This window comes from Blennius ocellaris (genome assembly GCF_963422515.1).
Source record: "Blennius ocellaris genome assembly, chromosome: 23".
NCBI lineage: Eukaryota > Metazoa > Chordata > Actinopteri > Blenniiformes > Blenniidae > Blennius > Blennius ocellaris.
Window position 1 is genome coordinate 11001300 of NC_137672.1, and position 117595 is coordinate 11118894.

At 41.8% G+C, this 117595-nt stretch overlaps 8 protein-coding genes across 10 annotated transcripts; 6 read left to right on the top strand and 2 right to left on the bottom strand.

The window, feature by feature from the left end:
- The first annotated feature begins 8338 nt into the window (after window positions 1–8338).
- LOC308147209 (uncharacterized protein) lies at window positions 8339–15052 on the top strand. 2 transcript variants are annotated; one of them, XM_080519309.1, is made up of 10 exons: window positions 8339–8864; window positions 9219–9250; window positions 9334–9453; window positions 9545–9581; window positions 9982–10143; window positions 10878–10922; window positions 11027–11105; window positions 11468–11582; window positions 11805–11904; window positions 12542–15052. In XM_080519309.1, exons 1-10 carry the CDS (start codon window positions 8566–8568, stop codon window positions 13323–13325), a joined length of 1773 nt encoding a protein of 590 aa, XP_080375435.1. In that variant the 5' UTR covers window positions 8339–8565; the 3' UTR covers window positions 13326–15052. The 2 variants fall into 2 exon arrangements, with proteins under 2 accessions (XP_080375435.1, XP_080375436.1); XM_080519310.1 differs by having other exon boundaries at window positions 9548–9581.
- A 1371-nt stretch (window positions 15053–16423) lies between these two features.
- On the top strand, window positions 16424–20958 carry LOC308147321 (uncharacterized protein). Its single transcript, XM_080519429.1, has 3 exons — window positions 16424–16680; window positions 17166–17477; window positions 19847–20958. Exons 1-3 carry the CDS (start codon window positions 16549–16551, stop codon window positions 19985–19987), a joined length of 585 nt encoding a protein of 194 aa, XP_080375555.1. The 5' UTR covers window positions 16424–16548; the 3' UTR covers window positions 19988–20958.
- A 2645-nt stretch (window positions 20959–23603) lies between these two features.
- LOC308147346 (uncharacterized protein) lies at window positions 23604–32092 on the top strand. The gene is made up of 8 exons (XM_080519457.1): window positions 23604–23704; window positions 25724–25833; window positions 26015–26099; window positions 26183–26378; window positions 27656–28737; window positions 29068–29867; window positions 30572–30778; window positions 30856–32092. The coding sequence occupies exons 1-8, from the start codon at window positions 23613–23615 to the stop codon at window positions 31098–31100; spliced, it is 2817 nt and encodes a 938-aa protein (XP_080375583.1). The 5' UTR covers window positions 23604–23612; the 3' UTR covers window positions 31101–32092.
- Window positions 32093–32250: 158 nt separating this feature from the next.
- LOC308147363 (butyrophilin-like protein 3) lies at window positions 32251–36262 on the bottom strand. The gene is made up of 8 exons (XM_080519478.1): window positions 36131–36262; window positions 35882–35938; window positions 34884–35255; window positions 34454–34747; window positions 34295–34372; window positions 34116–34148; window positions 33657–33728; window positions 32251–33564 (listed from the first exon to the last, which is right to left on the bottom strand). The coding sequence occupies exons 1-8, from the start codon at window positions 36132–36134 to the stop codon at window positions 32978–32980; spliced, it is 1497 nt and encodes a 498-aa protein (XP_080375604.1). The 5' UTR covers window positions 36135–36262; the 3' UTR covers window positions 32251–32977.
- An 852-nt stretch (window positions 36263–37114) lies between these two features.
- On the top strand, window positions 37115–41711 carry mfsd8 (major facilitator superfamily domain containing 8). The gene is made up of 12 exons (XM_080519232.1): window positions 37115–37413; window positions 37649–37737; window positions 38021–38064; window positions 38548–38788; window positions 38921–39034; window positions 39129–39273; window positions 39705–39763; window positions 39983–40088; window positions 40207–40341; window positions 40433–40536; window positions 40700–40914; window positions 41012–41711. The coding sequence occupies exons 1-12, from the start codon at window positions 37358–37360 to the stop codon at window positions 41216–41218; spliced, it is 1515 nt and encodes a 504-aa protein (XP_080375358.1). The 5' UTR covers window positions 37115–37357; the 3' UTR covers window positions 41219–41711.
- A 1584-nt stretch (window positions 41712–43295) lies between these two features.
- LOC308146878 (uncharacterized protein) lies at window positions 43296–50086 on the top strand. Of its 2 annotated transcripts, none has more exons than XM_080518844.1 (17): window positions 43296–43427; window positions 43535–43557; window positions 44353–44416; window positions 44512–44744; window positions 44834–44917; window positions 44998–45069; window positions 45165–45344; window positions 45580–45744; window positions 46026–46089; window positions 46170–46260; window positions 46339–46480; window positions 47086–47190; window positions 47290–47389; window positions 47545–47725; window positions 48101–48175; window positions 48256–48358; window positions 48648–50086. In XM_080518844.1, the coding sequence occupies exons 1-17, from the start codon at window positions 43403–43405 to the stop codon at window positions 48753–48755; spliced, it is 1815 nt and encodes a 604-aa protein (XP_080374970.1). In that variant the 5' UTR covers window positions 43296–43402; the 3' UTR covers window positions 48756–50086. The 2 variants fall into 2 exon arrangements, with proteins under 2 accessions (XP_080374970.1, XP_080374971.1); XM_080518845.1 differs by having other exon boundaries at window positions 44356–44416.
- A 6207-nt stretch (window positions 50087–56293) lies between these two features.
- LOC308147119 (zeta-sarcoglycan-like) lies at window positions 56294–101850 on the bottom strand (the record flags this gene model as incomplete). The annotated part of the gene is made up of 8 exons (XM_080519202.1): window positions 56294–56485; window positions 58358–58481; window positions 70221–70293; window positions 71924–72046; window positions 74855–74942; window positions 82829–82930; window positions 89407–89601; window positions 101812–101850. The coding sequence occupies 8 exons, from the start codon at window positions 101848–101850 to the stop codon at window positions 56294–56296; spliced, it is 936 nt and encodes a 311-aa protein (XP_080375328.1).
- Window positions 101851–104458: 2608 nt separating this feature from the next.
- dctn6 (dynactin subunit 6) lies at window positions 104459–106951 on the top strand (the record flags this gene model as incomplete). Its single annotated transcript, XM_080518735.1, has 7 exons — window positions 104459–104493; window positions 104739–104803; window positions 104941–105046; window positions 105118–105206; window positions 105420–105467; window positions 106507–106649; window positions 106757–106951. 7 exons carry the CDS (start codon window positions 104459–104461, stop codon window positions 106853–106855), a joined length of 585 nt encoding a protein of 194 aa, XP_080374861.1. The 3' UTR covers window positions 106856–106951.
- Window positions 106952–117595: the final 10644 nt, after the last annotated feature.

Consider the following 117595-nt stretch of genomic DNA (forward strand, 5'->3'; position numbering starts at 1 on the left):
TTCAGTCAAATGCTTACAAACTTAATTTTGATCTGTTTGTTACTAATTGTGACATGACCACATCGTATTTACAATAATCACACATGAATATCGGGGATGTTTATGCCAAGTAAAGAACGTAAAGCAAGTTGCAGTCATAAAATCGACTTCTTCCATCCGCATTCAACTAGTTTTGCCTGACGCAAAGTCCCGGATGTATGGCCCACAACATTGAATTTGAATGGAGAGAAATAAGTGAATCTGAACGTGAGAATGAATTAAGGAGCTGAATTTTTCAATTGAATGAAATAGTTTCAATTTTATATGTGAGACACTTTCAAACCAAAAGATTCCATTTCAAATTGAACCATTCAGATTTAAAGGATTCAAATTGACTTTCTACTGCCATGATTTGTCGCACACACGAGTTTGAGTCTGCCGTCATTGTGGTTTCTTCGAGAGAAAGTGATGAGGAGCTTTGAAGGTTAGGTGACATCAGGAGTCACAGTCTAAGTCAAGTGTATATTCACAACAGTTCAGACTGTAGACAGGTGTCCAGTCTGGAGATACAGACAAACAAAGCTGTCGTCGTGTTTGGAACCTTCACAGTCTGACGCAGTGCAAAAGGTGAATCTGTTGTTTTTGTTCTAGCTACTGATAGATTAGTTTTTTTTTCCTGGTTGCTTGTCGGTCCTTCTGGGTGTGTCATGGATATGTCAGGTCTTTGTAGTGAGTCATTGTTAAGTCAAGACGTGAATAAAATGTCAGGAGGATTTTCTCGGAAAAACAAAACTTCGGGGAGGCAGAATACGCAGGAATCAGACTGGGTGCGATGACAAAGGTTTAAGACAATTTTATCACATGGAACTGCAGAAACATGAATTTATGGAATGCAAAAATCTCTCGCAAGAGAAAGTCAGCCTCAAAACAACTGGATGGAAAATCTAAACTATAAAAGGGCAGTGAGGAAGTTCATCCCGACACATTTCTGTTATAATAAAGTGAAACTGAGTCAACACAGTGCCGTGCTGTCCGCTCATGAATTAATATCATATAATCTCACAAAGTCACGCATTAACAAGTCAGGAATGTTCTGGCTGCAGCAGCAGCAGTGGTGCTTTTAGAGAGATGGAGTCACATGAGTCCATATTCCCAGCAGTGACGTGCAGTCAGGGTAGGCAGAGCCTAGCCAAGGCTGAATTGAAATGAATGAAATATTCATTGTGATTATTTGTTTTAATTATAATAAAATTAATTAATTATTTTTCCATTTTCAGTAGCTTATTGTTACCTATGGATTTGAAGGTGTCAGCATATTGTGCTTTTCATAGCCCAAATGACTCCTGGTATGGCAGAGAGGCTGCACAAATCCTGCGCTCTTACTGTGAAGGCCACCCCCCTCCTGAAGGCACACTGCTGCTCTGTCTTTGCCGATCATATCCAGTGTGAGGATATGTTTGCTCATGCACAGTCAGCTCCCCAATAAGAAAATCATTTACGTTAAAAGGCAGATCGCTATGCTGCCTTTGGACGCAACCGTGCCATGCTAAATGCTATACACAGTTCACAGTGCATTAGTGAAGTGATTTAGTGCTGCAACATGCCCTGGCTAGTTGGCGGGTTAACAGGCAGGATTTTCACAACTTTTTTTTGAGGAAAAACAGCAGCTTTTAAAAGATGGGAGACCAACGCCTCAGCTACCAGGCCTTCAGTAAAGGAAAGGTCCTAAAATTGTTTGTACCCCCGTGTGGATTTGGGGTGCAGCTATAGTGGTTTCAGCACCATGGACAGCGCTGCCATCCCAGTTGTTTTCATTTTCTCCATGTTTTTGTGTTTCCAGTTTAAACAACGGACGCGCCAACATGTCATGAGCTATATCTTGTTGGGAGAGTATGGCGACTGCTCTTGAATAATTGTTCAAGTTTCTTTAATGGTGTTTAACGATCTTGAATTTGTCAGAGTAACACTTGCCAGCCATAACATATTGTAGCGTCATGGAGCCGATTGCTGCAATGCATTATGGGAGTTGTTTGGCAGGGTTTCAAATGTCTTTATTTGGGGTTATAATCGGCTTGTTTGTGTTGATGATGAGTGTGTTTTGTTTTTGTTGCTTAGTTCGTGTAGTGAGTTCGTATTTTGAAGTTGCCAACCAAGAGTGAAGAGGGTTTTGTGTGTCAGGTGACCCTGCCATGGTGCGACTATTTGTTGCGTCAAAATAGGTTTAAACAGTTTAATTTGTTAATGCGATGGCATCTGTCCACCCAACTGCACGCCCCTGGTTCTCAGTGGCTCTGATGTAAAAGATATATCTATTCTTGACTGAGTTCCTGAAATGAATGTGTGTTCTTGTCTCTTCATCTCCCAGGAATTTTAAGTTTCAGTTTGTGGTGTTGGTCCTACACTTTTCAATTGTTGATGTTGATGTCAAACTGATCACAGTGTATTAATGTAAATTAATTGTCACTAAATGTGGGGAAAACAAACTATCTAGTAGAAGGTGGTGAATTTAACGTGCGAGGGAAACTCAGTGTTTGGGTGTCGTGTTGGATGAAAAGTTAAAGTGGATATCACAATAAAATCTATTAAAGTAAATATGTGAAAAACTATTGCCATATTATACAAAGTAAAGGAATTGTTGGATGACAAAGTACTGTGTAAGTTTTATAACCCTCTGATTGTTCTGTATTTGATTTACTGTGTTGAAGTTTGAGGAAATGCCAGTTACTTTTCTTGTTAGAGAAAGGAGTCATAAGAATAATCAGCCGGAAAAAATGAAGATTATAGTATTCTGCAGATAATGTATAAGACGCAAAAAGGAATTTTATCATAAATGTTCAAAATACATTGGCAAAAAGAGAAAGTAACTATAACTACAAGGAAGGGACATTTTCAAAATTAAAAATAATAAAGTTTCGCACTAAAGCAAAGTAATGTTGCATTTCACGAAAAAGGGTCCAGTTATGTAATAATCTAGACAAGGATGCAAAAGACACAAAACACACCGTAAGGTTTTATTGAAATACAATGAAACGTTGTTGAAGACTCAAAGTGTTTATGTATTTATCCTATTTTTTAGTGAGTGTTTTGTTTGATTTGGTTGTTTTTTGACATATATAAATCACTCTGACACAATTGAGAGTAGCTCTATAAGCCCCTCAAAAGTTATGGTTAATTTGTTCAATATTTGCTGTAAATTCTTAATGGAACATTTGAAAAGTTATGTTCTTTAATGTATTCTAAACTTTTGTTCGGGATTGTATTGTATTAAATTGTTAGTTTGGGGGATTTTCACAATGAATGAAATAGTAGTTTCTTGGGGGAGAACAGATTGAAGTCAATACAAGCCCTTTTTTTTGGTTATTATTTGCCGTGTTTGTTCATCTTAAAACAGTTTGTATGGAAAAGAGTCATCCCCATTTGAGGCGTTGTCGAGCCGTCATCTCTGTCACAGTTACAGCTGAACCCTCAACCTGAGCGTCGGGTTGAAGGGGACACGTTCGACACTGAATCAGCAGGAATCAAATTTGATCTTTTTGTTGCAGAGGTGGCTACTGATGCAAATAAGTCTCAAATGTCTTCAGGGCCGATAAGCTCAGCGACGAGACGCTGCCTGGTATGTCTTAAGTTGTACCGGTGGTTTCATTTGAATGGTTTGTTTTCTGCCCTTCGAGAACGTGCTCATCAACAGGGGATGTGTTTGTGATAGCTGTGGAATGCTCCTTTGTGTGATCTGGGACATCTGAAACCCTAGGTGTGGCCTGTGTGGCAGTCACAAATATGTTTGTGAGGGTTTTCTTTTTTTTTTTTCAGATTTAAGCAGGTTTCCTGTCCAGATACTGTGTTTGCCAATGATCACAGAGCCTCATTGGGCTGCGGAGACAGTTGGTGTTAGGCTGGTTTGGGTGCGTTCTCAGAGAACAGTCCACCATGAGAAAAAGCATCTTGATCACTCACGGTGGATGTTTTGAATTCTCTCTATTGAATCAATAGGTTTGATGTTCCTCCTTCAATTTCCTTGTCTCACGTCTGTCTAAGCCAGATGCGACTCCGCCGTCATTTAATTTGCTCCTATGGGCGAGGCCACTGCGTGCGTTTGGTCTGTATTAATCGTCACTGTGACGTGGCTGAGTGGTTCAGTGACCTTTTGTGTGGCAGTGGGAACCATTTTTGAGTTATTGCTGGCAATCTCAATATGCGTTGTGACTTTCAAGAGCTGTGTGGTTGAAAGGAAGCCAAGAAAATACATAGCAACAATAAAAAACACTTTCTGTTTTTACACTCTTTTGGGATTTGCTTCTCCTACTCATGTGTCCAAACCTTTTCTTGGAGATGTAAATGAGATGAAATATACAAGTAATTGAGCATCACTGGTAATGAAAGTAGAGTTTGTGCACATTCAATAACTATTTATTTTTCCTATATTATGTTCCACATATTGTACTTATGGAAACAGATAAACAAACAGGCCGTGAAAAGAATCACAGTTGATAGATGAAAGTCGTGACTTTCCATTTTCCTTGAGGTCATCTGGTACCAATGGGGGGACAAAAAGAAAAAAAACACTTCAGAGAGTTCTATCTCTTTTATTCATAGTTAAGCCTTTGACTTTAACCCTTTAGGGGGCATTTGGCCAGTTCCAGTTTTTAAAATGGTGAGAAAGCTTAAAAAACATGATAGTGGATGACACTATGTGTTGGTTCAGATGAAAGTAAAAGATTATGAATGTTTTTTAGTTGTTTTTTTTATCCAGTGCAAATTTCATCCTATTTAGAGATTTGTTTCTTATTATATTGTCATTCAGGTAAATAATGTTTAATAAATCCTTCAAGTCCTTGGAAGGAATGCAAACCGTTTTTTAAACAGATTACATTTCTTGTTGCAGTAATACAATTGAGTACAAAGACTGTTGTTCTTAAAATGAATTATTTGTTATGCCAGTGATTTAATGCCTTAATGATTTTTTTTCATTAAGAAAAAAACAACAACTTGCAGAGCAAAATCTGTGATCATTAATCATAGACGGGCTGGAAAACGCTGATAAGCGTGCTCTACTGAAACAACTTGGTTCAGATGTTCAACCAATTCAGCAGTGTATCATATACGTTATGTAGAAGAAACAAGGTGGGTCAATAGAATGTGGTCTGGTAACTTTGTCTCAAGCCCTCACTTGTCTGTCTGTCCTTCTCTTTTCTCCCTCTGACGCACACACACACACACACACACACACACACACACACACACACACACACACACACACACACACACACACACACACACACACACACACACACACACACACACACACACGTTCTCTTACATAAAATATTCCAGCTCTTATCTACTTGCAGATGTGACGTTCCTGATCCAGTCTGAACATTCAGAAAAAGAGCTGGACTACAATGAACCCAATGCTTACGTCACAAAATCTAAAAATGGCAGCACGTCCACAATGCTCATATTAGATCTCACGCATAAACTCACTTAAAATGACTCTTTCAGTCAAGATGAAACTTGATTTGAACGGCATTTATATTTAAGCCTTATTCTTCTGGATGGAGGTACACTTGTCAGACAATATCGACAGTCAATACAGTGACAATGACCGTCGATTGTAAATGATTAATTAGAAATAAGCATATGACATGTTTCTTTGGGTACGAATGTGCCAAGTACTGCAAGATATGGCTCACTTTACCCCCGTCACGTTCTCATGATCGAACGACACATCCTGTTTGGTGACAATTCCTTCCATATCAGCGCCACCATCTCATGATGACTCAAAGTATCCATGACACGACAGCATGAAAAAGTAAAAATAGATTTTCCAGTCGCTTGCGATCAGAATAGCAAAATAAGAAAGAGCACCAGCTTGGAAAAATGACTGACAGCATGTCTTTGGAGTTTAATTAGCTTTGAAATGTGCGTAATATCAAAACACACTAACCGGTTTCTTTTGTTTGTATATCATTAAATATCTACTTTATTTAAAGCGTCATAGTGACATGATCTGAATGATGGAACCATAAATAATCTTACATTAATACTGATTGTTTAAAGGTTTAGTTTAGTGTTTTGTTTTGTGCACGGTGGTGCGAGATGTTATAGATGTGAATATGACAGTTTCAGAAATGACAGTTATATTTTGTATATACAAATATTTTCACATTTCTCCTGTTGTTCTTTATAGAATCTGCATTTTCTCACTTTAACTTAAGCAAATGAGTTGACTGAGTGTTTATAACATTTACCAGATACTTTACAGAAGTATTTGTATTCAAATAATCGATGACAGGACCTTTGCCATTTCTGCATTGAAAATACATGCTTGCTGTGTAATGCTATCAGTGCAGGCGGTACTATATCATTATCCAATGGCGACTCTATGACTTTCCAGTAAACGCATGTCGATGCTGACAAGTACTGTAAATGCATGTCTACACTGACAAGTAAAGGACTGGAGGTCTGAAAGATAAGCAGAGCAAAAAATTCCAGTTATTCAAAAAAGTTTCAATGGAAAAAGAAAGTGACTTCATCACATGTGTCCCTCGACTCAGTTACAACTGAACAGGGGCTTCAGGGTGTTTTGAAGAGAAGCAGAAAAACACAATTGGTTTTAGCGAAGAGCAGCGAGAAAATAGTTTTCTGAAGAACATCCAATCGTCTCTCTACAAATGTCCTCAGCATATCTATCCTTCTATAAATAGACTTCAGGAAGTGAACAAACACTAAAAAAAGTGCACAAACAAAGGTGGACAGTAGAGTCTGATTTTTTTTTGCTGTCATTTGATTTTTTTAAATCTATTTATTTTCTTAAAGATCAAACAAAACAGTTAAACTTGCAACTAACGCAACCTGTCCAAATAGACATAGCCTTGAATCTGTTATTGTTGTTTTCCACATTATTTTCTTTTGATAATAAATTATTGTTTTTCAAAGTCAAATTGTATTTTGTTCTGGCTTATTTTTTTCCCTTAAAAAATAACTCGAGGAATCAGCATTAATATATGTTTGTTTCTTCTTCTTTTTCTTTTTTTTTTAGAGCTGATACTTGCACGTTTCTTATTGGCATGGCCTTTCCAGGTACTTAATAGTACATTAGGGACATTAACTCATCCAGAACGCTGCAGCCAGAGTTGTCACCAACACAAAGAGGGTGGAGCACATTGCACCCCTGCCCCAATCCCTGCACTGGCTGCCTGTGTCTCAAAGGTCTTTCTTCAAAAACATACTTCTGGTCTATAAAGCTTTGAATGGCCTCGGGTCGAAATACATCTCAGATTTTCTTGTTGAATATAAAACCTCCAGACCGCTGAGGTCCTCAGGATGTTTACTCTTAATAAATCTCTTACCTTATTTATTCTACTTTTCTTCATTATTTGTTTTAATGCATTTCTTTAATTTGTTTTAAAGCTTTAATGTATTTTTTCTATTAATATATCTTTGTAAAGTCTTACTGTATTTCTTTCATTTCTTTGTAAAGCACAGTGAATTGCCCTGTGTTTGAATGGTGCTCTACAAATATATTTGCCTTGCCTTAAATATACAGCCAAGCCATGTCAAGTTTTACTTTAAAAGATTTCTGTAAAGTTTTTGTATGAGATGTTTATTTAAACAGATGAAACAATTGTGACTACAACCACAATGGGCTATAAAAATATTATGAGAGGTACTTGAAGTTTTTGTGCATTCCAGCACATATTTTAAAGCATGTTGCTGTCATATTAAAATGACATAAAGTGCACTCTTCACCTATTCAACACACCCTGACATGCTTTACATGCCATTTCCTGGTAGAAGGTGTCATTTCATCAGCTATGCCGGAAATGTCCTACATTACAGCACTGCCATTGTTGTGACACAGCCACACCTGTGGTTTGTAAACTACATACTTTTTTGTGGTCTGAAGCTCAGATTAATATAAGGTGTTGTTCAGTGTTTCGGTCAATTCCATTCTTCTCGTCACCGTTTAGCCCTATATATAAATATGTATATATATATAGATATAATCTGGATTACGTCTGATTTATATTTTTATATTTATACTTTTATTAAAATTGAGCATCTATCTATCTATCTATCTATCTATCTATCTATCTATCTATCTATCTATCTATCTATCTATCTATCTATCTATCTATCTATCTATCTATCTATCTATCTATGTTGTTATAACTACATTTCCCACAATCCCCTGCTATTCTGAGTATGGAAGCTCGTGAGTCCAACCTGGATTATTTCTCCATACGCGCTCCGGTCGGCCGCTCTTAAAGGAGACGCGTCCAATTCGGGGCCGCCGTCAGTCAAACATAAGGTATGCTACAGCTTTAAGAAGTCAATAACGCGTTGTGTTTGTGTAATGACATTTCTCCTGGAATATAACTTTTCCAACCAAATAATGCCGTCCATGAATGACCGGACGATGCTGGGAGGTTGACTCTCGGCTGGTTGAACTTAGTCCGGTTTGGGCCTGCGACGTTAAACTGTTAATTAACTACATGGCCTCGGCTGATAACTAAAGTCTCTACAGGAGATAATAATAATATTATTATTATTAATAGTAATAATAGATGTTAGATAGATAGCAGCATGGACTCTGGGGGGAACGAGCTTCCAGGTGTGCGTGTGGACAACACGGCCGCCGTGAACTCATCCCCGGACTGGACTGAAGCGTCCAGCGGGAGGAGGAGAAGCGGTAGGCGGCCAAGCACTGCGGTGACCTCCCGGGACGCGCTCGGCACACATCGTGTGTTACGAGCCAGGGCAGTCGTTGCACCTGACGGGGGAAACGGCTCACCGGACAGCACGCGCAACAAAAACCCTCCACACATGCAGCACTGCGTTGGGAGAGGTGCGGGATCGAGCAGCAGAAAAGCGCCGGTCACGCAGTGAGTGCATGCCCAGAAACACGTCAAGCATTTCAATGACTTGTGCAACAGCAACATAACTTCATTCCTTACAGGAAGGACTTGAGATAACACGAGTCGAGAATCTCTGCAGGGGGGAAGTGCTTGCCGGATTAGTAAATCGCGAGGGTTTCTTAAAGCTGTATGGTCACTAGGCGTTAAAACAATTTAATTCAATTCAATTCAACTTTATTCATACAGCACCACATACAACACAGCCATGTCAGGTGCTTTTTGACACACAGAGGGCCAGCAAATCCAAACAACACACTTTGGTTAAATTTAATGCATTTTGCTCTCGTGCCTGCTTCTCATCCTTGTCTGGTTCATCAACAGAGCTGAGCAAAAGAAACCCAGAGACAGTAAGAGTAAGAAACATTTGATCATTGTGAGATTATTAGCTCTATATCACAAATCTGCCACTAATACTTGTGTATGCTGACATTCTCAGTATCCAAACAGGATGTCAGGCCAAAGACATCCAAAAGTAGAAAGGATAAAGTGAGATTACACTCTAAATCACCAATAACAACATTGAAGAGTGAGACGGAGACAGCAGCTTCATCTTGTGGTAATTGTCCCAAATATTATTCTCAAAGAGTCAGAAATGCCTTTGCTGTACTGATAATAAATTACCATGCATGTTGCCTGTGTTTGTTAAGGAGAAGATGTCCATGATGCAGAAGGAATTAATGCAAAGTAAGTCATAAAAAAAGACTCATATTTCCTCGTCTTAACATTTCTACCAAACAAAAAAATTAGGAGAGCATGACAGTCCCGGAATTTAGTGAAATAGAATTAAGGTGAATACTAACAAACCATAACACCATATATAATTAATTAGCTTTTTGCTATTTTCTTCTTCTTCTTCTTCTTCTTCTTCTTCTTCTTCTTCTTCTTCTTCTTCTTCTTCTTCTTCTTCTTCTTCTTCTTCTTCTTCTTATTTTACTTTCTTCATCTACTGCACAAACTGATGCATTTTTGACGGCCTAAACATGCTCAAACCATCATGAATATTTACACATGTTGGTTAACTATTATAAATGTGATGGTCATTGTGCATGTGAAGTAAATTTGGTCATTGTCGTAACGTCCCCAGTGGGAAGCCGAGGTGCCGCACGTCGTTGCCACAAATGGAGGTCAAGAAAGAAGAGTCTGACCAAGAAGAGGAAGATGAAAAGGGCACTGAGAAAGAGGGCAGTGCCCAGGCTGTTGTGCAAATCGAGGATGGAGCGGGTGATAATGCCGAAACAAGCAGGAAGTAAGCCGACTGTATGATAGCAGGATGCTTCCTGCTGGTGCAACTTTTTATTTCTCTTGAACAACATTATTACACAGCAACAGTGTGATTGACATCTCCATGCTGTTATAATTACAGGTCTCTATTGACAACTATTTAATCATTCATAAACAATCATGTATTGTGTTTATTTTTACTGGGGTTTTTTTATCACACCTATACAACAGTGCAAGTCATTAGTGAGTCATAGCAAACTGGTTTGAATTGACGTCAGGTTTATATTAATTTATATTCTTTGGTTTAGTTTATTTCGTTCGTTGTAGAAACAACAATTCCATTCAATACAGACCAAAAGTTTTCAAATCCCTGAATGAACAGGAGCAGAAAGATTAAACTTGTATACTCTGCCCCTTTATCACAAATCATTTTCTATTGAAAATTAAAAGCAAACAGCAAATAACAAACTGCAACAATGACTATAAAGTCAGAGAGGCCTCCAAAGCCAACTCTCACTTATATCAGCATTTTATTTTAAAAAAACAAAACAAAACAAAACACTTTCTCCTTTGTCATTTATTTGTGTTTCAATATTCGCCTTGTTTTAATCAATCATCTAAATCTAGCATGTTTTAGAATCTTTTCAGTCCTTGTCTAGATGGTTCCAACACTAAATCCTTTTTGCTGAAATGCAACGTTCCCTTCCTGTCGTCCTAAACAAGATTTCTGTTCTGTTTTGAAAATGTCAATTCTTTTAGGCGAAGTCGACGACATGAAAAAGCTCCTCGGCAGCCAAAGCGAAGGTAACCAGCAGTTGTCGTGTTTTTTTATTTTTTATTATTATTATTATAATAATTATTATTATTATTATTTTGGATTAGAAGATGGGAGCTATTTTTGTCCTCAGAAAGAAGCCACCAGTTCAGTACGTCCGCTGCGAGATGGAAGGCTGCGGGACCATCTTGGCACACCCACGTTACCTGCAGGTGCGTCACTGGCGGGCCTCACAATGAAAAACCGTTGTTGCGTGACATTCTTGCCGTCTGCGGTTTTCAGTACTGGAGTCACAACAGGTTGACGTTCTGGAACCACAAATTGACGGGCACCTTGTCAAATGTTTTCACAATTGAACATTTGGTCAGGGGTTGGAAACATTTTTGCAGTTTGATAGAAACTCCCTGTACTCATCACAACTGGATGACTTTTCACACTGCTGTTTATTGCAAGTGAATTACAGGAAGACTGGGATGTTTACTGTAAGATAAATGTGTATAAGTACTGATAAAGACCTAATCTTTGTTGGTAAAATATGTTTAATCTAAACTCCTCTTTTATTTCCTTGTCTAAGCATCATATAAAATACCAGCACCTGCTGAAAAAGAAGTATGTGTGTGATCATCCGTCATGTGGACGCTTGTTCCGTCTGCAGAAGCAGCTGCTGCGCCATGCCAAACACCATACAGGTGATTTTTTATTTTTATTTTTATTTTTTTTTTTTAAATAACATGACTGTATCAACCCATTGATTCATCATGTATCATGTGGCACATTTTGCAATGACGGTCGACAGACTCTTAAAAAAGCTGCTGGAGTTGCCTTGACGAACAGCATACCGACTAGTAACCTGAAACTGCTGTGTTGGACTTCCTTGTTCTATCAATACATTCTCGAAAATCTGTCTGCAGATCAAAGGGATTACATCTGTGAGTACTGTGCCCGTGCGTTCAAGAGCTCCTATAACCTGGCCGTGCACAGGATGATTCACACCGGAGAGAAACCAATACAGTGAGTGACAGATTCATGTGTGTTTAAGAAATTAAATTTATTTTTGACACACCTCTGTTCCTCATTCACGTTTACACTTCCTTGTAATAAATTGATGTGTTTTCCTGCATGTCTTTGTTTAATATGAATATATTAAGTTAGTTTCTTCTCAAAAAGAAAACATGACAAGCACATAACGTTTGATAATGGCAAAACACATGAGCACATCAGATACAAAAGTGTAAACAACACTCAACTTTTATCATCACAATATGCATGTTGTCCCATTTTTATTCTTCTGTGATTGAAAATGTAAATACGTCCCCAATCAATGTCCTATTTTAAGAAGAAACAATAAAGCAAACGGTCTAAGGTGGTCTTCACAACTTCATCTCAGAAACCTTTCATCAATCTGTCTGTAATCTCAGACAGTATTGATGCACTGTGGATTATTTTTCGCTTAGTTTACAACTACATATTTCCTTCATAAAATCTTAACATGTAGGTCTTTTACCTGTCACCAGGTTGATTATCGCAGCTCTATTTAAGTATATGACAAGAATAAGTCAGCTTTCTTTGCACTGTGACAAAATAGCAAGAGTCATCGCAGACGCTCGAGCTGACTTGTAACTTGTGCTTTATCTCCACCTTGTGGCAGATGTGAGATCTGCGGTTTCACCTGCCGTCAGAAGGCGTCTTTGAACTGGCACATGAAGAAACACGACGTGGAAGCCTCCTACCAGTTCTCTTGCTCCATTTGTGGCAAGAAGTTTGAGAAAAAGGACTCGGTTGTTGCCCACAAGGCGAAGATCCACCCCAAGGTGCTCATCGCCGAAGCCATGGCGGCGAACGGCGGCTCGGTGATCAGGACTTCCGCCCCTGTCGTCGTCCAACCTGAGCCACCGGCCATCAGCCAGGAGCAGCAGAAAGTGACGGATGGCATACTCACGCCGCTGCAGCAGGTGACGTTCCCACCCGTCACACAGGCTCAAGTTGATCTGACTCCGGATCAGTTCCTCCAACTGGGCCCGCAGGCGCCACACCCTCAGCAGGCCCCCGCCCTGCTGCACCTCGCCGCCGCCCCGCCAGCCCACCTCTACCCCGGCCCTCCTCAGCTCATCCAGCTCTCCCCGCTGCCGAGCAGCACGGTCACATCCACCGGCTCCCAGAGCACCCTCCTCACCCTCAGCCCCGTGAGCTCACTGGCGCCAACACGCGTCGCGCACTGGGAGGGCACGGCCCACGGCGACACGCAGACACCAGGGGAGGGCGTGCTATGGGACAGAGTGGTGGTGGGCGAAGACGTTCGGCATGCAGAGGAAATTATCTGGGAGGGTAGCGAGGAGAGGAGGAAGGAAAATGATGGCATTGTTTGGGAGCCGGAGGGAGAGAGACACATTCTCTTGCAGTGCGCTGAAGTCTCCGCAGATAATTTGATGTAGAGCCGCAGACTAAAAAACGACATCAATACAAACTTTTATTTCAGGGAAAAGCAAAGTCCTGAAGGAGTCTATACGTGGAAATTGTAGATTTTTGAAATGATGAAAGTTGTTTTCCTTGTATCACAGTAGTCTCAGTTCAGGGAGTATAGTATATTTTTTTAATGTGGCTTATATTCCCTTATTACACCACTTAATCATATTTTTAAATATTTATTTATCATGTAAACATGTGTTTGCATGTATTTTAGAGACCTAAAAGACTGAAAGTAAATCAAATTGACTATGCATCTGCAGGTGGTGAGAGAAAAACAATGGCGGATGCGCTCACTGATTTGAAAGTTTTGTTCAATACTGCCTCCATCCTCAGACCAGACTATAATGTACCTGTCACTATAATGGTTTGTCACTGTAATGCAGTCAGATGTATCATATTCAAATATGTACGTCAACAGTAGAGTTTGTCTCTATGCACCTCCACCTAAGCGCTTATAATCTTTATTTAATACAACTTGTTTTCAGAGTAACTCATTAAAGAGTTTAGATTCCACCATTGATTACCGGTTTGTTTTTTCACCCTATCCCTCAAGGTCATACATGACTTTTTATGTGCAATCCTATTTCCAAAATGGGATGAGCTCATTTTTTTAAAAATGTAGATAAAAACAATATGTTAGGATTTGTGAATCTCTTCATATCATATTCACTTAAAGAAAACGGAGACGCCAAATGGGATGTTGGGATACTTTGACCATTTTGTAAAAAGTATTTGTTTTTGATTTTCATTCATTCATCCAGCTTTGACTTCAGTGACCACAATTCATCCCATAAAACTTCAGTGGCACAACAAGCAGCAGGAAAAGTAACTGATGGTCCAGTAACAAATCATTACACTGTTTATATTTACAACATCACAACTCTTAAAATCAGGGCTGTATTGCAAACACTGCTTGATAAACATCAGCAAATCATGAAATGGAAAGAAAACAATCTTGATGAAGTGAAATGAGTCAGTTATCATAAAGTACACTTATATAAATCAGTATAGGTATAACTGGAACCACTTTCTAATGCAGTTTTCTAACTCAAGACAAACACTGGCAATGATATCACCTGGTGGTACAAAGTGGTATTACATGACTTAAGGTTATGATCAGTTGGCCAAGTTGTCTTCAAGATGTGTTGTCAACATTTCCACTCCCAATAAGAAATATCAAATCATTGCCCTACAATTTTCATATTCAGCCATTCTTCGTTGACCAATTTATACTGGTAAAGATTGTACTAACCACCTGGAGGTGAAAGCATGTGACAGGTGAGCAGCCCATCACAGGGCTAACACTAAGACTGACCGCCACACAAAGTCAAGTTGACACCTCCAAGCAATGTTTGAGTCCCCAGTTAGCTTCAAATGCACGTCTGTAGACTGTGACTTTGTGGGGAAAAAAATAGAAAAGAAATCCACACAAACACAAGAAGAACATGTTAAATCCTCTTAAAAAGTGAGAAGTGGGACTCAAGATATTCCTGAACCATCACCCCCATAAAGCATGCTGGAAAGGGTGAAGATCAGAAAACACACCAGTCCTTTATAGAGGGACAATGAGGCAAACAAGCACCGACAGATACACAAATACAAATAGAGTCACACTTTTGGGGCGATTTAGGGTCAAGTTAATTTAAATGGCCTTGTGGGAGGAAGCCGTAGCACAAATTTATGCAGGTTTATGTTGTTCTGGGTTTTTTTGTATTGATGCTGCTTTGGAATAAAAGTTCGTTTGAACAAAGTTTTTCTGTCAGGAATATTTATTGAAGCGCTTCAACAGACACACAAAAGCAGAGTCGCTGATGTGTCTGCACTGAGTGCCTCGTGCAGAGTTTGGTCTGAGCGTTTTGAGAAAGACAGAAAGGAGGGGGTGAGCACACGGGGGTGAGAACCATTGCTGGTTCCCATCCTTCTGCTGCAGCTGGGCCGAAGCGAAACGATACATATGGCCGCTGAGCCCGTAGATAAGGACAGCACAGATACAAAAAAAAAAAACATTTGGGCAGGATCCTGAGAAAACGTAGAATCCTTCAGTGGCATATAATAATTTCCCATAACAGTGTGGGTTGCTGAAACTGATTCAACTTGACTATAGATACATTACACAACTTGTACAGTGAACACATCACTAGTGCACTGAGACATAACCACACACATTCACACCTATGATAATTAGCCTCAAATGGCAAATTTTGGATTGTGGGAAAAAAACATAGACATAAAGGGAGAAGGAACAAACACCACAGGTATACTCTCACTGTGAGGTGAAAGTGCTTATTTCTATGCATTGTGCTGCTTTCTGATGGACGAAACAGCAAAAATGTTCTGGGGAAGCAGAAGCTGGAGAAAACCCACACATGGAAAGGAGGCATATGAAGAGACGTAATGAAGTCCGACCCAGACTTTTGTGAGAAGCTACATTATGTCCATTAATAATAATAATAATAATAATAATAATAATAATAATAATAATAATAGGAAGAAGAAGAAGAGTGGTCCATAGTTTTCTTGTTTTGTGGGCGTGTTTGTCAACAGTTTGCACGAGCTCCCTGTGCACGCCTGTTTTTCACCTGGTTTCTACAAACATTTCAAAAACAACTATATCTGTTCATTAACTCCATCCTGCAACCCTGGAGGTATATGATAGATGGATCATAAAATTGTGATACCAGTGAAAGATTTTTTTTTCCAACTGTGGATGCTTTTTTTTTATTTTATTTTTTTTACATTTTTCTGAAGTTTTGGTCAGGACATGTTCTGACCTGTTCTGGTCAGAATATGTTTACATGGTACACTCCTCGTGGTTTTCCCACAGCAGCCCTCCAGTAAACACAGTTCTGTCTCTATTTGAGGAAGGATGGGTGGGTCGCGCGCTGACGTTGGGGAGGGCCTCGCGTGCGTCCCCCTAAAACGCCCCCGTTTGCCTGCGGAACCAATTAAATCCCCCTCAGGCTGGGCGCAAGCCAGCATGAGCACGGACACAAACACGCTCCGGTAACGGCCCACCGCGAGGACCTCTCCGCTCCGCCCTCACGCCGCCGAAACAACCGGGAACATCCCGTCGAGGACGAAGTGGAAGCGGCTCCGCGTTCCTGCCAGAGTTTACGGGGCAGGGAGTCGGACGGAGGAGGAGGTGGTGGTGGCGGGGACGGTGTCCATAAACAGGGCTGCTGAGTGCTAATGGCAGAGCAGGACGAGCAGCGGATAACCGAGCTGGACGCGCCGGTGCCGCCGGCCCGGTCGCGGACGGGCAATGCGGTGGCTCTCGCCCGGCTCCTGCACCACGAATGCAACCGTCTGCTCCAGCTATACGTGAGTCCTGAACTCCAGCCCTTCACCCCGAGCCGCCGGGCGGTGGGACGGGCTCTCCTGTGTCAGGCTTCCCCCCACCGAGCTAGCTAGTACCTGTCGCCTTTGAGATACATCGTTTTACTTGTGTTTAATATGCAATATTATGTACTTGTGTGGTTTTTAGTGTTGATGCTTTGGTGCATTGTGTAATCGCATTAAAAGACACCCCTCCACCCACCCTGCATTTCTCAGGGGAGCCTAATGGATAGAGTGTATTGGATTTTTTTTTTCCCCCCCTTGTTGTCCTGCTTTTGTGCCTCATCATCCCTTCAGAGAAACCTTTTACATGATCAATATCATCAATATGGTTGTCACTTATGCGTTTGAGCTAAAGTGAGATTAACAGGACAAGTGCAAGATCAGGGGCTCCCACGGACACCAAGTAGACAAAGCCATCCATCACCCCCCCACCCTCCTTCATTCTCTCACTTTCCTTGGCTTTCCAGAAAGAGAGGGAGACCTTCTTGGCGGACCACACCCCAGATGACGGGCGCATCGTGTCCCTGTCCCCGGACCAGGAGGAGCCCAGCACAGAGGAGCAGGTGCAGCTGCTGCACTTGGCACTGCGGCAGTGTCTGGGACTTCTCCACTGCCTCATCCTGAAGGAAGAGGAGGAGTGGGGCCAGTTGGAGGGCGACTACGCGGATATGAGGAAGACTGTCCGGGCCCGCCTGGAGTACTTGCTCCGCAGCACCAAAGCCTTGGTGGAGACCGACAACGTGACCCTGGAAGTTACTCCGGATCACCAGTGTAACGAGGTCCAGTATTTCATAGGATTAGTAGGCTTTTTTTTTTTTTTTTTAACCATCATGTGAAAACACACTGCTGTAGATCTAGTACGGAAAGCCATTAACACACAAACACAAACGAACAAACACAAAATAATCTACAGTTGTTGCCATTATTTTCAAATGTAAAAAGGAAAGGTTCCTAAAGTTTTAAGTTCACCCTAAAGTCATGACAGCTTCATTACTCATCGTAGAATATTCATTCCTATTATTATTATTCAATTTATTATTATTATTTTTAATCTAAGCTTACTTAACACTATGTTGAATAGTGTCTCTTAAAAAAGACTAGATTCTATTCGAGATATTCTGCTACTGTTGTATGAAAGCAGGTAATCCTCCCAAAATTGCATTTTAACACCTACATGTTTGCATTGCACATTTTTATCATAACAGAATTGTAGTTCTATTTCCACCCTGACAGCCCTTGATTAGGTCCGAATACCATGAGCATTAAGCAGGAATCCTAAAGCTTTAATGTGAGTGAAACTAAGCTCTTTATTGTCTAGGTAATGCTATGGAGTAGATATAGCAAATAAATCAAAGCTTAGTTTGATCCAAAACAATCCTGTGAGATTAAAGCGGCACTGAGTTCCGGCCAGAGTAATGAAATGTTGGAAATTAAGAGTATAGCAAAGGGAAGTAGTGGTTGGCACTCTCGGCTTCTAGTAATGATGTTTCTGTTCGAGTTCAGGTCAGACTTTGTGTAGCATTGTGTTTGGAGTTTGCACATGCGTCTTGTGCATGTGTGAGGTTTCTCCAGCTGCTCGGACTGTCTGTATTATACTTACTATACTGCAGAGGAAACATGGAACGCATCCGGTGTTTCCTTGTTTGCATGATGGAAAACGCAACCCCCCCCCTGGTGGGGGGGCGCATCAGGTTACCTTGAATATGAGATGCTACGACATGAATCCCAGCTGTGGAGGGAAGGGCATCTCAGGTAAAAACTATCCAGGTCTACCATGGAAGTAATTACATAATAAAAACACTCATTCGAGACCTGAAATGTTTGTATAGAGAGGTGAAACCAAAGCTTGAGCTTCATCATGTGGATTGAAATAAGACTCGAGCTTAAAGTTATCTTCTCTTCACTGAGCAGTTAGTCAGACTGGTTTCTGTTTGCCTTTCAACTTCACCTCGGGCCAATGGAGTAATCTGACATCCTCCTCAAGTTAGCAGTAACAAACAACAACTGTCAAATAATAAAAGATGAAACATTAATCTAAAACACGTTTTAAGACGAAGAGGAGTCTCTTTGATGTCGAGTCGGAAACCAGAAGGGTTGTAATCCTCATGGGAGAAGACGCTTCTCCAGTGTGTAGCGGAAAGCCACAAACACACATTAGTCATTGATGACATGCAGAGTTTTCCTCCACAGTGACAAATGATCCACTTTGTTGAAAACCAAACATGTCAACCAGTATGGAGGGTACAACCAGGTTGTGAGGTACAGTTTGAATTCAATATGGATTCCTCAACACTCGCTGCCCCTAATGCCGTTATTTATTTATACACTTGCACACAAATTGAGACCCTTGAAACTCACGTTTGTGGACTGTGGAAGGAAACCAGAGGGCTGTGAGAGAACTCACTCGCGTACAAACACACTGCCTCTGGATCCCCAGATTGGAATCGTCTCGATGTGAGGTCAACCGCTCCACCACCATGTGCCCCGGGGGAGCTGTCATGGTGACTTAATAAGCAATTCCAATTGTTCACTATATTAATAAAAGATGATGACAGATTGCTAGTGCCTGGTCGCTGTTGTTAAGACTGGAAAAAAATCTAGACCAATCAAAATGACTATTTTCTTAGGATAGCAGGATTTGCAAATATTGAGTGGACATTTTTAACCTGTTAATATCCGTTCGTGTTTGGTAAGGGCTGCTCAAGCTCGTCTGGATATACTGGTTGGGTCGTGTTTTTGATCTCACTCTCCCTCTCTCGGAGCGTTCCCACCCCGGTCGTGTCCGGCAGCCATGCCGCTCTCCAATAAAGGCAGCAACAGGAGGAGAATTCCAACCTCTTCCTGTTGCCAGAGCCAAAAATGCTCTGACATCAAAAGCCTTTCAGTCATATAATATTGTACGCCAGACAAGGGTTGGAAAAAAAAAAAAAAAAGGATTTCTTGGGCTCATGTGTTCGAGATAATGTGATTATAGCGTGAGCGTGTTCATAGAGTGATTTGTAATATTATGGCCCCCGACTTTGGAGCTGATCACCTGGGAGAAAGCGCCACGTGTTTTAAAGTTCTTAAAATCAATCTGAAGACATTTTCGCTCGTCACATTTTGTGTTTCCGCGGTCATTTTGTTAAGCGTCTCCCTCCTTGTGTAGGAAACCGACGGCGCCGGGGGAACGTTCGGCCTCAAACTGTGGACCTTCCGAGTGCTGCTGGAGCTGATCCACTGGGCCGACCACGCGGCGCAGACTCTCCACGTCTTGCACAAAGAGAGAGAAGGGACCGAGGAGATCTGAATCCCTTCCGTTCATTCCAGCAGCCTCCACAAACGAACTTAACTCAACACTAACAGCCAGCTTTCCCTTTTTGAAAAATTCCAGATTTGAAAATAAAAAGTGAAGTGGGACATGCACTCTGTGAACGCGCCAGGTTGAAAACGTGTGGCTTAACTAAAATCACTGCTAAGCTGCTGTTAACAAAGAAAAGTAGACGTTGGTATTTCCACTGCAAGTGCTCTCGTTTGCAACAATTGCAAATTCCATGATTCCAAAAAGAAAAAAGATCAGACTTTTTGGCCTGTACAGTTTGATTTGAGTTGTGAAGTGACAGAGATAGACTGTTTAAAGATATATTTGTTTTATTACGTACTGTGTAATTTATTTTATTTAAGTGGATTTATTTTTGATGATTACCTGCTGTTAACACTCCAACCAATATCTACTAACTGCTAGAATATAGCCAAAAAACACAAGACTGATAAACTGTGACTGATGTGCAGCTGAATGTGTATCCATATATATACTATTTTAATAGGTCTCTTGGCTTTTAATGTACATTATATCTAACATATCTAGGTATTTCTAAATCGGATTGCGTTGCATTATGCGTAGATTGAATGCCTGTCTTGTTTCTGGTTTAGCACGGACTGTGATGAGCCAGTGTCGTGTTTTGCTGCTCCGGTCATGTAATTCTCTCCTGATGTTATACTTGAATGTGTTGCGACACTGTTCACAAGTCGGAACTATTAGCTCGGTGGTTAGCACCCTTGTCGTTGGCACGGCTCCCCTCTTCGGAGGCCAGATGGTTGTTAAGACAGCCAGAGAATTAAAGTGATATCTGATCAGTAGGTATGTGCCGCCTGTCGCCAGCAGTATCAAGCGTTCTGCTCCACAAGAACTTCACTGTAGTGTTAAATGCCTGAGACACCGTATACTCACCGAGTGGTAGAGCTGTGACACATAAAGCAAAGCGAACACTAAATGCCATGCTTTATTTTATCTGTGATGAATAACTTGATGAATTAAAATTCTATCAATCCTTTTGTTTCATTTCCTTTTGTTTGATCAAGCTGCACAATAGCACCATATTAGAAACTGAGACTACTGTAGACTTTATCCTGCACCTGTTTGGCCCCTCGTGTCCTTCGTGACCAGTCACTACCAAGTACAGACACCATTTGAGGTGACATTCAAACTTTGTGTTTTTTCTTTGCAGCCAATAGGTTTTGGCTTCAAATATATTTGATAAATATAACAAATTAACTGTTTGATTTCAATTGCCTTGCTCAGAAAAGCAAACAGCAGAAACATTTAAAGTACCATTAACTCCTGAGGATTCCTGATACTCCAAATCCACAGTCCAGATCAACTAGAAACAGAAATGCCAAAGTTTCTCCACAAGAAAAACATCAGGCATGTCTATCCATTTAACAAAAAAAAACATTGGCCCTATTCCCATTATTTGTAGAGTGCAAGCTATTTTTTTTAAAGGTTGGCACATTATACCTTTTGCGGGTTATGAGAAGAGGAATCGTTACATAATTTGAATTACATTAAAATAACCATCAAAGCATTGCCATGTAACTGATATATCACTGTGGTAGCTCAGTCACAATCTGGCCCCCTGCGAGTGAGGATGACATTTTTGTGGTCCATCACCACAATCAAAGTTGCTCATCCCTGTTCTGCAGTTACTTCTTTATCTGCAGGGCACTTAAGCTGCCGATGAGTGAATGCAGGACACAGCAGATCAACAGTCCCTAAGTGCAAACACACAGAGACAGTCACACACTCACATTCGCAGCTGTTGGCAATTTAAAGACACCAATTATCCTCAAACACATGTTTTCTGGACTGTTGGAGGAAACCCAGAACACCCACAAGAATAATAATAGAAAAAACAAAAAAACATGAACAGCATAATCATGCAAACTCCACATTCCAGTCTCTGCATGCCTCTTGATGATCATAAGTCACAATACACGGAGAACACCCATGTATGCACAGGCAGAACATGCAAAGTAAAAAAAAAAGTAAAGCTCCCAGGACCACATTCAAATCGGGGACGACCCAAGCAGTGTTTAACATACATTGATAATAAAAATATGCTCTTTCAAATTGAGGGGCTCAGAATATACTCCTGATCACTGTTTCACATCTGGCACACGAAAAAAGATTAAAAAAATGTTTTGTAAACCAAGTCAAACAGACATATCAGAGTCTAATCACATGACTTTGAAAACAATTGCAATCAGAAAGAAATCTCTGTATATGCTCCATATGGGTGGGGAACATGGTGGCGTTGTGGTTAGCACTCTCTCCCCACATACCGGGCTCGGTCGCCATATAGAGTGTTCATATCTCCTCTGTGTGCATGTATGGTTGGTTGTTCTGTGGGCATTCAGGTTTCCTCCAGAGACATGCGTTTGAAGTTAACTGGCGACTCAGCATTGCATGTAGGTGTGAGTGTGTGGTTGTCTGTCTTATAGGGTGTTTGTTCTGTGTGTGCGACGAGTGACTCGTCTGGGTGTACAGACGATGGATGGGTGGGTGGATGAATGCTCCTCATGGCATTCAACTTCAATACGACACAGAAAACATCCTTTTCGCCTGGGGGTGATATTGTTGTACGTATTTCATCCAGTCCACACATAATTATTGACTTTCCAGTAGTTGCGGCAGAGTTTCCCTTCCATACTTTTTTAACCTGACGTAGCGCATCTCAGACATAAGGGTCACAGGGGACACATCACCATGTCATCATTGAAACACTGGGGAAACATATCTGGAAGCAGCTTTTTACATTCACTTAAACAGGATCAGTGAATTATATTTTTATGCAAAATGCATATAAATTGCATTTTATCTCCCATTTTAAAAGATTGACTGTCTGAAATGTGAATTTCTTTGATACTATATGCTTTGTTGTGGCGTTTATCTTTGAAGAAAGAAATCCAGGTGTGTTTGCATTCCATGTGAGTCTGATTTATTTTCATGCTGCTATAACTATAATAAAATGTAGGATTTTTAATCCTTTTAGTTTCATGAGCACACCACAGTAAAGTCGGTACCATGCTTTTTTTAGAGAGCTATCTCTCAGATGCAATATGATTTTATTTACAGTGACTTCGACATCATTGATTTTGCAGCACGGTTGTGCAGTGGTTAACAGTCTTGCCTCACAGCGAGAAGATCGTGGGTCCAAACATCTGCCAGGGCCTTTTCTGTATGTCGATTTTGCATGTTCTCCCCATGTGTGCGTGGATTTCCCTCCACAGTCCAAAAACATGTATGCGGGGTTGATTGTTGACCTCAAGTTGCCCCTCGGTGTGAATGTGAGTGTGATGGAGAGGTGACCTCTCCGAGGTGCATCCTGCTCAGCTGGATTGGCACCTGGACGGGATAGAAGATGGCTGGATTTTGCAGCATTTCCACATGCACACAAAACACCACCCGTCTGGAGGAAGGGGCGACACTGCTTCACGAATCCTCCAGCCGTTGCGGTGCAAGCGGACCGGCCGCGCTTGTGGAGGTTGGGTGCACCCCATTTTACCAGAAGAGCCCCCCCACTCCACCCGAAGGATGCTGCGCACATGCGCGTTGTGCACCTACCGGAGCGCCAGAGGTAGGGAAGGCAGCCCTAATGGCGGAGAATGTACGCTCGCCTTTTGACTACCGGGAGCCGCCGACCCTCGACAGCGACGGGGATGGGAGCAAGCCGCCGCCGCCGCGGGGGTGAGTGTCGCGTTTACCGGAGGGGGGTTTGTGGGCGAAACGGAGCCGCCGCCAGACGGTGTGCGCGCGGTGGTCGGAGCCACACTGTTAAAAAGCCTTGTATGCGCGTGCGTGAGTGCAGCGTTAAATGTTTGCAGAAAAGCTGGGTTGTTTTCTTTTCTATTTAAATTTTTTGTTCGATTCCGGGGCTGCGGCCGTTGGCGCCGGCGAGGCGGAGCCCGCCGCTGTACATGCCCGTCCTGCGGTGAACCTGCAGCCGGTTATTTTTGATGTTTTGACGGGGCACGAGAATCAGCGTTAGCCGCTGGAAGCTAACAGGCTAGCGTTGCTTTAGCCTGGATGTTAGCATGCACCCAGCAAGAATCACATCAACGCTTCACAAATCTCCCCTAAACACATGGATATTATACACACAGCTAATGTTCCTCACACGTTGGTGACATTCAAAGCAAATAAACAATCGATTTTTATCTCAAGGCTGCACATATGATAGAGAAACGCATACATTAGCTGCAGACACTTGCTGGTGTGTTGAGGGTCATTTTAGGTTTTGACCATTCATAAAACTGCCAAGTATGATCTCTCAGAGCAAGCATTCGTGGAAATCGGGCACATTCGTCGTCAAAGTCTCCACAACCTCAACACGACTTGTTCATTTGTTGTTGAGTAAACAAACCGTGACACCACAATCAAAACACAATCACAACATACTGCAGCCTCAGTGAACTAAACGTTTAATGGTGTGGAGATCTTTGTATTCGTTTCTGCAGTCTCACCTGATTCTATACATTGATTGGAAATTACCATAAGAAATGCATTAGAACACACATACCTCCTGTGTTTAGAGTTGATTAAATGAATGAGGACCTAAATCACATATTGGTTTGCATTGAAAACAAAAAAGATTTAAAATCTGAAATATCCTTGGGTCTTCGTGGATTGTAAAATTGGATCATCTGTGTTCATCTCATTCTTTTCACCTGTTTCCCCTACTTGTACACCAATCATTGTGTGGAGATGGAAGAGTGATCAGGCCAACTGTAGAGTCAGTGAAATGTGTTTTGTTAAAAAAACCAAACTGAAAGTGATGTGTCAATACATTCACAAGTTTGTGTGGTCTTCACACTTGTGATGTGACTTAAGGTGGGCCAAAATCCCCAAATCATAGTTCAGTCTGGTTTGATTTGCACTCAAACCTGTGCTTTCAACCTCAGACCGAAATATGTAAACAAACCACATGTTTCGCAGCTGTTGTGACGTATATTCAATTACGTAACTTCCACAACAATGCCGCCTGCTCGGCTAAATGCAGAACAAAGTACGGTGGATCATCTTGGTTGTATTTTTGCTTGCTATGAACTCATTCTTTATTTAAAAAAACAAACATATAAAGGCATCCAAACTTCTGTAGGGATTTCTCCATTATGCACACCAGTGCCTGATACGGAAAGCTGGATTCACATAGAAGAATTTGCACTGACACCAATGTACCATACTACAGCATCAAGGTTAATTTGAATCAGATCAAACGTGTGAACGCTTTGTAAGTCTCTACTTAACTTGAGAAAACATTTGCTCAGATTTTGTCACTGCTGCTTTTCTGTAGATAATAATAATAATATTGCATGTTATAGGATTTTAAAATGACCCTTCAAACAACTGTAACATTGAGTATGAAGATGAGATCGGCAGGCAGAAAGATGAGGTCTTAAAGGGTTAAACTCGTATCCAAGGATAACACTCAAAAGCCATCAAATCAAAGACTTCAAAAAGTTTCCTAAGTCGACAAACAGTATCGCCCTCCTCGCTCCTGCTGCTGTGTCTGCTTAAGTAGTTCATAGCCTCATTGTTGTGCGTGAGTCACCCAAACAAACTGAAGTGCAGCTTTCGCACAGGTACACATTTTTGGTTTATTTTGGCCGCCGTCCATCAGAGTATTTATGGAAAGACAATCCTCGGCGCTGTCTCGTCTCAGTGTGTCACTATGCTAAACGAAGCTCTGAATTTTTTTATTCACAGACGCGTATGTGGGAGAAAAAGGAAGGGGACGCCTGTGAAGGTGTGTGACCGAGCATACGTAACAGAAGATGAGGAGGAGGAGAGCATGTCGGAGCACAGCTACAGCCCTGGTATGTATGAAAAGCATGCTTAAATGTGTCTTTCCGTCTGGTGTTGGCGTGTTTGTCCACTTTAGCGCTTATGGAAAACAGCTTTATCATGTTGCTATTTTCATCTTTCAAACATAGGGATTTTTTTGATAATGCATCAGTGAAAAAATGCTGGATTTTAACTTTTCTTTCTCCGTCCCAGGTGATGGGCAGTATGCAGAGGGTGCAGAAGACCGCCTCCCTCCCCCCGGCAGCCCCTACTACCTGCCCGATCCCACTCAGCTCTGGTAAAGACCGTCCTCACAGTTTCGCAACACTGCCGATTTCTTCAGCCAAACCCGTGGTGGTAATAACAGTTTCTGGTCCTCAGTGTGCCGGAGCTGGGAGAGGACGGGGCGAGCGGCGTCGGCGGACCCGTGCTCTTCCATCCACCTCCCAACTGCCGGATCCGAGAAGTCCACTGCGGGACTCAGGTTCGTTTGGTTGTCATCGCGATACGAGACATCGTCAAGGGGGAAGAGATCACTGTGGACTACAGCCTGACGGACTGGGGGGAGAATGCCATGGTGAGCGCTTCATCCAAGCACAAAAATACTTCATATTTTCTCTCTGGATTAAAACAACAACAAAAAAAAAGTTGATATGAAGTACAAAAATTGACAAAGCTATATACTCTGAAACATTTATATTCTGTGTACACCATCCACTTATATGTGAAAAAAGTATGGGTGTAACAAGAAATGCTGTAACTCCATATTTTTCTTGAGATTCTTTGTCAAGCCAAAATCTGACCATGGGTTTATTTACTGTCTCTAAAGGTAAAACCTCATCAACCTAAACATTTTTAAACTTGTTTTTCTGAGCTCATAATGTCGTGCACCTATAACCTGTTCATTTCACTTTTGTAAGCCCTGTGCTCCAAATAAGCTCCTATCCAAAGGCTTGATTGATCATATAAAGGAAGGAAAATGTCCTTTATGTGCGTCATGTTTTCTCTGCTCTGTGGAGCCACTACCGTCATTTTCTTGTTTTTTTCTGAAATTAGGACTACATGCGAGCACTTGGCATCAACTGTCATTATTTCTCAGTCTTTCAAGCACATCTACAGTCATTGCGTACGCTCTGAAACCTTTTGTTTACAGCACTTGGTGCCTATTGACCTCAGTCTACATTTCTGCAGCGCCGACATTCAACTCCACTCTTTTAGTAGTGGTATCTCCATGCTGCCTCCGTTTTTATTCACATTGAAGAACACGTTAAGAAAAAGTCTTGATGCTCAGGTGGGGGAAGTAATTGAGGCCCTGCCGCCTGCTGCGCTTGAAGCACACTGCATAAAACCTTCTACAGGCTCCGATTGCATGAGGCGACACTCATCTGAATCATATTCTCACTCGGGAAGGTGCTGGATGCTAATTTGATGAAGGTTGTAAGAAACGAGTCATAAAAATGGATGTCACTTGGAAGTATGTCGGCTTATTGTACATCAAACCTGCTTTCAACCATCAATGCCATTCATTTTGGCAATAATTTACGCAGGGCTGTGATTACACCTGGCATTTGTCCAAGCTTGCGTGTCACATTGCAAAGCAGCATTTTCACACGCATATGACCTCGAAGCATCTCTTTTTAGTTTCCAGCAACAGTTTGCAAACACAGAGAAGCTCCATGAGACAGTATCATAAAGAGAGTGGAAGTGAAAAATATTTTTTAAATCGATATACTCTGAATTTTTTAATGGGAACAGGCCGAGCAGGGAAACCAGGTGTTTTAAGAAGGATTAAAATCTGAAAAATTATGATAAGGTAGAAGGTTTGATCTGACATTGTGTTTTATCTGTGCCCAGGAGGAAGACGCTGGCCCCCACCCGCTGTCCCTTTCCGTTTCCGATTATCTGACCCCCTCCTGGTCGTTGTCGCCTTCGTCCTCGCCCCTCACCCACTCTGAACCCAGCGACTCTGACCGGGAGGAAGACGAGGAGGAGGAGGACGACGACGACGACGACGACGATGAAGAAGACATCGAGGAGATGAGGGGCCGAATGCTTCGTCGCCGCAAGAAGCGCAAGATTCCCGCAGCGGTCAACTCGAAAAAGAAGAGCGCGCCCACCGCCTCCAGAGGGCCCGGACGCCCCTGCTCCTCCTTTTCCCGCCCCGCCTCCGTCCCGCCCCCGGGCAGGTCCCAGCCGCAGCCCTCGGTGGGCTCCCTGGCGCCCCCGACCACAAACATAAACAATAACATCAACATCAACATCGGCAGCTCCAGCGGCACCACGGTGAGCCGGCGGCAGCACTGCCCGTACTGCGGCCGCCACTATCGCTCCCTCGCACGCCATCTGGAGAAGCACCACGCCAACCAGCCGGAGGTCAGGACGGCCATGGAGATGGCCCACCACCACACGCAGAACGCCGCCAATGGCAGCGCCGCACAGCCCCACCCGTCTTCGTCCTCCGCTCCTCACAGTCATTCCTTCGCCGTCCCTCAGCCCTCCCCCTCCCCCTCCCCCTCCACCCCCGCGCCTCCCTCGCTCTTCGCCAGAGAGCGGGAGCCCCCCGCCACCCGCTCCAGCACGGGCAGCGTCTCCTTCTCCCTCTCGCTCTCGCCGCCTCCACCCTCCTCGGCTCAGCCTGCCGCCGCCAAGAAGGGGTCCAGCTTGCCGTTGGCGCCCTCAAAGCTCCCGACGTCCCCGACGGTGACGCGCGTGAAGAGTCCGTCGCCACCGCCCCCGCCCGCACCCAAGCGGGGTCGGAGGATGAAGAAGGAAAAGCACGAAGAACTGCCAAAGGTGGAGGTGGAGAGTTCAAGAAACCAAGAGGAGTTAGCTCCTCCCCCCACACCAGAGCCGGACATCGATCCAGAGGAAGATCTGGAGCTGAGCGCAGAAGGAGAGGACGAAGCCCCCGAAGAGAAGAACGGAGAGATTGTAAGGTGCGTCTCCCAGTTGTTCAGCCGGTGGGATTCTTGTTCATTTCACAGAAAATAAGCCCTGCGATTGAAAAGGTTTATGACACAGACATTCAACAGATAATCTTTGTGACGACACAACTTTAATTACTTTTCGAGGATGAAATGTAATTTAGTTTACTGCTCCAACTCACCTTGGGAAATTAAGAATATTTGAAACTGAAAAATCTACAAGTTATTAAAAAAAAAAAAAAAAAGTCCTGACTCATTGCTGCTGCACTAGTAAGTCTTAATGATGTTTTATAATCATTCTGATATCTAAGATGTATTTTTCCCTCTTCGTTTCACCTCCAGCCCACCGAGACATCACATTTCCCCGCTGCTCTCGTCTCTTTCCTGTCTGGTCCTCTATCTCCGCCGCCAGCAGCACACGTCTTACCAGTCTCTGACCCGCTCCCCCCACTCGGCGGAGGCCTGGCGGCTGCTCTGCCACTCCAGCCTCTCGCTGCTCATCCTCTACAACCGCCACCGGGAATGCGAGGTGGCCAAGCTCACCATCCAGGACTATCGCAGCCGCGTCACCTCCCAGCCCAGCTCCAGCACCAACCCCCCCTCCGGCCTCGAAGCCCTGCTGTCGCCTTTCGAGCGCCAGGTCCTGTGTCAACTCCCGCGGGCTGGCGTCTTAGGCAAGCGCGGCCGCGTCCAGCCTCTCATCCTGCCGCCGCACTGCGAGTCCTGCCTGGACCTGCTTCTCCGGACCAGCCCCAACGTGGGCGTGGACCCCGAGAGCCCGTACGTCTTCGCCCGGCCCTACCATTCCCCCGCCACCCCTCTCCGGGGCACCGACCTCCTGAGGAACCTGGCCCGGTCCAGCGGGGCGAAGAACGCCGGGGCGCTGACGGCAACACGCGTGCGGCGGCAGGTCGCCATCTTAACGCAGCTGCTCCTGTTAGACGAGTGCGAGAGCCAGGGGGCCGCCATCAAGCGGCTGGAGGACTTCCTGGAGAACGAGTACCACGTGACCCAGAACTGTTCCACTATCATGCGAGATCCAGCCCTGATGGGTCGGGTGGGCCGCGTCATCCTCTACGGGGAGAAGGAGGGCGTGCTCTTCCGGGGAATGAGCCTACAGCACATCTGCCTTGAGCTGGATGGTAAGAAAACACTGCATCCGTATGTGCAGCGCATCAAATCACACGTATTTCACTTCTTCACACAGTGACTTGGTGGGATTTAGAAGAAAGGCCATTGCGTTTGTTTAGAGGAAAATAACTTCTGTTCCAGTGGAGAGCCACTTATACAAGCGCCTGCAATATCAATCGGTCCTGAGCAAAGCCCTTTGCTGGAGTGAAGGTGCATCCAGGATGGAGGAAGGAGGCCGTCTGTGAGGCCACGATTAGTCCAAATCATGACATTTGTGTTGATGTTTGAAAAGCCTTGGTTCTCCTGGCCACTTTGCATTTTTGTTTCCGCTTCACTCAACATAAGTACTCTACCGGCTCCTCCCAACTCGTTGCTCGATAGATGATTCACTATTTTGCACATAAAGTGCAGACCAAATGTGTAACGTGTGTGTGAAAACATTCACCAGACTGCAGAGTAAGAATATTGAGAAAGCAGGAGGCTACAACGTGTGCCACTGTGATGCCACTTAACAGATTATTACACTAATTATTATTGTTTCAGGGAGCTTTATAGTTTATGGAGACTTGAATCTTAAATAAAGTCTAGTTTTTAACATGTATCATTTCACTCGTTCAACAGATACACAGCATTTTACATCCATATTTATTTCTACAGACATGTATTGACAGTTAATATGGCCGAACTTGCTCCTGTTCTTTCTCCTTCTTTGAAGTGATGTCTGGAAACTCGGCCGATTCCTTCTCAGAAGATTCTGAGGCAGAGCGAGAGAAAGAGGAGGTGAAGGAGAAGCCGGAGCCTGTCGTGAAAAAGAAAGGGCCGGGGCGACCCCCGCGCAAGAAGAAGGCCCCCCCTCCCTCCCCAGCCGTCACGCCATCCATGGCAAATGTCCACAAGAGGAGAACCATTCCACCCAAATCAGGTAACGGGGCTCAGTTCGACTTTGAGCGACGTGTCCGACCACGTTCACGTTGTAACTCCTCCTAATCCGTCTGGCAGGTAAGCGTGGCGTGCTGAAGCGTCCCTGGTCAGAGGCCGAGCGCGTGGCGGTGGAGACTCACCTCAAGAGGAACCTCATGGAGCTGCGAGTCCCCGCCAAGGCGGACTGCGAGCGCTGCCTGGAACTCTGCCCCCTGCTGGTGAGCAACCAGCGGGACTGGAGGGCCATCAAGTTCTACGTCCACAACCGCATCCAGCTGCTCAAGAAGCAGGGCAGGCGGGAGAGCGCCGCCGCCGTCAGCTAGAACAAAACGAAAGAACAGAGACAAACGAGAAGACGGACAGCGTCATGTACAAACCACCAGCAATCACAGTGCAGAGGTGAAACTCTGCCGTGGTGGGGTGCAGCTTCTCTCTTTCCTTTTCTCTTTTTAATGCGTGCTGTACCTGAGGCGAGTCGCTTTCCCCGAGCCATCGCCCCGGTCGTAAGGGAGTAGTGTAATAAAAAGTGACTTAAGCTACAAAGACGGGTGAGTTGCTCCGTTTGAGAATCATGTGTCGTCAGTGTTGGGGACCCCGTGTCTGTTCCTGAGATGTATTTTTAAGTGGTTGAACAAACTGTACTATTACGTGTGAATATGAGTTCAGACCGTCAATGCATTTCTGAAAGAAATTGTTTTGGTTTTTTTTTTTATTGTATTTTTACTTTACTAGATAGCTGACAGTGTTGCGTTATAGGAAGAAAGGTGGTAACAAAGCAACTACAAAGGTCTGTGATGTGGTGTGCCTGCGTATGTGTGTGCGCTGCAGACCACTCGATCTACAGGACTCTCTTTATTCCTCGGTCCAGCATTTGCTTCCACTGAAGGCTGATGACCAAACATGAATGTGTAAAGCTTTGGAGGAGGAAATGGTTTTGATCTTTAAAAAAAAAAAAGAATCCCCACAGGTAGACTGTGTTGTGTGAAAAGAAATGAACTTGTATAGTTTGTGTTTGATACTGACTGATATTGTATGCCCTGATCCCTGGAGCCCAACCGAGGACTGTATTTAAAAAAAAAAAAAAAAAAATTCTTCAAAATTTCAGATCATGATCCACCTGTGAAGTGTTTTTTTTTCTTGCATACCTCTATACCATGATCATAGTCAGACTAGTATGTATCGAGGCACGCCTACTTGAATTTATTCTGTATCATATTTTTTTATGTCTTTCAGAATCAACATATGGTCTTATTCACAATGTAAATACTTCCTAATCTATACCAGTATGCAGTAGTGATTACAAAGTTAGTCATGTGTTCGGGTGTACATACTGTAAATACTATCTGTACTTATTAAAGTGTACGACATTTTGACGTGTTTTCTTAAACTGGATTGTAAGCTGAATTTTACACTGAAACGAAGGAAATGGAACAAACGCAGACCTCTTATTCATTGTTTATTCAAAGTCACGACAGTCACAATATTGGTGTTTTGTTTTTGTTAGTTGTTTTTTTTACATGCAAAATGTATACAAACATGTTTTTTTTAAAACTACGTAGTATTCAACAACATTACATTAAAGGCCCCATATGCACATTTCTAATAGTTTTCTAACGATGGCGTGTCTACAAGGAGTTTGGGGGAAAAGTGTCATCTCCCTCACTGCTTGCTGCACTTTCTCTGAAAAGCTGCTTCTATTGTCCTCAACAGTGGTGCTGAGTCGCCATGAGCAGACACATAACAGCCGGTTCTCATTAGAGACACGAGAGGGACTTTTAGACCGGATGAATTCCAGGACCAAGGCTGGATTTGGGGAAACACAATTTGTTAAAAAACTGTAAAATATGGGACCTTGAAAAGAAATCACTTTCTAAATAGCTGCCACTTTCAGATACATTGTATAGTTATGCAATCATTCATTCATATACAAAGACTGTTTATAATTATCTTAATGTACGTGTTATTCACTGATTCTAATGATCTTACATAGTAGTAAACAGTCATGCAGACAATTAACTATGCCAACTCATGATTAAGTACACAACAAACTAGAAATGACACATAACTTGCAGGAGTTTTTTCAAATGGTTGTGGGAAAAGGTCAGGTAAAAAAAAAAAGGAGTATTTGTTGTCTGGTATCAGAACAGGCTCACAATTGTACTGGTAGTAACTGGTACAGTTACTAAAACCACATGAAGACTTATTCTGTTGGACCTACATGATTCCTGGTATCAGTGTCACCCTGTGTTTGTTCTGCCCTGTGCAATATCTCCATAGGTGACTGATCAAATTTTCCAGGATTAAAAAATGGAAAAACTTCCCCTTTGAAAGTAGCAGTTAAAGACACAATCAGACTTTTATCCTCCACATTATAGAAGGAAAGTTCTCCACTGTCATAATTCAAATGTACACCAACCTTGTCCGGCATTACATGTGTAGGCAGAGAAAGCCTTGGCTCTGTGCTGATTTGAAACTGATTTTCTACATCTTTGGAAGAAGACAAGAACCAGAAACCATTGGATGCTTTTGGGGACAAATCTGGGTGTTGAGAAATTTCAGATGCACTTGTAACTCCAACCCACCAGGACTGTTTAACCGGAATATTTGGTGAAATCCGCAAAGAAATCTCCCAGTAGTGTTTACCAGAGGAGAAGCCAGGTGTTCCTTTGATAGCTGTCAGACAGGTAACCTTCTGCCCATCAGGAAAACTGACATCCTGTCCATCTCTCATCCGTAGACCGTTGATTTTGACATATTGATTATTTCTGTCCTCCGGTGTGACGTTGACTGTGGAAAAATTCAAATGTGATCAGGAAAGAAATTGCCAAAAGTCCTAATTGTGCAACATACATGAGTATTTCACATAAATGTAGTATTACCATAGATGTTGTGAAATACTGATTGATCATACTGCTGTGACACTGTAGAGGCTTGTGGCATCAGTGGTTGCTCTGTAAAGAAATCACAACATGTAATTTATTGTTCTGATTTTCTTGGAGGAAGTCATGGTGACTTTACAATGCAGACCTGGAAAAATAATGATGTTATCATTAGGAGGTGGTGTAGTAGTTTACACACTTCCCACAGTGAGAACATTCTCAGTTTGATTCTGAGCTTAGGAGCTTTTTTGTACCTTGTGTTGAGTGTGCATGTTGTCTCATAACCCCTGGATTCACTCTCCCTCCACTACTTCATCACTACTATAGCCACTAGAAGGCGACATAAGCGAGTTATTGAAATATTTACTCATTCAAATTGGCCATTTTAACCCCGTGCTTCATTATCCCTACTTAATGTAGACAGTGATAAACGTTGTGTTAATTGTGGCTTTTTCTCACCTTCAATAGGGTCATTTCTGGGTTTGGATTTGTCTGAAACATAAGAGACACATTTATGCAGCAGCAATCAAATGTGTTCACATGGGAGGTTTTTTTCAGTGATAATTGCAAATATTACACATATCTTCTATGCTGTGATTAGCATCTGTTTGGTACAGTGAGAATCTATAGTCATATACCTCTCATTTTGATGTACATTACTCCAAACCCAATGGTTGTGGCACAGAACAGCAGCCCAAAGGCCACCCATCCACCATCTAAATCAGAAGAAAGTTATTTATTTTGTGTTATAATGCAAAATGCAACAGACATTTTCTCAATATCTAATGTTTGTTCACATGATTTCTCCTGTTTTTCGGGATTTCCCAGGTGGAATCTGGCCTCTTTCCCTTCTTCACTCTGGAGGCCAACTGAGCAGGAAACCTGTGAGTTGCTGGGGACAAAAACCCAACCGTGGACTGAATGAAGACCAGAGGAGTCGTTGCGGTGAGCCACATTTGCAGCAGCCAGCTTTCCGTTCTGGTCTGACCAGTGCATCACGGGCTGTGGAGACCAGCCTTCAGACTGACAGCTCACGTTAACCATGTTGTCTTCTTTCCACACTACTGACAAAAGAGGGTTGCTTCCAGTTGCTAGGAAAAAGTTTGGATGCAGAAAAACACAAATCCAGTGTTAAATGCAGGAGTAAAAATGACATTTCTTAAAATACTTGTTTTTTTCTTCTTCACTTTTTGGGGGGATTTTTGATTCTATCTCTGAAATACTTACCCGTTACAACAAGACCAACAGTTGCACTGTCATAACCTTGGTCACTGCTGACAAAACAGGAGTAAGTTCCTGCGTCATGAAGGGTGACATTGATCAGCTTCAAGCTCACATCGCCCGTCTTCAGACCTCCGGATGTCGCGTCCTTCAAACCAAACGACACTCGACCGGCATATGAGGCATCTTGAGCTGCATCCACAAACTTGTTTTCCTGGTAGTGCAGGATGGGGGTGTTATAGTGCTCACTGCCTCGGTACCAACGCACTTCCAGAGCCTCTGCACTTTGTGGTGGACTGAGCCAGCAGGGTATTGTCGCGGTGTGGCCGCGGGGCACTGAGTGAGGAGGACTGGCTAAAACCACCAGGCTTTCTGGAACTGTCACAGAAGTGCAAGCAGTATCAGTTATTTGAAAGTTTCCGTTGTTCGAGTTGTCAAGTTACCATGTATAATGCTTCATGAATGCAGCAATGAAGCAGAAGATTCATAGTGAACAAAGCTTTTTGTTACAGATGTGTCAGAACAAGAGAAGAAAGAAAGTTACTACCATGGAATACTGCCCATATGCCTTGAATTAAAAAAATGTTTTTTATTACACACAAATAAGTATCTTTTTTAATTAGGATTTAACTTGAACGAATTAATACAGAGTAAGGCTCAATGGTGACAAGAACGTGCTACATAGGTTTAAATTATTTTACAGAAATAAATCTGAAAAATGTGGCTTGCGTTTGTATTTAGGCACCTTTATTCTGATAACCTGCGATACAATTTAGTGAAAACAATTGACTTCAGTATAATAATCGTCAAATAATTAGTAAAGACTCCACTTGTGTGTAGTTTATTCTCATTCGAAATACAAATGCAAATGCACTCCACAGCTGTTAGATTCGTACTTGTAAAAGCTGCAGGATTATGGAAACTTCTTTGAAGCATTGTAGGTGAACGAAGGGAAGAAGTGGTTTGAATAGATGATGTATTACTAGAAGCAGCATGGCACTTACCAGAAGGAGCATTGCACGGTGACACACACAGCATCACAGCCCATAAATACACCAATCCTAGAAAAAAGAAGAGAAAATATTACCGATTGCAGGCAGACTGAAATGATTATGGTGTATTAAAGCACATTGGTAAATTACAGATATGTCTCATAGTTATGTTTATGAATGCCCTTGGGGGAGTGGTACCTCATTGTCTTTTCCGACAAGCATTCAATTCAGTGATTTTTATATTCTGAAATAGTTACTCACCCATTGTGATTAAGAGCGAGGATCATTTATTTAACTTCGGGTATACTTTCTCATAACTTTAATTTGGACTCAATAGAAAGTGACATTCATAATTCAGATTAGTAACCGTCGCATCAGGTATGACCTCGCTACAATAATGTGCTCGTTTACTTTTGCTTTCATTCTTCAGACACTGAATAACGATTGTGACGCGTCAGGCACTCTCAGCTAGATGATCTACGAAAACTCGTCCGCGCCGCGGACCAGATATCATAAGATGCCCTTTCAAAATATAGTTCTCTGGACTTTGACGTGTTCCTCTCCTTTTATGGTGAAAACAAAGATTCTGATACATCAACAGAGAAACGATTAGCAGTTTAAATGGATTTGCTTTATTTCTTTGTAACCACTGTGAATTGCCGTGTGTCTGAATGGTGCCATAATGAATTTGCATAATATATACATATATACATATATAATATAAGCATAATATGTACATTGCGTCACTATTGATTCCTTTTTTCTTGAAGTTTCTGTATATAGGGTCTATCTGGGATGAAATCCTCTGAAACGCATCCCTAACTAAGTGCGTGTGCATTATACAGTTTATGAGAGAAATGTGAACACATTTTAGATTCATTGTGTAATTTTCTTGTTAATCAAGATTTTAAAAGATGTGATTATAACGCGATAACGTTGACTGTCACGTGACGTGAAGTGCCGTTGAAAAGGAACATGATTGTTTTTCAGCATAAGTGTCTTGAGGGGCTTGACCGACTAAAATAGATATGATGTATTCAGAATACACTTGATATTTATATCTATTGCTTTTAGTAACATTTTTTCTGACAAATTAAAATGGCGGAGATGAAAATTAACTTATACATTTGTTTACTGCTTTTTAATAATTTTTTTTATTGAGGGTGGAAAAACCGGATGTTGTTTTCTCAATTGTGACGTTGAACGCCGCTTCCGGTGCCAGAGTCCACTGCTCGAACTCACTCTGCTGCTTCGTTCAGTGTGTGCTTTTAGCTGCTGTTTCTTCACACGGTGTCTGACAGCAGTTTTACTCGCCGAGCTTTAGGTGTGAACCGTCATTTTGAAGCTCTAATGCCCGAGGCTGAAGTGAACTTCCGATTGGCAGCAGCGTTGGAGTTCAGCGACCCTCGGCTTCATGGCGACTTGACAACACAGTTTTAACGACTCACAATAAAGCCGAGGACTGCAGCGCCACGACTTCCACTCAAAATGTCCCGGGACGACTCCGACGACACCACTCCTTTACTCCGAGATGACGATGTCTGGTAAGTGTTGATTTCAATGGTACATAATATTTTAGCAATGAACTTTGCGTGCGTGGTGTAATCAAACACAGCGTGTGTGTGTGTGTGTGGCAGCCTGTCATGTTGACCAGCGTGTGTCAGTAACCTCAGATCACATGGACCGTGTGTGTGTGTGTGTGTGTGTGTGTGTGTGTGTGTGTGTGTGTGTGTGTGTGTGTGTGTGTGTGTGTGTGTGTGTGTGTGTGTGTGAGAACAGTGGAGGGTGTCTGGAGTTGCAGGAGGACTACAACAGTCGCTGGAGGTCAATCCGAGTCATGTACTTCACCATGTTCCTCAGCAGTGTTGGTGAGGATCCCCCCCCCCCCCACTTTTTTTTTAATAAGTCTTATGTTTGAACTTCATTGCATAAATTGTGATGTCAACGTGGTCATTGGGAGATTTTGTGCTTTTTCTAACTGGAGTCACTCAGCACATAGTCGTGTAAATCTGTAAACCTTCAATATGATATATTCTTTTTCGCCTTAAAATATGCATCTATTGTTCAATAATATTTTAGTGATGGCAATCGTAAAGCATGCCACACAGTTTTCTCAGCATGTAAATGTTTGTTTCGGTGTTCCTCTTTCAGGCTTCACTATTGTCATCACGTCTGTGTGGCCCTATTTGGAAAAGGTATGCATGAATGACTGTTTTCTGGGCGAGAGGTAGCCTGATAATTTTTTTTAAGTATGTTTCAAAGTGCATGCTTCGGGTATACTTTCTCATAACTTTAATTTGGACTCAATAGAAAGTGACATTCATAATTCAGATTAGTAACCGTCGCATCAGGTATGACCTCACTACAATAATGTGCTCGTTTACTTTTGCTTTCATTCTTCAGACACTGAATAACGATTGTGACGCGTCAGGCACTCTCAGCTAGATGATCTACGAAAACTATAAAAATATAAATTGACTACAAAGCATGTCTTGGCAGAGAAAGTAGGAAGTGAAAAAGCGCACAGAGCATGGTGGAAGGTGTCTTTGTTTTTTTTTAGATTTCGCAGAAGTGCAACGTTTTCGTTGTACTTGAGTGTGATTTCAGGAGCCTGTGTACCAACAATGCACGAGGTCGTTCCATTACATGCTGCCTCTCCACCGTCTCGTCTTCCACAGGTTGATGACAGCGCTGATGCCAGCTTCCTTGGATGGGTAGTTGCTGCCTACAGTCTGGGACAGATGGTGGCCTCACCTATTTTTGGCTGGTGGTCTAACTTCCGGCCAAGCAAGGAACCACTGGTGTGCTCCATCTTCTTAAACTTGTCAGCCAATATCTACTATGCCTACGCATACCTGCCCATGACCCATAACAAGTTCCACGTGCTCATCTCCAGAGCCTTTGTGGGCTTTGGTGCAGGTGATTTTTGATAGACCGAATATCTTTTGTGCAAGATGTATTATTAAAACATCAAAAGAACTTACATTTGCAGGTTCAACTTGACGATCGATTTATCATGGTTGGCTTAAGATCTGCTTCTCTTCTTGACAGGTAATGTTGCTGTGGTCAGATCGTATGTTGCTGGAGCAACATCACTCAAGGAGAGGACCAATGCTATGGCTAACATGAGTGCCGCTCAGGCTCTGGGATTCATACTTGGTCCAGGTAAGCATGTGTATACTATTTAACCGGTGGGAAATTATTGATGCGAAGACTAACATTCTTGAAGTTGAATTTTAAACTGCGTTGTTTGTGTCAGCTCTCCAGGCTGGCCTGTCGTTCATCGGCGAGCGCGGCGTCACAGTGAACTTCATCCGGCTTCAGCTCAACATGTACACCTCCCCAGCTTTACTGGCTGGACTGTTTGGCCTCATCAACATCCTGCTCGTTCTCTTTCTGTTGAAGTGAGTCAGAGTTTATTTGGAAATAAAGTCTCTATCAAGATGTGATACTAAGATGACACTAAATGTATATCGCAGCCACACTGAATGCGATATGAGAACAAAAAAGCGTGACAATTAAACTATCGATCATGACTGTTTACACAGTAGAGACTTGTTTTTCATTGGCTAATAATTTTTCTTCTTTATAAGGCTGAGGATAAATATTTTCTGTAAATCTGCCATTAGCTCAATGAATACAAAGCTTCACGACTCGAAGTTCCTTTGGTTTAGCAGGAATCTTTCAAATTCAATATTTTTTGGCAGCTCTGCAGAGAAAGTCTGTTTTGGCAAATCGAGAAAGGAATTTTAGAAGGAAAACAAAATAAAAAATTGTCACCACAGGAGTAAACATTTGTTGACTTTTTATAAATCTGCTGTTCTTTTTTTTCCAGAGAGTACCATGTTGATGATCATGGAAGGCAAATTCAAGCTATCAACTACACATCAGATGGTGTGTAGTCTCACAGTTTATCAGTAAATACCTTTTCATTGTGAATGATACGAGATAAATGAGTCATGGGCAAGAATTTAAAATAAATATGGGGACTCAAAAAATGGTTTCATAACTAATTTGACTCATAGAGCCAGAATCATGAAACCATGAAGTTATCAGAGCGGCTCAAAGACGATTTCAGCCCAAGTCGTCATCATTTTCTTCTCTTTCCCATAGATACCGGTGATATTGAGGAACCTGAAGAATCCATCGACAATGTGGCTGTCCTGACTTCCAACGTCCTCTTCTTTGTCGTCATGTTCATATTTGCCGTCTTCGAGACGTAGGTGTCTCTTTAACGACTCCCCAAGCAGTCGTATTATCAATTAACCGGCACTTTTATCAACCCAGGATGTCTGTGCTCTGCAGTAGAAATCTCTGATCGATGTGTTTCTGTTCAGAATTACTACGCCCTTGTCCATGGACATGTTTGCCTGGACGAGGAAGCAGGCTGTGCTCTACAACGGCGTTATTCTTTGCGGGATTGGATTTCAATCGATCTTGGTCTTTATAGTTGTAAAAATCACCGCGAGAAGGTACCCTCCCTCGTGCATGTCGGATAAACTCAATTTAAACGTTGGTTTCATTGAATTTGTTTAATTAAGACATTTTTTTATTTCCTTCCAGGTTTGGGGATCGGCCCGTGTTTCTTGCAGGCTTGGCATTTATATTCTGCGGCTACTTTATTCTGCTTCCATGGGGAAATCACTACCCTAAAATCCAGTGGCAAGGTATTGATTCCTGGAATAATTGAATTGTACCTTTTGTTTAATTGATTAATTAAGAGAGAGTGGTAGAATTAATTCTTCATGCAGGACAAGTGTTCTTCAGGATCAGGAGTACATGTGGATTATTGTCATCTCTTTTTTCTTTACACTTCTTTTCTTATGACAGATGTCAAAAACAACTCCCTGATCAGTAAGATATTGGCCTCCAACAGCTCTACGGAGCCGACGGGCTGCGCATATGAGCAGACCTGGTGTCAGTACATACCCGCTATATACCTCGCTCAGTACATCGCCTGTGGCATCATCATTGGTGTGGGATACCCAGCATGCAATGTCATGTCCTACACATTGTATTCAAAGATTCTTGGACCTAAACCTCAGGTAAAAACAAAAACACTTGGCTGTGACCACGCATTCCTGGTTATGTTTAAATGATTTTGAAAATAAAAAATGCGATCCGCTCTCTGTTTTTGTCCAGGGTGTGTACATGGGATGGCTAACGGCTTCAGGGAGCGGGGCACGAACGCTAGGTCCCATTTTTGTCTCCAACGTCTACACGAGCCTGGGACCCCGCTGGGCGTTTGGCGTCATCTCTGGTTTGGTGCTGGGAGGCTTCATCCTGCTCAGCTCCGTCTACCACAGACTCATTGCCTTCTCTGTGCGCCATGGAAGAATCGTTGAATAACGGCCGACAGTGCGTAAACTAATTTGAGTGGTACTACTGATTTGAGCTCATAATCCAGCTCTACAAACAGCCCTGTGTTGCTGTTGCTTATTTCAAAATATTGTTACTGATGAGCTTGTTGTGAGGCTGCAAGACTTGGTTTTGACCTTTTTGACGGCAGGGAAGAGACGAGGCCAGGTTGTTTGTCATGACTTGACCAAAGAGGGCTGCATTGTGGGTTATGAGGGAGCTACAGCTGCAGCTGTACTTTCACTCGCTTGTCAGAGATTAAATTTTACACATATTTATGGAATGTCTCTTTTCAAATAAACATGATTTGTTTAAATGGAGCATTTCCACATAAACATTCCCTCTTTAAACATTTGCACAAATTGCATTGCCTGTGGCTTTTTAAAGCTGCAGGTTTTTACTTATCTGAAAGTAATATCGGGTGTGTGGGTGGGTGAGTGTGTGTGTGTCTGTGTGTCAATGATTAACACTTGTGTATTAAAGAATTAAGACAATCATTTGGTGTCAATTTGGCTTAATTGGTGGAATGCACAAGAAAACAATGGTTTGAAATTAGGATTTCATATATAGTTTAATAACATTTGTAGTTACAAACTCCATGGGAGTTTTCCTTTTATAGACTTGTGATGCTAAATACGTTAACCCAAACTCATCCGTGGGTGAGTTGTCCTAGAATCCTTCACCATGGCCTCCTGGTGAGGGCCACCTTCACATCTTGTTAAGAACCAGCCACCATCAAATCAGCTCCGGAGATATTGCAAGGCTGCTTGGAGGTGACAGACCGGCCGGCTTCTGAGAGCCACCTGGCACAGACGTCCTCACACGGTGCATCACGGGATATACAGACGTCTATGTGGATTCCATCATCCCACCCGGGACTGTCCTTTGTTGTGCTATCAACAAGCCATAGATAATAAAGGACATCAAAGCCTTTCTCAACAAAAAGAAGAGGGCCTTCAGGGCAGGTGACAAGGGGGACGTGCGCCTGCAGGACTGTGTCAGGAAGTGTGGTCAGCAACAGCAGGGTCTTTCCTCTTCACCCGCTACACCAGCAACTGCACGGACACCCGTTATCTTGACAAGTTCTTGGATGACAGCAGTAGTTGGAATTATGAAGGATTAGACTAAGTACATGGTGACTCTGGTCACCAGGTTGAGGGTGGTGAAACTCACCAGTGAGGTATATCATGTTCATCCTGTTTTGACAGATAGTCTGTGTAAGACCTTGGGAAGAGAATGTTTAGATATGGAATTCTTTCTCCTGGAACTGCATGTCCTGACAGTCTGGTCTGGGGGGGGGGGCTTATGCTAGAAATGTATATAATGTGAAGAGTCCGCTGTTCGTTGGGAGACACATATTGACCATGGACTTCCCCAGACTTAATAACACCGTCTGTGATCCTGTTGCAACCAACCTTATAAATATTATTATGTTATATTTAATGTGTTATAATATTTCTTATGAGCAAGCAAGAAGGTATCAGTCCTTTTTCATCTTCTTCACATTTTCACCACCTGATTAACAACACCAGCAAGGCCTGTGGCATGCTGGGGGTGGAGATGACTGCAGAGAGGAAGAGCCGGTCAAAACTGAGGTCCACCCTGAACAATGATTCTCTTCCCCTTCAGCAGCAGGAGCACTCTCAGTGACAGACTCATTCCATTGATGTGCATTACAGAGCACCACAGGAGATCATTGATTCCTCTGGCAATAAAACTCCTCTTTGTAAACAGTGTTTGTTGTGTTTTCCTAATAATTTCATTCTTTTATGCTGACAATAATCACTGCTTTGCTCAACCCTGTACAAACTGATATTTAATATTACTTATTTAACATTGAGAATTTAATCACTTTTCTGGATAAAAAGCAGACCTCGCCGCGCATGCGCCAATCCGAAGACAACTCTTCATAACTTCATTCGACCCCCATCCAGTGTCGCTGCTAAAATCCTGCAATATTATTGGCTGGAACAAGTTGATGGAGTGAATGTGAACCAATCAGATTCAGTGTTGGGCGGGGCGTAACAGATAGAAAAACAGTCGCGACCGCGCCAGCAGCAGGGTCGATCACAGCGGAAGTTAGCCAGCATTAGCAAGTTCTTCTCTCAACTAATGCCATATATAATCTCCTGTTTATTAATGTATTAAATTGCGACCGAGAAAGTATTACTAAACATGCATATGTTTACGGACGAAGCCGGTAAGACACTGTTTTCTTTGCGCCCGGTGGCAAATTGATGGTGAATGTGGCTGATATGATACTTTAGCTTTTCACAGATTATTGACACTGCTTCTCTTCTTTTGCAGACTTTACGGAAGTCCACGCCTTCGTAAGTAGTACGCTTCAAAACATCCCCATGTTATGGATTATTTACACGAGTTATTGAGCGTAGAAACGGTTCAAAACGGAGCACATTGCTGTTTCCTGTTTAAATCCTTCGCTTGGAGGCTGTTTTGGTCCTGCCTGCAGCAACCTGTCACCATCAGTCAAAAGTTGCCCACAAGGCCAGAAAAGATATTTCAAAGTATTCTGATCTAGTGAGTTGCTAAAATACTATGTTTATTTTGATCTAGTTTACAGGACATTAGTGTTAATTTCCCTGACATTTGGTCAAGCTGCCCATACACAAGTGTTAAAGTGAATCTTAGACACCGTCGACACGATCTTGGGAGACTTTTTATGCTTTAAGATGTACTTAAAACAAATAATGTTACAAAAAAAAAACAAACATACTGAGATTGTTCTGAGAGTAATTGTACTGAAAGGAAACACATGAATTAGAGTCAGACAACCACATGGCCACTGCAGTTAATTTTCTCCAGACTTGGAAAGCGTTGGTCAAAACTCCGATCACTGCAGTGCGAGCCAGTTCTGGATAAAGGAAAGTGAAACTTATGAGTGCAGTCTGTGTCTACGTGTCTCATATCTTACTGCAGCTCACGGTCATGGTTGGTGCTCACACAGCTTTTAACGGCCTTGGAAATCCAGCTCCATCTTTTTGTTTTGGATACACATATATGTAATCTGTGAGGGAGAAAGTTTCAATGCTGAAGATGGTTAGTGAATCTAAGGAGATGCTTTAACATGCTTCACACCACTTCTCTCTCTGTCTTTTTTTTTTTAGCAGAGGGTTGTGGATATGTTTGGGAGTAATCCCAGCTTCCAAAGTATATTAAAACATAGTCTTGGTAAGTAATGCTTACATCTTTATTGTGTTACTATGCCTATGTTACTATAAGTTTTGGATGTGAATGTGGTGTAATAGGTTTCTCGTTTTGAACAGGTTTAGAGTATGATGCCCAGCTTGGTTTTCCTGGTGATGGTGAGGATGACCATGAACACTGGGTTATTCATCACAGGCATTTTCACGCCCCTCCAAGGCGCTTCGACTGGAGCGCCGAGAGAGGACACCGCTCCACATTGTCCAGCACTCTTTACCAGCCGTCGCGCCACTTCTCGGCTTCGTCACATGACATCTCTGGCCTTTCCTGTCTAGAAGTTCAACCAAAGGAAAATGTATGTCGACTTTTGTATTCGTGTCAGATGGCTTTATTTTGGCGTGAGGTCCCTCTGAAGAGCTTAAAACTCTTGTTTTCTTTGTGCAGGATACTGAAACTAAAGCCAGATTATTACAAGAAAATAAAAAGGGCAAAACAAAGGCTGAGAAGAAGAAGAAGAAAAAGAAAAAGGTATGTTCTGATGTAATCGGATGCTCAATGTGCAGTCTTGTATGACTTTACTTCAACGCGTGATGCTTGTCATTTCTCAGCTTAAACAGAAGGAACGAAAACGTCGGGAGAAGTTGGAAAAGGAAAAACAAAATGCCGCAAAAAATGAATCTGTAAATAATAATTTCGACGTCTAAAAAAACCAAAACCTTAAGTTCCCCAGACTTCATGTTCTCCGGGTTTCACGGGCTTGTGCTTTGCTTTACAGGGAAAAGATGATGCACAGCAGGGCGAAGAGGTGGAGAGTAAACCAGGGTGTGATGAAGATGATGCCAACGTGAGTGGTAAAGTGACGACGCCAGCTGAAGATTCAGACTCCAGTGATGGCAATGAGCAGGAATCTAGTGATGAAGATGATGACTCCAAGTGCGACTCCTGTGCCTCAGAGGTAGCGGTAATCTAATCACACTTTTGATTAGATGACAGCTGATATCACTTATTTGTCTTTCTGGGTCACTGTGACTTGAATGTTCAATTGTTTACCGTGCCGCTGACATGTTTTCTCCTATTATCTCCATTCAGAGCCATTCAAAATAAAAAAATATCTACTTTCACAAGTGGATTAATCTACATTTAGCTTTTGTTTACCTTACTTTTTTTTTTCTTTAATGACTATTCATCAGGAGCTGGATATGACAAGTTCTTTTGTGAGCAAAGCTGCTCTTATAGCCAAACGTAAAATGGAGCAGAAGCCAAAACCTATGAAGCCGGAGAAGAAGGTCGCAGATAAAGAAGAACCCAAACCCCTTCATAACCAACCCAATGAAAGCCAGGAGGCTGAAAAGAAGGTAAGAAAAGTCTGTACAGATGATGGAATCACAAATCGGTGGAGATTATCTTTGGGTCAAACTGAAGTCGGCAATATTCTACACCTTTCAGTAAATGTCACAATGTTATGGTTAAAAACTTCATACTCAAAGAAAAGATAAGTCATGAATTGAAGAGAAATTGTAAGGATAAAGGTTATATAAAGTGCCAGTGAATCAAGAAATGTAAAAAAAAAAATCATAGCTGTTCGAGAAGTTGTGACTGATACTGAAACTCACACTTCCTCTGACTTCTCTTCCAGGACTCTGCTGCTGCGAGCGGCTCGTCGCTCGATGATTATGTAAAGATCAGTAACGACCTTGCAGGTCAGTTTTCAGTCACTAACTCCCATCGAGGTGTGCTGCTCTGGATTTCCACCTGCCTAACTTCTGTTTCCCTCCCCTAGTATTTGGGAATAAATGTGCCAGCACTGGTGACTTTAATATGGCCGTGAAATACTTCACAGATGCAATTAAATACAACCCGACAGAGTTTAAGTAAGAACACACCTTTTCCACTTTGTTGACTGGAACTTTACTTGATGTGTTTACGCCATGTTTCCGTTTCCGTCTCAGGCTGTTTGGAAATCGTTCCTTCTGTTTTGAAAAGTTACACGAATACGAAAAGGCGCTCGCCGACGCCGAGTTGTCCCTGGGCATCAGTCCCGGCTGGGTTAAAGGCCTGTTCAGGAAGGGACGAGCTCTGGCTGGTCTAAAGGTACGTGGACTTGTCTCGTCGAGCCGATTTGCCATCACGTTCGCTCGGTAATAAAAGAAACGCGACTCCAGCTGCAGCGGGAGAGTCCCGTGGAGTTCCTTTCACACTCGCAGCACCACAGTGCGACTTCAGCCTCCACCAACACCACCTGTTCTGACTGATCGTTAGTGCAGCTGCTTGGCTCTCACCAGAGCGCGTGTCTGTGAGAGTGTGTGCGTTCACGCCTGCTGAGACGCAACTGTGACGCCTCTAAAAACAGCAACAGTTGAAAACGCCCTGCAATTAAGGTGTGTAAAAAGCCCGGAGTTACTTTCGCGTCAAAGTGTTGACTTTGCAAAGCAGAGCTGTTGGAATAAGCGGCGCTGAAGTCAAAGTCCTCCGCTTGGAGCACTTCTTCTTCCCCGCCGCCGAGGTTGATGTGACTTTGTCCTTGTTGCGACACGACCGACGCTCACATTATTTACTCTCGACGTGTTTAGACTAGCTGTTCCTGCAAACATTAATAACGGGGGAGAGCAGGCGCGCAGCGAGACAAAATGAATGATTCAGAGCCGAGATTGAGCCGTGCGGCTTGAACACCTTTTTTTCCTTTCTTGTTCTTCTAGAGGTATGACGAGGCGGCCCAGGCCTTCAGGGACGTCCTCAAACAGGACAGCTTGTGTGCCGAAGCGGCACAAGAACTGATGCGGGTGCAAATAACGCAACTAATGGTATGGAGCGCATGTCCGCATATTGCGGAAGAGTCCCGCGCAGATTCCATGTGTCTGTAACCCTTCGCTGAAGCGCTTTGTGAATCTCTTAATTAACAGGAGTTCGGTTTCACACGTGAGCAGAGCTCAAACGCCTTAATTATTCACGGGACTGTCAAAAAATCGTTGGAGGTGCTGTCGAAATTACACAGTGGAACAGGTGAGGTTCACACCGTCTGCCGCCGCATCGTTAGGGATTCCACTGGAATGGCGTAACGCCGAAGTCGAGATCCTCTCACTCTCGTAGCTCGGCTTTGGTGTTCGCGGTTCATTTCATGCGACAACTGCGCTCAACGCTGGTCCTTTTGTGTTCAGGAGGTGTTCAGAATGTCTCTCTGCCATCGATGCAAGTAGCAAACGTCACCGGAGTGTCTCCAGTTCTCTCGGCCAACATTAGTCCTGCACCACCGTCGCCTCCTTCTCCTCCTGCTGCTGCTGCTTCAGCTCAACATGCACCAAAGAACCCTCCCATGAACAAGCCTTTAGGTCCAGTCAGGTATGTGTCCAGTGTTCATAATCAACCACCGAGTTGATTTGGACAGTGTGGAAACGTCGCAGGCTCTTTTAAAGCAAAGGATTAATCTAAACGGTTCAATTGACCTTTCCGTCTCTTTAGATACTTTAAAAATATCAATAATGCATAATTTAGGAGTCGCTGCCGACGACGGGGTGAACGAAGTTCAATTAAAAAGATGAGTTTTTGTAATGGGAAGCTTGATGGAAGCACTCGGCCGATGATCTACCGCATTTGTTTCACCTTTAATTAGACGGTATATTCTAACCGAGCAGGAAATCATTGGATGTTCTGTGCTTCGCGTTGTGAGTGATGCAGAATTTAACCACCACTTTTTTCTTTTTTTTCCTTCCACAGAGAACTGTTTCCAGTCTGGGTGGGAAACTTGAATTACATGATAACAGAGTCTGTGATTATAAACCTGTTTAGCAAGTAAGATAATGTCACATTTTGTCCTCTCTCTCTCTCTCTCTTGCTTTCCCGCCGAGAACTGACTCCTGCTGTTGTTGCAGGGTGGGAGCCATCTGTAGTGTGAAGGTCCTGAGTGCCAGACGATGTGCCTTTGTCAACTTTACCAAGCAGGAGAGTTGCGATGAAGCAATCAGACGCTTTCATGTGAGTGCCATCAAATATCACCGTTTTCACACAGTTTCGTGTAACTTCACATTGCAGAGACTGAACTTCCTCTATTCAAATCCGTCATTTCAATCTTTTTTTTTTTTTTTTTTAACTGACGTGAATAATCCCAACCACATGAGAGCGACTGTCTCTTGTTGTCTCACCTCCCAATGTAATCTGTTCCCCCTCTCCTGCACACCATCAATGTTCTTGTATGTGGACCCCCCCCCCCCCCCCCCCCCCCCCCAGTGTACCACTGTCTAAACGATTGTGTCTCCATGTTCAGGGTTATGATCTGAATGGAGCCACGCTCGCTGTGAGGTACCCCGACAGGATCGCTCCAGGAATGAACATCTCCAAATCTGCTCTCCGAGCGAATCATCCTGCAAGATAAAAAAAAACCAAAACAAACCAAAAAAGATGCTGGGTTTGTCTTTGCAGATCTGATTTTAAAGGAAAAGGCGTTTGTACTCGACTGGAGTGAGACATTACTTGGTTATTCCAGTTTGGCATATATACTGGAAAATAGCTTTTTTGCATCAAACAATTATCAGCCAGCCTTCAGTCACTGAGGGCCCTTCTTCATCAGGAGATACTGAGTCATGACTTAAACCAAGTTTTTGATTGTTTCTCATAGTTCCCTTCAGCTATTATGTTCAGATTTTTGACTGTAAATTGAAAAGAAGGAAACGAAAGAGGATTATCAAGGTGTGCTTTGCTTGTATTTCTGTTGAATCTTTATTTCCCCTCCTAAAGGGATGAATAGAATCCCTCCTTAAAGTGATTAGTTTCACTAAATAAATGGAATTTACACAGCATCTGCACAGTTTTACCTCACGCCTAGTGTTTTATTGAGTGTTTTTAACTTTTAAAAGTTCATCTAATGCAAGAGAAGTAGTTTAACAGATTCTACAGTTGCAGGCGAGAAGGTATTTTATACTTAATGCAGCGTGTGTGAACAGTAACTGTTTGCCCCGGACTCTGATTAAACCATTTATTCTATGATTGTTGGACAATACCGATTGAGTAATCAGCTCCCAGTTCATCGTTGTAATGGAATCATGTTTTACGTTTGATTGCAGGCCAAACGTTGAAAAACAAAGGTCTGTTCATAAATATCCTTCAACTTGAAGACGGCATGTTTGCGACCTGCATCGGTCTCAATCAGCACAGTCTTCAATACTCGGGACGCAAATTTATTCAGATATCGATGCTGAAGGAATGACAATCTTTCTATGGGAACTTATTTGCCACATAAAATGCCTCTCAATCTTTTTTTTTTTTTTTTTGTTCCTTCTTAAGTCTTCACCCAACACTTCTGTAACTGCATGTGTTAAAACTCGTCAATGATTGTGAAGCATGGATGGTTTCTTCTTGCTCGTGTTATTTGGGCCTGTTAAAACACAAATTGTGCCTCATCCGTCAGGCTTGGAGTTGCACTGCAGTGACCTTCCAGGTGAGACGTTCTGCCTGCTACGTTACAGCGTTAGCAGTTGTCGCAGTATTAGATTAGCTTTAAAGGCAACTGCTGTTTGCAGGGCTAATTATTGTTGTATTCATTTCTATAAACATGTAAACTAACAAGGCCTGTTCCATTATTATTAATTGCACTCGTTAACTTTACATTGTGGCTCAGTATAAACGGCTATTGCCTGTCACATGTATTATTGCTACATGTTGGCTTCCTCTCTTCATCTTTACCAATAAATAATTCTTAAGTGTTGATTACAGGATGGTCCTTTGCGTCTGTGTACAGGTGCCTTGTCAAACATGGAGTCTAATCTTCAATAAACAGTAGCATTTTATGAGTTTGTGCCAATTTATTTAAACAGCTGAAGTATGAAGAATTCCAGACAGTTTAGCTGAGATTTGTTTATATATTTATTTTTAATTCAAAGGAAAGCTGTAATATGGTTGTACGTGGGTGCGGCCATTGGTCCGTTCATAACTGAGAGTAGAAGTGTTCAGCTTTGTTTATGCTGATTCAAGGACAAAGTAGTGGTCAGTTCTATTATAAAAACAACTTGTTCACTCACAAGCAGGATTTAGGAACTTTAGTGTCCAGGCAGTGATTCAACTCCTGACTCTTTCAGCCAGCAGGGGGCAGCAAAGGCAAAGTTGAACGAGACAAATGAGTGGTCTTGTCTTGCAGTAAATATTTGTATTACCTTTATTAGAACTAAGCCATTTAACATTACTGATGCCACGCATTAGATGTATTTGAAGTCAAGTTTCATCAACACTGTGTTCATGTTCATTCATGAGAGCCTGTAAGTGAACAGCTGCTGGTTTGTTTACTCTGCAGCTGACATTTCTTTAGGGCCTCACTTTTAACAAAGTTCACTTCCATGCGTGGGCGACTGATGTGCATTGGTAACTTCGGCTGCAGACGTGCTTCTGACTGCCTGATAATATGTGATATTTTACATGAAGGCACCGCAGCGGAACTTCTGACAGATAATCCTGCGTTCAAAACGTTCCTACCGTCAACCCCTTAAAAAAAGAAAGACCTGTTTGATGATGCAATGTCAGCCATGAGGCAATCTGAGGATTGAAAGTGATATCAAAGGACACACAGTTGGCTCTGTTTAATGGCAAACTCACCTCGTCCCATCCACCTGAAAGGACTGGACAGCTTTCTAAATGCTCTGTTTTAACCTGAATGGGCCTCTGAAGGGTTGATCTGACAGATGTCAGGGTTCTTTATACCCCATGTTCGTCATCGCAGGAGCAGCGGCTCAAACTGAAAACTTTTTTCTGGGAGACTGAAGGTAAAACTGAACTTGGAAGACCAATAGTTTTTAATACGACTTTATATTTAAAACCAAACATCTTCCACACCTGGAGCAGATGTGGGGGACGACGATGTGAAGAGGAAGCCACAATCTCGGTGGTTTCAAGCATCTGGTGCCTGTTGGAGTCAAATGAATGTTTCATCAAGATCAGAAATGCAAACCTGGGGTCTTTAGCCGGCAGCAACAACAATCAAGCCTCTGATGTGAAATGATCTCGCAAGATTTTTAAGTCTTCATGACTTCATGCTGGAGACGATCTCAGAGGACATAATGGACAGATCACTAGCTCATCGCAGAAAGAAAAGACAATTCACCTCAAATGCAAGTTATTGTATTGTGGGAGGAAACACGCACGCACACATGTGGAGTAACGGCAGAAAAAACCTTCAGGCACGAGAACATGCAAACTCCACTGGGAAAGGCACATGAAAGATTAGAATATTTTAAACAGTTTGTTTTTGCGCTTTGTCGCAGAACAAAACATTCACTGATTGTTATTCTCGTCACGTCCCGTGTTTTCATCCTTTTAGTGTGGATAATTTCACTTTTTAGTTTAATGAGTTTCCCTTGCAAGTTGCAAAATGACTTTCTGTTGTGACCTCAGTAAAAGGGAGCAGCCAAACAGACTTATTTACTATAATCACCTTGATTTTTTTTTTTTTTACTATCATTTATAAATATAGCTTTATCTAACGATTATCTTTTATCGTGTTTAGACTTTGTTCATCGCTCTTTATCATCTCATTCTGTTAAACTTTAGTGTGTGCGTACGTGCGTGCCTGTGCGTGTGTGTGTGTGTGTGTGTGTGTGTGTGTGTGTGTGTGTGTATGTGTGTGTGTGTGTGTGTGTGTGTGTGTGTGTGTGTGTGTGTGTGTGTGTGTGTGTGTGTGTGTGTGTGTGTGTGTGTGTGTGTGTGTGAAGAAGAATTTAAAAGAAACTTTATATATAAAAATTGATCAAGGGGACTTTTCGTTTAAATTAATTTTAAGTGATTTTGACATGTTTTGTCTGTTTTTTTACAAAGTAGGTAAAACTAAATCATGCTGGCTGCTCCAATAGAGTCAAAATGATCATTCTTGGTGGTTCATAATTGCAAAATAGTGAGTAAAACAGGGGAGAAACAGGTACTTGTCACTAAATGCCCTACCAGTCTCACACACACACACACACACACACTGAACAACACAGTTGCTGCTGCGTTATGTTACCTGCTATGTGCTTTTTGAGCAGAGGGTCTTGTGACACCCCTTATGGATTTTATTTTTGTTCTTTTGTGGCAACTTTGGGTTTAATTAGAGCCAGAAAACGTGTGACGGGCACCGAGCCACGACGATAATACCCGTTCTAGACCCCGCTACTTAAACACTCTCCTCGGGCCGCTCCGGCTCTGGTCGAATCAAACCTTTATGATGTTCCAGACTCCATCGGGTGAAGTGCTGAAGCATCTTTCCTGTGCGAGACCTTCATCAACATTACAGGGAAGGAGGGGATAATTAAATATAGTATAGCAGGTGACTGCAGGTTGTCTGAATCCTGCAGTGATTCTTGGAAAAAAAACCTCCATACTGTTTAATATAGCCAAATGCTTCATCCAGAACCTTCTCTTTCTGCCTCGTCACTCTCAGTTGAAAAGACGAAAACTTGACGTAGACTCTGATGAGACTTTGATGTAAGAGGTATTGATCCACATTACTTTTTCAGCGGCTTGTACAATCACTTTCAGACACTTTACTGGGATAGTTTCTTCGATAAAGCAGCACTTCTTTTGTTATACTGCTTGTTTTGTGCTTACAGTAATGGTTTGCTTTCATGTAAAACAACTTCAAAGATTCAACTTTGGTATCAAGAATAATAAAGTCAGCAGACAATAAAGGTGGAAAAAATAGTACAGTCTCTAACTAATAAACATTTTAAAAAATGATGCGTTGGATGAAATCTTGAATTCAAAACATGTACAGACATATGGATTTTATTCAAGGATATCACCATCAAATTGGTGCCAATAATAGCAAAAACATATATTTTATGTTACTAAAACTAAATTATTCAATATTCTACCTAGACTTTTTTTTTAAAATTATAGATGCAGTCTATTTGTGAGAATAATCTACATTTTTTAATTTCATTAAATATGTCAGGGTTATAAAAATTCTTGTTTGTGTTCATTTGCAATCACAGTCCTCTGATGGCTCAGTGAGTTCAGTCTGGATCACAAGTTCAAGTTCGAACGATCCAATCACAGTATTGTAATACCAGCTTGATGGTGTAGGGTTTCTCATTAGCTGTATATTTAATTTTTGGTAAATTTTTTTCTTTCAACAAGTATATCTTCTGACCTTCTGTGAACATAATTAGATGTGTCGTTTTAAAGGCTTTTCCTCCAGCCTCATTTACTTTTGCAGAGCTTTTCCTGGTTGCGTCTGTATACAATACTGTGTCCTCTGGTGCACAAGCAAATACGCTTTAGACGGGGAAAAAAAATGTGCAGGAATGTAGCTATGTCTTGCAGTTCACCTTTGTGTGTACAGAAAGAATCCAGCTGAATAGGTCAGCTGTCTTTACAGTCTGCTCTCTCTGCACTTCTTCACCAAGGTTGGATCTGAGATACTCCCTTTCCGGCTCTATCATGCTTCTGTTTACGTGCTTTCTGATGGAGCTGTACGCACACAAAGGTTATTCATCACATTAACCTGCTGGTTCCTCAAAGTTTTTCTACCGGGCCCTTGTTTTAGAAATACCAATAATTCTAGTATGCATTATTGTTCGTATAGAAACTGCACTTCTTTTGAATAAATGTTTGATACAAACTACAAATCTATTATCAAATTGATTGAATAAAGTCTTAAGAACTTTATACAATCAGTGGAATTGACCATTTTTTGCATTGTAACCATTTTCAATACCCAGTGCTTTCAAGGTTTGTTCTAAAAATTGCCTTTCTGTGCAAAAATAGCTTTAAAAACACTCTCAGCCCTCCCGCCATGGGAACCGCTGCATTCGCGGGTCATGAATAGCAGTGAACCAAAACAACAGTTTGTTAAAGATTAATGGCCAGGTCACACACAAACCACATGATCACAAATCACATGGGATCAGCGGTACTTAGAAATAAGCCACATGGGAAAACGCTCACCTTGGAGGTGAGGTGGAGTGAGCTGGAAGGCCACTGGTTCAAATCTCCTCACAGCCGCGAAAGTTTGACGAAGAACACGGAAGCCGCTGATCGTCACCACTACTGTGGGCCCTGAATCAAGGCGGATGAACCGCGGCTTCAGAGTGCTGCACTGCGGAAGCTGACTGCTCCTAGTTAATGCTAACTATGAATACCATGGGTCGAATGCAGAGGCATACACTTCCTAACAGGATCAATAAAGTAACTTAAAGATACATGTAAATGACCTCTTTGACTCGTCTGGTAATGAAACATTTACCAAGCAGGGAACACGTTTGTTCATTCGCTCAGCATGTTAATGTGAGATATCTATATGACACCATAAGGTTAGGAAATATCGTTTTTGCACCTGTAAGCAAATATTATAAAATAGCAAAGGTATCTTTGTGGTTTCCCCCCAACAATATAAAAAACATGCATTTGAGACTGTCAAATTGCCTGTAGGTGTGACTGTGAGTGTGTGCAATTGTCTCTCTGTGATGGACTGGCGACCTTTCCAGGTTGTATCCTGCCATCGCCTTCAGCCAGCTGCGATCGTCCCCAGCGCCCGGCAACCATCAGCTGGATGAAGCGACACAGATGGTGGATGGATGCAGATGGGAATAAAATTACAATCTGCAGCTTTCGTATCACATATTACGCATTTTTGTGTCGTGTATTAATCAAACATAAAAGACAGACGATACAATTTAACACATTTAACAACAATTCCTGCTTTCGTCTCGCTGCAAATACAGAAACGTTGTATTTGACATCTTGTGATGCAGCTACATTTTTTTTAAACTTTCGGTCGCTTTTTCCTTCAAACAGAAGGTCAGATTGTTTTACAGCAAAGGGCCACTTGAGGTAAATTGGAAGAGTTGGGAGCATGTGGGGTTCTTACCATAAAAAGCTCGTCTCTGCCGGGTTCCCGGCCTCCTTGCAGCTGATGCATCGCTGACGGCCTCGATCCCAGCTGCAGATCCAAGGTCACCCGGCCCCTCGTGTCAAACTCCACTGTGGGCCGCTGCCAGAGAAGAACGCTTCACACACCGAGCAGGGTTTAACTCGCAAGTGTTACTAGCAGGCAGATAAGAAGAAAGAGTAGGGGTTGCTTAAAGGTTTCTGCAAAGAGAGAATTCAATTCAATGACATGACACCAAATATATTGTGAATACTTACCATAAGCTTTATTGACTGACTTTCTCCAAAGTTTTTTATGATGCCACAGTCATTATTTATAAGAAAGAGTTTGTCCGATTGACATGGCTGGTCAGGGTTGAATATCTTATGGGATGAAAAGGTTTTAAAACAGCTTCTTTCTCTCGATTCAACTCTGTCTTTCAGGCCGAAGTATCAGAATCATGAGAGAAAACTATAGTTATCTCAGAGGAGCAGAATCTTAGAAAGTCTCCACTTGAACATTCAAGGCAACATGTTGACAGTTAAATGCAGAGTCCAGTGTGTGACACATAAAAACACCTTTATTTTCAAACCTAACCACCTCAAACAGGGTTGAGTGATCTTAGTAATTATGGTCTATTCAAGGAAAGAAAAAAAAATCCGAGGAGAAAATGTGACAATTGTGCTTACTTGACTTTCTACCGCTACAGCCGACGTCTGACACTTTCAATACGACGCCACTTAAAGCTGAAGGCACCTGTGTTGCATCTGTTCCGATCTTTTACCTCTCGATGGTGGAAACAGTCACGGCGTGTCTACAGTGAAGCTAGAGTAGAAAAATAAAAGCGTGTCCTCTGACTCCGACGATGGAAAGTTCATCGGCGACTTTCCCACTTTCAGAGAGCTGCTGTGACCTCAACGCTCGGTGGGTTGGGAAAGTCCTGACCTCCGCCGGTCCGCCGCGGGGGAGCGCCTGCCGCCGACAGCGACGGGTTCCTCTCTCCATCATGAGCCCCGGTCCAGAGCGCATCTTCTCTGCAGCGGATGTTCAAGGTGTCCTCGCCCGCTGACGCCACCCCCTGGTCAACTCCAGAGGCAGATGTTGCTCATAGCCTGACAGGTGGAGCTGATCTCTGCGGGAGAGAGGTAGATCTTGCCGCTGGGGCAGACGCACACCTCGTACACGGCCTGTTCCTGGGAAGCCTGGCCGGGAGACGGCGTGTAGGTGCCGAGCGGCAGGCTTCCCAGCTGAATGGTGTTGGCGTCGAGGAGTATCTGGATGGAAAAGCAGCAGACAACACGCTGGAAGTCATTCAAAGAACGTCATCAGAGGCGCCCTGAAGTGATGTACGAGTGCATCTGGGCCTGATAAATGAATGTGGTGCAATCGGTAAATACAAAGAGACAGGTGGAGTGAAATACAGCAGTCCTGATCTGGAACATTAGGATAAGCAGAGAAGGCGCTTCTCCCTCTTAAAAACCGCCAGGTTTTAGCCAAACTAGCAACATAGCTCCCGGGGTGTTGGTCTTCGTCCACTGCTTCAGTACAGAATCAAATCCTTTAATAACTATTGAAAGGATTTGAACAAAATCTCATTTGGACTCTCGTGGACCCCCCGATGGCTGAATTAAAACAACTTTGGTGATCTATTTGAACAGGAAGGAGAAAGCATACAAAAAACCTCCCAAAAACACAACACGCTTGCTTATCTGCAGCTGGTGGGGTTCATATGAGGTTTCCTCCAGAGTAGCACAAGCCCGGCGGGCCACCAGGCTTAAATTGATCCCCTGCTGTGCTAAAGCATTAAAGAGTCCTTTTCTTTTCTTTTTTGCCAATGTGTTTTTTTTTTTTATTAGAAATGATGCAGCACTGTAACAGCTGAATGTCAATTTTGCAGAAACATCCCCTCATGGCCAAGCAACCATGGTGGCATCTGTTGACGTGAGTACGAGCAGGAAGCCCTTCGACTCATTTTGCTAAACTCCCTGGTCTCTTCTCACGTGTCTATAATCATTGCCCCACAAAGCAGAAAACACAGATTTGTGGAAGTTGATAGGCTATCATAAATAAGGCCAATTACAATGAAATTTAGAAAAAGAAAATCTGGAACTTCCTACCATTTAAGCTGTTTTTACTAATGATTGGATGCTACTTATTTTTGCACGAATAACACATTTGGCTCAGTCGTCTAAACCACTTATATTTAACCAAAGCTAAAATGAGAAGAAAAAAAATACAATACGCCTTTATTGCGTAAACTTAAATCCCCAAGTATTTCCTGATCTGTCAGGGCTCAACATGTGGGCAGATGGATTTGGTAAAAGTTGTGAAAGAAAAAGAAAAAAAAATCCGGTGAGAGAATACCAAAGGTATGAATGGCAACATGGTAATCAATATTAGTCAGATGGTAACCGAGTACAATAAACAGGAAGAGAAATATTTAAAAAGGCATTCAGTTGAGATAAATGTACTTCTGCAGAGGCTGGAGAACAACATGTAGCAACACACCTACATATATCATTATTGTAATGATATTATCTTCAAATATGTTTGTCAGTAAGAAACATACATTCAAAATCACACAGATCGTGATTCAACCTGCGTCATAGTTTTGAGAAGGAAAGTAAAAAAGTAATAATCCGACTGGACTTTAAATAAAACACTGAAATCAGTTTAAAAATGGTGAAAGATTTTAATTTACATTCAGACCACACGATGTGACCACTCCGCTGGACGAGAGGTTAGCAAACTGGGTTTGTGACTGAAAGTCCTCGCAGGATGAAATCCCACCGCTGTTCCCACCGGGGGGGACTCTGAGCGAGACCTTTGACCCCCAGCGGCTCCCTAGGCGCTGCATGTCTCGATAAGGTTAACCATGAATGGGATGGGTTAAACACAGAGAAATCATTCCCACAACTGGATCAATAAAGGCGCCCAAGTCTTAAAATCTTAATTATCTGCAGCTTCGGTACCAATAACTGTCACCGTCAGCTTTCAGTACAACTCTGAATCATTATCAATGCAGGCTGAGAGAAGTAATGTGGTCGTTTGAAAGAAAATCTACAGACCAGAGGAAAAGAGGAGGGGGAAATAAAAGCTGAAACTGATATAAATAAAAACAGGAGATCGTCGGCGTAGTCTCTCACCTCTCCCTCAGTGGACTCCAGCTGGAGGTCCTTTCGCCCACTGACCTTCAGCGAACCCTTGTCAGTGCTCACCTCCACTCCTCTGGGAGCCTCCATGGTCAGTGTTCGTGTTGGAGACTCCAGCCTGAGGAGGATGAAGAGGAAGAGGAGGAGGAGGAGGGGGGGGGGGGGGGGGGAGCACAGCGGAGGGAATGAACCCATCGATTTATTCTGCTTTGACTTTCAGTTGGTTTCCAATATTAAAACGTTGCCTTTCACTATGATTTAATAGCTGGGGATCCTCGATCCCTTCAAGGTCAAACCGATTCTTATCCAGTTTGTGGTTTATATATCTCAGTGTAATTGCTTGTTTTAGCAGGTTGACGGAATTCACTTCGAATATGAAGCAAATTTGCTTCTTGAAAAAAAAAAAGCAGCAGAGCTTTTTTATGTTTTAAACAGCAACAACAACTACAACCAAAAAAACAGATTATTGACGTTTCTGTTCAACTCCTGCAGCCAAAGTGACTTTTCTGTGTTGGACTCCTCCACCTGTGGAGTAGTAAAGCTGCTAGCCATGTTTCAGTAGCTCCCCTCATTATTCCAAAGCCCAACGGCAATGCTTAACAGCCCATAATTGTATCAGCTGATTTTGACCTTCAGTAGCACTGAGGCTAATGCAATTTGCATTTTTCTTCCTGCAGACTATTTGTTTACACAGGGAAAGATAAGTGCGAGAGCCAATCAATGTGGAATTTGTTTTCATAACTCATAACCGTTTCAAATTGATTTTCTCCACCCATCTTCCCCAAATCTGTTTTCAATGAATTTTAAAATGGAAGACTTTAAGGAGCCGCCTTGAAATCACTTAAATCTCCTTACCCTCTGAAAGTGACACACATTTGGGATTATGCACGAGTGGAATAAGGAGGAAGGGGTGTAAAAAAAGAAAAAAAAGAAGAGCAAATGAATTTCATCTGCATTTGAAAAGCCTGTCAGTAGATACAGAATAGGATGTGTGAAATGTGCCCCTGACATCAGACTGTTTGTGCTCCAGACCTGAGCTGAAAAAATAAGTTAAGAAGATTCATTTTCTCCTTTTCTCTCCTTTTTTCTCGACTCACCACTTGCACAATTTCCCTTTTGCCACTGAAAGCTGCTTAAACAGTTAGCAAATATGCCTCGGATCAATGTACACAGTTATATGTTTGTTTTATATTTAGCCATGTTTTTTTTTGGTGTGTTTCAACTCAATCCACATTTTAATAAAACAGAAATAAGCCCTTATCCATTATTTATCCAGGGTGAGTGGAAATAATTAAACTGGAAACTCAACTTCTGCCTAGATGTTGTATGCCTTCACAAAACAGGGTCATGGCGGGTGATAATAATGTTTCTAAAGTTATGTAATATAGTGCAGAGATGAGAACATCTTATTTACTTTCTAAACAAAACAGTCCCAATAACGAATAAGTAGGTTATGAATAATAGTAAAAAGAGAAACTAAATATTAAGTGAATGGCTTCAAATTGCAAATAAACGAGATACAATATAATGTTTTGGGGGGGAAAAAGAAGGGGGAAAAAAAGATTGTTGTTTTTGCATCTTCAGTTCTGTTTTTCACTGTTTCACCGTCTCTTTGATGACGTGAGGAAGATTTCAGCCAAATGGTTGTTCGCAATTTCCTTGCTGTCAAGAGCACAACTCTCAGCGAGCGCTACAGTCTCTGTCTAACGGATCAAAATACCCACAACATGCACAAAATGTACCAATACCCCAAACGCCTCAAAACGTTCAATCTGTGGGTGATTTGAAAACATTTAAGTGAAGTCACTCATCGCCCCCAGTCTCTATAGATGTCTTATATTTTGGATGCAGTGTTGAAATATCTTCACCTTGTTGGTAGATTTTTTGTTGTAAGATTTTTTGGAAGACGCTGGTTCTCCAGTGTGTCAAAATTTGAAGAGAATCCAGAGATGATCGATGTCATTCACACGGCTCAGCACTGCAAATACTGCAACTCACCATCAGTGGAAGTAACATCATGGTCTTCATTAAGGTTTTCTTTAAATTAGTCATTAATCCAACTGATGTTCACAGTAGAAATTGACCATGTGAAAAGCTACAAGAACATTTGGCCATGGAAAGCCAGCTATTCCTGTGGTGAGTTTCCTGAAAAGTGAGAAGGGTTGGACAACCGTAAATCTCAAAATTTAAATGCTATTAATTGAATATGATGTTAATTACCACAATGTGTGTGAACGGTGTTGCAATCAAACACATTGCTCAAGCATTTAGTATCAGTGACATTGACTTTTGGACACAATCATCTAAAATCCATCTCTTAGTAGAAGAGTCTTATATATAAAAAAAAACTCCACAACATATACTATCTTGAGCCTTTGCGAGAATGGGACTGACAAGCAACCAGGAAACACACTTAATGCTTTCAGCTGCCACCAAACAGGCATGAAAGTCTCTCGTCTACCTCCCTTAGCAACACAAGCATTTCAGTAGCACACCTTCCGTTTTTGTCCCAGTGCCCAACTCATTTCCACTATAATTTCTCAAGATTTCACTGGTTATTAAAGAAGACGCATTAAAAGGCCCATTTGATGTACTTTGCAGTGAGATGAGGCCTGAAATCACTGAAATATATAGTGCGTGTGTGTGCGTGAGTATCTTCAGCCGCTGCAAATGCAGACACACACATTATGTTTTCATACCGTTGATACTCGACTTTCATGGATTTCATGTTGTCTTAACTCCAAAATTAACTGTGATTCCATTGGCCTATTGATTCACACACAAAAACGCGCGCACACACACACACACACACACACACACACACACACACACACACACACACACACACACACACACACACACACACACACACACACACACACACACACACACACACACACACACACACACACTCTTGCATTAAGAGCGCAGAGATACCCATGCACACATCCAGACACACATGCACAATGATATCCACATACACACGGACACGCTTATGCACACACACTTCCACACCCACAAGACGCGCTCACGGATAACCGTAACTCTCACCTTGCACGCACACAGAGAACATTCCAGCCAGAAGACAAAGTGCTCAATTTCCATGAGTGCTTTTTTCAGACTCAGTCCAGAATAAAGCATTAAATGAATTAAATGAATTAAAAATGTCGCTTCGGTTTTATAACAATCTCAGACTACTTCCATTATCACATATGCTTACAGTCGTCGCGAGGCCCCAACCGCAGCACGAAGTCACATTTCATTTTACTGCTGACTTGTAAAACCTGTAAACCATTAATGAGATATAATTTAAAAGACATCAGTGGCAGCTCGGGGCTCAGATTACACGTCATCTCCCCTCCCAAATCACATTCAGTGGTTTCAAACTTTACAGATCCAACAATCCTCTTTTTGAAATAAATTACTAATATTGCCATTGTTTGTGGTTGTTAAAGCATACCGTTGAATTGTTTTTGTCCGCCACCGTTTAGAAAACGTGCTGACTCACGTTGTTGTATCCAGCAGCTGCTGAATGTAAAGTTCCATTCAGGTGGAGCTCTGACATTGTTTGAAAACTGTCGACATTAAACTGAGATTTGTTTAGCTTTAAAATGTCACATCACCTGAAAACCTTCAGCTCATTAGCCGACTGATGAGGCCATCAGCTATGAGCTGCTTGTATCCAGATTATTTCAGGACTTTAAGATCCATCTACAAAACCTTAATATTGTAAAGCCCTCACAAGGCTTTGTGCAGCATTCGCAGCCATAAAGGTTTATGACAGGCTTTTCCATTCTCGGGGAAACCTGACCAATCTTTTTCCCCCCATGCATTCACGCTGACCTTTACATTCCCAGAAAGGTCCTCGAATCACAGCACAGTGGAATAAAAAGTCGTGCAGGACCAAATGTGCTGATGACCACAGCGTATGTCAAAGTTTAAGGTGAACGTCAGGCATATTTATAGGCAGCACTCTGGACTTCACAGACCAGCAGCCGCACAGTTTTCACTTTCAGACAATCTTCTACCTCAGTGGCACATAACCTTTTTTTCCTTGGACTTTACCCCCAAAAGTGTGTCTAAAAAAAGGGAGCAGACCCCCGTCAGATCTCTGATCCGCCAAAGCATTGCAGAGAAACCAAATACCAACAGGAGCCATCAAAGTAAAATAAATAAAAAGTTTCCAAGGTCTCTTCCAGATGCGAAAAGTTCGTTTCTGTATTTTTTTTTTTCTGTGTTAATCTAATTATAACTACCAGAGAGTGGGCAAAGCACCCACCCCCTCATTGTAATGTCAAGTTCAACAAAGGTTAGAGAAAAGTGGAAACAGCGCGAACCCAACTTTCTGAAACAAAGACATTTTCTGCAAAACACATCGAGACTGTAACCTCTGTTGCAAAAACTTATCTTATTTTCAATAGTTTCATTTCAAAGGGAGACACAGAGTTTTTGCAAATCTCCAACTGTGGCCGGAGTTTTCAGGAATCGTCGTTTGTGGTGACTCGTAGCTGTTATAAATATACAAAGCGCAAATGCAGAGAAATATCACTGTTTATTTAAATACGTGTAAACGTGGTTGGTTTCCGCAACTTGGTTTCCTCTCCTCGTGTCTGATTGCTGGTCGGCACCCCGATGTCTTTCACCTGTGCCTGAATGTGTGATTAGCTGCACCTGCTGCTCTTAGTATATAAGAGACTTGTCTCGTGTGCTCTGGTTGTTGGTTCCTCTGCATATCTGTGCTCAGCGTGTCTGTTTCTGCACTCCTGCGCTGCAGCTTTCATGTTTTCTGTGGACTTTTCCCCTGAGCTGCAGTGTCCCTGTGCCTATGCGGGCTTTCTTCCCCTGACAGCAGGACTTGGGTTTTTTGGGGGGAATTTTGGTTTCTGTTTTGGGAAAAAGTTTTTAGTTTTTTTTTGTTCTACAGCTGTGTCAGGCATCCCTTGAGGCCACCTCACCCAACCAACATGTAACACTGATGGCAACAGCTGCCATGGCCAGGGTTGCCAGATCAGACCGTTTCCCACCCAAATATAAGATGCAATCCACCCAGTTTAATAAAATAATGGCCCAAACTACAACCTCTATTGAGAAACATTTGGAAAAGCATATCAATAAACACATTTTCTCAACTGTACTAAATATTAAAAAAAACATGGAAGCACCAGTCATGCTACTTGTTTTCCTGATCATGGCATCATTAAAAACTAAACAAAAACCAAACCCAAAGGTAATTCAAAACCAGTATGACATATGCATGATAGCCGATTGTCCAATATCCAGAAGGTTCTGCAGGGATTCGATTCGACTCTGGAAATTCTTCATACACAAACAAAGAGTTTAAAATGCTGCTCAATTCTCTAAAACACATAAACAACCTATAAAATGAAAAACAAAAAAATAGTTGAGTAGTAAACTCTTTAATATTGTTTCATTCAGGAAAGTTGAATTGGTTCCTTGCATTTTGTTGATTAATCCTCAATGAAGTTTGATAAAATTGACATTGATCAACACAATTGTTTGCATAAATGAACAGCAGTTTGTTGAAATATGTTAATTTGTACTTTCCTCCCACATAATGGAAATTGTTTTCTTAATGTTTCCATCTGGATTTGTTTTCCTAAAAAGATGTTGAATGTTGTTGAGAAAAGTGGCCCAAAATCTTTACAACCCTTCCATTGTCATTCCCCCCTGGAGGAGAGGAGCAACTTGGGATTCAGTGTCTTACCCAAGGACACATAAATAAAGGCCAAGCTTGGGATTGAAGACGAACCAATCTGCCAACCAAGACGCGGCTGCCTGAGAGCCAAACTAGCAATTTCAGGCATATTTACAATTATCTTGAGCCGTGTTTTAAAGACTTTTTTTTTCCTGAAGAAAGTAATTTAGTTCTAAGCAAGGCTGCCTCCAGTGATTGATTTGTCAAAACATTACACAAACACTGACAGACTCATTTAGTCTCATTACAATACTGAAGGTTTTTCTTTTCTTTTTTTTTTTCAGAATGGGGATGTTGGCTACTGGAAAAATACAAATACACATCCAATTGTATCGCATGATTTGTCCATATGCTTGTTTACAGACCAAACTATAAAGGTCATAACTCACACCAAACAATCAATCAAATGTAATTTCTCTGATTATGTAGTGGGAGCCTGCTCAGTTTGGTCTCCCTCTCTTATTAACAACACTATACTTCCTGTCTGGAATCAAAATCCTTCAGTGATTAAATGTTATCCTTTGTCCTCTGTGGCTTCAACAGAAAGAAAAACAAATGTACGTACTGGCCCACTTTTCTCACGCATTCATCCCTTTGCCTTCTTCCCTGGCAACCGATTAGAAATGAACCGGGACAATCTGAGGTCAATGTCAGCAATAAATGATGAGTCACTGAACTTAAATCATCTTTAGATTAATTGAGTCGGTCTCTTTAACTTGACCCCGCCACAAAGGGTATGGCGCAGGCACCAAACAATCAATCAAACTATTCAAATTCGTCTTTCAAGGAAAGCCTGATAAAGACCCAACAGTTGGCACTTTAAGTACATGATGTAATAAATAGACAGAGATTTCTGACAGCCCCTGGACTGGCTGTTTACTTATAAAGACAAATGGACAAAATGAAATACCAACACTGTGTATGAACACAATGGTCTCTCCTATCAGAATATTTCTCGACGGCTGCAGTCAGACCAAGGCGAATCGTATGGCCCTGTTACGCTGGATCTCCGTCCTACTGGATCGGTGGTAGAAAAGTCTCAACAGAGATAATTGGGACTGAAAAAAGTTGTTCTGTTCAGCCTTTATCTTCTTAATGAACCTGTCACTCTGGTGCGGACACAGCTGGGGCTGAAAAAGTGTTCCAATGGAGCAGCGGGAGCCGCGCCGCTGCTCGTCCTGCAAACAAGACGTTAAACCAGAAATGGACGAGGGCTACAGGAGCAGAAAGCCACATGGAAATATAAAACGTAAAGCTGTGAGCCTGCCCTCTGAAGCTGGGCCCGGAAATGTACCGTGTGCTATCTGCACTGTAAGAAAGCAGAGCGCCTTGAAATCCTGCCTGCTCTGCTGTGGCTGCTTAATGCCCGGCCCGTCTCGCCACCGGTTCCTACGGGGTTTTGAGCAGAAGCACAAAGCCTGCAAAAAAAAAAAAGTTTTCATTTTGTCTCAATTGAGACTTTGAGAGGTTTTTGTCGCATTGATCAGGTGTCGACCAACCATCTATCATCTCTGCATGTCACAAAAACAAAGTCAATGAGGAAAAAGCATCACAGTGGTTCCACACTGCAGGGAAACTAATATCACAGAGTTTAGATTCCTCACCTCATAGATCCAGGACAGGTGCATTAGAAATCACAGCATCACACTTGTAAAGAGGTTTAAACAAAAAGCTATGTGATTATGTAACTGGCAGACATGTGTTTAACTTGTGGTTAAAGGCTGCCGCTATCATCAAGTTGAGTGGGCAGTTAGTCGGGGAGTGAAAACACAAAACTTCAGAGCCGAATTCCCACCAATTATCTTGATTCGTCTCAAACTTAGCACCAGAGGACCTTTTTTTTTCTTCTTTTTTTGGAGAGTGGAACCGAAAACTGCTGAGGTCACCGTGAGGTGAAGGAGCTGATCAGAGCCAGACAACAAGCGATGACTTAAAGTAATGGAGCCGTGAGCACAGACCATAAAACACTTGATCACTGCAATGCTTTTTGTTTTCCGGGACCTCAACTTCAAGGGCTCGTAAGTTACCACATAAAAACATGTTTCACCCCACCGTCGGCTTCATAACAGCATCAACTCAACAAAAGAAGTTGTGTGAGAGATTTACATTTAATAATACAATTATTTGATGTTTTTTTTTTTTTCGTCTAATCTGCTGAAGTAGCTTTAATCACTGTGAGCAGGAGATAGATTTTATCTTTACCTACAACTGGAATAATTCAACAGAGGTGGGTCGAACACATTGGGATTAAACTCCAACATTGCTCCTGGCAAACTGCACTGATTCATGAAATGAATCAATTAAAGACGACCCATAAGGCTCATTTTCAAGCATTTTATACGAGTCTGTTATTTGGTACGAGTGAAATGGATTCTCCAATGCCCTACGTAAGCCTTCCATGAATTATGAAACAAGCTGTTTTAGCTTCTGTCTCCTTAAATCCTTAGTTTTAGAAAGCCTCAAGTGCTTGTAATTTGACACCAGCCTCATTGTTTGGTTGCCTGCACCCTGAAGCATGAATTCTTCAAATGATTCAATAAACCACGCAATCAAACTTTTAATTTAAAACTATCAGTAATGTTGATCTCATTAAAGAGGCAGCAAAAGCATCAAAGGTGCATGCTTTGTATTCTCTGCATGATTAACAATAACTTCTTGAACACGTTTAGCCATGCTTACAATTTCTGATTTCCTCCTCTAATTTATCATCACGTTTGCCATGTCGACATATAATTTGTTATATAACATTTTTTATTATTTTATATCACTGTATTCATTCTCAGCGGGGATATTCGTCCCTGAATTGACCCATCGGTAGCAGCCACACAGAGCAGTGCTCTGGCGGAGCTGAGCCGGCTGAGGGTCTTGTTAAGGGACCCCGGTGAATGTTTTTTTTTGGGGGGAATATAAACTCAAACGTCTCACATAGTTCAGCACTGAAATGGCTGCAACTCCAGATCCGAGCTGAAACAAACACGGATAAAAAAAACTGTACACTTGTACTAAAGTGTGAGTCACAGACACACACACTGCAATTAAACACGGTTCTCATTTTATTTAATTATTTCGAGGCAGCCCGACGACGACAAACAAAGAGAGCTGCGTGCCAGCGTACACAGATTAAGTACTCCGGGAGACGAACAGGTGCTTCAAAGAGGACGGGGATCTCGAGTGGATTTCTTTGATTTCTGCTCTGTTCTGCTCCCAGATTACCGTCGACTCGCTGAGAGACGAGGCGCATCACACGGCGAGTGATCTCACTTCAGAAGGCGAGAAAGAAGGGGCAACGTGGACACGAGCCAGGCCATGTTTCTATCATCCGGAGGGGTTTACTGACAGGTGGCACACGATTTGCGATGGGGGGGGGGGGTGGGGGGGCGTTTAACTTGTCATGCTTTCAGGGAAGTGGAGCGAAGGGAGAAATACATCAGTATTGATGGGAAGGCCCAGAGGCGCATGCACAACATTGCTTATGTCATCTTTACCATAAATGCGGGACTTCTTCAGGATTTTTGCTGTGCAGCATGCATAATCAGACCTTGAGTCGGGTGCACTGAATGTCACATTGCAAATATGCAAAATCTTTTGGTGAAATTTTATTGGCCTCGACAAGTGAGATCATCCTTATTGAACGGTATGACGTCACCTTCGCTCGTGAATCTGGTCTGCACATGTAAATCAGTCAATAATGCACTCTCAGGGCTTCATCGTGAAAAAAAAGTTCCCGCTTCAGCTTCATTAGTCAGAGGCACCGCCGCCTTCCTGACACGGCGTTAATCTCCCATCAAATTAAATTCGGGTACAGACTCGGAGCTACGTAGGTAAAAGCTATGTATCTGTATCAGTGTCACCTCTGGGTGATTGTGAGTGTTTGGATTGTCTGGGAAATAATAGCTGGTCTGAAAGAATGCAGTTTCATTACCTGTGAAAGCCTGGCTGTTTGGATTGGAAAACACCCCTGAAGGTAACCTGTCTGAACACACTAGTCTGAGTAAGTACTTTTTTGGAAGAAAAAGGTGAAACTTTCACGTTATATGATTTTAGGACAGGTTACCTCAGCAGAATTATAACTTTCAAACTACTTTTATAAGTATTGTTTTATCACTATGATATTATGCCACCATTACAATCTTAGCATTTTGACACTCTGAAATATAAACGTCGTTATTTCCTTATTTTTGTTTGAGATGCTGTGAAGGTGTTTTGTAAATAAAGCTTATTTTTATTCAGTTTGCGATGTGGCATGGAGGGTTAGGCCCATCTTCTGGTTCCCACATCCAAATGTGATGAATTATTTTTTTAATTACTTGGTGAAATGTTTGTCATCTTAAAGACCTTGAAATTAATGGATCTCTTTTGATTAGAAAGCACGGACAATCCACAGTCATGGGGCACGTTGCAGTTGCTTCCCAATTATTCCACTGAAATAATGTTGCTGCATGGCTCCTTATGAAAATATGATGTTGGATCTGAAAAATGACATCCAGTCAGCTTCAGCTTCCTTCATACGCCTCCACCACTCAGCTTCAGGATCAGCGTCCGCATCCCATGCAGCCTCTCCGATCTCCTGCCTTTGTCCGACTCACCGATCCACGAAGTTGCTTCTTATCGTTGGAACTGTAATCAACCAAACTTCATTTCTCCTTCGTGTATCACCGCATTAAATATTTGTTGATTCTTTCTTTCAAATGATCCTCCTCCTTTATTGAAATTGCTGTTTTAACAACCTCCATTTCAGCTCGTTTTCAGCTCCACAGGCAACGCTGTGAGGATTTCTGAAGAAGCTATAAAAAAAGCAGTTACCTTTAAATATACTGCTCCTAACCAGGTTTAAAAGCGATATGGCAGCAAAGTAATGGTGTTTATTTTGCCCACAGCCCAATTACCTTCCACACAGGCCCGAAGATTGATTATTTTAAAAAATAACAAACATGTTGTTGAGCTTGAATTCATGTCATTAACAGCCCACGTGATTCTCTTCTCTTCATTTCATTTTTTTTTTTAATACTCCTGCATGACTTGGTATGAAGAAAAAAAATAAAAATCTTTCATGTTTGGAAAGAAAATTGGTTTTCGATAAAAGGAATGTTTATTCTGCTCTGACAGTCCAGTTTGCACATCTGCTTGTTTGGAAACATTTCAGTAATTCATCAGTGAAGGAAGCCAGGCGCTTGGAGACACAGTCTGAAGACGAGACTAATGTTTGATAGTAAGAAAGAAAAAAAAAATTGAAAACAGACTTTGATAATGTGGAAATTAATTATCTTTAACCAAATATGATCTTAAATGGTAGAAAATTGGTACATTGCAGAAGGGCACAGAGCTGAACCCGTGTGCATGTAAACATAATGGAAACGTCCTACAAACCTACACTATCATATAAAAACTTTAAAAGTGTGAACGGCTCACGAGGCAGCAGTTATTATGCAGACTGAAACTGTAGACCATTTAGAAAAGTTGGTCTCCACAAATGATGATAAGCAACCTGGTTCCTACAAACCACATAAACATGTATCTGTGTGTGTGTGCTTGCTCTGAAGAGAAACTCATCAGTATTCCTCTCACTCTCTATGAATTAGCTGCCAGAACACTGCTTTTTCTGCCAACTTTGATCCCAGCCCTCCTTTCAGGACCAGTAAGGTGGACAACAAACCACACTCATTATAGCTCGTTAATGGATCGACGCAGGGCTCAGCGCCTCGGGCAAAGTGCACGGGGAATCACATGCACAGTCGAACACACAGCCCAACCTTACCCTCTTCCTTCTGCTTCCCCCCACACTTTAATCAATCCCCTGATTGCTATAGAGGATAACTAACAAATTAGCTCACCCCTCGGCTGCGAAATTAATATAATGGTCAAATCTAGTTTTAAATTTGTGCGATAACAAGGCGACCACTTCGCCCGAGTCTACAAGCGGGTGCTTGCGATAATGTGACTGGTGAATAAAAGTCCCGTCCGTTTTTTTTTTTTTTGGGGGGGGGGGTTTAGGGGTCTTTTTTTATGCATGGCCACGGAGTTTGAAATGCCATGGAACATTTATCATCATTATTCAAAGATCTTAATTTTAATTTAACAGGATATGAACATGTGACATTAAGCTTTAATGAAGTTCTGTCAAGTTGCTGCATATGAACTCACTTCAGGGTCTCGGAGGCCTTCGCCTGGATCAGGGGGGTTTCCACTGAACGTCCGAACACAGCGCCCTCCGAGCCTGCAGATAAAACACACTTATGTAGTTCAGACAAAGGCTTCTTGTCTCAACCAAAACTTGTTAGCAACTTCAATATCAGTGGGAAAAAAAATGCAGCATTTCACCCAAAAGTCCAACATACATGCACGTGATCATCACACTCAGGGGGAAAAAGCCTGCTAACATGTGTTGAAGTAATAAACTGTGACATTGACCTTCCAGGTCCGGACTTCAACACTGTTCAGTTAGACTAGGTGTCAAATTAATTTTTAGCTCAGGGGCCACATGCAGCCCAATTTCATCATCACTACCACCACCAGTAATTTAGTGCCATAAGAACTCTTTAATTTCAACTTTACATTTGTTTCTTTGTTGTGGCGCAGAGTATACCTGATAAATGTCTATATTTTCATAAAAACCAAACAATTGCTACCAAAAATGACAACATTCTCAACATAAAGCCAATTTTAATGAAACCTTCTGGCCATTGGAGCCTTTTGGGGGACACTTTTGGCCAACGGGCCTTATGTTTGACACCTTTTAATCACTGTCTACTCATCAGCGTAACTTAGGATGGGCATTTCTGTCTAATAATTTACAAAAATGGACGACACTGAACTAATGTACACGAGCAAACTATTTCGGCTCTTTTAGATCTGAAACACCTGCACATCCTGTGTAGAAATGCGGGAGGTTTTGCAGACTTCACTCAGGCTGAATTTTCAAACCAGGTTTTTACTGTTCTCTCTCAGAGTAGACTTTTTTTTCTCTCTATCATTTGCTGATTTTTTGTTCTTCGTCTTCTTCAATCCTTTGTTCAGGTCAAAGAGATTCACAACTTTTCTTCTAAAGGCCTAGAAAGCTCATCTGATGCCGGCACGATGACTGCTCACACTTCACCAGCAAAGAGAGCAGCAGTGTTTTAATGTCAGGAGTTTGAAAAAGACAATTTTTTTGTGCCTGTCACTCCCAAACAAATCAAAACATTTGCATTAATTTTGAAATCTCCGTACTACTGATTTTAAATATGAAAACTGAGTGTAAATAAAACAAAACGCATTAATATACTGGATCAAATTAATATTTGATGTGGCAAGCAGCCATATTTGGTAACCTCCATGTCTCTATCCAAACTAACAATGGAAGCCTAATAACAGTCTCAGAAGACATGATGAACAAGTTATGTTAAACAATAATGTTGATGCTGCCTGTGTTTGAAAAATCTGTAAAAGAACAAAAAAACCCCAGAAAGCACAAGATTTAATTTAGACAAACACTATCGTGTCTCTGACTTCCCTCCCAGTTGACCTGATCGACCTCTCCAAACAACAATTCAAACTTCACAGAAATTCTATTGAGAAAGTAGCATCACATACAAGATGTTGTTACCCTCTAAATTGTGACAGGTTATAATTTAAGCCAGTCATTTTAAATACTCAGAGAGTCTTGACACTAATTCTCCACATTATGTTATGCATTCCCTATTAAAAGGTAAACATTTACTATTTTATGGGGATCAAATATCGACATAAAAACAAATACAGCGATTTCACTGACTATTGCCCAAGATTGTACATCAGTAGAAAGGTATTCATGTCGTCTCCTCTTGTTTACTGTTTGTTCATAATATTTATGTTGGATTACAGTTTACCTGTTACCGTGAACTTCTCTGTTGTCATGAAGACTTCCTCTTCATCAGCGGTGAACAGCAGCCTCCCCCCGTCTCTACTTCGCACCTCCAGCCTCTGACACTGGGCCTCCACCGCCTCCGGTCCTGCACAGAAACACAACAACGAAAACATTGGCCTTACAGAATAGCCCCCCCCCCCACCCGTAAACAGTTGTCAGTGTGGCGATGTGCTGCCACACCATCATTAGCAAGGCGGCAGTTAGCCTGCAAGGGTTCACTCAACTCTGCTCCATGTATTGAATATTTTATGAGTCCTTCCAAGACAAACTGTACGTTTTAGGTTGACAATTAAAACTTATTAGGATATAAATTCCAGCTTAAAGGTTTATTAATCTGTTGTGCTAGCAACTTTACATTCTGCAGTAATGCTGCCAAACACAGGTTGCTTTGTGTGCCTCTGGTCTTGTAAATCAGTTTTGGGAAACTGTTTGGGCATGTAAGACTATTAGCAATCTGAAATACTTTGTGGCGCGCCTTGCTCTGCAAATAAAAGGCAATAACAAAGCTGTATCGGCCGTGCTTTTACAACAAATGAAGACAAATCAGTAAACTGTTTACAGCTGAGGAATATTAATTCCCTCTCTCCAGACTTTGGGGTTTTTCCAGATGTGCTTGAAGAAATTTCCGTCGCCTCCCTTTCTCGCTCAGTCCTCCATTAATCCACGGGCTGTGACGGCTGGGGAATTTAATTATTCTCAGAGTTTCGTCTCATTTCAGACAAAACGGCACTTTCTCCAAAAGCAGGCGCTAATTTCTGGAGGAAGGTCAACCATGACCGAAAAGTGTCACATCAACAGTCCCGTCAGATCAGCATCAACCTTCTCATGTTGGCGAAGATCAATAGCTATAAATGTTAATAAGCAGATCATTTGCCTTCCAGTGGTCGTTAGTCATGTAAATGGCTTCGGTAATTTGGACTGACTGATGGCTCAACCTGATGAAAATAAGAAAGATCTATTGCCCTTTCAATAAGTGCATAACAGGTTAGTGTGTGGAACAAACTATGGAGTGAGCCGCAGGGACTATGAAAGACAGTCTTGAGTCGAATCGTCGATGGCAGTCATTAAGAAACGATATCGATCAGACAGTTTGGACATCTATGTGTTTGTTAGAAGTTATACAAAAAGAAATATAGAGTTATGTATAGTGCTCGGGTTTTTAAAACAAACTATTCCTTGATTGGATAATTTCTGGCTTCAGAACATTTGATTGACACGACCTCCTCTAAATGCTGCTGTGCGTTTCTGAAGCTCTTTCACTGTGATGCGTTTGAGCTCTTTTCTGTCGTGGCAGATTTTTACTTCCCTCCAAAGGTTTTCAGCTGGATTCAAGACCGGATGCATTGCTGGACACGTTAAATAGTCCATCTTTCAAACAACCATGCTTTGTGTTGCTGTGAGACCGTCGTCTTAAACTGACTCCTCACACGCAGAAAAAAAGAAAAACAAAAAAGAAATTGAACCCTATTTGGTTTAATGTTTTAGAAAATGATACAGGTGGAAGAATTGACTCCAGATGGTTCCAGTTCATCTTAAAACACTCCGGTTCAGGGATGTCAAGTGTACAGCTCGTGTGGCAAAGCTGGCCCACTTGCAGAGTCCAAAGTGTAAAAATGATTTGGAATGTTTATCAGAAGTAACTGCAGTTTCTGGCTTGTTTTCGGTGGGCGGCTGTTTGAGTAAATGTGTAACTCGCCAAGTAACATCAACACACTGAGGGTGAAATTCTAAAAATAAATGGTGAAAGCTGTAGAAATAGTGTCTTTCAAGGAGCACAAGGCTTTTTGCCAACATTAACGTCAAGAGGAATACTGTTGCACTCAGCATTTCAGATATTTTTTGCAGATTTGCACAGCTAAAAATACACAAATTCTTGATATTGTATTTTCAGTCACATTTGCTACATAAATAGGAGACATGGATTTTAGACATTTCAGTGTTTTGCACCAGTAGACATTGTTAAAAATTGCATTATGTTAAATTAGTTATTTTGTTCAACACTGTTTGTAAGAGTATTTAAGTTTTTTAAACACTTTAAAAAGTTCTTTCCAGTATAATAATAATAATAAATAAATCCCATGATATACTGGTTGCAGAACTTTTACTTTTAACAATCAAAACAATTTTTTTTTTCCTCCTTTGTGTCACTGTGGCACTTTTACTTCAAACATATTTCATATCCTATAAAGAATGGATGGTCTGCCTTCCCCAAGAGTTCAACGTTGGTTTTATCTGTCAGCACATCATCGCTGAGCACCGCTTTCTGCACAGCTTCATGATGACACATCCGGTGTGTTGAAGCAGGGACACGCGGGAATGATGCAAGAATAGAAGTACCCACCCGTGACGTTCTTCCCTCAGCTCTTTGGAGAGGGTTTGGGTCCAAACTTCAACGGGCAGGACTTGTGGTTATCATAATAACCTTTAAATATTGTTTCCTGACCTTGGTTTTTAATGGCCTGAAAACCTAATTTACTTATGTAAACACTGAATGTTGAAATAAAATGGCGAGCCTAATTTGTTGCCGTTTTTGTGCGGGGGAACTGAATCAATCATTATCGGAGAACAACAAATATTGTGCCGAGCTTGTAGTTTTTGCCTTTCATTTTGATTTATCTTTACAAAAAACATCCAGCATTCCTGCTCAATCACCGAACATTTGAATAAATGTGCCACTTCCAGAATTGGTTCATTTGCATCTCTTTGTGCAAACACTTTAGGAAAAATGTAAAAATCAGCAGTGGACGTCTCTGAAGCAAAACTATACGGCGTTGAGTTTGAAACAACCCGAATGCAAGTGATGACGGCTGTGGATCGTCAGACGTACAAATGGAAGTGAACAGTTCGTTGTTTGAGGTTTGGATGCAATCGGGAAGAAGAACTGAAAACTCACCCACTGTGAGCTGACCGGTGAGCTGGCCGCCGGCGTTCCTGGCATTCAGCGTTACGTTCTTTTCAGACCTCAAGACCAGCAAGCTGTCCTACGGGGAAGCATGAACAGGGGAGGACAGGAGGACAAACAATGGGAAAGAGGGGGAAAAAAAAAAGAAATGTTTCTAAAGCTTTAATCTCATTAGTTAAATCTTTGCTATCACACTCCCAGTTTCGGTGCTCAAGCTGTTTAGAGGGATGGAAGGAGAGTAAGAAGGGAATTTAATGAATAAGCAGGATTATTAAATAGGAATTATCCTTTAAAATCCCCATACTCAGCAGTCATTAGAGAAAGTCACTGCCTTGTCTTATCAACATCAGTGGGAATGTAATTTAGTCTGTTGAAAGTAGGTTGTAGTCTCCACTAAAAAGCTTCCCCCAAGTGGATCTTTCCTGCATATTAACCACTGAATTAAATGACATTGAGTCTAAAATGGAACAAATTAAAACTAAATTATCCAAAGATGAGTCATGAAGTGTGGACGGAGTTTGAGGAGAGTGGGGGGACGGCAGGGCGACGGGAGATGTGTGTTTTTCACAGCAGAGGTGGATCCTTTTTCTTTCACCGCAGATATTTAAAATATGCACCTGCTCTGATTTCCACAAGTTTTGCATTGTGAAAGTTTGCTTTATTATCTCATTGGTATACACATTTGTGTAACATCAGGTACTGAAGAAGAGGAAAGGACATTAAGGACAGGACTCATTTTAATATGCCATTTTTGTCCTGAGATACCTTGATATGACACCAAAGAGTTCTCTGGTAACTTACACATTATACTGTGATAACATTGTTGGCTCAGTCCCTTTAGGCTCGCAGTACAAGCAAGAACCACAAAATGGTGCATTGAGTCACTCAACTGAAGTTCGTGCCGCTGCACAATTGTGTTTTCTCCGTGATAAGAGGAATACACTATTTACCCACTGGACCATATTTGGAATACTGCAGTTAACAACTATGGCATAAAGACGACTGATTGTAGGGATAGAGGAGAAACGCTCACGAACCACAGGTTTAGACAAATTTGTGAAAGATATTTGAGAGAAATAAGGCCTTTTGTGTAGGCAGAAAAAGTCTCCGATGTTTGAGTTCAGCTCTTGAAAAATGTGAGCAAAATCAAAAGTGTTGCATTTTTATTTTTGTTCAGTGTATAAACACTATACGTCGTTAGTGGTTGGTGTATTGGGTACGTTTGGATATTTTTTGTTGCACTGATGGGAGCAATAAGAGAGAAGTTGTGCGCTGAGAAGCAAAGGAATGAGTCATTAGGCGATAATTCCCTTTGGTTAAGTCACAACGGAGTGAAACACTGCAAAGTGACTCACCGCTGCATGGAAATAAAAATCTACCTACAGTCACTTTCAAAATCAGTAAGAGAATATATATTTGTACTAAAAGACTTCTAGTCACGACTTATTTCCAAATATATCGCACTGCCTGTTGATGTTGGTTTAACAACAATGATTTCAGAGTAAATCAAAATAAAATGTGAATGGATTGGTATCCATATCAGCGATACATAATATAAAATCACACAGTTCAGGACTTTTTATTTGACTTGACTTGGGTTTCACTAGTATTGCATTAATACTGTGGGCTGCACAGTGGTGCAGTGGTTCTTACTGTCCCTGGTCTGATTCCGATTTGGGTTTTCTGTGTGGAGTTTGCATGTTCTCCCCTGTCTGTGCATTTTCTCCAGATGCCGCCCTGCAGCCCTGGATTGGATAAAGCAGTGGAGATAATAGATGGGCGGATGGATGCAATAACACTGAAATGTTTGATGACTATTGTCACCACAATCCTGATTATAAAACCTCATTAGGACAAATACCAACGTTGTGTATGCATCACGCTTCATTAAAGTTTAATTAAACATTACAATTAAAACTAATTGTATTGTATATTACCTCGCGCCCATTCATGAAACACACGGCTGCAGTGTTGAACTGCTGATCCTTTTATTTACATTTTCATGATTGAGCGAATTATTGTGCTGTGATGCAGCCTAATAGATTTGATTAACTTCCTGCTCTACCTAAGGAGAGGCTAATTATTATCTCAAGTTTGTGCAGCGTGTAACTTTGCAGAGGTCATTTGGTTCATTTTCATTCCCTGCTTGCTCCTCTCGGATATTAATGCGCATCATGAACAAAAGTTCACCAGGAAGCACGGCTTCACGGAGAAATTTGAGTTCTTGATTTCTGCGGTGCCTTTAAAGAGTTTATAGGTCTTAGACTGTTTCCTGAGGGGCCGAGGCGGCTCGCTACTCGCTCTCCTCGACACTTCCCTGGGATCACATAAAAGGCTTTTTAGTCATTGTGCCTATTGAGGAAGGTCAAGTGCAGATCAGAGCGAATGCACATAAATGGAGCCTGTTGTTGTAGGTGCACTGGGCCCCATCAGACTGAAAAATTACCATGGCAGCTGTAAGGCACCGGATGCCTCCCTGCATACAATGAATAACATCACAGCCGAAAGCGAGAGCACGGTGGCACCGCTTGGATAGAATGGTTTAAAACTCGGCAACCTTACACGATGACGCGCAATAAAGCGCAGATGTTTAAAGCTCAGATAAAAAGCCCTATTTCGGCTTCACTGTAATCCTAACCCAGTGTTTGCATAAATATATTTGAATTTTAATTATATTTGATTGTTATGCTGGAAGCTAATTTGCATGCCGAGCTGAACAAGTAAATAGAATGAAGAAGAAAAAAAGTGTCGTGTCTCAAAAAGGAATGATTATTGCGTCTTAATTTCCTCACCCAAATACCACTTCTCACAGGCGTCGAGCCCGTTTGAGAACATGTTTCCAGGCCTGCTTAATATTTTTTTAATATTGAAAAGTTCCCCGCTTTTCACTCTTAGCCAAATTAAAGTGGCTGGTGCAGACTGTCTTCAAAGAAAGTGTGGTTTTCCGAGGCAGTGCTGCAGCGTGCAAGTTTGAAGTGCGAGACTTTAACAAGTGGATGGCCTAAGCCGCCTTTTCGCAGACGTGAATTCAGCAATACTGCTTACTATCATCTCTCCCGTGCTTATCAAATGCAAGTCGGTGAGGCTCGGAGAAGGAGAAGTTTCACTCCAATAAAGATACACCTGCATCTGTGGCTATTTATAGATCTGTCAGCCTCCCCAGAGACGATAACGAGAGCCAACAGTCTGAACAGCACAGATTTGATTAACTGTATCTGGGCACCGTCTTTTGCCTCGTAGCAGTTTTTAAACCCAAACTGAAGATGGTCTTTAAGAGTAATCTTTTAATTCAGGAAGCACACGAGTGATTGTCAGCTCTGTTGTGATCAAATTAATGTTAAAACATTAGAACATCAGTGATAATGCTGGATGCAGAGTTTGAACTTGCTGGTTTTATTAATCATTTTCACCGATTGTGCACATTACGGAGAGTGATATCTAATGCAGCAGCTTAATTTGACTGTTCACTGCGCACTCGTCACATTTGACCTCCGCTGTCTGGGCTTTTCCTAATGAGGTGAAAGTAAGCGATGTTTACAAGGAGAGGGTCACAGGCTCTCAGCCTGAGTTATTGGCCCGCAGATGCACAGACGGAGATTTTGAGAAACGAGAGCCGTTGTACAGTCCAACCTTTCTCCAACACTCGCTTTCTACAGGTAACTTAGAGTCGCTGATTAACCGCAAATTGATGCGTTGTGAACGAGGGAGGAAAATGGAGCATATGGAGGACAAAGCCATGCACGCAGGAGAACATGGGAACTCGCAAAAACACCCAGTTTGGATTTGAACCCATGACCTTGTTGCTGTGAGAGGAGAGCTCCAACTGCCACACCAACGTGCATCGCTTCTGCTGTCATCAGTATTATTATAAGCACAAATGCAGAATATTTGTGTTCTGAACTGTTTTCTATTGAATCCATAATTGGTTTTATAGAATTATCAGTGTGTTGATGGCACCTATAAAAGAATCACTCCTTGAATACAGTGATAATAAAGTCATCCATAATTGAAAAACTTGTTGTTTTCAATGTTCTTAGTCCATTGTGGGATTTCTTTCAGTACACTCTAACTTGTGGCACGACTTAGTTTTGATGTTGAGGGCTTTTCATTTCATTTCATGTGAAACTCGTTTACTGCACAAGTGGACCTTTGTGGAAATCGTCGCTGATGCCCTTTGTTTTCTTTCTTTCTTCTTCCTCTCACATCGTGGCTACTTCTGTTTGCTAAGACATTTATTTTTCCACGTGCACGGACGAAAGAGAACAAAATAAACCAGATTAACAGATACACATGGTAGACGGCATCCATACAACCTTAGATCACTGTCATCTGACAAAGTCTCTCACATCATTCCACTGATGCAATCACTTTAATAAACTGATGACTTTAGAAATCAGACAATGATCACATTTTTAGCGTGCATATAAACGGACGAATTAGTTTGTTGTTTGTGACACAAAGTAAAAATGTTACTTCCTGCTCATGTTCAAGCTGAGAAATCAGTTGTTGTAGACCTTTACATACTATAAATACTTGTGTTGCTCCTATGTGATAACTTAAAAACTTTTAAATCGAACAGAATGCAGTGGCGACATCCTACAGTGAAAAAGCACAATCAAAAATCAGAACGCTGAAGCTAACTTGATAAAGGGGGGGGCAAAAGAACAGACTTTTTGCACATTTCTGGACAATTTAAACTTTCATAGGAGTGGTCTGACCCGTCTGCTCAGAATATATCACTGGCTTCTCCCAAATCTAATACGGTGAGAGTTTGTCCTTAAGCAGCATCAGCAGAAAGTAATACCCTAATGCATGAGCAAAAACAGGAGATATTACAAGGTAAAGCTCCAAATCCTGAAAAATTGTCTCCTTTGTGCATTTCATTTCAGATGTTTGTGGAAAACCTACAGGGAGTCAAAACAATATATTTCTGCAATAAGCTGAAAATATGACTGAACCATATTTTAAACTCTTAACTAAAACAGGAGTTCTGTCATGAATGCACAATCAGGCGAAATAAAACGGTTCAATGCCAGCCAGTAACATGTCACGCTGCATTAGAGGGTGATTGATAGGATATCTGGGTGCCAAAGGGTAATTGTTGCATTACATTCATTACGTTTCTATGCAAAGAAAATTGTGCATGAGAAAACCGTGCCATGCACACTCTCTCATGCTTAGACTTTTGGGAGTAGTGTGGGCCATTGTACTGCAATCATATGCTTGAAATTTCAAGTACTTAATAATAAGGGTGTCTCGTGGAAGAGTTTTCATGCTCGGTTTGCGGGTGCTGCACTTTCTGTGCGAGTAAAAGCTGACGGGAGGAACGGACGGACAGAGAGACATGCATTGAAGAAGCCCCTGGGGCAAGAATGAGTAATATAGAGAATATTCCAGGCTATCCATCTGCCTGTCAGCTCTGACAGACAGCCCAGCATGACCGGCAGCAGTGGCAGCAAAGAGGGACCAATGTTAGTCACACATATTAAAACAATCACAGCGCCGAGTGTCAGCAATCCAATATGCACCTGGATCCTTGAGGGGGGGTGTTTTACACCGTTCCCACAACTCGGGCTGCAAAAAATAATGATGGGCTCTAATTTTTAAGTGTTCGGGATCAACTGAGAAAGTTCACCTGGCAGAAAGTTCCTAAATGAGGAGTTTTGAGAGTCTGGGTTCACACACTAAACAGGTTGGGGCTGTAAAGGGCCAATACTGAGATCCTGCACACAGTGCAGGAGATTCTCTACTGAATGCTGCAGTCTTCATGACAGAATTGTGGAAAAAACATGGAAGTTCGAGGAAATTGGATACACAACACTGACATGTTACCATCTGATACCGTTACTATTTACATACGCGGCAGCTGCTGGGACGCATTTGCATTCATTGTTCGCGAAGTCTACCACTCCTCTCACTGTTCAGAGCTCCACCTGCTCCTGAGGGAAATATCTGGATCTTTATCAGGTAAATGCTCCTCCATGTTCACTCCTCAGTCAAATGACTTTGTCTGCAGTTCGGTGCCGGACAGATAATGTTTATCGGAGGCAGTTGACTGAAACAGCTGTGCTGCTGCTGACAATTGAATAGAACTCTACAGTACAAAAGCAGTGCAGGTCGACACGAACCTCCATGACGTTCATGATTCGACTTTGTTTGACCATCAAGTCTAAACTTACCCATGAAAACAGGAAGTTATTCATTGTATTTATACTGCACAAATTCTAATATATAAAAATAACTTTGTTTATGCTGTCGGGAAGCAGTTTACAATATTTTTACTCCAGACTACCACTAAGAAAGGCTGCAGCGTATTGTAATTCAAACTTTAAAAAAAACGAAATCTTTAAGTATTTCCAGTATGTGCAAGTGGCAATATATAGTTACAATTTTGTGGCATCTGTAAGTTTGATCAGTGGTTGTTTGCACATTCATGTGCAGGAATAAATACAACACTCTCTGTACAAATACTCAGGTTTGGACAAACAGTGGTCAAGTGCTAAAGAATGGAATCTAAAAATAAATAAAAAGGATGTATTACAACAATATGCCCATGGATAAAGAATGGTCTCAATGGAGAGAAAACCTTATTTTTATCATCAATTCTGCCAAACCGACAGACACGGATGAGTCTAGAACAGGCTCCTGAAGCAGACATCAGTTCAAAGCGAAGGCTGCTTCATGGAAACAACAAAAGCTACGATGAGTTTGGCAGCTACAAAAACACATGCAACTATGCTTATTTTGAAGTACCTACGGTGCAATACTGAGCTCAGTGATGTTTTGTGGAAATGGCTTATTGATCAGTGGTGGTTATCTGACTGAGGAACAGCGTTGTGCAATGTGGTGTAAACTCCATAACCATAATCCCTGCTTTCTCGGAGCTTGACATATTTCCTCAGGTGAGAAATATTGAGTGATCCAAAGAGATTTTAGTCCTACAAATATCTCTGGTGCCGCTAGATAAGAGGGCCACCGCACAACACCGTCTGTAAAACAAGACAGTAAAAATGTCTGCAGGTGGTATTGCACTGGGGAGTGAAATATCGGCTTTGTTCAATGTTCAGCCCGGGCATGTGCTCTGGCTGCGAGGTGTTTTCCAGCGCTCGGCACACAAGTGTTATATTCAAATCAACATTAAGCTCCAACCAGAACATCAAAGAGCACAAGTGGACAGTTTCAAGTTGTTTTTCCAATCCGGTGTGGCAAATTGGACCGACTGTCGGGCCACTTCCTCCATCGCCGTTTCTCACCAAAAAAAATAAAAAAATAAAAATTTACATGGATCCCCGGCTTCCAGTGCTTGAAATTGCTTTCAGCAGCATGCCTAATCACTGAAAAAGAGGATGATCCAACTGAGCGTCTGTGGTTCGTGTGGGAGAGGGAAATTTGGATCAACTTTGCACTGCAGCTGTGTTGGTTAATCTACTAAACATCAAAGCGGAGCAAGGGGAGGGTGGTAGTGCAAGGGGGGAATTTATCGCGTGGGCTTGATTGGAAATCCAGCGGGGAGACTCTGGTCCCCCTGTAATCGTCTGTAATCTGTAGGTTGTATGTGGCCTGAGAGGAGCCGAGAAGCAGCCTATTACCCATCTCCTGCCGATGGGAGGCCCTGATAGCGCGCTGCTGGAGGACGGCAGGAAATGAGGAAGCGGAGAAGGAGCGCTGCAGCAACGGACGGAGAGAGAAAAGAGAGTAATCGGTCCTTTCCAGGCACAAATATAAGGCAACATCAAAGTACTGCCAAGTCGAGGCTTAAGGGAAAGTTGGCCTTTGTTGTTAATGAATTGATCATAACTTCCACAACCAAAAAAAGATCAATACCAACTTGTCAGTTGCTTGGAAGAGATCTTTCCCCTCCTAGAGCTTTCCACACACGTTCGAGTCACTGCATTATCTGTGGTTCATCAGTGTCAGTGTATTGATCAACAGGCAACTTGAGCAAAGTAAAAGAGATTAACTTACCCTTCTGGACTGGATCTCGTTGACGTACAAAGGCAGGAGGAACTCGCTGACTCCCTCCAGGTGAATCCCGTCCTGGTTCAGCTGGAGCTTTCCCATCCCGTCCTGAAACACAATCAAGACCGTCAGTGTAAACCTTTCAAATGGGATCACAGCCTCTTAAAAAGCGTAGAAAACTGACTCCTGCTGCCACTGAACTGCGCGAGGGCGGAGACGGAGCCCCGCATCTCGCTGAGACGGGGCAATGGACAGGCGGCGGCGGCGGCGGCGATGAATGACAGGGAAGAAGTACTGACATGACGCGGAGGTGACGGAGCCTCAGACACTCGGCGGTGTCAGACTGACGGGCTGCAGGCGGTGGGAGGAAAACCGAGGAGCAGCCGGCTAATGTGGCAGCTGCAGGTCTCAATGTAGATTCATGATGAAGGTTCATGGAAATGACAAAGGAATTAATCAGATTTATTGCTCTGCAATGTGCATGACGCGGCTCAGTGTTGGTGTGAACATTATCATAATGGGTATTATTGGTGGGTGTGCTATAATAGCAGACGACGGAGCGGCATTGTTTTCAGGGTGATTTACCGGGAGATAAAACAGCAGGAGACTAAATGTTTTATTGCATAATGGTGAAAGCAGAGCCATGGTCAAAACTGTTTGAATACATAATATGGATAATCTACTGTATATAGACAGAGGCCATTTCAATACTTACATCTGTGCCACTGCAATTCAATCCAACACTTTCTTTTTTTTTTATAAAGTTTTACTGATAGTCTCGTTGCTGCAGCAGAACATTAAAACAATCTTTTCAAACTTTTAGATTATCATATGATGGAATAAACTGATAAATAGAAGTAGGAAAAAAATGTGAGGTCATGCATCCATTTGAGGTATTGCATGCTGGATTTTCTTAACGTACGTGCTAAAATGATAAAGAATAAAAGGCTTTAAATAAACAATTTTTTATGTAGTCAATTTAAAATGTATGACTGTTTCACTGTCTGGATTACATCAAGGGGAGGACCACAAATGTTCCATTGTTTAAACTTTTCTAAATGTACCAACGAGCAAGACTTAGTGGATTTTTGTAGATTTTAACACAAAGCAACAGTAGCTGGTCGATCCTCCCTTCGTGAATTGGGTTTTTCCACGAGGTTCAGCTCTATTTTTGTCCATTTTAATTAAATAGCATCAGTTTTGTAGACCTACACCTCAAACAGTCCTTGAATACCCCTGAAATAAATGCAAAAGGGAAACAGTTGATCCTGCTGCTGCTCTACTAAATGTGTTACTCACACTATGCTAAATTAAACCATAAACAACAGTGACTCTAAGCAGAGGGTGTCTTTTTCAATTTGGCTCTGACACAGTGAGGAAACGGCATAATAAATGAAAAAGGCCAAATTCGTTCACAGTCTGTCAATTCTGTGGAGCTTCTTTTAGCTATGCTTGTTGCTGTGCAGTTAAACATGTAATTTATGTCAATCCCATAATCCATAGCAGTATGCATAACAATAAAACTGTTGTATCAACAAATAGGAATTTTGCATAACCCAAAAAGGATGTGTTTTTTTTACCCATTATACAAATGTCACCAGCAGGAGAAGCACAGAGAGGCTGCATGCTGGGTGGTGCCTGCCCCGAGTCTGGGCTTGGAAAGATCTTCCTTTGAATGTTCTTCCTGTGTGTGGTGAAGGCCTCCAGTGAAAAACGATTTATTTTGTTAATCTATATCTGAATCTTATAAATTATGTCGAATTGTTAGTTGACGCTTGTTCAAGTTCTAATAAAGTGAGTTAAATTGTCAGAATGCTGCTGTAATATTTAGCTAAAAGCAAAACAAAGTTCTGAAAATGCAGAAAGTCTAAATAAAACTCAACCTAAAACATGCAGTGTGTTCTTGTTGAGCCGCATCAAGATCATCCCTGGTTGAAGTCCAGCTTTCTCTGTGGGAAATACATTTGAATGCTGTCAAATTTGAAGTGTTTTGGAGCTCAATGAAACACATTTGACTAAATTTGTACATTTAAATTTGGGCAATTTCTTCAAATGAGGCACTCTGTCCCCGGTTGGAGTCCGTGTCTGCGGCTCCTTCGGTTTCCTTCAATAGTCCAAAAACATTGATTTGACTTTAATAAGGGATTCTTAGTTGAATTTTCACTCAGAGGTTTACACCGTAACAAAATCCTTTCAATAATGCTTCAGCAATGCAACACACTGGGGGATAAAAAAAAAAAAAAAGAAAAGCTCAGTGATTCTACAGATCAATGTTATACTTCACACTTCACATTTATTCAGGACCTGATTTTGACTGAAGGTAATTTAGCAGGAATCAGACAAGGTCACGCTTCTCTACCCCACAACGAGCAAAGCCGAGAGAGAGGGCAGCTTTGTGAGGATGGGCATGAACAGGTGGTCCCTTGAGGGACGTGCTGAGAGAGTTACACACTGCTGGAAGCCAAAACGGAGAGTGAATCATGGAGGCGGAGCGCAGTGAGGAGATTGTAAATAAAAGTTAGGACTGACGGGACGGGAGCACAAAGTCGGACGGGTGGAGGAGGTGGGCGTGGCGGCCGGGGGCGGCCAGACGTTTACTGTGCCCGAGTGGAAATGATGAAGTGGGTGTGAAGAGTTCAGTGCACCCTGCAATCAGTCAGATAGGTAAGTGGGAGGTAAGGAGAAAAAGAAAGAAAAAAAAAAAGAATAAAGGAGGGTATTACAAGCAGATGTAATGTGGACGAGGGCCCGAGCGTCAGAGAAAGAAAGGAAAAGGCTCCCAGAGGTTGGAAGCATGTCGGGTTGGAAACAAGTGGAGAGACAAAGACAAACACCGCATGAGATGTTTCATGGACATCTTCAATCTGTCTCGTCACTGCAGCACTTTACAACGCTGCTGGGGAACATTTTGACCTGGTGAAGGGGAACATGTGAGAGATCAAGTCCGACTGAAGCCTTCAGTTTCCGACTTCTGCTGGAAAGTGGCACACCATCATATCCTCCCATGTGAAGAGCCTCTCGTAAACACAGCAAGTAGATTATTATAACACTTTACATCACACTGTCAAAGTGGGGGGCTCTCTTTAAAAAAAAAATCAAAGGATGAATCCTTTATCTGGACAATATTGAACTCCATGTAATCTAGTAATTCTTGGAAAACGAGTTTCCTCAGTTGGTTTTTAACAGTTGTGATTAATTCTGGGGAGAATGAAAATAAGGGCCTTTTTTTAAATGCATTACACTGTTTGCTGTATCTAAAAACTAAAACAAAAAAGGGAATAAATATGTATAACACACCCCAAATCCAGAACAGGGGTGGGCATTTTGCCAGAGGCCACATGAAATATTAGCACTACTGTCGCTGGGGTTTTTCTGCTAAACATTTGAGCAGGACGTTAAAGGGCAGAAAAGCACATTCCTATTGAATACAGAGGGAAAGGTGAACTTTTGTAAAGCTTCACAATAAAGCCTCGGTGTCATGGTGTGTTAGAGTCTGTAATGTGTTGAAAGTGCGCCGTGCAAAAAACCCTGAATTAGTTGAGCAGTTTTATCCTTCTGGTCACGTCATTGTTAGTTTTTAGTTGTTTACACAGGTTTGTTGGATTTTACTCCAGGACATAAAAATACTTACTGAGGTGCAGCTCAATGAGTTACCAGTGTTGTTTGCTTGCAACCATTGTGAGTAAAATATTCTGCTGCATTATTATTCGAAATCAAACTCATAGATTTATCCAATTATGGTAATTTTGCTGTCACATAAAAAACTTTTCTAGAACACAGCTTGAATCATCTCATCTCAACTGGTGAACGAGAATATAAACAAAGAGGCATTAATTTCCCCAAGTAGTGAATCTGAAGTTTCTGATAAAACAGAAATTAGTTGGGGAACATTTAATTCAATTCAATTTAATTTTCATAGGGCCAAATGCAACACAGTCATTTCAGGGCACTTTTAGAGAAAAAGAAAAAAGAAATCCAACAATTCCACATGAGCAAGCATAAGTGATAGGGGGGGGGGGGGGGGGGGGGGATACTCCCATTTAACAAGAAGAGACCTGCAGAGCCAGGCTCAGAAGTGGAGGCTTTCTGCTGTTCTGGTTGGGGTTATAAGGGATAGAAAGAGAGAAAAAGTTTGTAAGTGCACCCAAATCCTTGGTGGATAAAGTGACTTCAAATCCACTTCAACGTGTGGATGTGCGTGACAGAAGGCTACAGAGCTGCACTCAAACAACCTGTTTTCATTGAACAGTTTTCAGGGAAACATTTAAAACAATACCGGGCAAACTGCTTTAAAACCTCACAAATACACTGATGAGGCAAGGTGCAGCCTGTTTTCTCGGGGAGCCTGCTCAGTGCTGTGAGATTGGGAGCAGCGAAGTGCATTTTCTGAGGCAACACCAGCAGCACTGATAAGGTCTTTTTACTCGCGACACAGATAGATGGGAGGCGAAAGACTAGAAGAGCGATAGCAATTGTCAAGAGATGCTCCCGTCGCCGAGAGAGGAAGCTGCCGCTGCGAGTTTGTTGGTGACAAAATGGTAAATTGGGTGCATTGTTCCTGCAAATGTCAAAAGCAGCTCACAGCATCTGCCTGTTTGGTTTCTGTTTGAGACGGGATCGTCCTCCACGAGCCGCACTGCAAAGCTTTCCAAATTATTGTCTTGATGGAATCAAGACACTAAGAGGCTCCAAGCACAAGGGACGTCACCTTGATGATGTATTAAATCTTCTAAAATGAATACTGTCTTTCCACTTAGGTTTTGAAATGAAATGAACTGTTACTTGTCAACCTATTGTAAGCAAAATATTGGATGTTCTCACTTTGGGGACAAGAAACCATTAAAGAAGTGAGGCTGACATCAATATTGTTATTGCTGGGCCATAATTAAATCGCTCTGCTGGGCTTTTCCGAATAAAAATCGACTGCTTGGGATTGTTGGATTTTCTTTTTATATTCTGTTTAAATCCAATAAGTTTCTGTTGTAATTAGAGCTATATAAATAAACGTGAACTGAAAGAAATCAAACTGCTTTTGATTGAGGCGCTTATCATACATTACTTTTTTGACATTTTATAAACATTTAATGGCAAAAAAATCAAGAAGCTGACTGATAAGAAACAATCATTTGAAGCCAGTTTTACAGAAATTATAAAGTTTGACTGCGTACAGCAGCTCAAAATAAACAGCTGCAGATACTTATTATAAAATAAATATATATATAAATACGGTGGAGGTGATTCTGTAAATCATCCCGAAAGTTAAATTTTGTGCTCCAATGATTGTACGCCTGCTTGAGAGCATCTTTAAGCAGATGACATTATATTGACTTTGAGGTGAATAGTGAACAACCCCGGCGGCAGAAACTAATAAAAATAGAGTGACCTGTGCAATGTTTCCCACACAGCGACCCAATGCACAGCCCTGAAACTGTGCAATATAGTTATTTGTGTCTGAATAACAGTTGAAACTCTGAAAACCTTCACAGTGGACTGAATCTGGATCAATGAGTGGAAACCAGTGGCCAAACACGACGCGCTAAAATTAGAACAAGTACACTCTTGTGTGTTAATAATCATTCACGGTGCAGGTGGAAAAAAAAACCTGACTAAACCCTTCATCTATTGACTGGCAGCACCTCCATCGGCAGAAACAACCTCAACCAAACACTTCTGATTACTTCCAATCAGAGCTTGTCAGCTTCACAGATGATTTCTGGTCGGTACTTCCTTTAAGAACTATTTGAAGTCATTATTTTCTGGAATAAGTGGCTCTCTTGGAGTGGCTGTGACTCAGTTCGTGGAGAGGGTCATCTTCCAATCCAAAGGTTAGCGGTTTGATCCCTCATCTTGCCCTCATCTTGTGTCCTTTAGCTACACGCTGAATGCCAAACTGCCCGAAGCGTGATCACATTGCATAAAAACTATCAATACCGATGTGTATGAATAATGACTGGCCAGTGTGAAGTCCACTGAGACCTCTAAAGCAGTATGATACACCATCAAGTACATTTTTTGGAGCCCTTGCACAGCATGTCTGTCTGAGACTTTCTCTAATTGGACCATTCCAAACGTTGTTGCGCTGGTTGTTTGAAGTGATTCTGGTGCAGCTTAAGAGGAGGTTAATTTCAGAGGTCAATGTCCTGCCGTATGACCAAATAACTTGAGCTGAAGCTGACGTACAGAACGGAATCATGAACATGAGAATTACATTGAACGAAGAGGAGAGTATTGGCATGCTCTTTCAAAGTTTGATTGAATAGATATAAATTTGTGTTTTATAATTTGCATACTTCCAAGACTGGTTGGTTTCCCTCGCATCAGTAGTGGGTTTTTTGTTGAAGAATCGTTTTCTGAACACATCTCTTACAAAGTGGAGTAAAACTGTCTAAAAATGACACATAATTCACCATTTTTCCTTCAAATATTCTTCTAATAATATTTTGACCTGCCTTAAAGATTGCTGATAAATCATCCAGTCATAAAATCTTCACAAAAAAAAAAATACATTAACCCCATTGTTTATGTGTTTACTAATGACGACAATCACACAACTTTCTGACAGCTGAGTGACGAGCCGTACTCACCACAGAGAAATTCATGACCTTTATGATCCAGACGGTGAGGGCCAGGTTGACGATCATGGTGACCAGGAGCAGCAGCAGGAAGAAATAGAGGCATCTCTTCCTCCAGCCGTACAGCCCCACGGGGTACGTGGCGCTGCAGGCGGGCCGCTGGAGGTGAAGGGACTGGGATGCGAGGATAAACTGCTCCTGGGTAATCTGGAAAACAAACACCCACAACAACCTTTATGTTAGCTGGCTGTCAAGGATGTATTCTCTCCACACAGAGGCAATCACATATTGTAAGTGGTTATTACCTTGCAAGCACCAATAAAATGACTCCAGGCTGAGGTATAGGGTTGTTATTTTACTATTCTTTTTTGTGGCTGTGGAACTCGGACTTCAACAACAAAAGGTGAACAAGTAATGTGAATGTAGAGACTATCCACATGAAGTGACAAGAAAATATATTTAATTAGCAATGAACCAGAAATGACATGCAGACATCTTAAAGAATACAAATATATTCATTTTAATATATTTTTGAACTTGTTTACAGCTGTTGTGATGACGTACCGAAAACAGCAATTTAGAAATTGAACCAGCGACAGTGTGATCAATCACCCCGTGTGCATAAAAGACAAGGTCATTTAGATGACTTTATTTTATTAAAGGAGAAACCAAATGAGAGTGACTCATTCTTAAAAGGTGCGGCATTTCATTCCACTGCGAGAAAGCGGGATCATCTGTCACGACTCATCGATTACAAGTTAGCGATCAGTTGTGGGGATAAACTGGCCCCATAGTAGAAAAAAAACAAAAAACAAAACAACAACAGGCACTTCTTTAATTCAATGAACAGAAATCTGCAGCCATAATCTGGATATTAATGACCTAATCACAGTGATTAATCTAAGGTACAGCGCAGGAAACAAGATGTTTGACATTTTTGCTTGCATTTATATTCTCCACGGTGAAATGTCATTTGTATTCCTTTGATAACATGCCACAGCTCTTTTTCCGATGCTAATTACTTGTTGACATTTTCTCAAACTCAATCTCGGCGCTGGTAAGAAAAGAAAGTCTGCTTGAGTGACAGCTTCCTGCGGCTGACCTGTTTAGCGCTCCCGTCGGGTTGAGATGCTCAGATTGTTACTGCCCATCAACTTTTTTTTTTTTGTCTTTCTTTCTTTTCCGGGGAAAATATTTTCCCAGGCATTTCTCTGGCTTTATGGAGCGACGCACAGCTCACAATGTGAAGCTGACAGAGGCTTGTTGCCACAGGCAGTCAGTCCCCGACTCAGGCAAAGGACATCTCTAAAGCAGTCCTGGTCCTGAAGGACCCGTGGTCTGCTTGCTTCAGATGTCCCCATTGCGAAGTCAAACGAATGGGAAATTGTATTCAGGAGCTTATTTGACTTCAAATTACACGGCAACATTTGTGCATCCATCTAACCAGCCATCTTTTATTCCACTTCATGCAATCCCACTCACATTCGCACCTTTAGGGTCAGCAAAAGGCCAAAAATACACATTTCTGGATTGTGAGAAGAAACCAGAGTGCCTGGAGAAAGGCTCCACATGCACAGGGAGAACATGTAAACTCCACACAGAAGGGCCAGGCCGAGTCACATCCTTCTTGCCATGCTGCGGTGTTCTCCCCTGTGCAGCCAGTGTCTAAATGCATCGAAATCTGAAATATTCCTTTTTAAGGTTGAAGTGGTTATCTGTCTAGGCTCATAGCTTTTGTGCAGAGTTTGCATGTTTTCTCCGGACACTCTCGTTTCCTCGCAACGACAAACTCTCACGTTTCCAGCTACATGAACGCACCATTGGACTGCAGTCAATAAATTCTCTTTCTCTCTCTCTGTCTGTCTCTCTCTCTCTCTCTTTTCCACTTACAAAGGTTCCTAATTGGGCAATATGACCTTAATCGAGTGTTCACACTTGTTGATTTTGGTTCAATTGGAATGAACTCTGGTGTAATTGCTCTGTTGGACCGATCTATTTGTTGAAATGCTGTCATCCTTGTCTGCACCAGTGCCTTTGATTTAACTGTGAATGCATCATGCGACAAAGAAAAACCTTAAAGAGCGAAATGTGCTTTCTGGTGCGCAGGAAGGAAGAAGTATCTTTTTTTTTCAGTTTTAAAAACACAAAGTAAGCAGTTAATAATATCAGCACAATAATTCTACAAATGCATTTAGCCAGATGGAAAGCATTGTGATGGTGAGGAAAGAAAAAACATTGGAGACATGTCACAACAGATATCAAACATGCTTTTTTAAATAAATCAAAGTAAATGAATTAAAGAGCAAATGAGTTCTCTTAAATACCATAAATATTGCAGGGACTGGGTGGTATGACTGCCTTTTTGTTTTAAAAGGCGAAATCTTCCAAATGATTGATTTTCTTTACATTTAAAAAATATTTGAGATTTCCTTTGTGAAAATGTGGACAAGTGGTGGAAGTGAGGATAACATCTGATAGTAAGTAAACATCGAACTATGTTCAACTTAAGAGTGACCTCTTCTTTGGCCACCAGGAGGCAGTGATTTAATCCATCGTCATCACCAATTCCACAAGAAATTGTGGAGCGGCAGCACACCAAGTAGCTATAATAATTGTCTCAGTTGCTGAGTTCATGAATACCAACCTGTGATCATCCAACTATCTTCTCTAAAACTTAAATGTGATTTTCTTTATTTCTTCTTTTGGTCGTCCGAGATGATACACGGATGCCTTTGGCTTATTATCAACAGTAAATATCACAAGGTCAAAGAAAAATGGCAGTGAAATTACTTTATTCTGTCTTTTCCACTGTGGCCCCAGACTTAAACAGTGCTACTTTAACATTACCTACAAAAGTTTACATTATGGACAAAATGCTGGTTGGTGTTCTTACAGTCGACATGAGTCAAAACGGATTATAAAACAAAGGCTCAATTTCATGCCAGGGAAATGTTTTCCACTCTGAGCGAGTGTGTGTGTGCCTGCCAGCCATGAAGAAGCTGCTACATGGGCCCTCTGATACGAGATCAGAGAAAATGATGTCTGTCAAGTGTGGTTGTCGAGGCGCGAGAAGGCGGTTGCTGTTCTCCAGCAGATCGTGACCGCTGGCTGACAGTGTGAAACTCCCCATCTCGGGATGTGAGGCTGGCTGAGCTCTGAACTGTTCCGCTCCGCTCTGGCGGGGATGAATCCACACCAAGTGGGCCATCCTCCCCTCTCGCATATGTATGAATAAAAGGAATAAGCGTCTGCTCGCGCCAAGCACAGATAAAATATCCCGCAGAAGCACAGTGTGTTTCATGATGTCCAATTATGTCAACCGGGTTATTTGGAGTTCCTCATATACTCGTGCCACAGGAAGCAACGCTGAATTTATTTTACTATTATAAAACACTTTCATTGTGACACTCACAGCTATAATTGACACACCTGTGTACAGCTTTCTCCAGATGAGCCCTACATGACATGTAACGCATGCATAACTCCAGCCATGCCCTGTATGATTCATTCACACTTTGCATTCCATTAGCATAAAACACTGATGGCAGGCATCATTACGGTATGTGTTTTTTTTATTTATTTATTTTTTTTATTGCTGACAGGCTCTCATTATTCCTGGCAGAGTAATAGGCGACTATTTACACGCGGCAAAAATGAAGACTTTCTCCAAGATCTAAATTAACTGACTTTTAAAAAACTGAGTTTTAAGTATTGCAAAAGCACAAACTGTACTCTGTAGTTCCCTCGGCTTATCAGCGCCACACAACGTCTGCTTTAACAGTCAGTACACACAATCGCAGCCTGTGAAGGCGTTGTGTTGTTGCAACAAATCAATATCTCTTACAAGGGCGAGCAGGTGATGAATTTTAGTCATTATGAAACCACCACAGAGCTGTTGAGCTTTTTGCAACTGCGTCGCAGTGTATCAGGTGGCGTGTGTGCTGCTGTTGTCAGACTGGAATAAAGACGTAACCTTCAGACTATCCATGGTTTCATGGAAACACAGTCGTTGTCTGATATTTATCACATGCAAAAGTCATCGTTCTCCAGATGTAGCTCATGAGGAAATAGAGACTTTCTTACAACAGTGTTTTAAAGATAAAGCAATTGTTAATTCTAGCAGGAAAAATCACAAATGGAGGTTTATCCTAACAGCAATGGTCAAAAGAGTGACAACTTTTTGTGACTGCTGCTCAGAACTGATTGAATTAGTTCTTTGAGATTTAAAGTGGTAGAAAAAAAGTCAAGATGATGAAAAATTATTATTTAAAATGTCTCAATAAGTCATTCGAATCCTGGAGGCTGGGTGATGCCTCTTCTCAAGTGATATTTTCATTTGTGAAATGAAATCATGAAAATAATTTTAAAAAATCATTAGATGAGCGATAAAACAACCATTTTATTAAAAATACATTGTTCAATCTGAATTCATTGTAAGAATACGCTCAACCAATTCACGGATCGATATTCAGTCTACAATCCCTACACGATGAAAAACAACGTCATGAAGTTGTTATCATCAACGTATATCAGTTATTTTTCAAAATAAAATGGTTTGACTACACTGTAGACCTATCCAGTTAACTATTCAAATTACTGACTTAATGGAAACTGCTAAACAAAAGCGATGATGATGATGACGACGATGAAGACAGAGGGTGGAAGAGGTCTTCCACAAGCTTACGTCTCCTGTAACGACTTCTTTAAACGACTGCTCCTCTGGATGAACAGTTCAGGTCACCGGTGCCAGCGGTGGCAGATGTCTCACAAATAGACGTTGCGCCGTAGCAGCAGATACAAATGACCCGTATCGCTGTCCTGGAAATGTCAGCAATTCTAATTTAACCGGTGCTACAGCTGAGGGACAAAGACATGATGGGACACTCAGCACAGCGCCACACAAACCCTTCTGCCGACCACAACTTTTTGCTGATGCTGGCGACTCGCGCACAACTTTCAGTGAAAACATAAAGTTGAGTTCTCACTGCAACACTCGAGATAAATGACGCTCGCCGCACGTGCCTGGAGTCTCGGGGGCATTTTGAACTTATGTAAACAGGCATAACCAAGGAAAAAAAAAGAACTATTTAAAGCCAATCTTTTAGCCTACAGCCGTGGTCCTGCTGGACAAATTCAGTCTATTTTCAATCCACTGTTGCTAAGGGAAACTTCAGCACTTGTAATTTCTATGGCAACCCACTGTTCCCAACGCGAGCCGATCCTGAGATTTCTTTGCAAGAGTTTTAATGCATATATTACCCTGGTCGAGTCATGCCTCCTAAAGCTCGGTTATTCACAAAGCAAATGGAGGAGTGCATGGCGCCCGGCGTTTTTGTCAATCCGTCATTTCAGCATGCTGGTCACAGCGGACGCTCACAAACACGCCGGACTGCACTGATGGAAATGTCCGACTGCGGCAGGTGTGAGAAACTACTTTGACTTTTACAAAACACTGATTACATTGCAAACTGGCAGGCACGCTGAATCTCACCTGATTACCCCCCCCCCCCCCCCCTCCCTCCCCCACTCAGGAGATGGAACAGTTTTGCAGTATTAAAAGGCGACAAAGACTCTGAGAGTTTGCATTTGGCATTTTAGCTGCGACAAGCAACACAGGTGATGATTTTGCACTTTTACAGGAACGATCCTGATAAAAATGAAAGCGTGGAGCATCTATCAACTAAAGGTCACTGCATCAACAGACACCTGCAGCTCGTCGTCGAATAAAACAATGTTCTCTGCGGCCGATAGGCTGAGGTATAAATGTCCCAAAAACCCTTCTTTTCTTCAATTTCACATTTTTTAAGGAATTGTCAGACTTCAGTGTAATCAAACTGAGCATTGCCGCAATCAACGCTGACTATTAAAAACTAGATTTTTAGCACAGAATGGACACAGAACACATGCACTGGTGCCTTTAAACATACCATACCTACTTTTTTATATATTGATTCACATTTTTCAAGCCCATTAGTTCTCAACTTCAAACGAATGTGGAAGATTAATCTATGGTGGGAGGGAAGATTCCCATACAGTTACAGAGTAAAGGACACGTTACATTACTTCTAATTTATAAAAATAATAGCATAGAATGTCCAGAAATGAACTCTGGACAAATTAACTGCAATGTTTCGCCTATAATTTGGTAACATTTCATCCCCTCTGACTTGATCAGAGTCCATCCATCTGCTTTAATATGAAAAATACCAGTCAGTATATAATTTGTCTGTTTTGTGCTTTAAACCTTCATGTTGCTGACCATACCGGAGCCTCTGGCTGCTTATTTTTTCTCCCACCAAATATTTGACACCCGTCTGTGTTTGAAGTCATTGAACTGAAACAGGAGCATCAGCCAGTTTTTAAATGAAACTGTCAAAGAAAGTCTGTGCAATTGGTTAAAAATGGTTGTAAACAGCATTTATTTGTCAATATAGTTGTCGTGAACCACCCAACAACAACAAGATGAACTCAGTTAAAATGTTCAACTGTCAATGGGACCTGGTAAAATACATAGTTTCTTTGTTAAATATAGCAATGGGGAAGACAACTAAATTCTAAAGTAGTGAAAGGAAGCAAAGAGTTTAATCTCTTTATCTGCTGTGAGATACTAATATTCAATTTTCCCCTTCTAATAATAACAATCCTGCAAATGTTGAGAAATAAATAGATTGTAGAGGGTTTCATGACCTCTGCAGCATCATTTGAATCTGCTTCTCATCTTTTAAATGTGTTTGCTCTGATATTTTAAGAACAAATTAAGCCGCTTGAAAATGAAAGGCAATCTGCTCTTTATTGAGCTCAATGCATTTAGTTTAACCTGAATCTCTTGTTGATTAAAGAAACAGTGTTTTTACCTCAAGTTTCAGAGAAAACAATGAGCTAAGCATTTATGTTTGCAATCGGAAGCATCTCACTAAGAAATCATCAGCGCAAACACCTCGGGGCCTTAAAATCTGAACAAACCAGCTTGTGGGAAAAAAAAAGAGTTTTTGCTCTCCCACTCGGAATAATTGTTGGATTTTAAAATGTCCTCTCATCCTGAAAGCCTGAGTGTCTGCAATCTGCGCTCGGCGCGGCAGGTTCAGGCTGTTAAACAGAGCCAGTCCTGATGAAACCATCAGAATATGTTCCACAGCACTCAAGACAAATGTCAACAGATTATCACCAACAGATGGGCCTGAAATCTACTCAGATGGTTCACCATCCACCGTCCTGATTGCAGGCAGGTTCTATTTTTACAATCCAAACACCTACACAGCAACTTCCTCCTCTAAGTTGCAACGAGCCATGAGAGGAAGCCGCTATCTGTATTGATCACATGCTGTTGCACAACTTGTATTCATCTTTGGATAGTCTACTGCATCAATCCTGTTTAACTTTATGCTGAGATTTGATTCTTGTCACTTTCCTGCACGCTTCGGGGGGCGAGTGTGTGTGTGTTTGTGTGTGTGTGTGTTGGGGGGGGGGGGGGGGTGTCCATGGAGCTTCTGCTACACAGGCCTTGCAGCTAGATCCAACCAAAGCCAGCAATTACCCAGTGGCCCCTTCCCACTGCCAACACGCCTCATCTCCACCAATTAGCGGCGAGGCTGATATTCCACACGCTGCTTTGATCAAACAGTGACATGCTGCAGAGGCAGCAAAATACAGCTGAGAAGCTCCTAATGAAAGAAAATGAGATGTTATTAATGCTTGATAATGTTAATCAGCAAATCGGCGGGCACTCTCACTCAGCGGTGCCAGCGGAGTCCCACAAGGCCGCCTCAGCTGGAGGTAAGAAAACATTTGGAGGAGCGCTAATGACTGTGAAGCTCGTGCTCATCCATCCTGCCTATGAGCGTCGCACAATCGCTGAGGCAGCAGCGGGGGAAATAGATGGACACGATCAACCCAACACGCAGCACTGAGGCACTTATTTACTGACGTTCCGTGGACTTTTCCCTTTGACAGAAAGTCCAATCAGAGAGACAGAGAAGCCCGTATACTGACTTGTCACCAGAAAAGTCAATTATATTGCTCGGCGTGCAACTCACCGCATCGATGTTGCCATCTCACATTTTTTTTGTTGATGCGACAGCCACGCATGTGGGCGAAGGTGCCGCTGTCAATACTCATTCCACTTACACGTGAAATCCAATTTTTGTGGACCCTTCATCTCTGGCGGAGCTACAACAACAAGAGAGTTTGTCGACGGCTTCATCTTCCATCGCCCCCCTTTTTTCCCCCTGGAAGAATGGATAGATGGGGGGGGATCTTCCTTCAACACAAAGCAACATGGCAACCCCCGACATGAATCAAAGATGCCTAATAAGTCTGGTGCCTCAGAAGGCCGCAGCTGTTCAATCAGAGCACAAGCGAGCGTCAGCAGTTGTTTGAAGATGGGGAACAGAGAAATTTTCCTTTTGCTGTTTCTGGGGTTTTCATGAATTTGTACACTTGGTGGGCACGGCGGTCGAGTGGCATAGAGACGGTGTGGGACCACAGGGTTGGAGTTCAGACAGTAAACCACTGTGGCTCTGACACTATGGCTCTCAAACTGATAGCTGGAACCGTTGTATCACTGGAGAACCACAAAAATGCACATTTATTCCTCAAAACGTGTCTTTCTATTTCAAATATTGTATCATGAAACAAACCTTTCAATGAACCAATGAAAACTAACAAAGCTCTCTGCTCATCTTCATATTGTATCCAAATTTAACAAATTAAAAAGGTATAATTACTTTGTGACAGTTCAGTTTCTTTTTGTAAAGGTACTGGTTCTTTTTGTGCTAATTCGTTTATCTCATAGCCTTTGTTCAATTTTCATAAATTATACTGTGGAATTGAAAAAAAAGGGTTACATTAGTTATTTATGACATGCAACTTGGTTAATCTTGGATGTGTTAATAAAAACAGAGGACAAATTTCATTTTGCTGCGTGACTATTAAAAGTATAAATCTGAGTTCTGATGTCACCTCATACCCGCCAACCTTTATTTCATTTAATTTTTTAACACATCAACTAATCCCTGCTTGTTATATTTTCACAGGTTGAATTAACTCTCCACAGTCGACCTAAGTGACCTATCAAGCTGAAGTGAGAAGTAGCAATGTCCCTCGCAGACGTGAGCAGCTCATTATGTTAATGATTTCTCCACAGTGCATTCCTGCAGTCTTAAAACTGGCTTGTCCGTTTTATTAAAATACCCTGTTATACAAATCCTGCTTTTGACATGCTACAAATGACCTATGTGGCACGACCACAGTCAAGTGATGTTATCATCCATACGGGAAACTTAGCAGACAGCACGTGTCAAGTGTCATTATGGAAATGATATTGGATTAGAGCCTGGCTGCATTGTGCGGTTTCTAAACACGCAAGCTTCAGCATGCAGGTTTCTCAGCATTTTGACATACACAGATAAAATAAACGTATAATCTTTTCTCAACTATGCGTCACATGAATGATTGCAATTGTTGTTCTGGAGAAATCCCTGACACGTCTACCGGCACCAAAACCATGTGAGACACTCAGACAATAATACCCGTCCATCTTCAAAATCGCTTCATTCAACTCGGCGTCAGACGGCCGGAGCTGATCGCAGCCGACAGAGGGTGAAGGCAGGACACGCAATCACACACACACACACACTCACAGTTTAAAGTCAGAGACGGACCTCAAACACTGTAAGAGGAAACCAAAGTATAGGCAGAGGAAACAAACGCACACACAGGGAGGAAATGTAAACTCCCCACAGTGGGTCTCCAAAAAGCCCGGGAGTGTTTTGACTGTGAGCGCGGTGCGTTGTCCACGTAGACGACCACTAAATGACTTTAGCTTGTGCGTTTGACTGATTCGGCGAACGCGGTCGGCGTCTTCAACCCACCGCCGTGAGAAGTTTGGGGTTCAATGTCCTGCCCAGGGAAACTTCAGCACCGGTGGAGACGGGGAACGTGAACTGCCACTCCTGTAATTAGAGGAAGCCCGCCCACCTCATCAAACCCTCTGTGTGCTCTCCGGCAGGCTGCCGGCAGTTGGTCTCCTTAGTGATTATTTTCCAGTGCTTCATTCGCGCAGTGTGGGGTCGAAAACCCAATTGTAGATTCTCCCCTCGATACTGTTGACTTTACAATCAATGCAGACTTCCATCATTTCAAGCATGTGGTATTGAAAAGTGTCAACAACCGTGACAAACCCTTGGTTTTCACTTTTCAAGGCTTTTATGGTGAAGTATTTGCTACAAATAAGTGTGTAATGAACCTTGCGGGTGTTTAATAAAATGGTTCTTAAATGTTTTATTGTGTGCACCACCTGAAAAAAAAAACAACTTGTGCATATAATGGCAAAGTCTTACCCAATTATCTATATACAGTTTGCAAAGTAGACATTTACTCCCATAATGAGTTTTATTTTACTCATGGTTGCCAGCAATAGCCACACTGTACAAAGCAGCGGCATTATGATCCTAACAGGGTGCAACATCTCTTTTATCTCTCATTTATACAGCAGGAGCATTAGGAATAACAGCTGTTTTTCATTCAGTCACAGTAACCAACAGCAAGTTGCTAACCGAGCTATAATTGGTTGCTTTCTGCAAAAATATATAAGATATATTGATGTCACTGAGAGTCCAAACTTCATTTTTCTTTTGCAAAAATATAAAACAACAAAAAATCTTGAGCCATAAACTCACAAATCTATAATGAGAATCAACTTTAAGATGAACCGAAACAAGAGATGCTACTTATATTCCAAATGAATTTCACCTTTAGTGCTTTTTGATTATTTTACAGCTTTCAAATTGATTTAATGTTTAAAATATCTGACTTTCTTCCACATACAGCTCATGCGCCGCGCATGGTACTCCTCCCACAGTTGGATAATCAATGTAGGAGAGTGGTTCACCAAAGGCTGCCTTACTCAATACACTTTTCCTGAAGCGCAGAGTGATTTTCTGTTGGCCTGGAGCTTGCTTTGGCTGGGAACTGTCAATTTTTTTTTACCCTTGGACAGTAATTAGTGAATGTCTAGACAGAATACTCAGTGTGAGCAGCATGTTTAGCAGAGCAGCAGAAAGTAAGGCCCCCGCTTATGCGTGAACAGGAGGCCGACCCAGAGGTTTCCAAGTATGGTCGCGCACTGACCCTACTGCTGACCTTTTAAGTGCTTTCTTGAGTCTGGAGTTTAGTCCCCGCATGCTCGCGGCTCTGCTGGTGCCTTCCCTTGTGTCGACGATGGCTGTGGCGGGCAGGAAGGAGGGGAGAGGGCGACAAACTGCTGATGTAAACAGGCACACACTTCTCCACAGTAAACTAGCTTTCCTTGTTAATCCCCAGCAAATCCTCAGGGAGCCAAGTGGGTCCATTTTGGACAGCACCCCATCGGAGTCATTTGCATTCATCAGCTGAATGCAGGGGGTGGGGGGGAGTAGTGCTGTGTGTGTGTGTGGGGGGGGGGGGGGGGGGGGGGGGGGGGGGTTGGTGCCAGGCTGAACACAGCATCATCAACGAAAGTAATGCCACAAAGCATCCTCGAGACAAAGTCTCTGTTTTAATTAGATAAGACAGCGGGCGCTGGCACTCGCAGAACTCAACAAAAAGGCACACTGCTCCCATAACACATGTGTGATTGGCCCAAAGTTGCCGACTTGTCACAGTGAGTGGGGGGAGCTGGGTCAGGCTCAGAGCCAGTAGTTGAGCAGGAGCGATTTCTTGACTGATAAGTGACCTGGCCACCAAAACGAAGAGCTGTGTGTGTGTGTGTGTGTGTGTGTGTGTGTGCGCGGTGGTTGGACTTGAGTGCACAGGCACACAGTGGCTCTGCTGTTTGGCTCCATGACACAGAGCTGCTCTTCTTCTTTTTAAACACTGCAGCGTGGAGAAGAGATGCACATACTGTACCCAGAGGTTACTGCCTCCCCCTGCTAGACTGGAATGATAATGAGGAAGCATGCAGGCAGAATATTCATAGGCTGTCACATTACTGTGATTCCTGAGGAGGAGATTGCATACAATATGAGGTGTACAGTGTAAGAAGGAGACACGTAAAGAACTCCAGGTGGGCCTGCTCAAAGTGCCTGAGCACTGGTCAGTGGGTATTAATTATATCCACGCCCGCAGAGTCGAGCAGATACTTTCCATTTATCTTTCATTTGCTGGGATTTTTAATGGAACAATTGAAGCCGCGGTCGCACCTGTTGCAGAGGAGCACGCGTGAGTTTAAGAGTGCTGAATAAAACAACACAACACGGAGATTAATATTTCACAAACAGACGCATGCACCCTGCTGTGCAGCAAAGTGCAGGTACAACTCCATCCCTGCAGCGATGCGCTGGGTGCGCGTCAAATTAGTGACAAATCCGCCAACAACATATCAGCTTCTATTCATTTATTGCATACATACACTTTCCCCCCCTCAATCGACTATTGTCTTACCTTGAGAGTTTCCACGTCCAGAGTAGCCGACTGCTCCATTTTACAGACTCATTAGCCACCAATTACATATTTCCATAAAAAGTTGCAACAAGCTGGAGAGACGCACGAAATTCAGCTCCTGTTTGTACTTTATTATATCTAATTCAAATGAAAAAAAAAAACAACTAAAACAAACATCAACGTTATATGCATGTGGTATATAGTCACCTACATGTTAATAGTTCGTTTCAATTATATTTAAGCTCTTCTCTTCTGCAAGCGCCGCTCGCGGTCTCGGTAAAAGACGCGCAGGCTGAGGCGCCGCCGCGTTGTGGAACAGCGACTCTGAGACGTTCACTCACGTTCAAAACTCCCCCGATGAGTCCGACAGCAGCATGACGAGCACATCCGCTCAATTTCAAAGTAAAAGGAGCACGTTTGCGGCGCAAAAGCGCAATTTAATCACTTTCGTATGAGGAACAAGAATAGGAATAAGAATAGGGACAAGAATAAGAATAAGAATAAGAATACAAACAGAAATGGGACGCACAGGTGTGGAGTGTTTATGTCGCGGGTTCGAGTCCTGTGCGTAATGCGCACCTGCATATTGAGCGCCTTTTCTTGGTTTCTTCCCCACAGTCCCAAAACATGAATTTTACGTTTAAACGGCATGGAAAACTGATGAATTAGACAAAAATGTACTTCAGGAAGAGTTGTGAAATACATTAAAAAAAAAAAAATGTTTGGCTCACCTGTGCTGACCCAATTTAACAATGACGAGTTGAGCAAAGATGAAGGTGAGCGATCTATCTGCATTGAAATGCTGTTATTAATCCATAATAATAATGAAGAAAAAAAAACATTTTGAAAATTTGTATTCAGGTGCATCAATTGTACCATTCATTCGTCTTTCATACCACTTTATTCAATTCAAGGTCGCATGACTCCAGAACCTCTCAGCTATTAATGTGTGATGGATGGCAGAGTAAACCTTGCATAGACAGGAGATCAGTTCATTGCGGGACAAACACAGAGAAGCATACTTCATAAAGCCATTAATTAGCATTACATGCATGGTTTTGAACTGTGGGATTTGTATGTTATAGTACTGATATGCTTCACTTCAGATAAAACGGCTGTTTGTTACGAAGAATCATTTTTACACAAAATCTATAAGACAAAGAGGGATGTGGCAATGGGTTACTTCTCCAATGTGACTTAATTATGCTATAATAGGAAAATGCTCTGTGGATTATGAATCAGACGTTTCTGATATTACGCAAATGGATTGCTTTTAATCTGAAAATATGAAAGGTACGCCGATTTCCGGTTTGTGAATGAACTCTGGCTCACTTGACAGAAGGTGAACCCTCAAGTCAAGGCTCATACGTCGGCGAAAAATCAATTTCAGACAGGCTCCTTTGCGTCCTAAATTAAAGAAGAAAAGAGTCATGTTTATCTCCTGCTTTACACCTCAAGAATGGAAGAAAAAGAAAAATCCCAGGGTGAAAGATAATAAACACAAATTGCTGTGAAGATAATGTCACCATGAATTAAGTGGTAACTCAATAGGGAGGTTTTATATCGACAGGGGTTTCCTCTCCATCTCTAAAAGAGACATAAATCCATGGGGTCTATTCCACAGCTGGATCGGATCCATTCACTGGTAATTGTTGCTCCCTGCAGGAGACACGGTGACAATGCAGCAGGAGAGAAGGGCGGGTGATGATGAGCAGGGTGATTATCATTCATTTGTGCAAACGCCGAGTCAGCAGCCTGTTGAGAGGTCGTCAAATGATAATTGAAAACTCACAAATAATTAAATTTATGTGACAAGTAAAGTCTTGGGTTGTTCACCTTGACTTGCCTGCTGGTTCACACTCAGCTCCAGTTATGGAATAACATTATTTCTTGGATTTATTGGTCTTTTCTCACATAGTTTCACTCACACTGGTGCATGATAAATAATATATTATAATATAAATAAAGAAATATCAAAGTAGCAGCTTAAAAAAAATCCATCAATTTTGTTTGTGAATTATAACCACAAGGTCAAACGCTTACTCGTACGGATGGGTGGTTCATGAAATAATGGGTCCCTGTGCACAGATGTAGCCTACAGAAAGCACCCACTCACCCTTCTGTTGAAACCTGAACAAAAAATAATAAAAAGTGTAGATAAGACTTGTGGTTGTTTTGTGTCTCCACCTGTTCACCTTGCATCTGCATAATCTCTCCACCATTCCATGCTCATTTTATACATCTTTGGGTTATTTACTGCATTGAAGCAGGTGTTTCGCTTTTCTATTTGTTGCTTTTGTCACGTATTTGTCTTTATAACAGTTGTGTGTATCTCACATATCATGCTTGCATCAAGGTCGTTTACATGTAATTTTGAGTTATGTTTTTTTTTCCAACATGTTGATTAATTCATGTATGTGAGTATTATTTTGGTTGTTTTGTAATGATATAAACCATTTCAAAGAATTCCTCTAGAATTACTAAAGTACCTCTATTCTATTCTATTCTATTCTATTCTATTCTATTCTATTCTATTCTGAGTGCTCGTTGCAGTAGCCCCATAACGCCAATAGAAGGCAGCAACATTTTCTCCAGACAGACACAATCAATCCGGAGCGCACATTCTGGATTCAGGCAGGACCGCAGGATGTCAGACAACAAACAAATAATGGCTCAAAAAAGGTAGATATCTTCTCCATATTTAACCTCCTTTCATTTAAATAACTAATTTTAGAGCAAAAATAGCAGGCAGGAAATTAAAATGTCATATCATGCTTTAATAATCTTGACTGCGGCTCCCATAATCTATTTATAGGAGGCGTCATCGCTAAGATATTAGATTATCAATCCGGTGCAGATCCTGATGTTATCATATTATCATCCGGCTTTAATTTTAATTGGTATTATTTATAATCTGCCTCTTTCAGTGCTAAAATCGCGGCTGGAGCTGTGGTGTGCGTTGAAAGCGAAATAAGAGGGGATGTGACAATTGGTGAGTCTCTTCTATTACAATCACGGCCTTTTCCCGCCCCTGATGAAATATTATTAAGCAATATTTTTCCTCCTCAGTTTTTCCCTGACTGCTTCGGTGTAACATGACCTTTATTCCTTTCTGCGTTTCCGCTGCAGGCGCGCGGACAGTCGTTCACCCCAAAGCGCGCATCATCGCAGAAGCGGGGCCCATCGTCATCGGAGAGGGCAATCTGATCGAGGAGCAGGCGCTCATTATTAACAGGTCCGTCCAGGATGTGCCACCAAATGTAAATACCCCATGCAAATATACCGCCTCATCTTGTATTATTACAGTTATCCAGAGAACATCATGCCGGACACAGAGGGAGTGGAGCCGAAGACGATGACTATTGGCACCAACAACGTGTTTGAAGTTGGATGTGGTATCCTTCACCTCGAAACTGTCAGACATTGACTTATCAGAGGGGAATAAGAGTTTAGGCATCTGTGTAAAGTCTTGCCTATTTAGTTTGTCCACCAGAGGTCAGCAATAAGTGTATTTCTCCTGCTCAGCACGTCCATCCACCCATAGTTCGTATTAACAGCTGTTCCAGGTGCCACTTCTTGGGTTGAAACGCTTAACAATTGTGCAACAGTTTCTCAAGCCTTAAAGATCGGTGACAACAATGTGATCGAGTCCAAAGGTAAACATTGAATTCATATTTTGAGCCTTTTGCTGAAATGTGTTCCATACAGTCATAGATGTTTGATCTGACAGTGATATTGGTATTTATTTTGTAAAGAAGAAAGTGAAAAAAAATCAACATTTAAATGAACAACACAAATGTGAACGGGAATGCTGAATCTGTCTTCCACACCTGCAAGTCTTAAATTATATTAATGAAAAGGAATAGGGACAAGTATAATCTTATTTAATCCTACCACTCAAGTACTGATGCATCTTTATCAATAACTTAATTCATTATTAAAACACGGCTTTTCTTAATTTAGCACCAACCTACAACCAATACATAATGCAGCAATTGAACTATGCTCAACAGTGTTTTCATATGTCACTACATTCATACAGACTGACATCAATCGTTTTACAATAGTTACAGTATATTTATCAATTCAACAATATCCACAAAACAAACAAACCCTCATATTCATTATTCAAGTACTATAGCTCACAAGAGTAACTTCTTTTGATTTCTTTTTAAACTGAATTACATTTCATGTTTGCTTCATCTCATTCTACACACACAATTTGCACCACAGTCTTACGCCAGAGGTACTAATACAGAAATTTTTCACAGTAGTGCACACTTAATAAATCTTTAAATTTAACTTTCCCTGATTAAATTGATGATCTTTAATTTAGTTGTTCCTGCTCCACTTACATTGAATTAGTGGGAGGCAGATGCTCCATCTTCTGGATGTTAGTAGGTCAGCAGCTACACGAAGAATTAAAAAGCAGTAAAAAGTTTCTTAAGTACACCAAAAACATGCTGACAGCCCGAGAGTCAGTTTTGTTAACATTGTAATGCAGTATTGGTACTCTGGTCAGCCATCCCTCATATTGCTGCCAGTATTGCTGTGTTAGGCTTCATTAACATGTTGTTCACAACTGGTCAACAGGCAAAACAAACTATAGCAAATGAAACACGTGCATTAAGAGGATTGTAATTCTGGGCTGCAGTTTTCTAACAAAATACATTTCTCTTTGATTTTCAATACCAGCTGATCTTGGGAGAAATGTGATCCTGACCAGCGGCTGCATCATCGGCGCCTGCTGCCAGATCAACACGTGCGAGGTCGTGCCTGAGAACACGGTCGTGTACGGCTCCAAGTGCATCCGACGCGTGCAGAGCGAAAAACCACAGGTCACTTCTTTTAGATGGATGCTTGTGTTTTTGTTTCTGTCTCTGAATGACGCTGTTTTGTTGGGTTGCGTGACTTAATATGTCATGCTTTTCTTCTCCTCCTGCAGCCGCAGACTCTACAGCTCGACTTCCTCATGAAGATTCTGCCCAACTACCACCACCTGAAGAAGACGGTGAAGGGAAACAGCACGCCTGTGAGAAACTGAGGTGTCTGATCTGGATACAAATAACCTGCTGATCATCTGCACACGCACTTGGCTCACTATTTATGTGCCCCACATGTTTCTTGGATTTACCTCTACGACCGAAAATGACCATCACAGATTTCTGAATCTTTGCTTTTAGACCAATTTTGTGAGTATTTGATATATATTTTGCATCTGAAACGAATAATTTTTGATGCCAACTTATGTTACCATGTGATATTCATCTATATTTATAATTGTTACGATGAAATCAGATAAAAAACTGCAATAAAGACGTTAAAATGCCATTTTCCTACATCATTTTGTCCAGAAGGGGGAGGTGTTGAGCAGCTGCACAACAAGGCTTTGTTTCATCAGGTGATAGATATTATCCAATTAGAATACAACTTATTAATAACGGTCACTAAAAATATCAGCATTGTCATGTTTTTTGTTCTAAAAATACTCACAAATCAAGGTTATTTTGGTAAAAATATTCCACACTGATGACATGTGAACGTGCAACTGTGGCCCGAAGCTCAGTTATCTTCTTCACCTGAGCAGAAGTGATCTTATTAAAGACATCTATGAGTGTTGAACCCCTAGTTTTGGATTTGGTGACCTGCCAGTCTGGCGTCCTTCCATAAGGGGTTGCCAAGTACGTGCTGCGGGTACACTGGGAAATGCCAAACAAAGCATCTTGGGTGTGGTTGTAGCTTGAGTTTTAGCTGCAATAATGTCTTCTGCTCCCCTCCGTCAGCCCCCGCCGGGTGCTGCTGCTGCACCCAGCTGCACTGCAGGCTCGCTGATTTGAATGCATGCATGTGTGGTGGTGCAGAGTCACTCCAGCATCACCTACTTGCACCTGATAGCAAAAGTTTCGATGCGGCACCGAACAGTTGTCCCCTTTAAGCCTGTGCAGCTATAAAACAAGCTGAAGGCCGTTGCTCTTCAGAGGTTAAAGGGTGTGTGTTTGTATGTGTGTGTGGCGCTCGGTGGGCAGGGGTGTCGCACAGTGCCACAGCTCCCCGTAGGAGGCCCACAGCTGGTGTCGCACTCTGCCAATACTCATTTGAACATGTCACGGTGGAATCCCATGAGCAGTCCACGTCAACCAGGGGCTAATTATTTCAGCCGTGCAGTGCAGCCGGGGCCACGTCCAGGCTCCTTGTCGTCTCGCCTCTCTTTATTTCCCACCCAACGTTTTGTACTTTAGGGTGTTGCCGAAGCGTGAGTTTACTTTAATATGACAAGGAAGACAGATGCTGAGTGCAGTTGCATGGATGTGCAGAGTGACAAGGACCTCATGTGGGGTGGGGGAGCGAGTGTGGCCTTTTAATCTGCAGTGGGTTTTTTTTTTTTTTTCACATGCAAAATGGCTATGATGATAGCAACTCAAGGCAGGAATTTGAGAGGAAGTTCAAATGTTGTTCTATATTGGGAAGCAGCTATTTATATCTGCCTGTAACTGTACTGTTTTCAAACTGAATTATATGCAGCTCCTATTTGTTTAAGCAGACTTTTGTGCACTGCAGTGGAATGTGCGTTTCTTTTAATATGATTATCTCGAGTCAATATTTGGTCTGAGATACAAATATACAAGATTTCCTGTAGAGGGAATGACACGCTATCACAAACAAAGAGAGAACCACGGGAAGTTATTTGCAGCCATTGATGCATTTGCTCCATAAAGGAGGAAAATCCTTGAATTTTGCTGCTTCTTCAGTGCATTTCTGTTGCTTTTAGACACACATGTTGTTCTAGTGCGGCTGCAGTCAGTTGCGTTTAAAGCGGCCACCAGTTGCTTTGAGAGGATAAAGGCTTTCTGACAGCTGACCTTTGCATCCAGGTCCACTCCACCTTTGAAAACTGAAATGTGACCTATAGGCTGCAGTGATTTCCGTTGCAGCCCCACAGAAATAATTAATCTCATCACGACGGGGACCCAGAGCCGCTGGATGTCATGCCGTTTCCTCCATGTTAACAGCGTGGCTCTGTGGATGGCAGTGTCACTCAGCTTGTCCCACTTTGGTCCTTACTGACCGTTACATGGAGTGGTGTGAAAATTGGTACAGATATCCATATTCAACGGGTGGTGATTCCTATAATCCATGACTTCTCCTCTACTGAAGGTATTTCACTAATGAGGGTACCAGTAGTACAACCAGGGGTTCAGGAAAAGGCTGCCGGGGAGATGGAAAAATATTATATTGATATGATCGGTTTAGGATGATTTTCATTCAGCATTCCTACTTAAAATGCAGTTGTCAAACACAATAAACGTGAATTGTTGTAAAAGCTCATAGAGGATGAGTGCCACTCACAAAACCACTAAATTGCAAGTGACACTTGTCAAAAAGACTCATTTCAACGAGAACGGCGTCTTAAAGTTCTTTCACGATGACATACAGATTGGGTCAACATTTGAAATGTTACTGTTGGGCTAGGCCAGTGCTTCTCAAATGGTGGGGCGAGCCCCCTTGAGGGGGCGTGGTGGGGTGTCAGGGGGGGCGTGAGGCAGGCACGACTTTCAGTATTAGTGTCTTTATTCATGCTTGAACGATAAAAAAAGGGCCTCCAGCTCATTTTATTAATTTATTTTGATAATCAGGCGATTGTATGCAGAATGCTGGTGCCAGCAACTCATACAGTGGTTTATACAGATAAATAAATAAATATTATCAGGTTCTCAATGGTAGAACAATTCGGGGGGGGGGCCTGAAAATTTTTTTGTCCTCTAGGGGGGGCATGACAGAAAATAATTGAGAACCACTGGGCTAGGCAGTGGCGAAGTGGTTGGTTGTTTTGTTTTTACATATGTCACCTATATTGCCACTCGCACAGTACAAAACCGTTAATGTTTGATTGTTCTAGTTCACAGAACTAACACTGTGACTTCAATACAACTCAGACCTGTTAATCACCAACATGTCCACAGGCAGGTTTTATTTTTTTCCTCCCCAACGCATTTGCATAATCAAAGTGTATGCACTGCAGCTATTTCATGTGCATATATGGTAGTAAAGCCAACCCGTCAGTGTGGAGTAAATGAATGAGGCACAATGTCCATATGCAGGTATGAGGGTTATTATGCTGTGCAGTACTTCATGAAAATCCACATAGAACGACTTCATAAAGTGGTAACCTCATGTGAGACTCAAAAGACATTGGAAGTTGTTGAAAGTTTCAACAAGCACAACAAAAAGTCATGGTTGAAGGTTTCTTTTCACTGCAAGTAAAGCCAATACCTCAAGCATTGTGTCTGAATCTCCAGCCAAAGCAAATAGACTTTTTTTTTTTTAACATGTATTGTCCTTTAAAGATTCACCCTTCATCAGGCAAGTGAAATACTTTCAACAAAGTATATAATTCAGATAGTTTCTTCGAAAGTAGCTTTGACAATTATAAAATACATGATTAAATAGTTGTGAAAAAAATTGAGATAAGAGTTTATGTTCCACTTTAATAAAGCATCAGTGCTTCCTCATCAGTGCACCTGATTGATTGATTGATTGATTGATTGATTGATTGATTGATTGATTGATTGATTTAACCTAAAAAAAACTTGAATGAGTCAAAAATGTCTTTCAATCATTCAAATAATTTAGATATGCTGTAAATTCCAGAATTTTTGTGATCTTGTTTGCTTTTTAAAGAGATTTTCTTTGTTTAATTGGGACATAAAGGTGTTTATTTACACGGACTTTGAAGCTTTGAAATCTCAAACACAAGGATTTAAAGCTTCACTTTTCAAGGATTATGGATGAGTTACCTGTCAAGGGTTAAAAGCAGTGATAAGAACAAAAACCTCAGGTTTTAGTTTAACCTTTTATTAGATTCACCGCGGAACAAAGGGAGATATAACTTTACCTCCTTCCCTTTGACCTGCTTGAAGACATTTTAGGACCACTCAGCAACATTCAAAGGGAACATTATAGTGCATTACACGGAGCTGTGTCAACATTTGGGAATTCAAGCCTGGGAGACATACTTAACACAGCCTCTGCTCTCTACTCAACCCTTCCTCTGCCCACTGAACCATAAAAGCTGAAGGTGCAGTTTAATGACACAGACTTGTGCCTCCTTCTTGTGTGTCACTACCTTGACACAAATGCAGTTGTTTTTTTTTTTTTTCCCCTCCATGAATGAGAAGACAGAGTTGTGATATTTTCTTTCTTCTTTGTCAGATCCAACTCACAGCAGCACCTCCGCAGCCCTGTCTGTGCCCTTGAGGATAAATGTGCAATCCGCCTCACGGCTCAGTAATGCAACCTTAATCAAAAGGGCTTTTGCTTCTTCTTTTTTTTTTTTCTGAGTCTGTCCAGGAAGGGAAATACTGTGAAGAGCAACAACTCGAATCAACATTCCTTTTCTTTTCTTTCTTTTCTTCCCCCACTAACAATGATTCTCAAAAGAAAACCAAACTTACATGTTGGATGACACGTTCCATTGGGATTATTTCTTGGCACATGCCACAGTTTCTTCCAGAAGGTGTTTGGTGATTGACAGAGACCAGAGTGTAACTTCATGTGTGCCCTGATATGGAAGGAGGAAAACACTCAACTCGTGCACAGTGACTCACTGATAAAACATGTAAACTGAGAATAAAATAAATGAAGGCCCACGGTTGATGTAGAAGACTGCTTTGTTGCAATTTTCATAAATAATGTCAAACTGTTTAGTGGAAATTAATATCGTCTCAAGTCAATTTGTTAGAACTGGCAGATTTACTGTTGCTGTTCAGCGAACAGCAAAACAACGTTACAGATTCGGGCAATACAGAAACTCTAATCAAAACATATATAGCGAGTTAACGCAGCTGCTGTAGCAAGAATATCGATATTTTGAGTCTGAGTTGAAGGTTTTATGTGTGGACTTTCCTCCCACAGTCCAGACAACATGCATGTGAGTAACTGGTGGCTTTAAATTACCTATAGATAGTGAGTGTGAGTGACTGTGTGTGATGGACTGGTGACCTGTCCAGGATGCATCCGGCCTTAACCCGCTGTCATCTGGTCCAGTGTCCTAACAAAGTGGTTTAGAAGACAGACGGATGCAGCCTGGTCTAATGAAAACATGTTGTGTGTTTATTCAGCTGGTAACTTGAAAAGTTACTTGGACAATTGGAAAGCTACCAGCTTTGGAATTCTTGTTCTGGGGAAGCGAGCATTCTCATGACAACAAACAACAATTTCCAAGTCAAGCCCATGAAAAGTTGCAGATAAATGAGACACTTGTTTGTCATTTCCTTTATAAATCCAACATGGGTCATTATTTTGTTTTGAGTTAATTTCTTTAAAATACCTTATTTTCACTATGTTGTCTTAATTCAGAGAGCATCATTAAGAAACTCGGTTTCTTTTGTATCAAAACATTCAGTCAAGTTAGATAACACCATTATTTAGTAGAAATCTGCAATTTCCCATTTTCCTGGTTTGAGGTTTGATAGGTGTATTTTGACCTTTCACAATTTCATCAAGATATTGCATAAAAAAGTTGAGCGTCTGCTCCGCTGACAGATCTACACACTTCATTTAAAATAGCCTGTAAAAACAGTTGTTATGGATACCTCTCAGTAAAAAACATTGGGGTTTAAAGCTGCATCGCTCTCAAAGTACACACCACTTGAAAGGACAGCAAAGAAAAAGAACAATCTAGCCTATTAGGGACGAATGTGACAAAGTGTTGACATCTAATATGGGATTTTGTGTTGCACAGAGCTTGAGTAAATAGATCTCCGGCTGTGAAGAAGCCTCTGGAATAGACTGCGCAAACTGAAACAATGCGCCGAACCTCTCGTGGCCAATTACGGCGGGTCAATCTGACCACAAATTGCTCATTAGTGATCTTAGAGGAGGATCAAAGGGCACTAAGCATGAGGGAGGAACACTGAGTATCAGTAAGTCAAGAGAATGGAATGGCCTGGCTCCGAGCCCAACGAGAGCCACTTAGTCCGCAGCGTTCAGGAGGGTGAAATGTGTTGCTCCAAACACCGAGACGCTGTCATGTTGGCAGGCAGTTTGCTTTTAAAAGATGACCTCTAGATGGATTGTATTTTTTTTATTTTTTTATTTTTTATTATGACTGTATCGAGTAAAGAGTAGGCAGCAGTGATGATAAGATGCCTCTTTGTTCTGTGAATTCGAAGAAAGTGGGAAAACAACAAAAAGAGGAGGCACCTCTGAGTCATCTGACCGCCAGCTGAGCGGACTGCGATGCCCACAGGGGTTCTCCCTCAGGGATCCACCACTGGTCAATACATTGGCAATGTGTCACGGCAGATTGTTGCTATGGTGCTCATATCAAGCTGGCCTTTTTAGCCATGAGTCAGTGATCCAAAAGACGGCGTTGGATGATCTGATTTATGTCTCAATCTTCATCACCGAGCTTTGTTATACAATAGATAAATCAGAAGGATACAGAACTTTGATGTCACGTCAAGACAACAAACAGCTTGGTCGAGTGTTGAATTTTAAACATGCATATAGTTTATGTGTCTTTAATGTTCTAACATAGCGGCAAAAATTATATCTGTGATTTTATGTAATTTACTTTGTTTGTTTACAAATTTAAAAAAGTCAATTTTACCAATATCACACATTTTTCAACAATTCTAAAATGTCTTTTCTTGTTTCAGTAGAATTGATATTTCCTAAAATAATTTCCTGGAATTACAATACTATGCATTCATCAATGTTTTATTTAAAATTTATCCTCACGAAATGGATTTTTACTTCATTAGCAGCAACGTCTCTGTCACTGCTGCATCACAGCTTCTCAGCTCGATCTCAGTGTCACGTTTGACTCCCAGTGATTAAAACCGAAAACGGATGTTCAAATTGATGCTTTCTTAGCAACTTTTATACTCTGCAATATCACACCATGAGCCGAAACACACTCTGTTTGACAGCCTTGGCCTTTCTCATACTTACTTTGACCACTAGAGGATGTCAAAATTCTACATTTCTTCTTCTGGTCATTGTCTTTGGGCCCTACTGCCCCATATCTATGTGACTGATATAAATCAACAGTCATTCCTTTGGTCTAATGACATTTATATCTGTTGCACAGTGTAAATTACTCAGCAGGACCATTTCCATAATGTTTTTCATGAAGTCACTGAAAAGCAGCTGGCAGAAAAGTGAAGGCTGTTATGTGTTATACTCAGGCTGATACATGACATAACTTGTTAGTCAGTAATTTCCAGAGGCGCAGATTGTATGTTTGTTGTTTTCAGAGATTTTGGATGGAGTCGGAATAGATTGTCTCCGTGTTGCAATACGCCTGACTGACTGTCAATAGTGAGCTTAACCTTGCTACACACCGTTGTTTTTACAAGAGAGGGGAACAATTACTTGGTTTTGTCCTTTGTTAACATGCTTTGTTAAGTTGAAAACAGCAAATCTCCTTCAGCCTGTGCAGATGAGTTAGTTGCTAGACTAGCAGATAACGCAGAGATATCTTCATGTGAGGCTGGACTGCGTCAAAGCTTGCTGACATGTTACCCAGGACACAGTGACCAGAGCGTCTCCCCCATGTCTACCCTGTGTGTGTGTGTGTGTGTGTGTGTGTGTGTGTGTGTGTGTGTGTGTGTGTGTGTGTGTGTGTGTGTGTGTGTGTGTGTGTGTGTGTGTGTGTGTGTGTGTGTGTTAGTGGGGGGGGGCCACCCTCCCTCTCAAAGCATCAGACCACACAGCTCAGCCCTGAGACCTGTCAAACACAGCTGGGACACATCCCCCCCTCCTCACCCACCCCCTGACTCCCCTCTTCCTCCTCCTCCTCCTCCTCCTCCTCCTCCACACCTCTCCTCCCCCTCTCTGCTCCCCAGACTCAGGCAGGAAGCTTTGATACAGGGGTGTTGAGCGGCGAGGGGAACATTTCCATTTTTGTCTGTTTCCAAGACTCTCTGAGACCCTCCTCCTTCCCTCTTCATCCCTCTTCATCCTCCCCAACTGCTTCTCATCAGCATAAAAGACTCGGCTGTGTCCTTTCCTCATTGTGCGAGCTTCAGACGCACCGTAATTGATATAGACATGATCAGCGAGGGGGAAAGAGCAGAAATCTCTAAGACCGATCTATGAAGACTGCTTCCCTTTCCTTTGTTGCTTTTGGAGGCGCAAGTTCAGCAAAACGACTCGGCCTGTTTTTCTGTGCCGGCTGTCACAAGAAGCGAGCGTCTGTCCTGCGCAATAAATGTCACGCAACATATAGTCAAAGTCTCCACTTCCGAGCTTCTGTCAGCTCTTGAACTCCTCGTCTCGAACACAAAGTGAAGCAGTTGCTCAAAATAAATGTTTTGAAATGGGGGAGCGTGTTCAAGGCTGCCTTGTCACCTGATTGTTTCTTTTAAGGCTGCTTTGCACTTCGCGCTGCAGACAATAATAGGTGTGCCAGTAAAAAAAAAATTTTTTTTTTAGTGTCTTCTTGTCTCCACTGTTGTTGAGACATCACATCCACGACTCCAGGGCCTGGCTGTTTTCCAACTCTGGAAAGTCATAAATCATGCAGTCTTGGGTGAGCTCACAGTGGATTAGTGTGACTTATCATATCCCAATCTTGGGCAATTTACAGGTGTTGTTTCAACTCCCTCCTAACATGCCCAACCTGCCCTACATATTGTAAATCTGTAATGCAAGAGGCTCTCAGTCAGAGTAGCTTTTCACTGAAAATGAATCAGAAATGTAATGAACTGATCTTTGTCTTTACCTTTACAGACGATGAATGATGCTGCAGGTTTTGTAAAATGTAGAAAAAGATTATGACGACAGAGTGACGACCGGTCTTACTGAGTAACAGGTTAGCTTATGATACCATCTGCACGAGGAAGCATGTAACTTTATTAATGGTTAGTCAACAGATGGAGACGAATAAGTAAGTCTTGAAATGTATTCGCACATAGAAAGGTATAGATGACTGATTATTACCCAGATAAAATCAAGTTTCCGGTCAAAATATTTTTTATAAAAAAGAACAACCGAAACATATGAGTCCTGACTGAGCTGTTGGTGCAATTTCTCCCATCCAGACTATGAATACTAGAGATTCAGTTTCTGTGAACTTAACGAACAGTGAATGACAGTCATTGAGAAGACATAATCTCACAAGTCTCATCTTGCATCGCCATATATTTTCCATAGGAAGCAGTAGGTTGTAGCAGGCAGGGCTGGCCGACTGGGGGATTTCTATGGGGAGTTTATGTGTTTTCCCAGCACTCTGGTTTCCTCCCACAGTCCAAACAGGCAGGTTAGGGAACTCTAAATTGCCTATAGGTGTGAATGTGAGTGAATGGTGGTGTGCGTGTAGTGTATGTGTGACTGTGATTGACTGGAACCTGTCACACAGAATCAGTTTTTATCATGTGATGCACCCCATGTGTGAACATGCTTGAGAAAGTGAAATATTGTAAAGGAGAGTATTTTCTCTCTCTCTCTCTCTCTCTCTCTCTCTCTCTCTCCCACGGAACCATGATGTTACTTTTTAATTATGGGTATTATCAAAAACTGTGGATGTATTCCTAACAGTGTATTTATAACAAAATGTGTGTGTACACAATAGATCTTGAAGGGATGCTTTACAGCTCTGCTTAGACCAACATGTTATGCTGACCCTAGTGAGTTTAGATTTCAATTATAGGTTCATATCAAATATATAATTCTTGGTTTACTGATATTCTACTTTTACCATGGACGTATTTATAATATTTGTTGGACATAGATATTAACTCACTTATTCAAAAGTACATAAAATGCCCTCCTCCTACTACATGGACATACAGAGTACAAATAAAATATACTACAATGACAGTAAAAAAGAAAAATAACTGCTTAGCCAAAAGTAACCACAAACCACTGTCCTAAATTATGAAATACTGTCAATATTAAGATTCAAATAAACTTAAAATTATAGGCTTATAAATATAAAAACTGGAAAGGTATGTAAATACAGAAGGTTTTGTGGCCACAGTAGTATAAACACAATGATACTATAATCATAGAATAGCCTGTTTGGCATGCACTCTCCCTGAAAGACTCTTCAGTTTCACTTATCCACTTATTAGCAACTAACTTCACAAGATACATTTCACAATATTTATTGTGTGTTAACTCAGACTTGCTTTCAAGCACAGAAACAAAGAACCCATTAGACAAACCTATTCACTTTGGGAAGAGGGAACGAAAGGAGAAGTAACGTTAGTTCTAATGCTCATATTTCTTGATTTCAAGAGATTTAAAATGGTGGTCGTGCTGAACATAAAATGTTGTTTGTTGAAAAATGGCAATGTTATTCCTACATTAGTCCATCAGTTCAACATAAACACATGGTGACAATGTTGGGAATGAAGAAGCTAGATTAAAGCTAAAGTATGTAGAAGATGTTGAGGAGGATGAGGAGGATAGAAATTGTGTTACTCTGAGAGCCTTGGTGCAACATTCATCCATCTCGCCATTTATGCCCTATGCAACTTTTTTGTAGGGTGCTGGAGCTCATCTCAGCTAATTAGGGATTAGGGCATGATACACTCTGGACAGTTCAACGCAGAGCAATTCACATTAAAACGAGATACTGAATCGTGAAAAGTGAGAGTCTCTGGCATTAAATAACTTAAAAACAAGCTTGAAAAATAAAATAAAGTAATACGACATCATGTTTGCCCCATAGTGATGTAGTTGATAAGACCCTAGACTCACAGTGTGAATGTCACTGGATCGATGCTGAATTGAGCTTTTCTGGGCGGACTTTTCGTGTAGCGTGGATCTTCTC

Bases quoted from the DNA above. Each gene is read 5' to 3' on its own strand.
- LOC308147209 (XM_080519309.1), top strand. From the start codon at position 8,566: ATGGACTCTGGGGGGAACGAGCTTCCAGGTGTGCGTGTGGACAACACG. The intron at 10,923-11,026 runs GTAACCAGCAGT...TTTTGTCCTCAG, and splicing joins CCTCGGCAGCCAAAGCGAAG to AAAGAAGCCACCAGTTCAGT. The intron at 11,583-11,804 runs GTGATTTTTTAT...ATCTGTCTGCAG, and splicing joins CCATGCCAAACACCATACAG to ATCAAAGGGATTACATCTGT.
- LOC308147321 (XM_080519429.1), top strand. From the start codon at position 16,549: ATGGCAGAGCAGGACGAGCAGCGGATAACCGAGCTGGACGCGCCGGTG. The intron at 16,681-17,165 runs GTGAGTCCTGAA...TTGGCTTTCCAG, and splicing joins ACCGTCTGCTCCAGCTATAC to AAAGAGAGGGAGACCTTCTT. The intron at 17,478-19,846 runs GTCCAGTATTTC...CTCCTTGTGTAG, and splicing joins CGGATCACCAGTGTAACGAG to GAAACCGACGGCGCCGGGGG.
- LOC308147346 (XM_080519457.1), top strand. From the start codon at position 23,613: ATGGCGGAGAATGTACGCTCGCCTTTTGACTACCGGGAGCCGCCGACC. The intron at 26,100-26,182 runs GTAAAGACCGTC...TCTGGTCCTCAG, and splicing joins CCCGATCCCACTCAGCTCTG to TGTGCCGGAGCTGGGAGAGG. The intron at 26,379-27,655 runs GTGAGCGCTTCA...ATCTGTGCCCAG, and splicing joins ACTGGGGGGAGAATGCCATG to GAGGAAGACGCTGGCCCCCA.
- LOC308147363 (XM_080519478.1), bottom strand. The intron at 34,373-34,453 runs GTGAACAAACAT...CTTCTGATTTAG, and splicing joins CGAAAAACAGGAGAAATCAT to ATGGTGGATGGGTGGCCTTT. The intron at 33,565-33,656 runs GTAATACTACAT...ATTTTTCCACAG, and splicing joins AGTATTTCACAACATCTATG to TCAACGTCACACCGGAGGAC.
- mfsd8 (XM_080519232.1), top strand. From the start codon at position 37,358: ATGTCCCGGGACGACTCCGACGACACCACTCCTTTACTCCGAGATGAC. The intron at 39,035-39,128 runs GTAAGCATGTGT...TGTTTGTGTCAG, and splicing joins GGGATTCATACTTGGTCCAG to CTCTCCAGGCTGGCCTGTCG. The intron at 40,089-40,206 runs GTAGGTGTCTCT...GTTTCTGTTCAG, and splicing joins ATATTTGCCGTCTTCGAGAC to AATTACTACGCCCTTGTCCA.
- LOC308146878 (XM_080518844.1), top strand. From the start codon at position 43,403: ATGCATATGTTTACGGACGAAGCCG. The intron at 44,918-44,997 runs GTATGTTCTGAT...GTCATTTCTCAG, and splicing joins AGAAGAAGAAAAAGAAAAAG to CTTAAACAGAAGGAACGAAA. The intron at 46,090-46,169 runs GTCAGTTTTCAG...TCCCTCCCCTAG, and splicing joins GATCAGTAACGACCTTGCAG to TATTTGGGAATAAATGTGCC.